General features: G+C 43.0%; 2 protein-coding genes and 1 pseudogene across 3 annotated transcripts in view; 2 read left to right on the plus strand and 1 right to left on the minus strand.

Moving 5' to 3' along the window:
* Window positions 1-12536: 12536 nt before the first annotated feature.
* On the plus strand, window positions 12537-13295 carry LOC128446463 (cilia- and flagella-associated protein 251-like; annotated as a pseudogene).
* Window positions 13296-34987: 21692 nt separating this feature from the next.
* htr4 (5-hydroxytryptamine receptor 4) lies at window positions 34988-104144 on the minus strand. Its single transcript, XM_053429524.1, has 6 exons — window positions 103959-104144; window positions 70918-70996; window positions 49861-49974; window positions 45244-45444; window positions 38049-38202; window positions 34988-35554 (listed from the first exon to the last, which is right to left on the minus strand). The coding sequence occupies exons 2-6, from the start codon at window positions 70971-70973 to the stop codon at window positions 34988-34990; spliced, it is 1092 nt and encodes a 363-aa protein (XP_053285499.1). The 5' UTR covers window positions 70974-70996; window positions 103959-104144.
* A 34571-nt stretch (window positions 104145-138715) lies between these two features.
* lman2 (lectin, mannose-binding 2) overlaps window positions 138716-144179 on the plus strand; it is a 6060-nt gene continuing 596 nt past the window's right edge. Inside the window, exons 1-8 of one of the 2 annotated variants that reach the window (XM_053429002.1) lie at window positions 138716-138953; window positions 140079-140197; window positions 140489-140606; window positions 141124-141203; window positions 142261-142422; window positions 142597-142711; window positions 142805-142924; window positions 143098-144179. The exon at window positions 143098-144179 is cut by the window's right edge and continues 596 nt beyond it. In XM_053429002.1, the coding sequence (XP_053284977.1) occupies window positions 138818-138953; window positions 140079-140197; window positions 140489-140606; window positions 141124-141203; window positions 142261-142422; window positions 142597-142711; window positions 142805-142924; window positions 143098-143258 (1011 nt within the window). In that variant the 5' untranslated portion in view covers window positions 138716-138817 and the 3' untranslated portion in view covers window positions 143259-144179. Of the gene's footprint in view, window positions 138954-140078; window positions 140198-140488; window positions 140607-140988; window positions 141072-141123; window positions 141204-142260; window positions 142423-142596; window positions 142712-142804; window positions 142925-143097 lie in introns of both variants that reach the window. The other variant, XM_053429001.1, reaches the window with a different exon arrangement.

The following is a 144179-nucleotide window of genomic DNA, read 5'->3' on the forward strand; positions in this document are numbered from 1 at the left end:
ACGAGGAGCAGCCGGAGCCGCATTAACCCGTCGTCAGGAAGGATTCTCTGTGTCTCTAATTGAGTTGAGTGGACGTGTGGGACGTCTGCAGCTCTGTCTCCAGTGTCTCCAGTGTCTCCAGTGTCTCCAGTGTCTCCAGTGTCTCCAGTGTCTCCAGTGTCTCCAGTGTCTCCAGTGTCTCCGTCTGTCCGTCCTGTCCTCGTGTCTCCTTCGGTCAAACTCACTGTTCTTCATGAGCGTCCAGTCTCTTTTCTGATGAGCAGAAGATTCCCTCTTTAAATACAGAAGGTGTTTTATGCTGTTTTATACAAACAACTAGTTAATAATATAATAAATTTATAAAATGTATCTTTATAGTTAGAATGTAAATATGTGGGAGTTGCCAGCGCCAGCATCTGTAATGTTGCTTCCCAGCGGTCGACTCAGATCTTGAGTTTGTCTTTTCCATAATTTATCTGTCATCTGATAGGATGCCTTCAATTCATCAATTTAAAAAGACTGATTTTGTTTTGCAGTGCATCAAATAGTTTCTAACAACCAGCAGCAAATGTTAAGATATTTAAATGACAATAAAATACTGATAATAGTCAAATAATGGGATTTAAAGTTTGCAGTATTATTTCTTGTGATTTAATGGAGAATCAGTTTTTGTATTCCTGTAGATATTTGGGTCGTGTAGTCGACTCTCACTCCTGACACCTCGTCGTCCATCTTCACATTCTGAGCTGAGCACGTCTGTAAATATTAATAAGTCGGTTTCAGCTGCGTCAGCACTGACACCGAACACTCAGAAGTAAATACTGTAAAGTTTGAATTCCCTGCAGAGCAAAGTCCAGAGGGAGTTCAGTCATAAAACTGAAGCCGAAAGTCTGTTTGTTCAAATATGAGAAAAGCTGAATTACTGCCTGTCAAATTCTGAGTCCTCATAATTTATTAATATTATTTTACGGTGCTGTGGTATGACTGAGAGTCTGTGGGTGTGTGCATGTGTTTGCATGGATATTTCTCAGTGTATCTGTGCAAAATAAATGTGTTTTTACATGAATTACAGTGTAAATCTTTGTGTTTATTGTATGTTTTCTCTTATGAGTCTTTTAAAACAATATCACTTGTCATATTTTCAGTTTCCTGTTTTTCTCGGCCACTGGTCTGCAGCCGTGCATCGACTTGTCAGAAACGAAAACAGGAAATCTGGAAGAAGTCCAACAGAATTAATCTCCCAGAGCTGTTGGCTGGTGTGTGTCTGCTGAAGCCTCCTGATGGCACGGCTGTCGTCTAAGTCTTCACACATGTGTCCAAAATCCAGAGGACAGCAGCGAAAATATATAATGTTAGTTTTGTTTTTGTCAAAATTTTCCCTCCTGCACAAAAGCTCTTTGTCCAGGAATTAAATGAACACTTGTTTCTGTAAAACTCTGCAGTCCCAGTTATTTGTTTAAGTGAGAGTTTAAAAACAGAGTAAACATAACACTGAATTTAATTTAATTTACACACAAGCATAGAAATAGTTTAATAAATGCTGCTCAGTAAACATAAAGAGTTTACAAATATTCTCAATAAACCTGATTAATAATTTAATGACGGGTTTAAACCGGTTATCAGAGCTGAGTGTCGTGTTGCAGTTTGTGGAGGAATTTTTTAAATGACACTAAGAATTCACACAAAATGAAATCGCACATTTAAAACAGTTTCCAGCAGAGACGGGAATTTGGTTTCGTCAAAAACTTGCAAATCTCATCAGTGTCCTGCTGCAGATTGATGAAGAACACTGAGGGAAAGAATATGATTTGTGGCGTCGGGATGAATCTGCCGGCTGTGTTGTCTTTATAGATTTATTCATTTATTATATTCCAAGCGACACACGGACGTCCATCAGTGAGGGACAAACACAACTGTTGTGTTTATTGGGTCAAATATCTGAAGTGAGACTTTACCTCTGGAGTCGGATCAGATGTTTCTCACATGAAGAAGAAGAACTTGCTCCTCTGGTTTGGACGACGTCTACATCATCACATCAGGATCCAGCTTCAGACACGTGTGAATGCAAATGTGTGTAAATCATATTTACATTCCATTAAAAAGAAGCTTTGATTCATTTTCCTTCTTTAAAGCTATAAACTCAATATAGAAGTAGGACAGGGAGCATTTGCATATTTGAAGACTCAGGAGATTTGCTTTTTTTTTTTATTGCTGCCAGAATCAGCGTTAAAACAAGTTTAAAGATTTATACTTATTCATTAATTATCAAGTGTTTTGGCCTCAGGTTTTTTTTCTATATAACCAAACATTAAACCTCTGTACAGAAGAAGAGGGACTAGAATTCAGACTCCAGTCACACTCACACACTCATGGATCTGAATCCCCTGAACATGACTGACGTGTTTCTTCAAGATCCATGAATTATTCCCTGGGACACTGATAAATATTAAAGAAAGATAAAATCAACTTTATCTGTGTATCTGATAAAGTTCACCAGGTTCCTTCGTGAGCGAAACCACGTCCTCCCACAGAGGACAAACAAATACCAGTGAAATCATATTGTCCCAGGCAGAGGTGATGACATTTGAATATTAAATATACTGAAAGACAAACAACTGTGATATTTAAATCAGGAACGGATTAAAAACAAAAATTCTATTAACTTTAAAGCCTCCTCGACCTTTTTCAAAAAGCTCTAATTTCATCGGGTTTATCTTCGTCCTGCGAGACATCGGCTCTTTTCATTTTGATCTCAGACGACCATCTTTATGGACGGCTGTCGGGACATGAAGGATTTCAATAAATAAAATAAAAGGTGCTTCAAAAACAAATGACCAACTCGACCTGTAAGCTCCTTTATGAATCATTTAGGGCTATAACTCTAATAACCATCTGGAATCTGTATGTTTGTACTACACAGACACATGAAGCTCCACATTTGCAGCTCAAGATCCTCGGATGTGATTTATGAACCATTCCTCTGAGCTGAAGCCAATTTTTATACATGAGCCGAATCTATTTTATTTCCACTTACTAATGTAAACGTTCCGTGTTTAAAAACTGCAGCAGGAGATCTTTCACTCCTTCTCTACTGTCCTGGAATCAGCCGATAGCCTGTAACTGCAAACTGCACGATGTCTGATCTGATCTGTGGTCAGCAGATCCACTCGCAGTGATCACAGAGAATCAGAGGTGATACAAAACCGGCAGTTTGTGCAGATTAAAGTCGATTTGGTCGCACAACTCTCTCCCCTGACATTTCTGAACCAGTCCAGATTTCCGCCCGACCGGCTGTTTGATGCCGTTTGACGCCTGAACTCTCTCGGATGAATTCTGGCAGCACTGGGTTTAGTTTGGCTGTGGGCGCTCTGGGTCCTTCTGGTTTCCCACTCGGCTGCTGTCTGGTCTCCCACTGATATAAAAACACAAACAGAACACATTGTGTGTAACGTTCAAACTTCTGCAGGCTTCTGATTTTACTTTTAACCATCATGTCTTTGTGTTGTGAAATCTAAATATTCACTTTTAGGTAAGAATGAACTGTTGGATCTGTGCCTTGCTCAAGGACACTTCAAGAGGCGGACCTGAGGAGGCAGGGATCAAGTCACCAACCATCTAATTAGTGGATGACCCGCTCTACCTCCAGATCCACAGTCCCTATTTATCATTTTAAGAATTTATCAATCAAGAATATCAATATCTTTCATCAGCCGCACGGAGAAAAGTCATAATTAATTTTTTCCTGTGAGTGATTCCGGGAAACGAGGCTTCGGGCTGACGAGCTCTCGATGACACAAAGGGACTCGACACCAGGATCATCAACATCTCTTTAATCTTTAATTAGCTTTCATCAGATCTGTCACATAGCAGCAGAAACAAGTCCGACACACGTCAGCTCCCGGTGGAGAAGCTGCTGAAGCTCCTGTGAAACATGAAAATACCCATTTTGTTCTGTCAAAATAAATACTGAAGAGTTTTATAAAAGGTTCTTTTGTTGTTGTTGTCGTCACCTTTACACCATGGGGGGGATTTGTATTTATTTATATACACATTCAGGTGGAAAGCTGCAAATTAAATAATTATGAAAAAGTGTTGAGATGGACACAGACGTGGAATAAAAGTCAGGAAGTCGCACAAATAGCAGCAAGTGTCCAAAGTCTGTTCAAACTTAAACTCATAATCATTTTCTTTATTGGAAACACATTCTGCTCATTAGCAGGTTGGTTATTTTAATTAGTGTTATTACTTGAAAAGGTTTTAATATCTGACACACTAAGACTGCAGAGGTCACGAGGTCACGAGGTCACGATCCGAAAACCAAACGTCACAGAAACGACCAGAACCAGAATCTTTGTGATTGTGACAAAAACCACTTTTGCTTAACTTCTGCATTTAAAAAACAAAACATCGCCTACAGGAATAATTTATTTTCAAAGGGAAAAATCATGAATAAATAAAAGTGGAAATTATTTGATAACAAAGTGCATCATGGGAGATTTCAGAGGCAAACGGCTTTTAAAGGCTACAGATTCTGCAAAGGGAAAAACAACCATCGAGCCTTTCAGCAACCCCCAGAATCCTCTCTGGGTCCACACGTGTGTTCAGGTTGACTTTCACTTGACTTCATTAAATTGCAACGCTGACGTCTGCTCTCCTGCCCCCTGCTGCAATGCATTCTGGTCTTTTTTGATGCTCCGCTAAGTGTGGGAATTGGCTCGAACATCAAAAACAAGATTCTCTCTGTAACAGCATCTAAGAGCAGAAGTGAATAAAAGCCACAGATCTTTAACAAGCTCTTCATCTGTCAGGTGAGTGTGAGAAGAGAGAGAGACGTTGAATTCAACAAACTTCAGTTCAGACCTCAGCTCACAAACATCAGGCTCACACGCCTCCAAAGACTTCAACCACTGGAATTAGATTTCATGAAACTAAGCGAGCTCGAGGTTGGGGAGCTTCCCACGCAACACACACACACACACACAGACTCACACAGACACACAAACAGATGTCATAGGAACTGCAGCTGTGAAAGGGGGCGGCTCTGGAGCGGCGCTGGGCAGGATATAGAAAAACAAATGCAGTCTGTCTCCGTCTCTGCAAAAACAAACTGAAAAGAAAATTGTGAATTTAAAGAAGAGGATTTAGTTTCTGCTCTTTTGTTAACGCCCCAGAACGCGACATTAAAAAAAGAGAAGTGGACAATCTCTTGTTTTCTTAATTGGAAACGTTAAATAATCTAAATTGAGAAGTTGCTGTTTTGAGCTTTAAACAAATATTGACGAGGAAAATGTCCAAAGTAAGTAAAGCTGCAGCGATGTGTTTGTAGACGGGAGAATTAATGATTCTACTTTTCATTAACTTTAAATTAAATTCAAACACCTACTGAAAAATATAATTAATGTCGGAAATAGAAAATTTGAGATTAAGACTAATTTAATTTGAGTGAAGCAAATTGAAAAGACTTTCAATACCTTTTTCCTGTTCGTCTCTATTTTGCGTCAACATCATATAAACATGTCACAGTCATCTTATAAAAAATATTCATCGATTCATCAATTTTTCATCCCCAAGAAATTATTATTTACTTTCTAAACAAATACCATGACAAGAGTTTTCTTTATGACTTTCTCTCCGTAACTGGAAAACTTAAAAGATGAAAATTCACACTTCAGGATCAACGAGAGGGAAACGACTCAATTGGCAAAGACATTGAAATGTAATGTTTTTAAAGGAAATCTGAAATTAACATCTTAATAATCTTAAGAGCACTGAGCTGATCTGTGTCTTTACAGCTTCACTGAATACTGTGAATCAGAATGACTCTGATGAATTGATCCTTAACTCACAAAGTGCAAGTGCTTCATTAGAGAAGAGGAAACAGGTTAACAGGAACAAGCAGAGAAATGGAGACTTTAGAAAACTAGAGAAGATTTGAGTCGATTCCAAAAACATCACACAACACTTCCTTCAATTTGCTCTTGAGTTGCTGGATTTAGAAGAAGAACTTAATGTTTCCTACTTGAGGAAATTAAAAACTGATTCTTCAGGTTGTCTTCAATAAAGTTTAAGTGACTTTTTTTTAATGAAAAACCAAACTTTATTCATCCCTCGTCGGGCATTAAGGTGAAAATCATCTGAGCCAACGAATACATCTATTCAGAGTGAAAGAGATTAGAAGGAGAAAGATGTTGACATGAATCTCCATCAGCGTTAAAGTGAAACTGCTTCTCTCCATCGACTGGGACCCTGACTGGGTTTGAACTTCCATCGACTGGGACGCTGACAAATCCTCCGAACATTCATGAAACACTGACGATGAGAAGCTAAACTCTCAGCAGGTGAGTGATGTTCAAAAGAGAAACTGTGGTTTGGAGCAACACTTAAATATTAATGCACATATTTAACTTTAGCTTGTCCCTGTCTTAAAAGTAAAAGCATGTTTCTGACGGTGGAGAAGTAAAGTGCACTGGTGTGAGCTGAGCGTCTGACATGCTCAGCTCATATTCATGGATCTGGAATAACATGAGAGCTGCTGTCGTGTTCCCTGAAGTTTCATCCGAGGATTGGATGTTTTTCTGTTTGAACTTTCCCAAACTGGGTCAATGGGCTCGTCTCTGAGAAGAACTTGTAATTACATCGTCCTCCCAGTGTTTCCAGTCAAGAGCTTTTTGACTCTGCAGCGAATCAGCTCAGCAGTGTTTCTGTCTAATTAACTTTTTTTCAGAGTGGGCTGCGTTCCCCCCCCCGTGTGAACCACTTCACTTCGGGGTCTGACACCATGTTCACTGTCGGACGACAAAATGTCCACGACAACAGTATTGTTTAAAGCTCATTAATAATAATAAGCGTTGAGATGATTGAACTGGTTTATTAATCGTTTTGACACCGTGAGAGGAGAAGGAGAAGTTTGTCCAATCAAACAGACACGGAGCAACTTTACTTTATGTCCAACATCGACTCTTTTGTGCTCTAACACTGAAACACACTGAGAGTTGTCGATGATAATCTATAGTTCATATAAAAATACTGAATTAAAGATGCAGCATTCAGGGTTTGTCAGCTTCCTTCTTCTGGTTCTGTGAGTTTAGTGTTGACCACAGTCAAAGCGGGTTTATCTATTTTACTTTAACAGCAGGGCATGATGGGAAAATGGTTCATACACGACAACATACACACACACACACACACACACAGACACACACACCCTCACAGCGCCTGTAGCACGTTCATGAGCCACGTCTCTGCTTCGTGGTGGTGAACCTAAAGCACTTTGACACTTTCACTTTCCTCTGAGCTTAGTGAGGAGCTAAGACACGCAATGTTGAACATGTGATGTTTAGCAAAAAGAAAAATATTGTTCTGGACTCATGGAGGACACTTGTTTCAAACGCTCGTTCTTCCAGGAACAAGCTCCTGAAGTCTGTTGTTCATCGCTCGGGATTTTGACACAGAAAACCACAAATAGGGGAACTTGTCAGAAACAGGTCCACTGTGTGATATCAGATCGCTTTGGCAACATGTTTCACTTCCCAGACTTCCCAACAGAGTCATTAAACACGCCTCCTGCTGTGAGGTTCTCCCACACGAGCCACAGAAGCCGCCGGTTCTCCACAGGACGCGCTGGACTTTACAGGGAGCGAGCGGCGGGCCGGCTGATCCACGCCCAGTCGCTGCAGTTTGACTGGGCCACCTGAGGAACCAGCAACAAAGAGAGAACTGGTTCTGTTCCAGTTCCTTTCCTCTGTTTCAAGACGAGTTTCAGCTGAGCTTCAAAACCACATGCTCCCCTGGCAAAGTCCTGTTCGGCTCCTGGATCCCTGAACCCCCCCTGGAGGCTCGGGGCGGGAGCTCTGCCGGGGGTTGTGTGTCTGTGTTGTGTCTCAGCTCCGGATGCGTGAAGGCCGGGGGGGAGGGGGGGGGGGGGCTTCGTCAGAGTCGAGGTCGAGAGAGGAGATGTGACTGAGGAGGAGTCGCTGGTCACAAGCAGGACTCGCTGTGCAGATACTTCTTCTTCTGCGCCGTCTGGCTCCCATTGTGAAGCACAGAATACCTGACGGGGGGGGGGGGGAGAGAGAAGAGGAAGGGTTCAGACTTTACAACTTGACATGTGCGTTTGAACCTTCACTGACAGACAAGCAAACAAATAAAACCAAATACACAAGCACCACGAGTGATACACGGTGGAAAGAAAACATTTGAATCTTCTAAAGATGGTGACACAGAGGTGAAAAGTGAGATTTCAAGACCAGAAAATCCTCAACCAGTGATATATTTATGTCGACTTGATTCACCAAACTATCCCAGAAGTAGATTTACTCCCCTGATAAACAGAGAACTTCCCACATGTTATTTGTGTGTTTGCTTCGGGCCTTAAACATTTAGAATTCATGCTTTTACTTTGAAATCATCAAACAGAAACAGTTGGGAAACAGTGATTTCTTTTGGAACAGAGATTCCTCGTGTCTTTTAAATCCAGGAAATGAAAAGTGCAGCATCTGAACTGGACGCTGATCTCAGGAGGCAGCTGGATTTCTACACAAGAGAGAATCCATCTGAGGTTCCATCAGTTTCCTGTGAGATGTAACATCACGTCCATCAGCACTGGAATCTCTCAATTCAAAGAAGATCCAAGACTCAGTGGAGTCTAAACTCGGTGACAGACAGTTCATCCAATCACCTGCCAAGTATTGTTTTGAAAAGCCCGCCCCCCCCTTCTCCAAACAGTTCCCAGATGGTTTTTGTGCAACATCTGGAGCTTCACATCACATCTGTCCTGGTCTCAGCAGAAACACACGGTGACACGTGGTCAAACTGCTGCAGCAGAAGAATGTGAAGATCTGAGCTTCATGCAAACAGTCTGACAAACCACCTGAGCTCACTCAGACTCCCACCACGTAAAGAACCGATGGAAAACTGCGTCAGGCTGTTCTCTGCCAAACACTTTAGACTTTACAGGCTTTTGTAAAAAGGGAGAATGCACTGAATTAAAGCCCCCTGATGGAAAATGAGTCATTTCTCAGCATATCCTGATCTCCGGTCTGAGTCACAATGTCTGAGGAGCAGGAGGGCGATCGAGAGAAGTCGTCAAAGCCGTCGAGTCCCTGAAGAGACGTTAGAGGATGGAGTGATGGTAGAAACTCCAGGGAGGAGGAGGAGAGGGGTTTAAAACACTCAGCTCACACCACGATCACAACAAACCCGTCGTGACTTCTCATCTGTTCACTTGTCTTTTAGCTTTCTGTCTCTGAGACTCACTTTAACTTTAACTAGTTCATGCACTCGCCGTCTCCAAAGCTTTTTTATTAGGTCGACTTCCCGTCAGTGCTCGAAGTCACGATGCTCAACATCGAGATCTGAAGGTTTTCTACATTACGGGAACATTAGGACACCAGTGAATCCTACTGTCCTCAAACTGAAGTGAAGACAAAAACCTCCATCAACTCTCATTCTCTGAAAGTCTCAGATCGATGATAAGATCAGTTCACAGAATGTCTAATCAGGGAAAAGAAGCATGAAGCTGCAGGAAACATGATCATGACACAGAAATGTGTGAGAGTTGTCTCACAAAAACAATAACACAAGCATGAACCAATCTAAATACATGAGATGTGACTACACAGCAGCAGCAGCAGCAGCAGCAAAACTCCATCAAGACCATGAAGCACTTTTCCTAAAGTGAAAAAGAAACTCATTTGTCCCCACTGGTTCTCACTTGTGTCGTCTATGAGCTTCACTGCATCTCAATGAGGACACTTATTGCCTCTGGTGCACATGCCAGTGCTGTATACGCGGCTGCACGTGTGCACGGGGACGTGCACAGTGGACGATGGGCCACATTCCCTCCTGTGTATACACACGTGTTTGCACCGCGGGCTGGAACCATTACGAGCCGTTTACACAAACACCCTGACCGGAGACACTTCCTGCCGCCAAACTGGCCGTGAAATTCAGCGTCCAGAACGTTCAGAGCCTTTCAAAAGGAAAGCGGCTGCAGCGTCTCACCGGAGCGGAGCTGGAGATCACTGCCACATTGAGACGTTTACAGCCTGAGCCCCGGCCCCGGTGTTGAGCCGCCGGTGGGACGGGGCAGCTGCTGCGGTGGAAACAAAGACGTCGGAGGGTCAGAGGTCGATGTGTCGTGTTTTCAATCACGTACGTCTCAGTCAGATATGAGTTCATGAAACAGCCATTTGTCCACAGCATTACATTGCATATTGTAATCTGACACTGTTCACTGTCTTGCATTTCACTTTTTACTTCACTTTTTATATCTTTTATCTATTATATATATTTTATTTAGAAATGTTTATGTCAAAATAAATGTTACTTTGTATAAATATTAGAAAAAGGGAGTAAATAAGAAGTAAATAGTGAGTAAATATATATTGTTTCTTTTTATTGCTTTTCTTATGTGTGTTGTATTTATTGTGTTTTTATGTTTTTATGTTTTTATGTTCATTGTATGCACCAATAACAAGAGCAAATTCCTTGTAGGTGTAAACCCACTCGGCAATAAATACTTTACTGATTCTGATTCTGATTCTGAGATGAACTGGTTCATGTGAGCACTGATCTGTGGTCTGTGGAGCTCACTTACTGGTTTCTATCCTCATTTATTCAAGCTCGAGAGATTTATGCTTCACAACATGGAAATCCGTCCAAATGAGGCTTTGAATTATCCTGTGAAGTGACAGAGCTCCACCGGTGTTTCAGAGATAAGAGGACCTGGCAGTTATATGAGGAATCAGACCTGAAGCTAGCATCAGCAACGTGTCTGCTGTGATCAGGTTCTATAATAAACTGGAGGAGTTAATGCTCGTTTGTTGCTTCACACAGTTTCTGAAGGTGAACGCAGCTCTGAAGTCTCCGTCATCCATAACACAAGGCTCCACGTCGACTCTCCCTCACAAGCTGTCATTCCCATCCTTCTTGTGTGACAGAAGGAAAAGATGAACGAGTATCATGTTTCAGAAAAACGCACAAAAAGCCCAAATCCACGATATTAAATCAAAAATCACCAGCATGAGGAAACCAAGGAGTCAAATCTGCCTGTTGTTCTATTGACCTGCCGCGTGTTCATTTTGAGCCGCTCTAATATTTTTGGGATGGAGTGCGAATGTGGGACATGTGGCTGGAAGCATCCGGTGTTTATTTGTGGGTTTGTTTGTACACAGCTGAGCCAACGGGACGACTGGCAGAGCAGGAGACAGGATGGGGATTTGTTTAATGAGGCCGGGGCAGAGACACACACACAGAAGGCCCGGATTACGAGCAGACTAAACAATCCACATATTTCTGGGCTTCAATGTGGCGAACACATCATCTCCATGAGGTTCAGTGCAGCACCAGGTCTGAGCAGGAGACCCTGACCTCTGATGACCCCGTGAGGGAACTTCACAGGGACGATCAAAATGGTGCTCGTCCAAAAATGAACATTTGCAAACCTGTGAAACTGCAGGATTACTTGTGATCGATCAGATAAAACAAGTCTCACTTCAAACTTCAACTACCTACGATGGAGGAAATGGGACAAAGCAAGATTAAATATTCAACTGGATATATCTGGATCAATACAAACATCTCAGGATGAAGAAGAGGAGCCGAACACGAAGAAGAGCTGAATGTCACCGTCACTTTCCTGTTGTCATAAAACGCCCTAGATCACAATGTTCCTAGGACATGTCCAAACCAAACTGTTGTGAGTTCTCTTTTGGACTTTGTCTCGTCCTTCCACCAAGTTTCGTGTCAACCTGTGCGTTCGTGTTTTGTGTAATCCTGTTAGAGGACCACGGAGGAATCAGGTCTTTTTTAAGGAGAAGTAATGTTCTTCATCCTCTTCATCCTCTTCAGTTTTCATGTGTAATAAAGTGGATGAGATAAAAGTGTCTCGTGTTTCAAACTGTATCCTCACCGGCTCTCACTCAGCTGCATTAACCTGAGGATTGACCTTCTGTAAACGAGCTCTGTCCTGATGCAGAGCAGCGTTCGGCTTTGTTTACCGACAGTAGAGAGAGGATTTTAATAGAGTGTAAGCTCCGCGCCGATAAAGGATTTACAAAGGTCAGTGTGCAGGTTAATACAGTGGAGGCAGAATAATTCTAAATATAATTTCACCGGGAAAATATGCACCGAATATCCTCCAGTGAAAATTCAACAGTGTCTCCTCCTCTCCCTCCCGATGCTTGGTCCTGATGACCACTTCAGGTCGTTAATCACACTGTCTCCTCGTCTTCTGATGATCCCACTCACAGCCTCTCTGCGTCTGAAGAGCACGGATTGATCATCACAATCAGGAAGCTGTTTCCTCTCTGTGCTCAGGAGTCGGTTCTGTCCTGGTCTCCAGCTGCTGAGACAACAAGTGGTGTGAGGATTGATCCTCACACACCTCCAGGTAACAGGCTGAGAGGGGGCATGGCCCACTGGGATAGAGATGATGGGAGGAGGAGGAGGAGGAGGAGGAGGAGGAGGAGGAGGAGGAGGAGGAAGAGGAGAGGGAGGAGGAGGAGGAGGAGGAGGAGGAGGAGGAGGAGGAGGAGGAGGAGGAAGAGTAGGAGGAAGAAGAGGAAGAGGAAGAGTAGGAGGAGGAGGAAGAGTAGGAGGAAGTGGAGGAGGAGGAGGAGGAGGAGGAAGAGTAGGAAGAGTAGGAGGAAGTGGAGGAGGAGGAGGAGGAGGAGGAAGAGTAGGAGGAGGAGGAAGAGGAGGAGGAGGAGGAGGAGGAAGAGGAGAGGGAGGAGGAGGAGGAGGAGGAGGAGGAGGAGGAGGAGGAAGAGTAGGAGGAAGAAGAGGAAGAGGAAGAGTAGGAGGAGGAGGAAGAGTAGGAGGAAGTGGAGGAGGAGGAGGAGGAGGAGGAAGAGTAGGAAGAGTAGGAGGAAGTGGAGGAGGAGGAGGAGGAGGAGGAAGAGTAGGAGGAGGAGGAAGAGGAGGAGGAGGAGGAGGAGGAAGAGGAGGAGGAGGAGGAAGAGTAGGAGGAAGAGGAGGAGGAGGAGGAGGATGAGGAGGAGGAGGAGGAGGAAGAGGATGAGGAGGAGGAGGAGGAGGCGGAGGAGGAGGAAGAGGAGTAGGAGCAGGAGGAGAAGGGTGAGGAGTGACATGATCAACTGTTATGCCGATGAACTGAGGAGGAGGAGAAGGGTGAGGAAGAGTAGAAGGAAGAGTAGGAGGAAGAGGAGGAGGAAGAAGAGGAGGAGGAGGAAGAGGAGGAAGAGTAGGAGGGAAAGGAGGAGGAGGATGAGGAGGAGGAGGAGGAGGAAGAGGAGGAGGAGGAGGCGGAGGAGGAGGAAGAGGAGTAGGAGGAGGAGGAGAAGGGTGAGGAGTGACATGATCAACTGTTATGCCGATGAACTGAGGAGGAGGAGAAGGGTGAGGAAGAGTAGAAGGAAGAGTAGGAGGAAGAGGAGGAGGAGGAAGAGAAATTGGGGGAAGAGGAGGAGGAGGAAGAGTAGGAGGAGGAAGAGGAGGTCAGGAGAGGAGCGATGAGCAGAAAAAGACTTGTGATAAATATGGCATGAACACACAGACTGATATTTGAATACAAAGGAGATTACCCAGCGTTGAGCCAACTAGAGGGAAATCGTGAAGAACAATTTATGCAACATTTATTCAAGTTTCCACCCACAGGGAAAGTTTGCTTGCAGCTCAGCAACAAAAGGAAGAACATGCAGTTCGGTTGGAGCAGCGTGACTTTCCAGAAAAATAAGCAAACACATCCTCAGTGCTGTCTCTTCTTTAACCTTGACAGATGCTTTGTGTGCAACCTGAAGCTCCAGGAATGTGCACAGGTAAGCACGAGCCTCCGCTGTAAAACGAATTACAGCAGATACGTGTCATCACCTCAATTACAGCAGCATCCAGGAATATTTCCCATTCAGCAGAGGTTGGAAAGACGAAATGGAAAAAGGGCAAAAGAGGCGAAAAGGACACAGGAAATAATTTATCATTACGGCCTCCATCTGCAGCGAGGAGACGCCGAGGAGAAGATGCACAAACAGCTAACTTGAAGTTTACTGCGCTGAGGTGACTGACTCCAGGTCAGATCCCTGCCGGTTAGTTTCCCTCCTCTCCGGCTGCGTGAGTATTAGAGGAGAAGAGGAAACCCGATCTGCAGCAGCAGGCACACAGGAGGCGAGAGAAGTGAGACGCTGGAGGAGGGAGTCAGCCGCACGGATCTGTGTTGTGTCCACAGACAACTTCTCATCAGAGCATCTGAGACGAAATTTAAAGCTGCACAAATAAATGTTTCTTATCCTGGAAAGTGCTTTAACGAAATACTTCAGGGTTTAGTCGACTCCCTGGACAGATATTTAAAAAGCACATCAACAACTGAATGTGACGTGTTTCCTGCAGGGCACTAAACATGATTTAGGAAAAACTAATTTACAATCTCCCTTCAGAGAGGACGACTCCTCTGAGCCTGACTTGAATATCTCAGAGTATAAACCAGTCGTCCTTATCAACTTCCCTCGATTGGATCTGATGACAGCTCGCCGTCCGATTAGATGGCTCAGCTCGCTCTGCAAAGCTTCCATCACTGCAAACACAAACTTCCTTGTCTTTTCTGTCACTGAGATACCATCTGCAATTTTCCAGCTTAGTGTCAGACACGGGGGAGGGAGGGAGGGAGGGAGGCCATCATATATCAGGACGCAGAGGAATCAGGACGGACTCTTAGTTTCAGCTCGTTGTTTCATGTTCGATTCCTCTGCTTCCCTCTCGATAGGAGGTTTAAAGCCGCGGGGCTCGATCTGACTCGGAAAACAGTTTAATCGGAAATGGAGCCTTTAGATAACAGATAAAACACACAACTAGGGATGCACCGATTTATCGGCCGAACATCGGTAGCGGCCGATATTCGCCTCGTTTACTGATATCGGCTTATCGGTAATAAACTTGACTTTCACCGATATCATTGGCCGATGTTCATATTTGTGGTAAAACCGCTGGGCACGTGCCGCGGCTGGGGGAGCAGTCGCTCCGTCGCCCTCCTCTCCGCGCCGCCGGAGGCTCAGTGTGCGGCACCGGGAGGTCCTCATCCAGTGGCACCTCACGGCATCACTGGTGGGTGGGGCTTTCTTTCTCTTGGACCGCGGGGCGGTGTCCATCGCCGGCGCGGAAGGCGGGCCGTTGGAGGGGACCAGGCACGCGGTCAGCGGCGGCCACTCTGGACGCGTGTCGGGCCCTTCTCGCGGATCACCTCAGCTACGGCGACCGCTGGGGGAACCCTCCGGCTGGCGCCTAGCAGCTGACTGAGAACTGGTGCGGACCAGGGGAATCCGACTGTTTAATTAAAACAAGCATCGTGAAGGGCCACGGTGGGTGTTGACGCGATGTGATTTCTGCCCGACACTCAAAACAGGTCAAACTGAGGAGGGCTTGTTAAGTTATCTTGACTCACGCAGTGTAACTTGGTGTAAAAAGTATGAGCGTAGCGTCTGTTTAAGTACTTTATTCTCATGTGCACCGGCTCTATTCATCCGTCTCATGCACAGGTAACAAGGGAACTGACAACACACGTCATACACACAGAAGCCGTAACACATCTAATAAACGGGCAATACTGCTACCGTAAATCAATGAGAAGAGCGTTCTCTAATATGATACTCTAACAGGGCTGTTTTAGACAGGGTACAAAGGTACTGTTTTAAATTACCCTTGTGGTATTTTGACCAAAATATGTTACAGACATTTCATTAAGATCCCAAGGAACCATTTCAACTTGCGGTAAAATGGGCATAATATGTCTCTGTTAAATAAAGTTTAGTTAAATCAAAGATTGTTTCATAAATCTGATTCAATTTGAGCTCATTAAAAGATAAGAGTGATGAAGGGCTGACATTTTTTTAAATAGTGCTTTTTAAATAATGATTTAATTATTTTTCTGGCACAAAAGGGTGAATGAATAAGAACAAAAAGAAAATAAACAAATATCGGTATCGGCTATCGGCCAGATTGTTATTTTAAATATCGGTATCGGTATCGGCCAAGAATTTCCATATCGGTGCATCCCTACACACAACCAACATGATCGACACACAGGGAACAGATGAAGACTTGGGGGGGACTAGACCCTCCTCTTCTTCAGCTCTACACTGTCGATACAATAACTGCCGTCCTCCATGTTGGATCTACAGTATCTCTGAGCGCTGAGATGTTTGTAAAACAACATTAAAATGGGATTTAGATGGGAAACAACCACTGAGGCATGAGGGTGAAGTATGCACAGAGCCCTGTGTGTGTGTGTTTGTGCGTGTGTGTGCGTACTGTAAAGTGTGTGGGCACTCAAGCCAACACAAGAAGAGAAGCTGAATCTTGAAGATAATGCTCTAACAATGTTTTTGTGTGTGTGTGTGTGATGAACACTTATTTAAATACACCAAATGGTTAAGGTCCACTGGTGTTTTGGATCTGCTTCAGAAATCTGGTTTAAAAAAAACACATAAGTTCCATAAAACAACCAAACAAACCTAATTTATTGTTTTGTGTAACTATCTGTTGCATTAGAACTGGAGCCGGACATGCAGCAGGAAATGTGCTGCAGGGGCTTTGCGATGGTTGTTATTATTGTGTTTGTTTATAGGATGGTTCACGACAAAATACACAAAGAAACTTCAATTATTTAAACCTACAATCACAGAATAACAAGTGAGTAACACAACTAAATACATTAATCCTGAACGTCGACCAGAACCCACACTGGAAACAAACTGAACCGAAGTTTACTGATTAAAACCCACAACTCTAATTCTTTGGACTCTTGTGTTTACGCGACATCATGAAACTGTTTTATGAGGCCGTATGAAATATGAAAGGTCAGAGCAGATGACTGTAAATGTTATTAGAAAAATACCAAAAGTTATGATTTCAAGGATCCTTGTGTCCATAACACCACCACAGCTCGGTAACGTCTTTCCAAACACAAATCATATTTTCCCCCAAAAAACCGAGATGGAATAAAAATGTATTTTCATGTGGTTGAGCTCGAGGCTCATTTTCTTTCCTGTTGGACAAACATTGAATGAGATTCTCCTCCGCTGACAGAGGAGTCTTTATCTGGTGGAGAACATTCCCACTGATGCTCTGGGACCAGTAGATTGCACCAGAGGCTCCCACTGCAGGCGGCGAGCAGCAGCACGACTCGGGGGTGAAGAGAGAGCGAGGTCAGAGGTCACGCCGGGCCACGAGCTGCTCGGTGCACAAACATCATCTCTACTGCTCGCTGGGTCGTTAATCAGCAGGAAGATGTGATGAAACAGAAATATCACTTTGTGCAACTTAATTACACAACTTAATTACACAACTACCGATCTCAGAGGTTTGTATCATACCTTTTACTTCCCTGTGTGAAAAAGTGTCTTGATACTGATTATATGTTTAATTAATGACGTGATTTCAAAGATAAATATTTTGAAATGTTCCTTTAACGGTCCAAAGATTCTAAAACCGATGTTAGTTTGTGAAAAAAATCATCTTCTGCTTCTTCTGGTGTCAGAACAGACGCATGAAGTGACAGTTTAAATAGACAAATGCTGGTTGGACGTGATGTCCTCTGATGACATGAGAGCATCACTAATGAGACACACACACACAAACAGACACACACACACACACTCAGAGGCAGCTGGTGTTTTCATGTCACCAGCCGGCGGCTCCCTTACTGGACTTTTCTGCCTCGACAGAGTTGCCGGAGCTGTCGCCCTCGACCAGCTGACACCGGGTCAGACCTCTCGCTCCTCAACTCTCCACTCAGGCTCCTGACACCGTTTTCCATTATAATTAATCAAAGCTGTATTATAAATTTGTTTTTATGGCGACTTAAGCCCATTGAACAAATGATAAACTGAAAACTGACATATCGTCAATAGGTGAAGTTATACTGGAGAAGATGTCAAATCTGTTCAAACATCACTTCTCCTTCAGAAGGTCGAGGGAGGAGCTCGAGCCAATCCCAGTTGACATGGAGCTAGAGGCCGGGGACAGACTGGACAGACTGGTCGGGTTTAGATCTCATGTCCTGCTCATATTCTCTTTAGTATTATATCGTCTGCGTTCGTGAGGGAAATATCTAACTGGGTCCACTCGCTAGTGGCTATTTTATATAAGAGTTGTTTGCCTCCACAAACCAGCACAGTTCCAAACTACACATATATTTACTTTTGACCACTGGAATCTAATCATGACAACTTTAAGTCCAAATGGAAGCTTGTAAGGCAAGCATGACCTTGACCTTTGACCTCCCAATTCTATTCAGCTAATCCGTGTGACTAATTGAACATTTGTGCCATATCTGAACAGACTCCCTCCAGGTGTTCTTCAGGTAAATGATTCACAAGGGAACAAGTGGTTTTCTGAGGTCACTATGACTTTGACCTTCACCACCAACTTCTGCACGTTCACCTTTGAGTCCACCTCAAGTCACTCTGGAGCTACGTGTTCACAAGTGGACAGATGGACAAACTGAAAACATTCAGCCTCCACAGCTTTAACCCTGGAACCTGCCACGATCATCAGGTCAAGTGCCGACTCAGAAAAAAGCCAAATCTGCCGTCGAACACAGGAAGCTGAGTGACTGTGGTTTTGTTATCGGAGCAGAGGAGTGTGATCTCTGTGGTGAGACGAGACCTGAGTGAAGGAAACTGCAGCAGCTGTGTGTTTGTGATAAACAAGCTGTTAGAGATGTGACCTTCAGGGACATGAGCTGTGACTCTGTGACTCTGGGACTCGGAGCTCCTGCTGTGAGCCTGGATCCTGCTGCAGATCTCTGGGGGACGTCCGGAGGTGTTGACCGGTCGGTGGAGACGCCTGAGGCCGGTGATGTCGGTCAGTGTCTCCGTCTGTTCAGAGACACGCTGCCGGACTCAGACTGCAGATTCTACAGCTGTGAGGCCGATCGGAGGATTCATCATCACTCAGAAATATTATCTATAAGATGGCACATGAAAAATAGATTTGTGAGGTTTACTTATGTTATTTGGGGTTTATCTCGTGTATTTCTATTATTAGTTTGACTAAAAAAACTCAACTGTGAAATTCCCTACCAAGCAGTTTTCTACCTGGGGGAGGAAATGTGACACGTGTGCAGAGTTGAGTCTCGAGAGAATTATCTCCATAAAGGAATAAAACAATCAGCAGATCCTGAAGTTAACCTCAGAGAGAATAAACACGTCTGTGAGCTGGAGATCTAGAGAATAAAAGAAGGAATCCAACCTCTTCTTCATCTCTGCTTCTCTGCGTCAGTGTTACCTGGCAACACGCGGCGCTCCGCTCTGCCACCGAGACGCTCGATGGAAAGTTTGAATCCTTTCTAACTTTCACCAGGTTGCTGTTGACCTTTCGGAGCCGCCACCTGCTGCTCACTGGCAGGTAGGTGTTGTCGGGAGAGAAACTCTTGTTTGCGTTGCTGAGTCCTAAAAATAAACCCCTGGACAACGTGAGAGGAGAGAGCTGCAGAGCTTCGCCCACATCACGTTCACATGCTACAGGTTCGAGTCTCTAATCAGCTGATCTGACATCGGCTGAACGCAAGAGAGACGAGAAGATGAGATGTAAACAATAAGTGCTGCTCAACTTCTTCTGTGAGCAGTGTTAGGAAGTGATTGACAGCTCTCATCACTGTCAGTCGCTCATCTGAGTCCATTTGATCCACCACAGGAGTCGACTTTATCATTACACTTTTATTCTCCTGTCTTTTCCCCTCAGAACTGACCGTGCTCTCGTGAGGAGCGTCTTCCACGTGCACGTCAGAGACACACATGTTGTTGTGTTACTTGTCTCCGGATACATGTCGACTGCACAGAACGGGGTAAATAACAATAAACTGTTTGTCTGTGATCTTGTTTGTGAAAACAGTTGCACGTCTGAAACAAAGTGATGCTGCTGACTTGACTTATTAATAAACTGACTGATCTACAGACACATGAAGCAGCTGGAGCAGGATCAAATCGTGTGTTTGTGTGTCTGTGTGTGTGTGTGTGTGTGAGTGTGTGCAGATGTGAGCCAGATGAACTACTGTGTATTGTTTATGGGTCTTTCATCTGCAGAGAGCTGAGTTGTGTTGTGTGAGACGGAGAGAGGAACAAACAGGACCGCCCACACATCCAGTCTATTCAATTACGAAGTGAAAATCCTTCCTGAGCAGTTTAACGTGGTTCCTGACGGAGGACTGCTCTATCTGCCCCCCCCCCCCCCCGCACCTTTGTTCTGTTTCTCCTCCCGTCGCAGGTTCTCCTGCAGCTCGAGCTGAGGGAACATCTGAGGAGGTGATGGAGGCCAAAGCTCCACCTGAACATCACTGTAACAGGGATCAATGGTGACTGTAGTTGAGACGCTCCCATTAAACAACCTGCACAGTGTCACAGCCGGTTAATGAGGTCATCAGCAGCTCCTGCATCTTACATATACAATTTAATTATTCTAATATCTTGAATATAGGTTGCGCACAGTTTTGCAAACTGAAGTAAATCTGATCATCACTCAAGTTTATTTATGAGCCTATTTCATGAGGGGAGATTCTTGGCCAATCATATCCTGCTATCATATATTATATTAAATAGGTTCTCAATGTTATTTGTATTGTCTTCATTCCAAGATTCTGATACGTACTATTTCTACCTAATTAAAAAGATATGCCCGGTGTTTGACGACAGTTTCAGGATTCCAGATCCACATCACCCCCCTCCCCCCCTCCCACACACACACACACACACACACACACACACACACACACACTGGCCATTCCAACTAAACACAACCACTTATCAACTAAAGAAGTCTGAATATGTGTGATTCTTCTCCTTCAACCTCTTTAATGAAAAGTTATTCATCCACGACGACAGAGACCCAGAGGTCAGATGAAGTAAAGATGCTGTTTGATGTCTTCGTCCACTTTGGATCCAGAAAGACGACAGATGAGCAGAATCCTCCCCCCCCCCCCCCCCCCCCCCCCCCCCCCGGTGGAGGAGTCTCTGGACGTCAGGCGGCTGCTCAGTTGACCACAGACAGCAGTACCATTTAAAGAGCTATGACACCTTTCACACTGATAGCTCTGAAAATGGCGCTGAGATCTGCGCCAGGCTGACGAGTCCAGGTCTGGAGTTACCAGGGTTTGTGAAGATGTTCTTCATTTCCACGTGGAGTCGGGGGCTCACGTCCACAAAGTGATTATCGGGATTTTCTCTGACTCACGTCTGTCAGAGAATTAAAAGTGCCAGTGAACAGTGTTCTGCAGATGAGTGGCCTGAGCTGTGTGCAGAGGTCTGGAGTGGATGAGGATGAGGATGAGGATGAGGATGAGGATGAGGATGAGACCAAATGAAAATCCCAATGGAAAACAACAGCAGCAGCAGAGCAGTGGAGGAAGGAGTCAGGTTTGCAAACAATAGGAAACACTGAGTTCTGCATGTCAGCTGAAAATCAGTGGAAAACAAAAGCTGCGTTTGTGCAAACAAGGTAAATACTTTATATACTACCATCTACACACACACACACACACACAGACACACACAAAGTACTAGTACATACTTGTCACACCACTATGCTACGGTCTAAATATCCAGCATTCTTTCCCGAATTGTGTGTATGCTTTTTAATGTGCCCATTTAAACCGTGTCCACAAAATATACAGAATGTGTGTGTTCACGCACGTGTGTGTGTGTGTGTGTGTGTGTGTGTGTGTGTACCCGGGGATCTGGAGGATTTAAAATGCCTGTGGGAGACAAACAGTGTGGAGGAGCGATGTAATTAGACCTGAGCAGCAGAAACAAGTGGACGAGGGAGGAGTGGAGAGACTCCAGTGAACGACAGAGGACAAACACCCCACCAGTCTCTTTCATACCCTTCCTATCCTCCCTCCATCCATCCTTCCTTCCCTTTCCCGTCCTCCCTTCTTTCTACGCCTTGTAGAATGACCCCTGTAATCCAAAGCGTCCATCAGCAGGACGTCTTTCTTCCAGTGGTTTAAGCTCCTCAGAGGTTATGGTTATAAATAAAAAACATGTTCAATCGAGCACCGGATGTCACACGTACATCATAGATAATAATCACCTCATTTATTTTCATCAGGATTAATGAATTACTGCAGGGAAAAGTGTGAAACTGTTGAAAAACACAACGTTAAATAAAATCTGCCTCCGAGCTCCTACAACATCCTTCCACCAAGTTCACGGAAAATCAATTAATCATTAACTATTGGCTTTATCGATATTTCCATTTGAATCAAACCATCAAATCTGCATGTTGCTAATGTATTCACTTATTGACTGACCACACTTCATCCCCTCTGACCTGAGAACTGACTGCACCATTCGATCCATTAGTACTGACACATTCAAATCTGTAATAAACAAAAGGAAACAGCATGTGACATCTTCTGTTTCTTTGTTGATGGAATTCTCAAAATCAAACGAACAAAATCAATCTCTAAATTGAAGAGCTTTGCCATCGTTCCCTTGTGTCTGAGAGGAAACACTTAACTTCTGACCTTGTGCCTCGTGGGACCGGAGCTGCGTCAGTAACATTACACAGTGAGTTGATCAATCCATGTTTCCATGTGTTCAGTCCATCTTGAAAACACAAGATGTTTCTCTGTGTCTCAGTAAACCGACAAAACTCAAGAACTGAAGACTCACACTCAGATAACACAACAGTTAAATGTGAGAAAACCCACATACAACATTTTGTGTGCACGTGAAAACAAAAACACACACTTCAGTGTTTTTCCTCTGCAGACAGAAACTGTCAGAAACATCATCCTCACATCCCTCCCCCCCCACTGTGCTCTCTGTCCTTCTCACTGTGGAAACTGAGGTATTCACAAGCTTCTCGGAGAAAACTCTGATCCACCAGGATTCATGAGAAGAGAGCGCTGACGATTCAAAGACTCTGAGACTCAGACTGAACGATGAGAGTTGAAGACAGATGTAAAAGAACATGTTTGATCTGTGGTTAAAACATCTGGAACAAGAAACGCGTTTGTCTAACATGCATCTTCAAATATTTTCATATTCGTGCAGATGCATCGAGCAAACATCTGGATGGACGCCTCTGCTAGCAGCTGTAACATCCAGACCTCAGTGTGTGTGTGTGTGTGTGTGTGTGTGTGTTTTCCTGTGTGTGCACAAGTGTGAATGTGAGTGTGTGACTGGCAGCAGACTCACTTGATAGAGCCTTGACACGCCCTAGACATACAGCAGCTAGACAGGCACTGGCCTGGTGTTGCAGAACCAGAGCAGGAGCTTGGAGGCAGAGGAGCAGCCACTGGAGAGACAGGGGGAGGAAGAGGAGGGAGGAAGAGGAGGGTGGAACGAAGGATTAAACAATAGTGAGGGGGGAAATCAGTGAGAGGAGAGAAGAACAGATGAGTGGTGGTAGGTGGCCGAGAAAGAGATGAAAGAAATGACAAAACGGATTGGTGAAGGTAAAGAAAATGAAATGAGGAGAGAGGAAGGAAATGAAAGAATAAACGATAGAAGACGTGAGAAGAGGAATAATATAAAGACAAAGTGAAAAAAGGAGAAAAAGGCACGAGGCAAAAACAAATAAAGCCAATGAAATGCACATTAAGAGAAAGAGAGAGAAGAAGAGGAAGCACAGAACGGATGAACGAGAGAATGAAGATCAAACAGTGGAAATAAAGACGAAGGAACAATAAACATGAAGAGCAATTGAGCAAATGAAAGGTGAGAGAAAGAAAAGAGGAAAATAAAAAGAAGAAAGGAGGCAATCAAAGTGGAGGACAGGAAGGAGGGATGGAAGAAAGGGAGAGGGAGAGCAGGAGGGACGGAGGGAGAGAAACAGGGAAAAACAAGGTTAGTTTACACCCAGAAGGACCATCAGTGTGTAAGTGTGTGTGTGTGTGTTTGTGTGTGTGTGCGTGTGTGTGTGAATGTGTGTGTGTGTGTGTGTGTCCTGTGAATTATAATTAGGGAACAAACGTGGAGCATCACCACTAATGGAAATTTGATTAAACTTCTATCATCATCATGAGCTGATCAAACAATGTGGGGCAGACACACACACACACACACACACACACACACACATCTGTAATTCCTCATTGTTTTGATGTTCACACTGGTTTAAATGACACTTTTATTTCCCCGGGTGTGAAGCTGGAGGACGTGCAGAGCGTTTCCTCCGGTGGAAAGAGATCCTTCTTCACAGGATGTGGATCCATGACTTGGTTCTTTTTGAATAAACAAAGGTCAAATCAGATCCATTTGTGTAGCTGATTAAAAGATTAAATATTAAAGTGTAAAGTTTATAGTGTAAATGGTTTTAAACGCTCTTGTTCAGTCTCACAAATCAAAATATTCAGTGAGTGTCCATGAAATTTCTGACAAATCTGAAATTTAGGCTAATGAGCTCGACCCAAATCTGTCGGCTGCTGACGGGGACGAGGAGCAGTGCCCCCCCCCAGTCCCAGCTCACTTTATCAGGAACCAAGGAACTGAGGAAACTGCTGGTGGACAGACATGAGGACAGATTACAGACGGAGAGAAGAGGAGCTGAGAAGAGCTGCTGCTGCAGAGGAGGAAACTAAAAACCGGCATCCCTGGGAAATCCACAAATGTTACAAGAACAAAGTAAAAGATATTTTCTCAAAGACATACAGGGAAAAGTATCTGCACGTTTTTTTTGCCTCATGCATACTAACACATATTTCTGACTTCCTCATATTGGAACGGAATTTTGCAGAGACCTTAAATTCATCCACACAGGAAAAGTCTTTTGAACCTGTTTTGGGTTTAACTTTAATTTTCAGACCAGTGATTGATAGAAGTCTAAGAACAATGATAAAAACTCTAAACTGCTGGCAGGACTGTAGACAGATTGTTTGTTATGAGTTTAAAATATCATAAATTAGCTACATTCGTTCAAACATTTGTTTAAATGTGATAAAAAAGGTAAATATTTTAACCATAATCTGTTCAAATCCAAAAATGTTCAGCTCCAGAAGACCGAGCTCTAAGTTACATTATTGTCATCTCATTAAACTGAGCTTGTAAATAAAAAGGTGAGGAGGTCACAGACGAGGAAGTTCCTGCTGATCAGATAATTATCAAAGTGTCTGTAGTTTACACAACTAACAAGAAGAGATGAAGCAGTTTGAAAGAGAAGTGAGGACCAGCAGTTTGTGGAGAAACAACAGGGACATGATCTAGGAGTTGATTCAGGAGAGTTCAAATCCCCCTGATCGTCTATAGGTCAGAAAGACACACGTCCTCTTTAGGTCAAGTGAAATATTTTAGACTCGTGTTTGACCTCGACTTGTCAGTCTGTGACAATCTGCTGTGTAGAGTTTAGAAGTCAGATGCTAAGCCCTGTTTGTCTGTTTGACTTTGTCTATTTCAGTAAGAGGATGAAGTACACACGCACACACAAAAACACACATGCATGTACACACACACACACACACACAGACACATACAAGCGCACACTTTTGAGCACTTATGTGTGTAGGCTGTATACGGTTATCCAGCTGGCCTGTATGTTTAACATTGGAAGTGATGCATGAAGGTGTGTGTGTGTGTGTGTGTGTGTGTTTGTGTGTGTGTGTGTGTGCACTGGACCTATGTATCCTGGTGTGTCTGCGTGTTGAAATGTGTGTGACCCTTCCAGTCTCTCCACTCAGCAGCAGGGCTCTGAGCAGCAGCTGGAGACTTTCAGCCTAAGTTAATATTCCCAGCTGGAGAGAGCTCGGTGAAAAACAAAGAGACGATCACTTCTGCCCCAACGAGAGAGAGCTGCTGATTCTAAACATCAATAACTCTCCATTTTTTATCTGATATGAAAAAGTACTCATATGTATTTTTTCCCTCTGTGCTTTCTGTGATTTTATTATTATTATTATTATTAGTAGTAGTAGTACTAGAAGTTTCCTTTGACTCAACTTCATCTACAATCAGATTTAAAAGTAAAGATAAATCTAGATATACAGAACAGTTAGTCTTCATCAGGCTGTAATGTTGTGAATAATAATCATAACAACAGAACAAAATAGATCTCAGCAAACTTAAAGTCATTAGGATTCGTGACTCAGTGCAAATTGTTTACTTCATCAAATTTAAATGGATCTTTGAGCCTGTTCAATCTAAATAATAACCAGAGAGGAGAGGAGCCTAATTAGCTCCACTTTCAATTCACAAGGTCAAAGAGAAATAAACTGAAATTATTGTAATTAGCACAAAACTGTGTTGTTGTTATTTTCACACTCAATAAATAAAAAATCTGTCGAACTGGGAAATGAACTGAAAACTGTGAGAGTTGATAAAGTTTGAACATCGACACAGGAGGTTTATGTTCAGGCAGAGAGAGAACAGGAAACTTTCTGTGTTTCACTGCAGATGTTTAACTTTTCATATCATTTTCATGTTGTAATGGTTCATTCCTTCATATTAATATCCTGTCGCTCTTCTCTGCGTCTCTCTCTCTGACTCTCGCCTCCCGCTCCACATGTGTTCCCACAGTTACTCAGTTTCCTGTTGGCGAGGATTCATCAGGAAGCGAGTTCCATAGAAGAAGCTCCGATAAGAACCTGAAACACCCTCAGCTGCACCAATCAGATCCGTTTGTCACATGGAAATAATCTTCTTCTTAACGAGATGCAGAGATATAATTAAACCGACTAATGTTCTATGTCAGAAGTTAGAGTCGCTGAATGGATTCCATCGGAAAGAACAATTATCTTTTAATTGAAGTACAGAGTGTTTCGGTGTTTGTACTGTTTGTGCGTGTCTGTCACAGAGATTCTGTTTGTGTGTCTATGTTTGTGTGTCTAACCCTGTGTGTGTGTGTTTGGTTCAAAAACACCATAACAGTAATTTACAGAATTTAAAAAGGAGCAGGAGCAATACATGCATCATCATTCTGCATCAGTTGAAATCACATTAATTTATGATCATATTCAATATTCACCCGATCACAACAGACTCTGATTGTCGTCCTTGCAGCTCAACATGGCAGCGTTCATATCTGGCATATTTCAGCTTGATTTCTGGATATTGACAGGAAGTGGAGACACGTCGTCCATTTTAATTTAAAGTCTCTATAGACCATAAATCTTCAGCTAATATAAATAACAATGTTCCATCGTTTTGCATTGACCAGGACAAGCGACACGCAGCTTAGTTCACTTTCCCGTCTTTAAAGTTCACGAGAACATTTTCATAATGAAGTCGTCCACCACACGAGTCCACTTGTTGCCAGGCAACGCCGCCTCTCAGCTGTCACTCATCAGTTGCCAGGGGAAACACCCACTGAGACAGCGTTTCCATAGAGATCGCCAAAAGCTGTTTCGTGTCTTATTAAAAATATGATTCATGGAATATTTCAGTTCCTGTTGAAAGTGATGTTTTAAAGGGGACATATTCTGCCCATTTCACCACAGTTGATATGGTTCCTTGGGGTCTTAATGAAATGTCTGTAACATGTTTTGGTCAAAATACCACAAGGATCATTTAAAACAGCACCTCCTCAGATTGACCTGTTTTGAGTGCCCCGCCCCCTCTCACCCCCCGGTGAGCCTGGCTGCAAGAGCCCAAGCTCCCCATTCTGCTGAGTCATCATTTCATTCAGAAGAGAAACGTTTACCACAAACACCAAGTTACCAGAAGATCAGATCTCATCACAGCTTCTCCTTTATTTCCTTTCTCCTCTTTCCTGGTTTTATTTCCTCCTCCTCTGTCTTCCCCTCGTCATCCTTCTTTACCTCCTTCCCTCTCACCTTTCTACCTTTACTCTCTCCTCCTCCTCTTCTTCTCTTTGTCGGCTCAAATTTCATTTCCCTTGTTTCCAGGCCAGTGACTTGTTTCTTCTTCTTGTTCATCTTCTGTACACATTCCTTTCTTCATCTTATTTCCTTTGTCTTTCCCTCTGGTCTCTTCTTTCCTTCTCTATTTCCTCCAGTCAGTATTTGTTCTTATTACTTCTCCTCTTCTGACTTTTCTTTCCTCATCATCACCGCTCCAGCCCGGTCTATCCTATTCCCATTTTCTTTCCTCTTCTTCCTTTACCCTCCTCTCCTCTCATCCCCTTCTTCCTCTCCTCTCCTTCTTACTTTCTTCACTCTCTTCATTGTTACTGTCTTCTCCTTGTTCTTCTCCTTTCCTCTCCTTCTTCATCTCCTTCATCTCTGCTCCTCTTCTTCTTACTCTCTACTTCTTCTTCCTTCTCCCATCACTCCACTCGTCTCCTTCTTTCTCAACTTCATCCTCCTCTCCTCTCCTTCTTACTCTCGTCATTCCTACTGTCTTCTCCTTGTTCTTATCCTTTGCTTTCCTCTCCTCTCCTTCCCTTCTTCCTCTCCTTCATCTCTGATCCTCTCCTTCTTACTCTCTTCACCTCTCTTCAATCTAACTGTCTTCTCCTTTTTCTTCTCCTTTTCTTTCCTCTCCTTCCCTTCGTTCCTCTCCTTCATCTCTGCTCCTCTTCTTCTTACTCTATATTTCTTCTTCCTTCTCCCATCACTCCACTCGTCTCCTTCTTTCTTTCCTTCATCCTCCTTTCCTTCTTTCTTTCCTCTCCTCATCTCTTGAATAGTCTGTTCACTCAGCAGCGACAGGCCTCTGATATACGAGTGTGATGAGACTATAGACAATCAGCAGAGTGTGTGTGTGTGTGTGTGTGTTACTGTAATAGTCTCCAGAGGATTGAAGTATTGTGTGTATTACTGTAATAGTCTCTGGAGGATTGAAGTATTGTGTGTGTCACTGTAATAGTCTCTGGAGGATATTGTGTGTCATGTGTTGCTCGGCCTGATGCATCATATTTAAACTGTGTATGAACCAAACATCTGCTCTTCACACTGATTTACAGCTGTTTTCCTGCTTCTCACTTCAGCCAAGATGATCATTACCCATAATCCTTTGTCACTTTGTAAATCACTTTTGTATCTTTCATAATATACTGCTTATATTTCAAATATAGCATATATGTGCATATTTTCTTTGTGTGGGTCCATGATGTTCATGTGTGTCCTCGGGTATGAATCCAATTTTTGGTTTCTATGCTCAAATTTGTGTTTGTTTGCATCAGTGTATATTGTGTACACACTCATTTTAAAGGTCAGCTGTTTCTATTGAGAGTTAAACCTTCTGACGTGTAGGTCAAGGTATGTAGAGGCGTGTTGAATATGTGGCGATGGCGTGACTGTGTTTTTATTGCGGATCCATCCTTGACCTTCTCTTACATGAAACACTTGAGAGGTCAATGACAACAAAAGGTCGGAAGAATAAAACACAAGTGGCAGCAAACGCTGTGGAGCTGAGAAGGTGAGAGTCAAACCCCGACATCAAGGTTTAGTGACGTCCAACTGAAAAGATGAAGTGATTTCCTCATAATAATTCAATAAATTCAATAAATCCGAACACAGAGAAGTGTATTGCGGATTATTTTTCAAATACCTTACTTGGACGGTCACTGCTCGAGCAAAGCAAGATGCTGAATCCTTCAAAAATCAAGAAAAGACCTAATTTCAGGTGCAAATGTAGAGAAAAGTATTTAATTACACACACACGCAATATATTACTTGTTATTGTATAAATCCCAGTATCGGTGTATCTGTCTTTGGCAGGAAACTCAGTTAAGCCACATTTAACTAAACTGCTTTTCACGCTGCGATTGAAATTCAAAAGTCACGGATGGAAACCTACAGCGGTTATTTTTTTTTTTTAAATGAGTTTATCTGTTATCTGAGCTCAGATTCAATCAGATCCATTCACTCGTCTGACACTTTTAAAAAAACTCAGTGAACAAACTGTGGAAGCCGTTCTCTCTCTCTCTGAGTCGATGATCGTATCTGCTGGTTTCAAACAGGAAGCTGAGGCTCATCTGTGGTAACTGCTGATGTGCGGTGATAACTGACTCTGAGCATGAGGCTGTTTGACAGGGTTGTTTATTCAGGGTTCTGTTATTGGATCACTTTATTGCTAACGTTTTATGAACTCAGTGATCGACTCACCAGCGACAGATTAGATGTAAATTTGATTCACAGCACGTCGTGGATCATAAATCTGTTATTTAATCTTCCTGTGATATGAAGGGTGGCACATCTTGATTCTTGTATCTTTTAGACAAAAAAATTAAATAATCAAGTGCTTCCATCTGAGCGGCTTCATATTTAATTTCATCTTCTTGTTTTTCAGATAGCAGGCGTCTCATGTTGCCTCCAGCCACACAGTGTTACACACAGTCACAGCTGAACAACAACAATAGGCCTCATCAGCATCTGTGTGTGAACGCGTGGCCGAGTCATGACCTTTGCTCCAGAGGACAAACCAACGCGTCCTCAGCCGATGGTGGTCCTCTGCAGCCGAGGACAGTGCAGGTCAAAGTGGAGCGAGTGGTTCTGCGTTTTCCTGCTCAGCCGTTGTGTTCGTTAAATTAAGAGACATACCTGTATCTATGTGTTCTTGTCATGTTCATGAGGACCCGTGAGGAACGAGCTGGTACCTGTGAGAGTCTGTTAATGACAGAGCTCAGCGAGGAGCTGGATTCAACACGTGTTCGTGTGTCAGGCTGGAACTAGTCCCACTTCAAATCTCCCTCCTGAGCGTCTCCTGCACGAAGCAGCCTCCTGACAAGCTGACATTTTAAAAGCCATTAGAGGAGCTGTGTGTTTTCCACCAGTGCTGAAACCTTCCACTCTCTCTGTCAGAACCTTGTAATGGAGGGTAAAACTCTCCAAAGGGACAAAGAGCTGTAAGAGGAGGTGGATGGAACAGAAACAGCCCCCGACCGAGGCAGCTCCAGCTCTCACAGCCTGTTTGAACGTCTTTTTAGGTCGTTTTCAGAAAATGAACGCCGGAGAAAAGTCACACGTGTGCTCATCGGGACATTCTCCTGAGGTCTACCCAGGGGCCTGGTGAGAGAACCACAGACGAAAGAGGAGAATCAGCCCCTCTGGAGAATATCAGGAGATTATACAGAGTTCCTTCAATGTCTGAAAGCGAGGGATCAATCTTCAGGGTAAATTTAACGAAGTGTGAACCCAGCTTCCCCCTCGTTAAGTCAGTGAGCTGCTGTTTTGGCTCCTTTCCGCATTCTTATACAGATTAGACATGAGATGTATCTGGTTGGATTTTTTTAGGGGGACAGAAAACACACCTTTTGTGCCGTGACTGGTAAATTTAACAACTGTAGCACACACACACCAGATGTGTCACATAAACGTAAGTGTCGGTCACGGCACAGTAGACAGGATGTGCCGATATATAGAGCAAATATAATAAAGCTATGGAAGGTCAACAGCTCCAGGTGCTGCTGCATCGGCTTCTCTTGACAGAGGTGTTGATCACCCTGCTGTGCTTTTGACTTTCATACCTCCAGCTTTCCAATAAAGATGTTTGAGACGGTTTAAGATCCTGTTCTATTGATTCTTCCCCAGGAGAAGAACAGGTGGGTCGGCTGAAAGCTCTGCACTGTGTGACGTCCTGGACTTACACTACTCAAACAAATATATATATATATATATATAAATATAAATATATACTACTTATTGGACCTTTCCCCTGACACACAATGACATACGCTGCAGTGAATCTCAGAAATACAAATAAAGACGATAGGTGGAGGCATCTTTCTGTGGACATGTTTTTTGTCCGTGTGTGTGAATGCAGAGAACAAACACACATACAGGCTGAGCTGCACAATGCCTCAATGGAGCTGCACCACAATGTCTAAGAGTTGTGTTCATGGGAGAATGACTCTTGTCCCAATAGAGACAGATTAAAGTGAAATAGTTGGAAGAAATGATGATGGCAGCACATTGACAACAGCAACAACACAATAAATATGATGGAAAGAAGTGTTTCTTAGTGTGTTATAAGAGTTTTTATATAAAGTTAAAAAGCCTTAACTCTGCTCCTGAAACAACGTAAACAATTTTTCATTATCTACTGCTTTCGAGGGTCGAGACTGGAACTGGAGATAAATCCCAAAGAGCTGAGGTTCACTCCGGACACCAGAGAATCACGAGGCCGACACACAGAGATAAACAACCATTCAATCCAACTCTCACCAGTCTCCAGTCGACCTAAACCAGTTCTGCATGTCTTTGGCCACTGGGAGAACACGCCAACAGAAAGACCCAGGAACCATCTGGCTTCGAGGAAACCCAACTGTCGACCAATCAAACAGACAGACTGGACAGCAGCGTCTGGTGTTGTGTCCTGGAACGACTCCCACTGGACAGATAAGAGTGTGACGGGCTGGAGACTGATTAGGACCTCGGGGGGGAACGCCAGGGGCTTTGTACTTGACGAGGATCAATTCAGTCATCATCAATGTCAGGATCAATGAATCCTTCTGACACGTTCATCCAGCTGCTCCGTGTCAGCATCGACCGCCACACTGTCTTAGTATTAATCTCAGATCACAGACCTCTGTTGAGTTCAGTCCAGAATCCAGAATCCAGAATCATGATTTATTTGTGCCACTTTTGTTATTTCTGGTATTGTAACAAAAAATTCCATATTTTCTTTACAATCTCTGGACAACATCTTTAATATTCTCCTGTCCAACAGGCCCATAACTCACCAGCTGACCTAGCTCCTTCTCTTCCCATGTGCTCCAAGTCCAGCAATAAAAAAAAACTTATCTTTTAATTCCTGGCTTTGCTCCTCTGACTTCTTGTTCTAACACTGGACATCAGTGGAATAATGACTTTTTAATCCTGCTAAAATGCAGTTTTATTCCTTATTTTTGTTTTTCTACTCATGTTATCGTTTATCAATCTGTAACCAACGGCAAAAACGAAAACATAAATCACCCCCCCTCCACCAACAAGCGTCCAGGCTGGAGATGGATAACCTGTCCAGCTGATCATTAGACCAACTGGTATCGATGGAAAATCCCATCAGCCTCCCGGTGATGATCATTTCGTTCAGTGAGAAGCTTTTACTTTGAAACAGAAGAATGCTTTATGGTCACAGGGACTCGAGGGGGGGCGAAGGGAAACAAGAGAAGAATCATAAATCACACGTGGACACAGTAATACATCAACTTCAGTGTTGGAGTATCAGTGCGGCTGCTGTCACGTCCATGAAATATCTAAATATTACTTGTAGCTGAAAGTGGATATTTTTAACTGAGCCCTGAACCTATAACCTCCATGATGTCACACACTGTCCCTGTGTGATTGTGAGTCCACGGCTCCACTCTAACAATCCACCTCTGAGACGCTTCTATCAATGAAACCACCAGGAGGTGTAATGAGAGGAGAAATACGTTGAGTGTAGTATTTCAAATGTTTCAACTACGTATTTCACAAACATTAATAAAAGCCGACACGTTCAAACAAACTCTTAACGGCTTCCATTATGCAAAGGATGGATTAGTGTTGTTGGAAATGCACGATATGCACCGAGGCTGATGTTAAATCTGTCCACAGGGATATTGATCCTCGTTGGCTCCAGATATTTTCCTTCATTGACTCTGCAGCTCCTCAGGCTGAATTCTGATTCGCTCATTTTCATTTTTAATATAGCTCAAAACCCCCCACAAGTAATTTTATCTTTAAAAGCTCAACTCTGGCTTCACACTGATAAAAGAGAGTAAATAATAAGTCGGATAGAAATATGACCATGAAGCTGCCACTTCTGTTCCTGTGCTCCGCTCGTTTCTAGCAGTTATGATTTTATAAATATAGAAATGTGTTACGTTACACTGAATATAATCTGTACATTTTTACACAACTTAAAATGTTCTTACCATGATATTGTTCATTCTATCACTAAACCTTATATTAATATACTTAACATCTGCACCGACCACCTCTGATAATCACTGGTTTCACTTTTCTTCTGCAAATAAACCATAATTTAAATAATGAGAGTATTAGACTTCCATATGTGAAGGATCACATTTATAGGATCACATTTATATCCCAGGCTCGATCCTCAGGTAACGACTCTCCGCAGGTGGTCCAGCAATTTCAGAGAGGGAATGAAATAGTCCCTTTAGTGACTTTAATTGATCAGGTTGTTATAAACTCATTGATCAAATAATATGTCCAGACCGGTGAAAATGGAATATGACATAACGACAGATATCGTCCCATATGTTTTTTCTGCACCGAGTCAAATCCCTCAATAGTTTCTGGAGCTCTGAGTGAAGGAGGATAATGTTTCATGAGGGCCACACTGACAACGTCCCTTTTCAAGACATATATATATACAGTATATATATATATGTAATCATTTCAGATCATTTGTTTTCTTGCCTGAAGTAGAAATATAAATATGTGTTTCAAGTTCCTGATGAACCCAAGTAATCCAGCATGTTGTTGAGGAGTGGAAATGTACGACTGGATTAGCCAACGCCAGGTGCACACATTTTTTTCAACTCTTAACCAAATATAAAAAACGTGAGACACCACAGTTATGCTGACAGATTTCACTGATTTGTAATATCATAATCCTCAGAACGTCAGCGGCGATTCCAGAAACTTTCCCAGAAACTTCTGGAGGAGGATCTACGTCACCAGCGTGAAGGCAGAACAAGGTTTTTCAGAGATATCAGGGAAATCAGAGGCATCAGGATTATTTAGTGAACCCCTCCCACTTCACACTTTGCCCCTGAGACAGTTGGAAGGGGAGCATGTGGAGAAATATGCAGATTAAATATGCAACAGGCCCCTGAGGAGAACATGTTAAACGTCACGCTCTTATCGCGGTGAAACATGTGTCCTATGTTTAGAAACACTAATAGGCCGAGAGAGTAATGAGTCAAGTCCCTGGGAGCAGATAGAGTCGTCTCTGAAGCGCCTGGAAACAAATCATGTTTTTATCATCATGGACGGCTGCCACTTTCCATCTGACCCTGAAGAGCAATATTCAGGAAAGTGCTCAGTGAGATCACAGCTGCAGAGGTGATAACAAAGTGAGGACACAAACACAAACAGCAGAGGAGACTGTAAAGAGGACAGTTAGGACGGATCAGTGTTCTTCATCGTGTGATCTCCTCTGTGTTCTGTGTGTGTGTTTCATGATGAACGACTTCACGTGGGACTCGGGGGAACCTACTTGAGAACGTGAGTGGAGCCGTTGATCTGCGTCGCGGTGCAGGGCGCGGCCGAGCCCATGAGGGACGACCGGCGGTACCTCTTCCTCCCGCAGCACAGGATGATGAGGAAGGCACGGCGGAAGGACTTGTTGAGGAAGGCGTAGAGGATGGGGTTCAGCATGGAGTTGATGTAGCCCAGCCAGAGGCAGGCGGTCCACAGCTGGCCGGGCACCGTGTAGTCTATAAAGGGGTCCACCACGTTGGTGATGAAGAACGGCGCCCAGCACAGGCAGAAGCAGCCCATGATGATGCACAGGGTCTTTGCCGCCTTGGTTTCCACTCGCATGCGGTGGTTCCTCTGATGGTCGGCAGAGTTCGAAGCCCCCGCCCCCCCCGCCCGCTGCAGCATGCTGATCTGCAGGGCGTGTGCACGGGCCGTGATGTAGATCCTCTGGTAGGCCAGCACCATGAGGACCAGGGGGATGTAGAAGGCCACCACCGAGCAGGTGAGGGCGTACGGCTTGTTGACCATGAAGACGCAGGACGTGGAGTTGCTGGCGTCGCTGTGGCGCCGCTCCTCAATCTGGCAACACACACAGAGAAGAGTGAGGTGAGGTTTAATACACACATTTCAATTTTAGTGGAAGAATTTGAGGATTCTCAGACAGTAAAGCGTCCTCGTGTTGAACCGCTGAACACTCAGCTGCGCTCCTCCTTCTAAACGCCTCCAGACTCCACAACACTTAGAATCCCACACTCTCCTTATCTGGCTGTGTGTAGTAGAAGGGGAGCACGTCCCCCGAGGGGGGGGGGGGGGGGGGGGGGAGGCTCCGTACGTCACCATTAATCACAGTCGAGTCCCGTCCACGACTTTCCTCCGCTACCATCTCATCTCAGTGGGAAACTACAGCTCAGGGCTGCAGCATGAATAACACACAGATCAATTCAGATCTGTGCGACGAGGCCGCGCTGCCTTTTGTGAAAAGACAGAGTTGTTTTCATGAATGAGCCGAAAGAGCTGGAGCGTAAAAACGTTCAGTATTTACATTTTCTATCTTCCACGCTGCACATGGTGATAAGAGACCAGAGAAGATACACAAGAGAGACACAAAGTTAACACAAAACAACCACACAAAAAAAGATCTGCACAGAAAGGACAGTGACATCACCTTCAAATAGAATATATACATATATATATATATACATATATATATATTATGTTGATTATAGACTGTGATATGAGCCAAGGACGAACCCATTGAATTTGTCGGCGACTTCTACCATGGGGCAGATCCAGGAGATTTAAGAAGTTGTTCGACATTTTCATGAATTCCTCAAGAAATAGTCAGATACTAAATAATAATTTGCATGAACATGTCTGTCAATTTCTGATTTAAGTTCTTCATAATGATGTCCGTTGTTTATTTTTAATGGCATCAGGCATATTGGAGGGGAACTGGTACCTGAACTGAACTGATCCCATATTCTAAGTCCTTACTGGGGTCTATGGACACATTGCATTCACCGGTCCTGGTTTAAATGGTTTATGCTGAACACAAACACACTTCTACACTTTGACTGACAGGATTCTGGTGTACTGGGCTGCCTGACGGAGCAGAGCTGTGGTCAGGAACCAGTACAAACACAGATCTGTACCTGTGGCTCCTGAATTCCTCTTCTTCAGTTTTGGATCCTCAGTTTCGTGCCAGAGTCGAGTCGCTACTCAGAATATTCAACAGCTCTAATGAGACCCACAGAGAGACGCTGCCACCAGCGCTAACTTTAGACTGCTGGTCTGCTGTGTGTGTGTGTGTGTGTGTCTGTGTGTGTGTGTGTGTTTGTCTGTGTTAGACAGAGAGGGATGATGATGATGATGATGATGATAATGATGATGATGATTTGCGTGTTTCTGCCAAAAATGAGCCGGCCTGTCGTCCCGCTGACAGTCGCCCAAAATAAACTCTTTCTCTGGCCTTCAGCTAAATGCAGACAGGGGCGAGCGAGGTCAGTATTGGCAGAGGAATTTCTCTCTCTCTCTCTCTCTCTCTCTCTCTCCTCACACACTCCTGCAGTCATCCATCTTTGTCCAAACACCTGTTTCTCTTTCTACTTGTTCGTCTCATTCAGGGAACATCGTCTCTCTTTAGCAACTGATGTCCACAAACTTATCAAACTTTGTATTTACGAGTTCATATCATTATTTATATATTCGGGATAATTTACTCCGTCTTTAAAAGGTAAGAAAATAACTAATGGTTTGTTTATCAAGCACTTTTCAAACAAAAGTTCCAAATTCCTGCAAAATAAATGAATTTAGAAAATTAGCTTACAAAAGTCATATGTTCCAAAAGGAAATCAACAAAAGATCAAAAACCCAACAGGTTACAAAAGTTGAATTATTATATTTCTGCAGGATCTTTAATCTCATGTTCAATAATAAGAGAAACCTCTGATAATGTAATATGAACTCAATATACCCAGCTTGATCTGTCGTGTTTGATTTCAAATTCAATGATTTCCTGACTTTCCTTCTGACAGATAATCGATATCTCTCGACCCCTCGGCCTGAGTTCTGTCTTCACTGTGGAATCGAGTCTCAACCAAAGAGTCACTGCTCCTCAGAGGCTTGATTCAGAAGTGAAATCTGACTCGAGCTCAGACGACGACAGGAGGAGGAAACAGTTTTTCACGTTGGCTCTGTTTGTATTCTCCGTCTCTGAGGCCTTCTCTGTTTTCTCTCTGACACTAAACACAACTTGTTGCACCACAAAGCCTCTGACTCACCTACTTTACATTTTCAGAGTGAAGTGCCGAGACAGGCTGACCCCAGGTCTGTCTGACATGTTGATAATGTTTCCACAGAAACCCCATGAAGCATTTGTTCCGTCTTGTAAACGCAAGACTCCACAGCTTGTTGGTCAGTCATGTGGACACTAATTGTCGAAGATGTTTATATACAACTCGTTCTGTTCGACTTCTGTGATCCGTCTCTTTTCCTCCCTGCAGGAAACTCTCTTTTTTGAAAGTCCTGTGGAGATGCAGTAATGTTTTTGGCTTCGTCTCCCCCCCCGACTCACCAGGTGGTCGATGCCGATGCTGTTCCAGCCCTGCATGATGGGCAGGAAAGAGATGACGCCGGGAATCACCCAGCAGCCGCCGATCATCAGAGCCACTCGCAACGGGGTCATCTTGTTCCTGTAGACCAGCGGCTGGCAGCAGATAGCGTAGTACCTGAGGAGGGAGGAGGACACAGGGTGAACACCAGCAGAGGGAAGGAACTTGGATCTGCTGAGTCAGGAAGTCAACAAAAAATACCAAAAATAGGGTTAAACAGTTTTTAGATGTGTTGAAAATCTTCCCAAACATTGTGTATTCTTATGTTTTCTCCTTCCCTATAATCCTGGGTTGTTTTAAAACATTAGCTCCATTCATTCGGTGAATAAATAATTTACTTAAATACTTAAATCACAGATAAAAGCAGCGAGGAGGGAATGACAGCCTTCTGACACTCCTCCCTCTGCTTCTCATTTCCATCTTTAATCAGGAAGTGTCAGCACCAAACCACCAATAATTAAGCACAGGAATGTTTTCAGGAATGTGATGTTCACATCTGCTTTCTTCTCTCTCATCGTTATTATCATTCCTCCATCTCTCCATCCTTTCAGATATCTCTCTCTCTCATCTATCTCCCACAGTTTCTCATTTGACCTCAACCTTTCAAACCCCACATCTTTTTCTGGAGGATCAGTTTCATCAAGACTCCGAACAATCGGTCGGTTGATAATTTTGGCTTCTCACGATCATAGCTGTGTCTGCATTATATCTGCATATGCAAACATACATATATTGTAGAATAAACAATGCTGCACTTACTCTCTATACTTGGTTTTATTTGTGTTTTATTGGTTAAACTGTAAAATACAAAACAAACAGATACGTTTGTGATGTGGACTGTTCCTATTGGGCCTGATTGCTGTTTACCTCCTTTAACATTTTAATAAGACCCTTCACTGTTTGGACAAACGTTGTCCCAGCACCCGACCTCACCCGACACCTTTGGCATTAACTGAAATGTCAGATCCTGTCACCTGACGTCGGTGTCGACCTCATCGATGCTCGTCTGGTTGAATCGGAACAAATCTCTTCAGCCAGGGAACAGAATACTGGAGGCTGCTGCTCGTGTTTGGGAATAGAACCATCTTTCCTTCACTTTACACTCCTCCATTATAGATTCTGATATTATATCATATTCCTCCCTTTTATACAGAAACGGTTTGTCTGCCTTTTCAAACAAGTGAGTTAAACTAATGTTTGCTTATGATCCTGAACCAGAGAATTATCTGACAACCTTCATCCTCTGTCTGTGAAACTACACACACACACAAAATCACACTCTGACTCTGCCACCAGTGTGTGTGTGTGTGTGTGTGTGTTTGTGTGTGTTTGTGCGTGCACAATATCAGCCACTACAGCAGGAATCCCCAGCATGCTGCCACACAGTGATATCGCTAAGACGGCGCTGGCCCTAAACTGAATGAATGGAATCGCACGGATGACAGAGAAAAACTGTGAATGAGCAGGAAGAGGGGGAAGAGGTGAAAGAGGAGATAGAGGGGGAGAGAGAGAGAGAGAGAGAGAGAGAGAGAGAGAGAGAGAAGGGACAGATGGAGAGAATGGACTATTAAAAGGAAGCGATGAAAATAGAGGAAGGAGAAAATGAGGAAACGCAGGAGGAAGCAATAGAGAAGGGGGGGGGGGCAACTAATCCGTTTATGGAAAAATTCAAATAAATCACCTTCTGCAGCAAATACTCTGCATGTGCAGTTTGTGCGGACTGGTCACTGACTCTGTGTGTGTGTGTGTGTGTGTGTGTGTGTGTGTGTGTGTACTTGTTCTTAACACACACTAGCGAGGACCATGCTGAGCATAGACCTGGTTTGAGGGTTGGAAATAGGTTAAGGTAAGGGAAAGGCCTTTAGTTGTGTTGGTTGAGGTTAGTTTAAGGGGTTAGGGAATGCATTGGGTGAGTGTCCTCACTATAGCGGCTGTCAGACATGAACTGGACTGAGGTTCCACCGGATGGTGCACGTGTGAACCCAAATGTCCAAGTGAGAAGCTCTTTACCCGCCCGACCACCTCCTGGTGATGGAAACACGATCATGTGACCTCTGCAGCAGAGTTAATATGTCACTTCCTGTCTCTGTGTGCTGCACCCGGCTGCTCCACCTCTCACCTGAACAACGTGGAGGATCGATGCTCTTTTGAAACCAACCTCCTGCTGTGTTTGGTTTGAATTAGTTCCTGACTCTGGAATGGTTGAGTGTGGGTATCGGCAGAAAATCGACATTGTGGCTCCACCCCCTGATCACTACGCACAATCTGAACCCCTTAATGACGTCATCACCACTAGAGGTCAGCGTTCGTATCCTGGGATATTTGGGCTTAATTTCTGGAAGGTGGCAGGAAGTGGACACTTCTGAGCTACGTTTAGAGTCTCTAAAGAGATTATGCCTGATTGATCGTTATGATGACGGTACTTCCCCCCCCCCCCCCCCCCCCGACGTCTTCTACTCGATGTGTCCAGCTCCCAAACTCCTCCTCTCCCCAGCGGCTGGGTTTACACCCCCCCCTCTCAGAGTTGACTGAACACTGCGCTCGGCCCCAGCAGCTCTAAACCTAATCCAGCTCAGCCTCTGAGGGTATTCTGCTGCCTCCTCTGCTATGATCCCAGCTCATTACCTACATGTGCTGCGTGGCATTTCATCGCCATCAGTAATTTGGAGTGTGTGTGTGTACCGTGTGTGTCTGTACGGTGTGTGTACCATGTGTGTAACCTGTGTGTATGTACGGTGTGTGTACCATGTGTGTACTGTGTGTGGCCTGCATGTGCCGTGGCATTAAAAAAAAAAAGGTCAAGAGACTCTTCCTCTATTTGAATTCCCAAAATAGTCGTGTTGAAAGGTTGCAGACAGATTCTTTAAGTGTGAACCCCCCCCCCCAAAGTATGGATTCCTGCACCGTGTGAATAGAGACGGCCACACACACACAAGGACACATGCGATACATGAAAGAACCAGCAGTGCACACAAACACAACACACACACACACACTTGCACACATGTTAACCTGGGGCAGATTAGAAGCAGACGTGGCTCCGAGCACTTTAAATGGTCCCTGCTTCCTTTAGATCTACAAAAACCTCTCTCTCTGTTTATCTCTGACAGTTTCACTCGGACAGTATTTATACGGGAGCAGGTTTCTGAGAGCGGACGAAAACTCAAACATGCTGTCGAGCTCCTCGGGTGGAGAGCATGACGTCAAACCTGAGGGGGGGGTTTTCCTGAATGAGCTTCAACTCGGGCGATCAACGGTCAAACCTAAAAGTTTCTGAACGTACACAGAACCATCGAGTGTAGTTAAAGATGGACGACGTGACAGGAAACCACAGTGTCTGGATCGCCCCCTGGTGGTCGGCACATAACAGACACGATTAAAGACTGGTTATCAGAGTCATTCTTCTTATCTCACTGATCCTCGTTGAAGTGTTGATTTCTCTGTGAAGTTTGGTTTTAATTCGCTTTTACATAATGATGTATAACGCAAGTTGGTAGCTTTTATGTCCTGCATGCTTTGGCTTCATTAGTGGATAGGAGGAGGAGATGGGGAATGTGTCGTGCACATCTGGAGATATGTTTCTAATTTGCAGCCATTCAAAGGGGAATATCTGATATTTTGGTCCAAACTTTCAAATGGAAATGAAAATACACACTTACACAATTTCACCACAACAGCGACCGGCCCGGTGGGATCGTCTCATTTTGACACACGACAGGGAAACAAGATTATAACACAACACTTCCACATTAACTGATGTTGTTCGTCATTGGTGCAAATCCCTGAACTCATTTCTAATTATAATGAAATTTCCAAAAACCAATTGACATGTAATGAGCACGAGAGCTTTGAAGCCTTGAGCCAGCTCCTCACTTTATGAGAATAGCAGAAGATTCTCAATGAATATTTTTGTTTTTGTGTATTATTATTTATTCATGTAGTTAAATACGTATAAAGATATTGGTATTAACAGCTGTTGATCATTAAATGAGTTAAAAAGAGTGTTTCTGAATCTAATATGTATGTTTAGAGAAGTGTTGATAAGTTCTATGAATCTAAAAAAGTATCTGGTCTAAAACCTGAAGTCACATTTTGGCGATTAACACAAACAGCTGTAATTATGTGGAATGATGCTAAAAACAAGACGATGCAATTATGAATTTGTCCGTTCATATTCTCTTTATCAATTCAAGCTCATTTAAATGTGTCTGTAACTTCTGTTGTTGTCTCTGAGCACGTCCTCTTTGTGTCGGAGCATCCTCCTCGTGGGAGTTCTGGTATTTTTAGTTTGAATTCATTTCCATTCAGCTCCTTTCAGCGTCTTTCAGCTCAGGCTGGATGAATGAGGAGCTTCATCCCACAGCTGTTCACTTACTTTCTATACGCTCTCTTTTTCTCCCTGTCTTCTTCACCATTTCCTCTTCTTTTCTCTCAGCATCCCTCACTTTTATTCCTCTTTCTCTGTCACATACACAAGCTTTTCGTGTCTGTGAGCCAAGCTCTTAAGGCAGGAAAACACCAGAGGCAACAGATGTCTCTTTTTTCTGGGTTTTGTCCCTGAACTCAACAAACAACATTGTTTTTTTCCCCCAGTGTTTCAGGTTTGGTTCGTGACCTCTGACCTGCATCGAGCTGAAGAATCAGGATTTAATCAGAAACCTGCGAGGAGCAAAAGGTGACAGGTCTCCGTAGAAAAAGAACAGATAAAAAACGTAGATTATTTTTGGTTTTATTTTTACTAATCCTCCATCTCTCTTTGTCCTTGTGTTTACTTCTCTCTTCCTTCTTTGTCACACTTTCCTGATCCCTTCCTCTTTTCTGTTTACTCCTCTCAGCCCTGTTGTTCTGATGCATCTGTTTGCTGCTGAGGAATTTTGTGACTTATCTGTAACTCGTGTTTATGGCATGCACCGCCAGTGAAGAAGAATGTCCTCTTGATTGAAATAAACTAGACGAGTATTGCAGCAGCCTGTTCTCTCTCCCTCTCCCCCCCCCCCCCCCCCCCTCTCCTCTCTCCCTCTCTTGTTTAAAGAGCACCTTCAGATGGAAGCTGTTGGCCTCTGTTTGCAAACTGGCCTGTTTCCCTCGATGCTGCAGAGGCACCTTCACCTAACCTGAGGTGTTGTAGTGGAGCTGCTCACTGACCCTCATCAGTGTGTTACTGGAATCAGCGGGACTGAGACAAAAGTGTGGCACAAACACACAAACTGAACAGTGGGAGGTTCTGCCTTCACATGCAAACACCAATTAAAACCAACCATATATATAACTGGAGCTTTTTCCATTGAATAATTCATCAGTGTGATTATAAGCAACGAGCAGTTAGAAGATACGGAAATCAACAAGGGACAAAACACCTAGACACAGAGACAGCAGGGGCTTGTGGGTAATAAAGGGTGATTGTCTGAGTGTGAACTGGTAATGGAAGTTGTGTAGTTGCATTCGAACCCATTTCAAACTGTCAGGATGACGATTAATCCGGTCGTCCGCCTGATAAGATTCATAATGTCTGGTCTGATAAATCCACATCCCCCTCGACACACAGCAGATCATAACAGAGAGGAACAGAAATATGATCATAGAAGTGTCAGCCTGTTTGTTCACAGACGTCTTCACAACCACAACACCTCTGCTTTGAGCTCCGAGCTTCACAAACTCTGACACCTGACTCCGACTTCTGATCCCGGCTGGAAACGAGCTTCTGATCATTTCACGTCCTGGAACACCGAGCATCACAGATCCACAGGAAACAGGATCTCCTTTCAAGTTCTCAACTTTCCACCATCGTGTAAGATGAAAACCTGAGTGCTACGACCTCCAGGTTCTTCTCCTCTGTGTCAATCACTGAACCTAAAACTCTGACATCTTCTAACATGAAGCACAGAACGCTGCTGCATCACTTATATGTTATAAATATATTCATATATATGGTTATGATCTATAATCCTGAGATGCTGATGCACACAGAGGCTCCGATTCTCCTCCTTATTCTCTTCCTAGACCTCCTATTTATTATTTTATATCACTATCTTTAATGCACTTCAATTAATACAAGTTTGACTGTTTTTATAAATCAGAATACAACTTGTTTTCATATCATTTCTGTATTTGTGAGCTTTTATGTATGAACTTTCATATGATTTATAGACATATATAGTTTATATTCACCTATGAGAATATCTTTTATATTTGCTTTGTACCTTGATAATTCCTTTCATCAGAAAATGTCTATGTATATAGTGTATAAACTCTGGTTTGTAAACTTTCCCTCTGAGTCGTCTGATATGTTAATGCCGTCGGGATGAAACTTCTCAGCTTCTGTAAACGTCTTTCTTCTTCTCCTGCAGTTGCAGAAGCAATAAGAAGAACTCTTCCCGTCTCTATCCTCACTCAATCCAAGCTTTCAGTCCGTAAATCCTCTCATGGGAGTTAATATCGAAGCCGTCGAGATGAAGACATATTAAATTCTCTCCACTCACCCACCTCACAATAGACTCACAGACTAATGTCTCTGCCCTCCACCAACTTTCTGTGATGAGGGAAAGTTGAGGAACTAATTTCGTCTTTTACAGGAGTGTGATAGCAAAATATTAAAAATGAAAAAAATTGTTTTAACATAAGAAAACAACTAAATACAAGATTTGAAAGTGGAAGAATACATCCACGGTATGTCTTTTTTTGATTTCTTGATAAATGGGCGAAGTGACACTATGATCCTTGATCTTCTTTATGTTCTGACCTTAAACCTGAAATTACTCATCAACCAACTTGCCCAGTAGTTCTCATTTAATCCCCATTTCACATCCTCAGCCCATTAAAGGACTGACGTCACTGTGTCACTTAGAGGCTGAGGCTTGTCTCTGTGTCAACTCATATATTTAGATCAACTACATCAGCAGAGGAAACCATGACACATCTGGAACACAACATCCAAACCTCAGACCTGTTTAGTGCAGTGAGAGACACCTGAGATATTTCATACCGGGTGTGAGTTTCCCCAAAGAGGTGATTTCACACAATATCACTCATTTTACAGTCGAGACAAAATGTCACACTCACACAAACAGTCGCACAAAAGCTGACAGACGACAAAAAACATCTCCTCAGGAAAAGAGACTGAGGGATGAGCATATAAACCACCAGGGAGAAGGACTCTACCTGTCCAGGGCGATGCAGCACAGGTGCAGGATGGACGCCGTGGTCAGCAGGACGTCCAGCGACGTCCTCACCAGACAGAACGTCTCCCCGTAGATCCAGTGCTGGTGGACGAGCTCGATGGCGCCGAACGGCATCACCAGCACCGACACCAGCAGGTCAGCGAACGCCAGAGACACGATGAAGTAATTGGTCTTGATTTTCCTGGAGAGGAGAAGATAAGAAACATTTAATCACAGGAATAACATTTGGAAAAAAAGATTATTTCTTTAAAGGGCTTTTATTTAATGCAGCTTTTCTCTATCGCAAACTATTTGTTCAATTGATAAATAAAAGAATTCTAAAGCAGTTAATTCCTTTGTTATGGCCTCAAGCTTTGAGGATTTTAATCCAGTTTGGTGAAGAGACACCTCCGGTTCTAACAGGGAACTGCACCTCAGACCCGATCGCCCAACATCTGTTGTACCTCACCAACACTGCTCTGACTGAATGAGAGTAAATCCTTGAAGTCAGGTTTATAAATCTTGTGAAAAGCTTTTTCCAGGTCCTTTCACTTCTGGAGGCATCTCTGCCAAACTCACTGGGAAGAGCAAAAACAAGGATGAAATGGAAAATGGAATAAGAAAGAAAAACCTCCGTCTTTCACTGGAGGGAAAAGACAGGGAGAGATTTAGAGAAGTGAAATAAAAGTCATCAAACGCTCGACTCTTCACGAACCTGAGCGCAGGTGAAAGCAAAGAGAGAGAGAGAGAGAGAGAGATCCAGCTTTTCATTCTGCAAACAGGTGAAACATCAGAGTGTGAAAGAGACTCGAGTCCAGAGTGTCTGTGAAGGAAGGTGATCGTCTTTATCTGGACGGAACACACGAGGGTCACGCTGCTGCTGCTGCTGCAGGACGGTGAAACACAAACTTCACAATTGATTCAATTTGCTCTTTCATCTCCTGCACAGTTTCCTTCGCAGCAGGAAAGTTGCTCGGTCCATATACATCAAATAAGAAACCTGCAGTTATTACATTTCCTTTGTATTCTTTACATGTTGCAGACTGTCTGAGGCTAATTGCATCACATTATTTATGTTCTTTCACTGAGTCTCATCATTTTTCACTCCAAAAAGGAGGTTATGTTTTCACCCCCGTGCTTCTGTTGGTTTGTTCCTTGGCTGGATTGATTTAAAACAAGATTACACAAAAAATTCTGGACGGATTTCACAGATTTCCCCGGGAATATTTCATGAATTCTGATTTTTTTCTTTAAATCAGGAACATTTAGGGAAGTGACTTTTATGAGGGTGTGTAATTTAAAGGTCTAGTGTGTAACATTTAGTTGAAAGAGAGAGATCGTGTAGTGGTGCCGTGGTATCAAAGTACCAATACACGCGTTTTACCAATTACATGTAAGTCCACTTCTTTTAAGTCTACTTTAACTTTTCTACATTTTGTATTTTGTCCCATCTGCTAACATGGAGAGGGCGAAGTTGATGAGCTACACTGCCGCCAGCCACAAGGGGGCGATCCAGATGTTTGGGCTTCACTTTCTGGAATCTGCATATATACAATTAAAAGAAGCTTCATAGGATTTTTTGTGAAAGCTTTACTGATAAGTTCATGAACAACAAATGTGAATCTTGATAAACACGTAAATAATAATCCTCATCAAGATAATAGTACTATTTATTATTGAAGATAATAATCCAGTTCTTAATTACATTTGTAAGATAATTAAATCAGTTGTGTAGATGGATGTGATTTCTGGGAAGTGGTGTTGTGTGAGTGAGAGTGAGTGAGTGTGATATTCATGCAGTGAGTCAGCTGAGCAGTGACTTCATCAGTCAGGACGTCAAATTAAAGACGAAGCACCGACAGGTCAGTGCTGCATCAGGGAGACATGTGGTTTCAATCATTTGCGTTGACAGAAGAAGAAGAACACACACACACCAGTGGACCTGGTCGCCGGTGAGCGAGCCGGTGGGCGAGCCGGTGAGCGAGCCGGTCGGTCAGCCGGACTCGTCTCCACGCTCACCGCTATAAATAACCTCAGAGAGAGAGAGAGGGGACGAGCGAGAGCGTTTCCATCGGCCTGTCACTAACCCAAACAGCCCCTTTAAAACAGACTGGAACCACCAGCTGTCATGAGGGGCACACGAGAATCACACTGAACACACACACACAGGTATGTTCTCAACAAAACATGTAGTTTACACATTATTCTACACACACACACACACACACACACACAGACACACACAGAGAAAGTTGCCTTGGCTGTGACTCAGAACCAGTTTAGAAACCATTAACATGCCCAGAAGCAACGGTGTCGTGTTTAGTTATGATGACATGTTGTGTTTGGCTTAAAGTGCTGAGAATACATTTGCTTTATTAAAAAGGATTTCGTTGCTGTGTGAGGTCGGTGAACAGGCACACACACGGAGACACACACACACACACACACACACACACACACACACACACACGTTTCTATCAAATGAAGGAAAGTGTGTCTGTAGCTTCACCAGTTGCTGCCGTGGCACCATAGATTTATATCAGTGGTTCTGCTTATAGAGCTGCAGCGTCCAGTATAAACAGCACAGACTGTGTGGCATGGTGTGTGTCTGTGTGTGTGTGTGTTCATGTTCACACAGCACGTCACATTGACGGAAGCAAGGTTGGTATCAGTGGTGATGTTTGTGTGGTGGTAGACGATGAGTGGTTTAGCACCTTCTGAATCAGCTTCTGCTGGTGTCAACTCCCCACGGACAACTGTGTGTGTGTGTGTGTGTGTGTCTGTGTGTGTGTGTGTGTGTGTAAAGGTCTAGTTCCACAGACCACAGCAAATCAATAACATTAACAGGTGCACAGCTGCAGTTAACGAGCAACACACACACTAATCCAACTCAATGTGTGTCTGGATCTTTTCTGCTCAACGTTCGATACGGAAACAGACGAAGCTTCTCTCTCTACTCTACTTTCATTTTGTTCATCTTCAGAAGTATTACTCTCATTACTTATCATTTAGCTTTAGCATAAAGTTTTGACTCTAGTGGAAGGATCTACAGCTCGTGTAGCTTCCCTTTTGCCTGATGACACCCGACACTCCACCACCAACTCCAACTATAAACGACATATAACATCCTTCTCCACAGGAGTTCCCCAAGGTTTGGTACTCGGTCCACTTCTCTTTGCAATTAACTATAAACGTCTTTCCCAGCAGATGACCCCATGGTCTCAGCTTGTCACTCAGACGTATAATCATGCATGAAGAAACATCCCCTTCATATGAACCTCTGCCAATCAATCACTAATACTTCAATATCAGCCTCTAAATCCCCTCGAGTAAGTGGTGAACAGTTTGTCTCCACTTGATGGTTTCAGTGGTTGATGATGACGTGCTCAGTGTTCCACATTATCACCCTGGGGGACACGCCCCCTGAGCAGGTGAGTGTCTGTCTCGTTTTCTGGACGACAGTTTGTGTGTCTTTGGCATTTGAATTGTGGATTTTTGCATCCGGAAAATAAAGACAATGGACATCGTGTGTGTGTGTGTGTGTGTGTGTGTGTGTGTGTGTGTGTGTGTGTGTGTTTTCCCAGCGGACATTCAGACAATGATGAAGACAGGAACAAAGATGGCGTGTCATTGTTTTCTCCTGAGGGAGGTGAGATTTCACAGCCTTGACTTTGTCACTCATCAGTCTCTTTAAATACACACATGCATGGACACACACTCTGCTCGCACAAAAATATACACAATGAAGTCTCACTTCCGTCACTGTAATTCTCACGTAAACACACACCTTCCTACATAACTTTCTCTTTTGAATGAACTCGACCTCAACACACACACACGACTGAAGAGTCTGAGCCCTCAGGTGTCAAGAGACAGAAAACACACAAAGACAAAGAGACAGAGGAAGAAGAGAAGGAAAAGGTTAGGAGGAGAAGAAGAATGAATCATTGCTGTGACAGTGACTCCCACATGAGCAGCCGTCCTCAGGATGACCCACCGGCTCCGCGCTGCTCATGAATCTCTCAGATCAAGGATAAATGGACCTTTCCTTTCTTATGACGATATAAGTGTTATGAGATTTTTTCCTTTTCAGCATAATTCTCAAATGTGGTCGTGTGTTCGGTGACGTGTGAATCTACGTTTAGAAGAAGTTTGTGTGTCTCTTAACTCCGACTCTCTCGCTCTTCTTCTCTGACACTTTAACTCAGAGCAGAAGAGGAGTTCTGGATCTGGATCAAACTGAACCATGGTTGAAAACACTTAGTTGGATAGTTTGGACCAATCACAGGAAGTAGAGACAGCATTTAACAGAAGAAGAAGAAGAAGAAGAAGAAGAAGAAGAAGAAGAAGAAGAAGAAGAAGAAGAAGAAGAAGAAGAAGAAGCTGCAGTCTTCACTTCTGACAATATAATGTTTGAGGGACAATTTGCTGCATTTGAGTCCACGTAGGTGATGAGGACAAAATTCCTTGTCTTGTTTCAGACTCTGAGATGTGAAAACACTTAATATCAGTTATTATCAGTCTTATTATCCAACAATGAATAAAGTCAGGTAACCTTCAGGGACATTTGAAGTGTACGAGACATTCAAAGCACAAAGGAAAGACGGCTCTGTCTCACCTGAGTTGTCTGTCCTTGCAGACGGCCACCATGACCAGCAGGTTTCCCAGGATGCTCATCACCATGACCAGAGACAGGAAGCAGATCAGAGCCAGCTGCTTCAGCATGCTGTCGCTGTGGAGAAGCCAAAAAGAGAGAAGAGCATCATGAGCACTTCAGATCAGATCAGCAGAGATGAGTGACAGAGTTTCTACGAGCGCTTTAAGAAGAAGACGAGTTTATTACGTTAAATCATAATTTCTCTTTCTCACTTTGTCAGCAAAAATGAATCCATTCCCAGCTGATTGCCTGAACCAACTTTTCCACATTAAGGGATCGGTGGAGTCATCGGCAGTAAAACTTTTAACGAGGGAGAACTCTGCCCGAGGGAAAGTGGGTTTGAACACGTGAGTTTCTGTTGATCATCAAAGTGTCACGTCTGAAATCTGATATTTCATCTCATTATCAACACACAGATCTGCTATAAGTTACATGTCAGACAGTTTTCTGAACATTTGCAAACCTTCAGGTGTCAGTAGGGATTTATTTATCACCTTCATATCCAAGGAAAGAGCTGCTTCATCAGAGAACTCAGCCAGGCAGAAAAAAACTCAATTTAAAATCAGGAAGATGAACACGATAGAGGCTGAAGAGAGAGGAAGCTGAGACATAAGACTTTGTGTAGGACGATGTTTATCTAAGTAAGAAGGATATTCTACTGACTTTTCAAAAGTTTTCAATCCAACTACAGCAATTTAAAATGTCAAATCTGAATATATTCCTATGAATGTTTCTCTTCTGAAGTTGAGGCTCGTTCTGAAAACAAAAGGTTTTATGAAATCCATGTTTAGTGTGCACTAATGTCGGGAAACATTTTTTTTCTTGCCAACTGCCAACACGCCTGAAATAAGAAGATGATTGTATTTTCCGAGGACTCTCTGATACGACGCCTCTTTGTCCGATGTGAAGAAAAGAGCAGAAAGAAGAAAGTCTCCTCTCTCATGCTGCTGTGATTTAAAAGGGCTGAATGTAAGGTGCTTACTCAGGATCCTAATGCGCTGGAGGAAGGATAATATATTTCATGGTAGTAAACTGCAAACTTGCATTTTCAACCCCCCCCCGATACGTTTAACCTTGGCGTGAGTTCAGCATCTCGAGCTGGAGGAACGTGAATCAAAGCCCCGGGAGTGAACCCTGTGAGAAAGACTTGTTTAATCTCAGACGTGTTTGACATTGGCAGAGCAGCTCAGTCCTTCTCCTGAGGTTCGTGGTCTCCTGCACTCGAAGGCTCCACAGGGAGGAAGGAGACGCGAGAGAGAGGCACCTTCACCTCCTCCTTCTTAAAACAAGCATCCTCTAAACTCTCTGTTCCCGTGTCTTTGTCCTGCACGTCCACAGAAACTCACAAGATTGACGCCAATTTATTCCTGTTTCCTTGTGTTCATTCCAAACTATCAGAGCTGTGCTAATCCCGGCTCCTGCAGGAGTCAGGAGTCCCGTCCCTCGTCTGCCAAATGATTCTCCTCTCACCATCCCAGGTTCAAAGGAGGAGTGATAGTGTGCAAATGAGGCTTGTTCTTTGATCATCGGTGCCGACGCACTAATCAGATCAAATGGGAACGCTGACAGATTCTCGACAGAAACATCATTTCAAAAACACAAGATGGAGGGGAGCCTCTTTCATCTGGAATTTGTCGACTGCGCAGTCTGACCTTTCCCCTAAATGAGGCATTAATATGCACGTTTCAGTTATTTAACACAGCTGCGGCGACGACAGGCAGCGAACAACGAGAGCGAGAGCCTCATTCTGGATTCCACAATGCATCAGCCCCTGGAGACTCTCTCTCTCTCTAAGCTTTCAAAACGCACAATTACCGATCATTACTCGCCCGTCAACCTCGGATTCTCAAGCTGCCGCCATCTGCCTCCTAACTCTTGAGGAACAGTCGACTTTGTTCATGGAAGATTCACGAGGCTCCGAGCTCTTGTTCAGCAGCTTAGATGTTACCTGAGAGTCTCAGAGAAGAAGCTTCTGATGCTCAGCTGCATTATTGAGTTCTCTCACCTGACCCTGAAATCCCACAGCCACACATCTTCCTTTTCTTTGAACGTATTTATTACCTACATTTTGAAATGGTGTCATTGATATGCATTAAAAAATTGTTAAACATGAAGGTATGAGTGTCAAAAGGAAAAATTAGTTAACTTTAACTTTAATTCCCTCAGATATTTTACAGTAAAATCTACTGAAACTTGACTTCAGCAGGTTAAATCTGCACAGACGGTCTGCACTTTATTTTAACAGACCTGTCTACAGACATGTCTGTACTGTGACACATCACTGGGCTTCCATGATTTATATTCAAAGGTAAAATGTTGAGTCTTTTCTTTTCCACACTGTACAGCAGCAGCAGCAGCTCCAGGCCATTTATGGACTTCTTTAATTTGAGTAATGAAACTGTAATCGAGCTCAGTCACTACCTTTTGATAAAACTGACATTTTATTTATTTTCTGGGGGAAAGTTGTATCTTCACTGTGCCTATATTTAACTTTAGAGATTAAAACTCCCATGATTCACCCTGAGAAGGTTTAATTTGTCTTTTTATCTACAACATTCCAAATACCCAACGTGTGCAACAGGAGAACAGAGCTTTCTGCAGCATTCTGCTAAATACACCGACATGTAATATGAGGCATTTGTGGTAATTTCTCTCAATTTTCTATTTTTCATTCCTCATGTTTTTGCCTCATGTGTTTTTCTACATAGATTTTCCAGGTGTAAGCTGAACTCTTTCTGCACAGTATCACTTGCTCTTATATACCTTTATATATCTGTGCACATCTGGAAGACATAGTTAAAGGAAATAACTCAGAGAGACAGAGAAACTTGGAACTCTGCTGAGACCTGATACACGTGAACTTTGACCTGCGGCTAAGCTGAACCTCTGGTCGGCAATCAGCGAGCAGCCGCCTCAATTAGGCCACTCGGGGTTGGATGAGGGGCGACTGGGAAAATCCCTTCACCAGCTGAGAAGGTTTAATGCTGCAATCCATCACTGGACGACTGGGTTCTGTTTTTGTCTCCCATGCAGACACAATGTTTTTCATATATTCTTGGCTTCACCTCGACCTTTTACCTGAATCGACCGTGAAGCAGAGGATGATGAGGCTCGGTATTCTAACAATATATGTGAAAGTGAAAATGCAGATCCCAATCACCTCAGATTACCCTCTGCACCCGAGCCCTCGCAGCTATTTGCAGCCTGTAGAATGGCTCGGGATCGGGTGGCTGTTGAAAGTAGCACTGATTGGATCTAAAGAGCTGTGATGACTTGCAGTCACAGGCCTCAGAGCTCCGGGCACAGTGGATGCAGCGTCTCCCTGTGAGAGGAGTCAAATGTGCGACACTCGGTCGATTGCACAGAAGCCCGTCTCGTCGGAGGCCTCAGCAAACACACAGCAGAGTCATCGGCAAAGTTTGAAGCTGCAGAAATCTCAAACTTTTGTCCCCGAGTTCGAGAAGAAGTGTTTTAGTTTCACCTCGACCCAGAACTGGTTTCAGGCCCAATCCCATTTCATCCCTCATGTGAAGGGGGACGCTGTCCTAGAGTGAGAATCCTCATTTACTTCTTTTAATTAATATTGGACATAAGAACAAACACAAAGGACGAAATTAAATCAAAGTTACAAACAAAATGTGGAATTAAGAACAGAAGTGTTGAATCATGCCGAGTGGTGAACACAGAGGACTCAAACACACATGACTTGAGTTCTTCTGTTCTCCAGTCTGTCCTCCACAGCTCTCGTTCAGGGTGGGACGCGTTACACAGGGAATCTAACCCCCGAGATGTAACTGGTGTACCACAGTGTGATGTGGAGGCCAGAACACTGAGCACCAGAGGCGCAGTGTAAAAGTGAGTCGTTGTTTGAGCCCCACTGAAGCTTGAGGATCTGGATTCTGTTTCATTTTGCTCTGAGGGACGTTCCTGGAGTTTCATCCGGTTGAATACATTAATTTCTTCTTCTTCTTCTTCTTTTTGGGAGTCCAGACCCTGATGCTGCACCTCCTCTGCACAATGTTACGATTCACACAACTTAAGGGCAAAAGGTTAAAGCTGAAAAGTTAGTGAACAACGTGCAAAAGCAATGTATTCTTCAGATCGTGAGACACTGGCGAGACGGCAAAGAGAGATTCAGACTTTGAACATAACTCAGCGGAGGAGAAGAGATCAGACGCTTCTACTGTTAATGGGAAAGGAGTCAATCCTCTTTTTATGGGTTCAACCCTGTTTAAAGAAAACTAATAAATCTATTCTAATTTTAGAGTAAAAGACGTAAAACACTCAGAGAAAGTTACTTTAGACTAATCTGTGTCTAGCTATTTATATTTTTAAAGGAAAATAGAAACCTAAGTTAAGCCTGAGAGACTGATGATGTGGATTCAGACTCGTCATGAAGACAGTTAAAGGTTTTTATAGGTGAACGTCTACAGATCAGTTTTCTAAAGCAGATTCCTGAAGGTCATGAACTCATTGGCCCTGAATGACCAGATCCCCCCCCCCCCCCACCCCCACCCCCCCTCTTGTCCATCCTTCCTCGTAAACATCTTATTAACATGGAGGTCATCCAACCTCACATTGTGTCTAATAAAAATAGATAAACATTGATGCTGGGACTGACGTCCTCGCTGGGAATCCTTAATTACCAACAACAGCTATCTGGACGCTGGCGTTCCCTCTCGACGGGCAAAGACAAGCCTGCAATTAAGCAGACGGGTGAACGAGGGGTGAGCGCCGTCCAAACTGGTATCATATCGGCGTCTTTAACTGGGGGAAATGTGTCGCAGAGGAGGACAGGGTCACGACAAGTTCCTCCCACTGGGACCAAGAGGGAGCAATTATTCCTGAAAGCCTGGTAGTAAAACTAAATTAGGAAACCAGACAGTCCATTCAGCTGGTGGAATGTTGACAAAGGACAATAAATCAATGCTTTTATAAAAGGCGGCCTTGTTGATTAAATGTTTTCAGTGGGAACATGAAGAAAAATGAGCTTCCTCCGACGCCGAGCTCTTTCTCTCTTTACCGTTTGCAGATTTAAACTTTAATATCTGATCTTCCTCGTGTCACATAGTGGTTTCTGACACTTCAATAAACGTTTGATCACATCTGCAACCAAGTGAAACCTCTGCATTTCATTTTCCTCCTGATCGGGACAGAAAAATAAACTTCCACAAGCCAACATTCAACGTAACACCTGCTCGTAATCTTTTTAAATAAACATTAAAACCAAGAATACCTCCCAGACTCCAGGATCAATAAATCAAACATCACTTCACAACCCTGTTACTGTTCAGATCCAAACCCACACACCTGTGTCCCTGTCACTCAGGGTTTGACAGGTTGTTTTGGTCTCGGTGACGCAGTCCGCCTCTAAACTGTTGCTCTGGGATTTGCCTGTTTAAGTGAGTTGTGTTGTTTCAGGCCCGGCAGATTATTTTCTTTGCTGTGACAAGCGCTCTTTAATCAAACGGCCGCGGCTGCTCCTGGCCTCCGGACGGCAGGTTTTCAGTTTCTGCACCGAGCTCTCGGGTCAAACCGGAGTTTAGCTCCAATTAGACTCTGTTATCTTTACCTCACCTCCCAAAAGGAGGGTTTCCTGCAGAAGAGAAGCGAGAAGGTATGAAACCCAATCTGGTTTTCAAAGTGTTGGCAGTCAAAGACCTCAGGAGGAGTTTTAAATGTTTGTGACCGACGGTTCCAGCAACTGGAACTGGTTTCTGCCTCCATGGCTCGTAGTGTGATGGATACTGGAAGTGACAGCAGTGTAAAAAGAAAATAACTGGCTTTGTTACCATTTGATTTGCCTGAGCAAAACAATATTTCTACTTGAAATGAGAACAATGAACTTATCAGACATGTTGCTGTGATGAGGGAAAACTAAAAAGTTGCACAATTAGAGAACGAGACGTGAAAACAATCAAACCTCAGGAGAAATGAAGGGAAACTAACTTCTACCTTAAAAGCTTTGCAGCGACATGGTAAAAACAAAATGCTGCAGTTGAAATATATAAAAAAAGAATGTCTGACTAAATCATAGACAACTTTTGCATATCAAGAATGTTGAAATAGCAAAATCCTCATTAATTCCGAACTTTCCTGAATAACTACGGATGTTATAACAGATGACTGTTTCTACAAAATTCATTTTGGACAGAATCTGAAATAAATATAAGTTCAATGCATTAAGGAAGTAAGTTCAGCTTTGAAGTTTAATGCAAATGTACAAACAACCCAATCGATTACTTCTAATGTATAAAAGTCAAGAAAAAGACAACAGCATTCAAACCATGACTGAATAACAAAGTCTCCAGACTCCAGACACAAGCTGGTTTAGAATGAACTGGACCTTGCAACTTGCAATAATTGTATATTCAGCCTTTTATCCACAAAAATGTAAAAATGCATAAAGCTAAACAGAGTTGAAGTTGTTCTTTTAAACCTGAAGCTGTGATTGGACTGAATTCTGCAGGTTAAGGGAAAGATCCTGATAAATCAAAGGAGATTAAACATGAAACAGACAAAATATGATAAATTACAGAGATCTCTATAAAAAGAAGAAGAAAACACCACCTGCACAAGACGAGCAGCAATCATGATAATCAGCAGAGCTCAGTTACAATCATCCTCACACTTTCACATGAATCTATTCAGACGCACACAAACAAGCAGAGATTAATTCAAACATCATCAAAACCCATTCACTATTTAGTATATTTTGCCCTTTTCTCCTCGTTACTTCTGAAGTAATGACACGGCCTCCATCGCTCTGACTTTAAATCTCTGACTCCGGAACTAAAACACTGATTTAATCTGTCAGCAAAATAATAACGCCTCAATTTGAACATCATTTTTAAAACCCAGACAGATTTTTATGAAAGACTCAAATCTTTCAGGTTAATTTGGAAACGACTGCAAGAGAAAAAAGTGTCTGAGTAGATGGATTTATGAATTCAAGAGTCAGGTGAAGCAATTGACAGGAAAAACTGCTTCATGCACCTGCACTGAGCTCCGGATAATCTCCTGGAATTATCTGTAATCAGCTGCATTGATGACGATTCTGACAAATCTGAAAAGAATAAAAAGAATAACAAATATCTCAGGATGAAAACGAGGAGCCAGACACGAAGAAGAGAAGACGTCTGATCGGGGAATCTCCTGCTGTGTTCTTCTTCTTATGTGAAATATAATCTCGTGCAAACATTTCCCAGAGTGCATTGCATCATTGCACCTGAGCAGTTTACTGATGTGCTGCAGGATTGTTGGTTAACAAACGTGAATGTTCAATCAGCTGCTTCTCACTGCAGAGCAGACGCCCATGAGGCTGTGGAGGAGGAAGCGTCTGGGTCAAGCTGTCAGATCTCAGACCTCAATATTACGTTTCAGGTCATTTTTAATGACAGATGATTGACAGGAGCTGAAAACATCAACTTTCCTCTGGAACTCATACTGATGAGCCACAGGTAAAATGCTCTGGAATATTAATGCAGGTTCTGAAGCAGGACAAGACATAAAAGCTGTTTGGAGTGAAACCATTTAGGTTCTGAATCAATCTAATGTTTTGACTCATGCTTCCCTGGAGTAAATGTAATGAATTGAGAAATGACAAGTTGTTGTTCTTCTGCCAAGGCCCAATAAAGTCTCCACTAAATCTGTCAAAGTTCTAAAACTAACAAACATATAGAGAAAATATTGATTCCCTACTAATCCACATCATCTCAGCTACACATCGGTGGTAGTTACACATTAGCAGATCTATTTGTCACTGAATAAATCTCTGCACAATTAAGAAACCACATTAAAATCTGCTAGATCGTGATTTGTATTTGGATCAACACCAAATTGCTTCTTGCAAAGTGAGGAAGTGATTAAAATTAATTATTGTTTCTGCCCCTTTGTCCAAATACACTTCAAAATCTAATGAATTCTTTCTCGGCTCACGACTCATCTGTTCACAGAGTTTCATGGAAATCAGTTTGGTCTTTTCTGTGTCATCCACAAACAAAGAGGCGGACGGGGGTGAGAACCTCCTTGACGAAGGTAAATATCATCCCTCAGTGGTTTAACTACATCAATCCTCCTGAAGTGTAATGTACTGATGGACTAAGAATAGCTGAGATTCATCTCGGGTCAAAAAACTCATCTGGACCCCGGAGACGAAGCCTGAACGTGATGTGATGACCCCGAGTGGGACGGTTAATGAGGTGAGACCGATGGTGGAGGCCGGGCGGGACAATAAGAGTCCACTAACCGTCCTGACATTAAATACACCAGAGAGGGGACAGAGTGGTAGAGGACCTCAGAGTCCTGTGTGTGTGTGTGTGTGTGTGTGTGTGTGTGTGTGTGTGTGTGTGTGTGTGTGTGTGTGTGTGTGCGTTTGTGTTATCCTCAGGATATAGAGTTTGGTGCTGCAGTGGATTCAAACACAAAATGTGAACTTTGCTTCTTTTCCTGATCTGGTGCAGTGAAGTTTAAAAATGACCCAGATACGAGAGGAGCCTCGAGCTCATTGAGAAAAGTTTCTGTGCTGTGGTTTCACATGTTGGTGAAACTTATAGAAAATGAGAAACAGTCGGGATTCTCCTTGTTTGACCTTTTTGCTCTTGAGGAGCCCGGGGACGATCAGACGTCCTCGTTCCTCGTTGTCCTTGTGGAAGACACTGAATCTAAAAAGTTCTCAATGGTCAGGCCACACTATGCATGGTGGCAATGTGAGTGTGAGCGTGCATGTGTACGTGTGCATGAACATGGGGGAAATTGTATAATATATATTATAAAATAAATAGAGGTTTGATAATATCCCCAGACACAAGTTCATTAATCTGAATCAACGCAAACTGGGTCTGAGGTTTAAGTTTAACACTCTTCACACAATTATGACAACTGTGTTTCTCTCAACACACAAACAATGTTGTTAATCAGTGAAATATTAATTTAATTGGTATGTGCTTGTTTTTTGATTGATCTGAGCCAAGTCACCTTCTTCCCTCCAGGTACAGGTTGTGTTATCAGAGATTCTGTGGATTCTCTACATGCAGATGATGGAGGTTGGTAAAGGTCACAGATAACTTTTAAATTCCAGAAAAATAATGAGTCTCAGGTTTTCTCCTCTCACGTCAAACCCTCCGTCTCCTGTGATGCCGAGCGGGCGACAACAAACACCGGTGAGTCACAGTTCTGAATTCAGAAATAATATTTCCCCCAGAATCACTGACTAATTTCTCCTGTGATTCAAACTCAAATTAGAGACGGAACAACGAGAGGCTGTGTTACTGTTCAAAAAGAAGAAGGGCAGCGAGTCACTTGAATTAAATCGTCTCTGGAACAGTTTCCCTCGAGGCGAACAAGGAAGGATTCACACACACACACACACACACACACACACATCCTGACATGGAAGAATCATGCAACATGCCACTCAATATGAAAACAATTTCATTCAGTTAGTTTCCATCAGTTTCTCTGCTGCTACTTTAATTATCATCTTTTCTTGGCCTCATCCTGGTGGAAGCTTCCCTGTGATGCAACAGGGAAAACGTGGAAATGTTTTTTACCTCCTCATCCCACCTCCACCCACCTCCGCCCCCCTCCACCCACAAACCCCCTTAGACAATGACATGCTTCAGAAGTGCCAACTCTGACAGAGGGGACTGAAAAATAAAAATGATTCAGTGATTATAAAGTCTAAAGGGGTTTTCAGCCACCGCCTGGCAGCACATTTCACAATCTTAATGCACCACAGGATCATAATTTAGACAACACTGTGCTGCTCCCATGTTAGAGGGAATCTGGAGAAACACTCCAACGTGGTCACGTCCCTGAACACAAAGCCTGACGTCAGAGCTGGAACTCACTAGTGTCTGTGCTGCAGCCAGAGAAAAGGGCATTCATCATTTTCTAATATTACTCACACACAGTCAAAATATAAAAAGATAGGGATAAATTGTTTTTCTCTCTGGGACAGACCTGCATATAATTTCAATTTGACATGTTTTAAATCAAGCTGAGATTCATCCCCACAAGAAGCGACAGTAAATAAACCAGCAGAATCCAGAGTCTTCGACCAATCACAGGTCCAGAGCCTCGTTAGGAGGAAACACCGTCTCATTTGCATATTGATAACCTGACTGGGTTTGGTTTGGTTTGAATGAAACTACACTTCCATCACCTGAAGATCTCAAGCTTCTCACAGCAAACACACAACAAGAAGAAGAAGTTTGTTTTTCACACAAAGTATAGAAAGTTCATAATCGTCTGGAGAATTTGAACCTTTTACAGAGTGAATGCTGAAAATAATAATAGTTACAAACTGCAGATGTGGTATTTATACACGTTGGTCCTGCGTTGAAGCTACAGGTGATTACACAGTAGAAGAAAAACAACTCAGCTTTAAACTTCAGATGTTGATGCAACTTCAAGACCAATAACAAACAACTTATTTACAATTTCTGTTGAATAGAAATTAAAAATATGATTTAAAGTCACAGTTTGACATCTGTTCCTGTAGCACAATATTCTGCATGAAGCTTTTCTTTCTCTCGTCAGCAGCCTGATGTTACAGCTCCTCTGAGGATTCTGAGCATCCCGTCACTTTAACGATGATTCATAACAAACGCAGACGCTATGAACACATCTTCTCCAAGGACAATGTCTCCCTCATCTCGTCCATCACTTCCTGTTTCATTCAGCTTAAAGACTCATTATCAAGTCGTAGTAACATTTGTTCAGGATTCGACAATAACGTCTTCTTCAAGGTATCATTACAGTTATAATCAAACCCATAATGTTACACACAAGTCTGATTTAAAGTCATTTAAGTCCTTTTGTGTATGAAGTTTTGAATGAGGGTCCACTCCCCTTTTATTACTCTTGTGAAAATAATCCTCCATTGTTACGATTGATTGTTCAGTGGCCTCTAGTGGCCGTGGTCAGTATGACAGGTGCAAAGTAGGACGTCAGGTGACTACAGTCTGTGGAGCGTGAAGCCTTATGGAACGCTCAACCCTTGTTTTGATCATACATCCAGAAAATTATTTCGATTTTATACAATGTTTACTCAACTGGTTAGCTTGTGTTTTTACATGAGGCTTTTTAAAACTTCAGATAGAATAATACTATAAAAGGACATCAGCAGCAAGTGGAGCCGGTGTCATTGATGCTGATCCCTCTCCTCCTGGACTCTGAGGATTCTGGGACATTGGGAGGTTTCTGTGTGAGTCTCCAGCCTGAAGGCGGATGACCACTAAACCTCTAAGACCTGGCATGAGAGGGATACTGAGTGCATATATAGCTAAAGGGCCTTGAACTGGATTCACTGAGCGTACGACAAAGAGTCAGAGACAAGGAGAAGGTCAATAATTAATACCCCCCCCCCCCCCCCCGCCCGAGGAGGGACGGACACGGGACAGAACCGCAGTCCGACGGTGAAGAGAAACGACAACAAATGGAGAAAACAGGCCTCCAGCTTCCCTTTGTGATGGAAGAGTCAAGGTCACACGAAGGTCAACACTGTGCCCTCGGCACTAATTGGCTCTCGTTGCCCTTTTGACCTCGAACAACAACCTGATCATACATTTTATATTTTTCCTGAGGGCAGCAGCTGAAAGTGTTGTACTGATGAAATGTACCAATCCCACGTGTGTTGCATCGATCTTGACAAACTTTTGTGTGTAGTAGTAATGATGTTAGTGCGCTTGTTGAAGCCTCCCAGTCTCACGCGTTGTGTTACGACCACACAGCGTCGGGGAAGTTGACGGATGAGGAGGAGAAGGTGATTTTTTTGCGGAGCTTCACGGGACGTTTTTAAAAACACATCTGCTCTCAGCGTGCGGCGGCAGAGATTTACCAGAGTCATCAAGCCGCGGCGCCCCCTGCAGGGAGGACGCAGGCTCTGCTGCTGAGCCGCGCAGCTACAGTGTGAACTCCTCTCACTGGGAAACTCTGCAAAAAGACAAACCTGCAAAATATAATGCTGCAAATCTACGGTTGTTCACTTTGTAATCATTTATCTCTGTTGGATGTGCAGAGCCAGGCAGGTTTTCAAGGTCGGCTTCTTTTGTAATAGGCTGCAGAACGTGGGTGAAGGTTAGAATCTGGTTTTGGACCTGAATAGAATATGAATCAACACATCTGACAAAGAAGCAAAAAACACACACGTAGCAAAACTTCACCTCATCACTTCAAATCGAGTGGAGCTGATAAAACCTTCTCTTCCTGTGGCAAAGCAAATCTATTACAGTGAGTAGTGTTGTATGAACTTGGCGTAAAGTTTTCAAGGTCAAACCGAATGGGACAAGGTCAAGTTGTGATGGAGTTGAAGTCTACTGAAGATCATTAAATAAATCCAGTGTTTTGATTTGATGGCCGACACTTTAAAAGGCAGATATCCCAGAAAACCCATCAACATTATCCAGACGCTCTAAACGGGATGAAATGACCCTTTCACGCTAACGAGCACCAGACAAAGTTGATCCTTCGATTGAATTCAAACAAACACTAAGAACTAAGTGGGCGACCACTTCTGTTCTGGATTCCTCAGATGAGAAATGTTCTTCCTCTGCACGTCTCCAGTGTGAATTCAGATTTATAGTTATCGTTAACTTTATCCAAACACTGAACGGTTTGTGACTCACTCAGAGCAGCTGATCCTCCTTCCCCGCTGTCCTCGCTCAAGTGTGAAATTTACTGTGTTAATGGGACACATTAACATTCACATAAACACACACACGTGCACACACACCCCCCCCCCCCCCCCCCCCCACACACACAGAAGCACGTGTCAACATTAAACATTTTCCATCTGCAGTGAAATCGCACCGCGGTTTTAATTACTTTGCCTCAAAGTCGTCCAGCAGGTCGGTGAACAGCTGGACACCTGAGACCCATGGATTCTGAATGAGTTCACAAACACACACACACACACACACACACACAACCCCCCCCCCCCCCCCCCCCCCCTGGACACACACCACCACCCCCCGACATGATGAGTGATGATGTCAGAGGCTTCAGACAATGACTTGTAAGAAAGGTTGTTTAACATCAGCATCACTGTATGAGATCTGCTCTTCAGCTTCCACCAAACTAACGGATCCAGTTTAAGATTTAATGAGTGAAACACAAAGTTGGATCTTACGACAACTGGAGACTTAACGTTGCTGAGTTCGAGATCTTTTCATTTCCTTCATATAAATTAAAACTATATTTAGACGATGCACTAGCTCCATATCTCATGTAGTCCATTTTAAAAGAATCATACCAACATAAAAAAGGTCCAGAAAACCTCAGAGCAGGTTGAGAATGAGATCAGCTCATGTGTGAGCTCCTGATAAACAAGGTTCACAAGTCAGGACTTTGACCCCCAACTTTTGACCTTTGACCCCCAACTTCTATTGCAGCAGACGTGCATATGAATAAACATCCAGACAAACATCCTGAAAACACTTTGCCTCTGTGCCACTGACACGGATCCACTGGTTCCATGCACGTCTCACCGAGCACCTCCATCTGTGCAGGAGCAACGTGACAGTAGAGCAGCTCCGAGCGGACTGACTCCTCCTGTCATCCACGAACACAGCTCCTGTCCTGCTCGGCCACAGAGGAGCTGACAGTGACAACAGAGAAGAGACGCAGACCAGAAACCAACCGTGAACATTAACACACACGACCTGGGAGCATAAGGTCAAAGAGCTGGAAACGTTTCATTCTTTTTACAGATTCTTACATTTACAGTAAAACTTCAGGGTTCAGGAAAAGTTTCTGACACAGTTTCTAATAACAATAATATAAGAAAAACTCAGAGGACTGAAAAGTCACCACTGATTCTACTGAGGCAGAAAGAATCCAAACATAATCCCTGTGCATCAATTAATTAACACAACTGTTCAGAAACACCTCAAGACAGCAGGAGCTCAGCGTCTTGCTCAAGGACACTTCAGCAGACGCTTCAGAGACGGTTCCCCAGCTGAGGGACATCCAGTCGACTCCATGTGCCGCCCTGCAGCCAATGTTTAAGAGATTAGAAAAAAAATCTCTCTTCATTTAGGGTCAATCAGCCGCCGGCCCCCCTCTCCATAGAAGAGATGAAATTTGACTTTCATATTTTTCACTTTGAAAACCTGACACGTCCGGATGCAGAGCGATTTGAGGCGAAGAGCAACGAGATGTGACACAAACACAAAATACTGCTCGTCCAGTTTCAGACCTCTGGTCCCAACGTGGATCTTTAAACATTGATTCAGAATCAGAACTCGACCTTAGTCACAGAACTTTGATAACGTGACTTTATTCAGCTGCAGGAACATAAAGTGGTGCAAACAAACTTTAAAGTCACCTTCACTCCTCCTCCTCCTCCTCCTCCTCCTCCTCCTCAGATCCCCATCGACAGCTGCTGACCCTGTGTCACCTTGTGCAGATATAATCAGTCACAGCAGAGGAATCACTGGTTTGGATGAATCCAGGCTGTGGTGCATGTTCCAGTTCCAGTGGCCTGATGGTGAGCGTGCTCGCCCAGTGTCAAGGTGAACTGGGACACTCAGCCGTGATAATACTCTTTGCTTACACCTGTGATTCTTCCAGCTGGGTGAGATGAAGACGTTTGACAGTTTGGTGACTGATGACACTGACACTGTTCTATTTCTACAACACATCTGTCCAAAAATATGAAGAAAAACTAGTTTTCTTATGATGTCTTAAAGGAAGATGAAGAAATTATAGAAAGCAGTGAATGTTGGATTCTGAAGCCGCCTGATGTCAGCTGGTCGAACATGATACGCTCATGTCATGTGATGAGAGGACGTGGTTTTAAATAAACGATGGCGCCTGACTTCAGTTTCATTTCAGTTCATGTTCAGTTTGAAAGAACACGTTTCATTTTCCCTGAACAGGAGGAAACACGATGCCTTTTATCATAAAGTCAATAAACATAAATCTGACTTGATGCTGCAGGAAAAAGACATTTCAGTTTTGACTCATGAACGAATCAGAGCTCAGTTCAGTCAAACTGTCGACTTTTACATCTGAATTATAAGTTATAAGATATATTATAAAGTTTTAGTTGATAATGACAAAATATCTGCAACTAAACCTTTGAGTCTTTGATTCAATCAAGAAAGCAGAGAAGAATATTACAGCTGCAAATTACCATTATTTTCTTACTGTGTCACTGATGTGGATCCACCATCAAGGATCTATTCCTTATTAGAAAAGTTTATTAATAAGTTCTGCAGTTAATAGAAGAAAGGAAACGTTTACTCATCTTCACTTAAAAAAATAAGACAAGAACTAAAGCACAACGAGCAAGAAATCAAGGAATTCATCTTAATAATACTTTTTATTTTGTATAAATGGGTTTTTATAAATAACCCCCCTGCTTTTCAGCTTCCTCATATTTTGAATGTAATCAAGGGCCGTCGTTAATATTCCTCTCACAGTCATTTGTGTTTATGGGTTTTTCACGACTTTCTAAAATGTTCTATATTCCATCTTCAAATGATCAGTTTATGGACCTCTATCTGCAGCACAGATTAATATTACTTTACATATTTAGTTTGGTTTATTCTGCAGCAGTGAGTTCTCTCTCCGGCTCCTCTCGACTCTTCCAGCTGCTGAAAGTTTAATCACCACAAAACCACAACTCAGAGACCAAAAGTAAACAGCAGCGATTCCACTTCCTCCTTCACATCGTTAAGACCCACTCCCAATGGCTACTGTGTGTGTGTCTGTGTGTGTGTGTGTGTGTGTGTGTGTGTGTGTCAATAGGATCATAAACACTCTGCAGCAGCTCTTCAGATGTGTGTATCAAAGGAAAACGACTCTGTGGGAAAACACTGGACAGACTTTAGCTCGGAGCCACTTGTCAGCACAAATTAGTTAATTGTTCTGCACTTCATTTTGAAACATAGCATTTTTGTTTCTGCCGAGACGCTGCCAAAGAAATGCCGACACAACTTAGGCTTAGAGCATCAAAAGAAGGGATGACATTTTAAGCAGGCAGCTGTTGTTTAAAGGCTGGCTTCTGCAGGGGAGGGGGGGGGGGGGGGTGGAAGCTTCTAATGCACCTTCAGTTTAATATTCTGCAGCCTGGAGTAAAAGTTTGAATGTGCAGCCAGCAAAACTGATTAAAACTGCACAGGTCTGCTGCACCGTGTTTTTGATAATTGCCCACATGTCGTCACACAGATGTTCCAAAGCAGAACACCAGCAGCATCAAACCCACGGCTGCAGATCGGACCACAGACACACGTCAGTACCAGCGGCAAAGTCGTCCTGTCCCACGAGACTTCGGTGAAAAAGAGCCGGTGCAGGTGTTTAAAACCTTTTGCTGCCTTGCTCCAGAATAACCTGATCACCAGGGACCAGGTCCCAGACCAGCAGCACTCTCCATTAGAGCTGGTGTTATGTGATCAATCAGGTTATTCACAGAGTTGTTTCTAAATACAAGCTAAATTAAATAGGACATAAAACAGATTAATAGTTCTAAGTAAAAAATAAATCACATGCTGTGAACTCAATACAGGAATTTATTTGACTTTGCACATTTTAACATGAAGGTAAAAGCAGCAGCGGGTCGTCCACTGACCAGAAGGTCAGTTGTTCGATCCCCGGGCGCCTCCAGTCGTGCACGTATGAATTAAAAGCTTTATTTAAATGTGCTCACTGTTAATCAGTCTTTTAAAAAAGTACATTGCTCTTCTGTGTTTCATTAATCTTGACCAAATAAAACCCAGTAAATAAAAATAGCACGACCTCGTTCACAGCGGCGGCCTCGCCCGCGGTGAGAGAGGAGAGAGGAGAGAGGGAGAGAGGAGAGAGGAGAGAGGAGAGAGGAGAGAGGGCGAGTGAATGAGCCGGATGATGGAGGATGATTCTGAATGAAACGGATCCGAGAGCAGGAGGAGACGCAGGAGGTTGAACCTGCACCAGCCTGAAAGTTGGGTCAGTGACGGGTGGAGAAATCAACTTGTCAGAGAAACACACACACACAGAAACACACTCCTCCTCCTCTTCCTCCTCCTCCTCCTCTTCCTCCTCCTCCTCCTCCTCCTCCTCCTCCTCCTCCTCCTCCTCATCTGGGAGATTTGACAGCATCGTCAGCGTGTTTCGATTCAGAGATACGATCCTGTCGGAGGTGAATGGAAGCCAAGACGTCCCGCTTTCTTTTCCAAGTTTCTTACTGTGTGTGTGTGTGTGTGTGTGTGTATATGCATGTGTGTGTGTGTGTGTGTGTGTGTGTGTGTGTGTGTGTGTGTGTCGTGCGTGTCCTCAGCCTCATGCATCAGCAAATGCTTTTTTGTATGAATGGAGGATTTTTATTGAGATCACATAAGTGGCTGCTGAATGAATTATTCAGTGTGAAAGAAGGAGAGTGTGTTCTCTGCCAACTTTGCACTCTGCCGCTCAGCCGCCGAGCGCCAGAGGAAACAGAGTCACACAGAATCAGACCGTGTAGAAAGGATCTTCATGTGGCTCCAGGTGCCGGATGATGGATGCGTCCCCGAGAGCGAAGGAGAGACGCAGGCGGCTGGAAGGTGAACCCTGCCACGCCCTGCGTGCACACAAGAGGTGTTGTGTAAAAATACTCTCACACAACTTACGGTGACGTAGTTTGAATCCTGATCACGACCTGGAGGCCAGTTTACAGCCGTTATCCAGCTCCTGCTACGTCCCGGAATAGGAACTTATGAGGGGAGGAGAGTGAAAACAACCATCCAGAAAAGACTCATCCAGAAAAGACTCATCCAGGAAACAGGATCTGTCAGCCGAGGTGGCGAGGAGGGGGAAAGTGAGACGTCCGAGGAGAGGAAAGTGAAACTTTCATCAGCGGCCATCTGATGACTCTGAGAACCTCTGACTATCGACTTCTGGCTGGAACACGTCGGCTCTTCCGGGAGACGGCTGCATTAAAGGCCTGAGATGAGATATTGCGTTGCAGGATGTGTTTGACATGTGAGTTGTCAGGTGTTGGTTGAAGACGGCATCATGTGACACTGCAGGAGACGTTCAGGCAGCTTCAGCCGAGAGACGTTCAGGGTTGGAAACGTTTGCAATGTCCGTTTTATAAATCTACTTATGTATTTAATATTTTTTGTCATCCCACCAGTTAGAGGAGGAGCTGACACTTTACATTTAGTAAACAGATATTACTTCTGCCAAGGTCATGATTACATTTAAATTACATCTGCAGTTGGCAGAATTAAGCAAAAACTAAAAAACTTGGTAGAAGGATTTCCAATAATAATAATAAGAATGAATGAAACAAACCAAAGACCCAGATATTTGCCGGACAGTCGCACCAAAGTGAAACAGACGACACAATCTCTACCAATAAAACTATTTACTGCACTAAGAAGATGCAGATTTAGATACAAGATGGAAACTGTTTTTGAAAATATGAATATGAAACTAAAGGACTGAAGAAAGATTGATTGTACATTAAGGTTTTGCAGCAGACGTGTGCTCTGCATTCAGTCACAGTCACAGTTCTCCAGCACGATGCATTTAATTGAGTGAAAGCTGGAGCAGCAGTCAAAGTATGACACATATTTACACACGTGACACCTCCAGCAGCCGATGTGTGCAGAATAACCAGATGAACAGATTGTGAATACAACTGTGGTGAAGAGGAGGATCTTTGTTCCAGCTCTCTGATCTGCATGTGCCGGGATGGAGCTGCCAAACAAAAGGTGATAAATGTTTGTGGCGGAAAAACAAGGTCGTAAGATGAAATGACTCAGAACCATCTGCACATCACCCCCCCCCCCCCCGACAGGATTACATAAAAAAAACTACGTGACAGGATGAATCTGTCATCTCTCCACGAGGAGACAGGAAGTGTTGCAAAATCATCTGCATCAATCAAACGCTGTCAGAGGCTGGTGAAGATGTGGGTCCGTGCTTTAGGACGTCGGTTCATTAAAGCCTCAGAATCAATCACTTTATATATATTTGATATGATGTATAACGACTTAATATTATGTCTTATTCTGATCTAAAGAAAAATACTTTAAACTCACTTAAGCTTGAAACTTACTAACCCCAACCCGAACATATAGGAATTGCACTTTGTAAAAAATATATAATCTGGATCTGGATAATATAAAAACATATGAATTTCCATCTTTCAGCCCAAGTGATATTAAAACAATGTTAAAATGAGGGCGGTCCCGCTGAGCAGTGAAAGCAGCTTGTTGACGAGTGACCCACTTTCTCACTGTGATGTTATGAATGGGTTTCATATCTGGTTAATGTCAGACTGCAGCGGCCGTGAGATGAGAACAACCGGCTTCAACCGGTGAGAGAGATCCAGGACATCAGGTCCTACCTGCCCACACGCTGCCCTACATACGTGCTGTACGTGCTGGTGTCATGTATGTGTGTGTGGGGGGGGGGGGGGGGGGGTAACATGCCGTATGTGCTCGTACCACGTCTGTTTGGTCGATGACAGAAACTCATGAATTTGTAAATATCTGGCAGCATCGTTACAAGTGGGTTGAATATTTTATGATATAGCATATCATCATTAAAACATTATTTCAACCTGAATGTGTTGGAGGTGGATTCTGCTGAAGTTGCCAGTTTTACCTGTTTATTCAAAAACTATTCAAATTGTATCGTGAACGTTCTGCATCACAACAACCAGCCGGTTCCAAACAGGCGGGTTTCAAAGGAGCGCTTCACGTGTTTAGTGGAAAAACATCTAAATAATGAAATATATATACATCAACCGGATCATACAACATGTCTTTAACATGTCTGTAATCTCTTCTTCCGTCTCCATCTTTGGTTCTTTTGTCTCTTTTCTTAAAAGTCTGAGTCAAAGCTAGAAACCAAGAATAAATTATTCTCACTGTTCCTCCACAACCTGATGATTTAAGCTCAAATCTCTCTAATCCTCCAGGCTGAAGAATATTAGCCGAGCGGAGGAAGCTATGAAATGACTCTTTACATTCCAGAGCAGCAGAATAAAGACCCCCCCGACAGTTCCCTCAGGATCCCTGGTTTAATCAAACCAACAAGCCCGAGGGCAAGAAGACGACAGAGGCAGCAAGCGGAGCAGGAGGGAATCCCACTCTGTCTATTGTTTCCTCAGCTCAGCCTGATATCTGAAGATGAGAACAGCCTTGAAGAAGGAGCCAAGGCACTCGGGTTCTTTCTTTACTCGTCAGATCTTTGAGACGGGTTTATTACACAATGCAGAAGAACGAGGAGTCAGAGCCGTCTGCTCGGGAAGAGAGAAGAACGTCTGTGTGCAGAGAAATTAACAATTTGGTCAAAGCTCACACGTCCAGCAAGGATCAATGAGGCAGCACAGAAGTCCACAACCTCATAGACATCAGTTCCATAAAAATATTTACTCACTGAGATCAATTATTTCCTGGGAAATCAAAAACTTCCATATCTCCTGATGTTAATAACTTCATCACAGCCACGTCCCCAAAGCTTTCATCAAGTTAAAACCTGTTCAGTAGTGTTTGTGTCATGATGACAGGAACAATGTGCGATGGAGGAAAACATGACCGCTGTGCAATTATGATCACAACATGTAAGTCTGATTGTGAAAATATCCGACACGTGACTGAACGATGAAAGTCTTTCTTTCTTTGTCTCTTTCTAAGACATCACCTCCTTCTCCTGCTGCTACTGGAGCCCACCATCACGTGAGTCATGATGCCTTCATAAAGAGAATGGGAGCTCCTGGATTGAGACACAGCATCTATGTTTATTTTAACTTGTATTTTGTAATTTGTCGGTCAACAACAACACATATGTTTTCTTGTCTATACACAACAATAGATGCTTCTAATGGAAGGATCCTGTGGTTTGGAGAAAAGAGAACTACAGCTATTCAGAATGCAAGAGACCAGATGAAGGAAACTGGACAAAATCCAACTTGAGCTGTAATATTGAATTAAGTGAGTGAGCAGGCGTGTCCCCGGTGGCTATTCAGGAAATAACCCAGTAGAGTTGTGGGTGTAGAAGCAGAGATTCTTCTACAAACAGCAGGAGTTGATTCACTCTTACCTCTCACTGACTAGTTCCTCCATCACCGGCATCTGGCCTGCAGCGCTGACATTCATGTGACCATAGGTGCAGAGAGTCCCTGCAGACACAGAGATCCACATTAATCATTCACATTGTCATCGGCTCGACTCTTAATTAAAACATTTAAAAACAATTCATGGCATTAAACAGACGAGCAGATCACATTAACATAAACACGTTAAAGCCAATTAGAAATATGCAAATGAAGCACTTTTCTCTGACATTTGAAGTCTGCTGCTTTCTGATCAGGGATAATAATGTGATCATCGATTTTGGGGGGGAAATATTTTGGGGTGTTGTTGAGATTAAAGTTGAGTTTTTATATAAACACCAAAAACCTGCAAAAACCCAGAACCCACTGTGAGGTCATAAAGAGAGTGAAAGATGCTGCATGGGAGGAGCTTATGGAAGATGAACGAGTGAAGACTTAGGAAAAATCTAATGTTGTTATGATGTGTCTTCAATTTGTATTATTCTAGTTCTAAGTGAAAGACAGAAGAAGACATTTGGATGACATCTGGATGAATGGACGGATGGAATAAAGGACAGATGGACAGACGGAGGGAGGGATGGACAGACTGACAAATGGATAAAATCCGCCTGTGTAGTTTAAACAACTTAAAATGTTGCACAAACACATAAAATAGTCTGGTCCATTCATTGTGGTGATATGAGGTCACATGGAGAATAAAATGCACTTAATCTTCTTACACAATATTGTCTGTATCACACAAACACACACAAACACACACAGAGAGAAGACACAAACAGTTTATCGTGTAAACACTGAGTCATGTTGCATCATGTTAATCTCTGGATTACTCTCAGCAGATTGAATATGTTCCACATGCTTCACATTCATCTACTGGACGAACACAAACTACTATAGATGAATTATTCTGGAGCCATGAAGACGTTTGATGAGCTTCCAAATTAAAACTTTTATCCTGAGATATGAAACCAACACAACGACCTTTGTCTAATGACCTTGAAATAACAAAAGGGAGCTTACAAGTCATTTCGGCTCAAAAACCATTTCCATTAAAAAGTTTTCACTTTGGATGAAAGAAAAACGATCGTTTCCAGAGAAGCACCTTTACGATGCTTTTCATCACTTACACTCTGCCAGACTCTTGCAAGCAGTAAAAATATGGGACCACAAAGATTTTCCATTTATTTGTCATCTTCACCATCTGCTAATGTGGCATTTGGCAAAACGCATTTCTTTCTTTGGATGATGACAGATTATGGTGATGGGACTTATGTCTGTTTGAAGGGAGACAGATCTTATGACTCATCGCTCTCTGTTCGGGGGATGAAGCTTTGACACTAAGTCAGAGAACAAAGTTTCTTCCCAGTCTGAGTTTATTTAGGCCAGGAAGTTAAAATTGTGCACAATCATTAAAAGTAAAAAAGCTTAATTCCTCTTATTAACACACTTTGTATCTGTCCTTGTGAATTTAAACTTGTAATCATGGTTTTATTTGCGGTTAAAGTTTTTTCAAAAGTTGACGGAGACAATGTTGTCCTGTAATTTGAGAATCTATTCATGATCAAAGACATAAAACAATATTATCGCACAAGAGAAATATCATAAACCACTCAAGAGTCTTGGGTCAATGCTGGAAAAGTCACATTTCATGGTTCAGCTTGCAGCCACGACAAGATGAGACCCAGAGGTCAAAGGTTATAGGTTGGCTGTATGAAGCACGAGTCTCTATACGAGTCCATATATACAGTGCATGTGCCTATCAGAAGGATTTATCCTCAAGGACACGTGAAGTGAACTCAGAATAAAGGACTTGGCCTTAATCAGGTGTCACATGAATCTGGCGTGTACACGTCTGTGCTGGTACACGCCATCTCAAATTACACACAGACCTTATGGATCTGGATTCATAATATCACATGTTCTATAAACATATCCAGCTTACACATGCACATCTTACACACACACACACACATTTACAATTTGCGTACATTCTGTGATCATGGAGGCTTACGCTTTAATATCTACATATTTGGTATTACAAGTTGACACCCGGCTTAAAAGTGAAACCACGGCAAAGCGTTATTAATCCACTGCATCCTATGTAAAATGTATATATTAAATTCTTGGTATTAAAACCTGTGCGGGAGGAAGAGAGAACATCCTGTACAGTAGGATGTTTATATTAAAAACTTTTTATCAACCTTTCTTTAAAGCAGGGAATCAGCTTAAATGAACAACTGACTGTGAAATGAAAAGTGGTTGAATCAAAGAATCAACAGTGTTCGTGCATCGATAGATTCATAATGTATCGTGGTGCTTCTATCGTCTCTGAATAATTATTATAATTAGCCTTTAGACTTTGAGTCACCATTAGAGTTAATGACCCGGTCGTTAATGAGTGGACGGTGCGACGGGGTCTTTTCCTGAATGAGTTCTGATCTGAAGACGTGATTATTGATCTGAGAAAAGATGAAACCACAACCAGCAGTTATCAGGGGGACTGAGACGTTACAAATATTCAGATTGTGGTTTTTGACAATCAGTTGTTCTTTGAAAACGACCACAATGTCTATAGACTATACAATTCAAACTATCTATTGACTGTGCAGCAGCTGAACTTTCACAAATGATGCCACTATTGCACTTTTTCTAGCAACTGGACTTTAATAATAATCCTTTATTGTATTGGACTGTGTGTTTCCTCCCTGACAACTGTCTGGTTTGTGTTTTTAAAGTTGTATTCATGGTGGTTTGTGTTTTTTTTTAACGCCCTGGTTGCAACCAAATCTCCTCGGATGGGAAAATAAAATATATTTAATACGTGACTAGATACATTATGGTCCATTACTCAGAGTCGGCACATATCCGTCACTGGAACCTTTGAACAACTGCAGCCCTCACAAATCAAATCTTCTCCAGAGACACAGAACTGAGACGCTGAGGTTTGACGAGCAGCCCGGCCACAGCTCAGAGGAATTCACCGTCCTCAGCAGCGAGCTGAGCCCCAGGTGACAGCGAGCCGCTCTGCAGACGTCCCTCTACATTCAGACTCCAACTCGGAAAACAAATCCAGAGCATTCCCAACGCCGCAGGTTTACCAGTGACGAGCGAGACGGGGAAATCCACAGACAGCAAGAAATATGTCACCTAAACATTTTCATACACAATTAAAAGAAGATGGTGGATCAACTGATGCAGATTTTTCCACCAGCTCCTCGTGTGCAGGTCACGGCACCGTCGCCACCGAGCATTCATCAATCCAGATCATCATATCATCATAAGGCTGATTCGCCAGGAGCCTGACACCTCCCTGTCTTCAAGTTGCATCAGGCCTGAGACTCCGGTCTGTAACAGACACGGTCGGGGGGGGGGGAGGCCAGCTGAACGCATGAAGGAGCTAATGGGCCCGAGCGCTGAGAGGTTTCACTGGAGTCTGTCAGCTCTCATCCAGTCGGAGAAGCAAGGGGGAGTTACGACAGACTGAGAAAGTGATGGAGCCAAGTGAAGGAAAGAGGAGGAAGAAGAGGAAGAGGAGGAAGAGGAGGAAGAGGAGGAAGAGGCAGAACCAGACGAGGTTTTAGCAAATTGGATCATTTTCATGCAGTGACCGTTTCCTCATCCCGTCACTCAGACAAACAGATTTTTGGGTCAATGCATGAAAACAGAGCAGCAAAGTGAGAAAGCTCAGGTTGAGCTCATGATCCAATAATGAGACACGAAGCTCAGAGGTCGAGTTTCTTTGGAAACAACTAAAAGTTTGTTCCTGCACAGCATTATCGGTAGAGCGTCTTATCGAGAGAAGCCGGCCGGCTGCTCAGGCTGTGGGCGGGACATCACAAGTGGACAGAAATATTCTGTTATGAGGTTTATTCACGGCAGCGAGGAGTGATCCAGCTGCAGGGGATCAAACCTGCGTGTACAGTGCAGAGTCGGGCCGGTGGTCCAATTCCTAAACGCAGCCATCGCTGATATAAGAGAGTGTCGATGATGATGAGGGTGGAAGAACTACTGGTCCTGATGGAGCTGGTGTGTTTACTCTGTGTCTCCTGCAGTTATTAGACGTCGCTGCTTCCACAGACTGAAGCTCATCAAATATTTAAAGTCCAGCCAGCAGCTGCCCTGCGGTGCAGGGGGTGGAGGGGTAGGGGGGGGGAGGGGGTAGTCGTGTCAGAGTGATGTTGATATGACATCGTCCTCCTGGATTTACCTCCGTCCCACACGGCTCGTCCTGTCCACCGAGGCGTTCATTGATTTTTTATTTTTCTTTACCTTCTGATTTTGTGTTTGAAGGTTGTGTTACATCCCAACATGCTCACACGCTTCATAGAGCGACAACTGTCCTCAGTGAGACATCGGACCTGAACCGCTCTACTTGAGACTGAGGACAAACGGTTCAGCAGTGTCCACGGTAGTGTTTGATTCTACTGTTGTATTTCTAAGTTCTGCAAAAAGGAAGCTAGAAGTGAATAAACTCCTGGATGTAATAAATACAAGTCATATACATCAGCTCTCTAGGTTTAAGTACTATCACGTAGTATCACAAGAAATATGACTATGAATAAATCATGAATAAATATATATTAATAAAAAAACTCATTTAGAACTTGAAAGAAACACAAAATGTCTGAGGGAGATGAAGGAAGGAGTTTTCAGTAATGGTAGAATTTAAGAGGAGGTTATATTGTTCATATATATATATATAATATATATTTCATACATGAACAGTATATCATTTTGCTGAAACATTTATAGTCTGTGATGTTTGTTCATTTGCTTTCTCTTGTACTTCAACACGAGTATAAGTTACTTTACTATAAACATGTGCTGTAAGTGTGTATCTGCCGTCAGTGTATTTACAGTAATTAGGATATACTGTTTACACACTTATAATAAAAGTATCTGTTAGTATTTAAGTACTTCCTGTGACTGTGGTGTAAATCACCTACAGAGAAAACCCCAGAGCAGCATGACCATTACACAGAGTGATGCACAAACACAACCACGTGAAGGAAGATGGAAATATAAAAAAGTACAGCGTGATGAGAAGTTATGATCCTTTAGGAGAGGAGAGGTTTTTTTAATGCAGCAAATGTTTTATCAAGTTCATCAATAATCAGAACATAAGGATGAGCAGTGAGGTGAAAGCTGCTGTGTCATGTTCCCTGTGATAAACTCCACAGAGACGCTAATGCTCGACCACATGGGAGACGCGCTGGACGTGTCCACCGGCTTCAACACCAACACTGAACTAATGGTTTGACCGCAAGGAGCAGGTGGCGTCCCGGCAGGGAGCAGCTGGACACGACCACGGACTTCTGGGCCTCGTGTGTGTACTTCTGTTTGTGTGAGGACGATACACAACTGCAGCTGAATCAATGAGAGGAAAAAATCATTCAGCAGAAAAGACCGGAAACGATTTAATCAACTGAAGCTTCTCTCTGATTTATTAATAAACTGAATATCTTCTTAAAAATGACATTGAAAGAGACCAAGGACCAACTGGGATTATAGCTGATTAAATAATGCATTTATCTGAATAATTGTTCAATAATAAAAAACATAAGCAGATCTGTTTGACAGGTCCCAGCTCCCCTGACGTCCACTCTTTAAATAAAACCAGGATTTGTGTTTGTTGCAGTTTTGGACGTGGACGTGAAGTTTCCCTCGTCAGTTTGAGATCATCACTGAGCCACAGAGAACTAATGATCATGTGATCTATAACAGCTGATCTGTAGGTCTGAAGGTCCCCCCCCCCCCTGCCCCCCACCCTCAGAGTCACACGTTACTTCACTGACCAGAGAATCAATCAACACAATGTCAATTACTCTCCAATTAATTAGCTCAGCGTTAATCAAAAATCTTTTTCAATTAATCATTTATTCTATATAGTTCCTGTGTGGATATTGGTGAGGCAGATAAGAGGCACATCAACTTTTCTACTTGAGTAAAAGTTAGTAATTACTTGCTTTTAAATACAAGTACATACAAGTATTTGACGATCTACTGCATCCTTGCGGCAGAGTCGCTGAGGCGCCTCCTCGATATCCATCCTCTCTGGTCATTGACTATTTTAAAATAATATTTAAAACTATGTGAACATGTGACGCAATACTTTTAAAAGTTTTGTGGAGTAGAAAGTACCGTTAATTAGGTAGAGTAAAGTTACAAACTCCCATTAGAACAGAAGGAAATGTATATTTTCTTTAATAAAATTAGTTTTTTCTGAAGATATAATTTTAGATTCTAGAAATAACGACTTCCTCATCCAACTTCTTCTTCATCTCTCGATCTACTTCCTCGCTCCTTCTATCACTCGGGTTGTTTTTCATCTTTCCTCCAGCGACCTGCTGACCCGCTCAGGTACTTTGAACGTCTCCCCCCCCCACCAGCTGTGTCGCTCTAGCACTTCAGAGTAGAGCAGCGTGAGGAGACGCGGCACCGCTCTGCTTCTTCTGTGCACGTCGAGCGTCTGAACCTCTTTAATGAGACGAGTCGCTCAGGTCACGGAAACGCTTCCCTGCCGTGAACCGGCCCGATGAGGAGAGAGAGAGACACATCACCACCAGCTTCTCATGTCAACGTTTCTGATCGGACATGAAGTCAAAGGTTCAGTCCATCAAGAGCCTGAAAGACTTTATTCTCTCTTTTTATCATTTTATCTTTTCTCATCTTCTTAGCGCCTTTATTTTTTTACCTTTAGCGTTTAATCCTCATTTTTTCTCCTCTCCTTCAGTATCGTTATCTTTCCATCTTTACGGTTTTATCTTTGTTTACCTGCCTCGGGTGTTTCCTCATTTTCAGATTTATGAGATTTACTTTAGAGTTTTCTCACTTCCTGTTAATGTTTTTACTGGTTTTGTTTTGTTTGTAGGACGGGTTCTACACAAATACAATCTAAACATTAGCATATTCACAGGTCCTGACCTGAGGAGCGAAGGTGTGATGTTACATTCAAGACATTTTAAGAGGGGATCTTTTTTTCTTTCATGAAAAACCTTTTGAATATTTAATTTTGATGAAGAAAGATGAGTTAAAATGTGCATAATATGCTCCTGGAGAACAGCCTCCACAGTGAGCACAGCCTCTGTCGTGGTGGTTTAACCTGCATTATGAATATTTATGCTGAATTTCTCGACCATAATCAAACTACCTTCCCAGACGCAGGTTTTGTTCTTGTCATTTACATAAATCACTTTCTGCCGGTCGTGATGCATCTTCCACGACACCAAACAGAACGCAGCCAGGCCCTTGTGCAAGCACTTTGTAAATCTGCTGATGTTTGTGTCACTGCTTTTCCTCCAGAGCCTCCACCGTGCAAATGATGATGAAATACACACTTCACTATACTCTGCATCACACAGCCGACACTTTGAATCAGGAAGTGCAGCTCAGCACGAGGGGTACAAGGCTGTGAGGCTCCTTTTCTACTATGAACCTGGATTCTGAAGTGAAATCCTCATTTATCACAAAACTAAATAGTTCAATTGCTTAAAAACGTATTTGGTGAAAGTGAAATAAGTCAGATTTCCCTCTTTCTGCTTTATATCTAGGTCGACTACTTCTTTTTTTCCCACGGAGTCTAAATCACTTTCATTCTGACGCAGCGTGTGAAGCTGAGGATCTTTCTGAATGAAATCTGGTAGACAGATTGCACAAACCCTCCTCTTCCTCCTCCTCCTCCTCCTCCTCCTCCTCCTCTTCCTCCTCCACCTCTTCATCCTGGATCCAGGTCTTTCACCTACAAGGTTCAGTTGCACGCATCTGCTCCTTTAAAGTTTTTTTTTATTTCACTCTCACATAGCATTCAGGCGGTTTTCGTGAATTTCTAAAGCAATGATGCAGAAATCTTTATGAAATAGAATCTGACATGTGTAAAGTGCTAATAGGGGAAGTTTATGTGGATCCTGAAAATGATCCAGATTTAGTTAAATAACTGTTTTTAAAGGGTGAACTACATCAAAGAAGGAATATTTAGCCTGTGTTTGATATAAAGAGTTTCCAGAAAACATCTGTGTACACAGGTTGTGTATCGGATGCACTACGTTGATGCGAGCTTCCTTCTGGTTTAGTGACACATGGATCCAGAGGCACAGTTCCCTAACCCAGGGCGGAGACTATGAATGGTAGAACATGTAGTTTATAATCCGCTCACGCTGATTCCTAAACCCCTGAAACCTACACATCCCATTTACAGGAGAATCCTGGAGAATCCTCCACCAGCCCCAGGGAGCCTGCGCTCCGCCGTATGTTCAGATCCCTTCTGGAGGAGTAATTTGTGTAAAGTTGTTTGGATGATGCTCTCGAGAAATCGGCATGATGGATTAACGGAGGCAGAGAAATCAGGCTCTTTTTGAAACCTGCGTGTGGAACCCCTGAAGGATCAGAGACCTCCTCCTGCCTCCTCACACCCGAGAGCACAGAGCGGCACTCTGCTAATCGTCTTTCAGGGTCGGGCAGTCGCACGCGAGCTCCTGGTTCACGACATGCTGATTTGAATCTTTACCTCGCTGGGTCTGCTTCAGGGGAGCAACAGCTTTGTCCTTGTCAGCTCCCCACACCAGCTGTCCCACCCCCTCCTCCTCTTCTTTCTTTTTAATTCACTCCAATTATCCGCCTGCTCTTCTGTTCGGAGCCTCTCTGCAGCCGAACCCTCATTACTCACGACTTCACCCTCTGCTGTCGTTTAAGGTAAAACTGAATTTAGCCTTTAGTCATCTGGACAGCTCCTGACAGACGATGATGTTTGGTTTTATTTGACAGAGGTAATTAAATGTGCCGGCCTGTGGATCTCCAGGTGAGGTCGGCCTGGAGCACATGTGGCGTGACGGAGGACTAAGTCTAAGAGACGAAGACAGGATGAGGACACACTCTGCTGTACTTCCAATTAAATTTAAATGCTAATTGGACTTCGATTACTTTTCTCTGTGAAAAGGCGACTTCAGTTCCCGGTGTTCTATTCCTTCCTTTAGCTGATTGAGCCTGGACTCTATAGAAAACTCTGAGAGGTGATAACAGACATGGTGCAGGTCTCATGGTGCAGGTCTCATGGTGCAGGTCTCATGGTGCAGGTCTCATGGTGCAGGTCTCAGGGTGAAGGTCTCAGGGTGCAGGTCTCAGGGTGCAGGTCTCAGGGTGCAGGTCTCAGGGTGCAGGTCTCAGGGTGCAGGTCTCATGGTGCATGTCTCAGGGTGCAGGTCTCATGGTGCAGGTCTCAGGGTGCAGGTCTCAGGGTGCAGGTCTCATGGTGCATGTCTCATGGTGCATGTCTCATGGTGCAGGTCTCAGGGTGCAGGTCTCATGGTGCAGGTCTAATGGTGCAGGTCTAATCGTGCAGGTCTCAGGGTGCAGGTCTCACGGTGCAGGTCTCACGGTGCAGGTCTCACGGTGCAGGTCTCAGGGTGCAGGTCTCAGGGTGCAGGTCTCATGGTGCAGGTCTCACGGTGCAGGTCTCAGGGTGCAGGTCTCACGGTGCAGGTCTCACGGTGCAGGTCTCATGGTGCAGGTCTCATGGCGCAGGTAAAATCGTCTATTTTCTCTCCAGTTATGAAAGAAATTTGGCAATTTTAATTTGTACATCTGCCTCAAACTGCTGTTCTAGGTTCATTAAAGTATCGATGGAGGAATTGGGCGTAAGACTTGAATCACTTGCGTGTGACGGAGGAAGGAGGAGGGGGAGAAAAAAAGAGGCGGGGGGGATGAAATGAAGGAAAGAGGAAAATGAGGTTAGAAAGGAGATGCAGAGATGGAAAAATATCATAAAAGGACAAAAGGTTGAGGAAAGAAAGAAGAAAGAGACAAATAGAAACATGTGGGGCGATGCCAGGAGTCATTTGAGTCGGTGTCTCATCACGTTATCGATTCCCAGTATCAGCTGCTGGTATTTCATGGGCTACTTGCTCTGTTAAATGTCAGCGTGGTCTTAGTTCAAGGCCTCTGACTGAGAATAAATCCACAGAGAGAAGAGGAGAAGGAAAAAGGACTTAGTTTCTTTTTACCACTTGATTTCCTCCGTCGACGTCACGCAGCTCGATGTCGGCCACGGTCACGTGTTCCTCACGTGTTCCTCACGTGTTCCTCACCACGTTGAACATCCCGGTGAGATTCAGACGATTCTCAGCCACTGAACGCTCCATGTGAAGTCAGACTGAAACCAGAGCTTCACCCGAGTGAACTTTGCTCCGTGAAGACGCCGGTGACACCGTGAGTCAGAGAATGAACCAGGAAGCCGCTCTGCAGAATCAAACCCACGGCGTGGACGCTCAGCGGCAGAGACACTCTGCACTTCTGGTTTCATAAGTCGCACAAAGTTTTCAGTGACAAACTAAAGTTATTGAGACAAAGTTAACGCACTCTCGATGCACTATACTAAAGGAGCAGGATGTTCTCATTGTAAACACTTATACCAAGGATATTATTATTATACAGGTTTGGGCTGAATTCAGGCAACGATATGCATTTAACACTTTAAAAGACACCTTAAGACTTGAAGACGTGGAATTATGATTATGATGAAATCAGATAAACAAGGTTTGTAATTGGATCTGTTTAAGTCTGTTAAAGCTTTCATTCTATATTCAGGAGGACGGAGGCGTTCCCTGTGAATTAAACTTCAGATCTTCAGACTTCAAATCAGAAGCTTGTCTTTTACTTTGTGATCTCTGCAGATATTTGTATTTTATGTGTAAGGGACTCTTCACACCTTGTTCACACATGTTAGGAAACAGTTGACCTGCACGAGACCTAAGGTCATTTCAGGATGAGCTCCATCTGCCCCGTGCAGACCGCTGGGTTCACGTTGTGCAATCAGTGCCCGGCCAGAAGCTTTGTTTCTATTGGACGAGCCAGTGTTGCCAAAACAGCACTGACAAGAAATGCCCATTAAAAAGAACTGGTTTCACATTGTGTGTTACTTCACTGCACAGACTCAAGTTGGCAAGATGAGTCAATTAAACTATTTGTAACTCAACAGGGTAAAGGGGAGGATTTGCTGCTTCTCTCACAGAACACAGTGAGTGAATCCTTGAATCCTGAATAAAGTAGAGATGGAATAAAGAAGAGTGAGCGGAGGCTAAAATGTCGTCTGGTATTTTGTTCAGATATCGGCTGGAAGTGAATGTCAGAACACTCAATAACAGAAGTAATCAGGAGCGGCTGCTGCCCTGCGAGTACTCATCAAACACTGACCTTTCATACGCACTGAATGTCCTGCTGTCTCACTGTCTGTCTCACTGTCTGTCTCACTGTCTGTCTCACTGTCTGTCTCTCTGTCTGTCTCTCTGTCTGTCTCACTGTCTGTCTCTCTGTCTGTCTCACTGTCTGTCTCACTGTCTGTCTGTGTGTCTGTCTCTCTGTCTGTCTGTGTGTCTGTCTCACTGTCTGTCTCTCTGTCTGTCTCTCTGTCTGTCTCACTGTCTGTCTGTGTGTCTGTCTCTCTGTCTGTCTCACTGTCTGTCTGTGTGTCTGTCTCTCTGTCTGTCTGTGTGTCTGTCTCACTGTCTGTCTCTCTGTCTGTCTCTCTGTCTGTCTCACTGTCTGTCTGTGTGTCTGTCTCTCTGTCTGTCTCTCTGTCTGTCTCTCTGTCTGTCTGTCTCACTGTCTGTCTCACTGTCTGTCTCACTGTCTCTCTGTCGGTCTGTCTCACTGTCTGTCTCTCTGTCTGTCTCACTGTCTGTCTCACTGTCTGTCTCACTGTCTGTCTCTCTGTCTGTCTCTCTGTCTGTCTGTGTGTCCTGAACATGTCTGAGATCAGTTCTCAGTGACTCAGAGGAGATTTCATTATAAAAAGTCATAAAAAAGCTGCTGGACTGTCCAAAGAGCACCTGAAGAGAAGGTGACTCAGTACAACACACACACACACGTCCACGCAAACACACACACACACACAGGGATTGTAAAGTGTGCGTCCAGAGAAGCTCTCAGACGCACACACAGAGACACAACAGTCTTAAAACATCGGGATATAAACGTTAGGAAAGAGTCGCGGCTTGAAAGCAAAGTTGGTGTAAATGGGTTTCGCCTCTTTTCCTTCTTCCCTGAAGTGAAACAGCAAAATCAATCAAATAAACTCTGTAGGTGCCGAACCAGCAGGGGGCGCTACAGATAAAACACTGCTCTGACAGTAGAGAAGCTACTGCTCAGATTGAGACAATAACGAAACCAGTACACCCATTAAAAATGAGACAAGACCATCGTAGATTTATGTTTTTAGTTGTGAGGTTTTCAAACGTCTTCAGTGTCTCGCCCGGGGACATTCGGGACTTGAGGAGACGGGGATCGAACCCCCGACCTTCTGTTTACTGAACCACCTTCCGTCTTCTGCTCTCAACCTTTTAAAAAGAGGAGGAAGGTGGAGGAAGACGAGGATCCCACACAGGACACAGAAACCAGATCTGCTCCTGAATATGTGATCACCAATCTGAGTTCTAACCGGTATTGAACCACAAAGTCAATAGATCACGGTAAACATCATCAGCAGAGGATTTCCTCGGGTAACGATTGACAGACACATGCCGCTTTTAGATCCATTTACATTTTAATATGTTTGTTCATGTTTACAATGAGTAAAACATAAAAACAGCCTCAGCAGTTCATCACATATCAAACAGATATTAAACATGATCTCTCTCTCTCCTGTGAAACACGCAGACGCTCGTCTCACGCGTTATTTAACTCGTACCAACATTTTTTTTTTACGACTTAACATCCTCAACAATTTGCCGAGTCATTACCGCCGGCTGCTGGAGCTCATGTTGTCATCGAGTCTGAGGCTGGAGCTGCTTCATGAGCTCAACAGTAAAACACTGGAGCCGGTGACAGGAGCTCAGACTTCAACAAACGTCCATGAGCAACAGACTGTTTAGATAATCTGACTTTTGTGTTTTAACAGCAAAATCCACAGAAGATTCAGTGAGGATCAGCTGATTGATCATTTATTTGTTTTACCACCACTTCAGTTTCTACTGGAATTCAGTTTGTTCACTGGGAACGTTGTGATTCTCCAGCTTCCCCCGACCGACAGCTCGGCCTCATCCACTCTGACACTAAATTCAATAAAGACTTTATTAATGCTGGAGATTAAAAGTGACCTCGGGTCCTATAAACACGTCGTCACGTCAGAGAGACGCGGGGGAACAGCGGGATTCCTCCAGAAGAGCCAGTTGGAGTCCCCGGCTCCATTAACCTTAATGGTGGTTTCTGTTTAAGCAGCATCGATAGGAGCGGAGGGCATGAAGGTCACACACGTCCACAATCTTCACTGCAGCAGCTCAGTGATGACAGAGGAAACCGTTACCTGCATGTGTTGACGGATTAAAAACAGCCAGAGATAAGAACGGGAGGGGAAACACATGGACTCATTCTGCACCAGGATCACCGCAGGTCTCTGAGGGACATGGGGACACAGGAAGAACCCGAACTAGCAAAGATCCACAGAAGAACCGTGACACGTTCTCCAAGATGCTTCTGATCAACCTGTGAGACAAATACCTTGAGAAGAACCTGTCCACACTCCTGAGCTTCATTGTTTTCTCCCTCTACTACAGACGTTTGACTTTTTAACTTTGCAGAACTTTTACGTGAAAAAAACAACTTTAAAAACACACTAGAGGAGAGAACCTCTACAAAATAAAACATCATGTCTCCTCTTAAGACAAAGACTAACAGCAAATATTGATCCCATTTACTGCTCTTCATGTGAATCCAATATATAAATCCATCCAGTCATCCATCATCTGTGCCACTTATCCTCTGAGGGTCGTGGGGGGGGGGGGCAGACAGGTTGGCAGTTCAAAGACTCACATCATCCTCGCTCACATTCACGCCCATCGGCAATTTAGAGGCATCAGTCAAACTGCAGGTCTTTGCCCTCATGGAGGAAGATGGAGAAAACATGCAAAACTCCACACAGAGAGAGAGACCGGAGGACCCGCGGGTTTGAATCCCTCCTGCTGGGAGGCGACAGAGCGAGCCGCTGCACCACAGAGATCAATAAAATATATGTGCATAGTATTAGTGTGTGTGTGTGTGTGTGTGTCTGTGTGTGTGTGTGTGAGTGTGTGTGTCCACATTCCCATTCCTGACAAATGCCCGAGTCTATTGTATCCACAAGAGGTTATGCAACAGTCTATCAGGAGGAAATAAGGGGCATAAATCAGCTCTGTGCAGCGTGCTGGTGTGTGTGTGTGTGTGTGTGTGTACGTAGATTTATGAGTGTGAATGTTTGCATGGATATTTGTCGGTATAAGCCTGGATATGTGCAAATGGATTAATTCTGTTTGTGTGCGTCTTTGCAGGTTTGTTTTCATTTTGTGTTCAGCTATTTAATGTTTGCATCATTCTCCTGTCAGTTTAGCGCGTGTGCACGTGCACGTGCGCGCGTCCGTGCCTTTTTATTGCAGAGCCATAATCCCGGTCGTGTCGGGCAAACAGTTCCTGGCACAGTGGCAGAGCGGAGTTGACTTCAGAGTCCAAAGATAATATTCTGAACCATTTATCTGCTTTCTGGAGAGATTAGACGCTGAATTCTGCTGAGAGCTGGAAACTTGGAACAATAAAAAGATGAACTCATTATCACAGACTTTTTTTTTCATAATGAGACACGCAGCTCTCAGACTAATGAAGATAAATACATGAAATAAAATAGTTTAAAATATGAAATTACACAGTTATTAATCATTTCAAGTGATTAAGTGCTTTCAAAAAGCAGGTTTCCTTTGTTTTTTGTGCCACGTTTATAAAAACTGATTCATAGTTTTACATTAACAATGGATGTAGTGACCCGCGGAGCTTCATTAACCAACTCAGCAGTTTCCCTCTACAGAGCTTCACCACTTTTCAGTTCATTGTTTTGGTTCCTCAGCTCGGAGCTGCTGGAGGTTCCTTCACATGTTGCTCTGTGGTGCTCAGCTGGTTCAGCTGGTCTCAGAGCTGCCTGCAAACCAAACAGCACCTACCTCCTTCAACAGTCACCTTCAATCTATTAAAACTGAAACAAATTCATAAGAATCATAAGAGTTTAATTCACTGAGAGCGCCCCCGTCCTCCTGGATGTAGAAACACTACTTTCCCCACGACATGTATGACTTTACATTCCTCCTACAGATTTATTTTTACTCCCATATCAGGTTTTTGTGCATCGAGTTGAGAGGAATTGAATCCTTATACATTAGTTTGAGTCTCTGCTCAAACAAAATGAGTCTTTCGAGCCATAAACTGAACGGATCCAGATTTCTGAGGGAACCAGGCGGCGCAGCGGGGCCTCGCTCGGCTAAAAATAGGATTCATTACCTCAGCTCAGTGCTTAGCCTGGACGGGCCGGCCGCCTCATTCCAGCGGGTCAGTAATGAGATACAGCTCCCCGGGTGTTCAAATCAAACACACACTGGGCGACACGCAGCTCAGACGTGTCAGGGTGCAACTCTACACTCTGACAAACTCTGCTTTACAAAGAGGCAGAAATATCAAGCAGGATAATGAGAAGGATAAAACGATAAATAATAAAACATTGTGTGTAACAGGAGCGTGTTCCCTGAGGCACACAAACATTTCTGTTATTTTCAGGAAACCCTGCAGCTCTATTTTTATCTTATGGTCCCGTCGCTGGTTTGACTTTTATGTGCTGGCAGCGGAGCAGGATGACGGCTGGCAGATGTTGTTAGTTTCACTCACACTGTGTTGACATGTTCACCACTCTCTCAGTGAGTGAGGAGGAAATAACATCGGGACACTCGTCTGCTCTGGAGGAGGAAAGCTTGAGAAACAATCTGAAACAGAAAACTCCTGATTCTGCTCCTGTGTTAAGCCTTTAAGACTTTTGATTTGTATTGATGAGACTTTTCAGGATTTCTGATGTGTTGTGGATCTTTTGTTGACCTTTGTGTTACTGACTCTATCTTTGTTCTCTTCCTTTTGTTTGTGTCTTTGCTGCTTGCTCTTAAGTTCTTTACTTTCTGCTTTGTTTTGTACACTGGATCTTTTCTGTTTCTCCAGAGAAGGAATGATCCCATAACAAAGATATTTCTTCTTCCCAACTTGAACAAAACTTATAATTACAAAATCCTTTATTGACAGACACATAATTCATGTCAGCGACACCCGATCAATATCTCAAAGTCCATGTGCATTTATCGAGTGTGTTTTTCTACAACCTGTGTTTCCTCCAAACACTAATCACTCAGTATTAACTGTGTTTTTTCCCTTGACTGCTAAATTAACATACTCACTATAAATAATTAACCACCTCCACCTTGTGTAAGAGCTTAGAGCCGTAAAGAGCCACTTCAACACAAACAACAGGTCATATATTCAATTTAACAATTCATTAAATGGGTTTTGTATTCAAGCTGGTTGTGCATTCACAGTAATTTGTTGTCACGCAGATTTGAACTGATCTAATATTAGTGCAGAGAATAAACGCTGCAGCAAAGTGCACGGCTGTTTCTTCTGCTACCTTTTACAGAAAGGGTTTCAGACGACGCAGGCACTCGAGGAGCGCTTGATTTATTCTACCAGACACTCCAGCAGCAACACAAGTGTGCATCAGGTGCACTTGATCGAACTTGTCAGGTGAACGTCTCTTCAGCCGCAGCGCGTCGGGCTGAAAGCGAAGCGGAGACGACGGGGTCGAGTCCCTTCATGAAGTCGAGACGTTCTGCTTCACCGAGGAAATGAATCCTGTGTTTTCCTAAAGGTCACATCCCAAGAAATTCACTTGTTCTCCAGATTATACAAGTTGTATGAACCTTGGAGCTGCAGTGTTTAAAACCTATTAATATGCAATGCTGTTGCTTTTAAAAGGGAATTATACTACATCATATTCAAATGTATTTAAAGCATTAAATACTAACTCCATTTCTCATTTTCAGTCTCGACCTTGTTCCTGAGGCTGCTTTATTAAAAACGAGTTTTGCTCTTTAAAAAATATAAAAAACAACAAATAAATCAAAACAAGACTTCAAGGGCCTCGTCACTGGGGGATAATAAACTCTAATTTTAGAAAGTAAAAGCTTCACAGGATGAAAATAACAAAGGAAAGCCGCCTCTGCTCAGTCCCTCGTCGATAATGATTCAAATCTCAAAACATAAAAGCCATCACGTCTGTGTTTATCACCACAGTGGCTCTCTGGTCGCTGCTCAATCACAAGATTAATGTGCGGTTTGCTGATGTGTTAGCGGATGACAGAAAGCTCTCCCAGGGAGCAGTGCATGATGGGAATTTGGGAACCACGTCCTGTTAAATCATCTGCTATTGGAGCTCTGCTAAAAATAAGCCCCCCCCACGGAGCCTCACGTGCAGCGGGACGCCGACTGGACGCTGTGCGGGAATGAGGGCTGCCGACCAGGGGGGGGGGGGGGGGGGGGATATCCACCGCTGGATGTTGTTATCCAAAACTCCGGCTGAAATACTGAGGCTATTAAATCTGTGTTTGCTTTGAATAAATCTACGACTGCTGACGGGAAACCGAGCGCGGAGAGGACGGAGGAGAAGCCGAGCATCAATCCAGATTCGGCTCCAGGAATAAGAAACTGTGGAAGATCAGGATTTGTAAGTGGATTGGTTTTCGGTCGGTTGGTTTTATGAGCTCATGCTGAGAAAACACTTCTGTAGTTTAATGTCGTAAACTTACTTTTTTCCAGTGAGTCAATTTGTTCCATCGGTGAAACAAATCTGGTTTTATTGTCAAATGTAGAAAAACAGTGTCTTGTTGCACCACAGTCTATTAAAGTCAAATTAAGATCTGATCTACAAGTAATAAATCCACGTTCAAACTAATAAACAGCACTTTAATAGAATAGTTAAATGTGAGCCTCAGAAACGCTTTTATATATTTGCAGATTTCATAACTTTTTTCTACAGAATAAACAATGCAGACAAGATCAAGTTTTCTGTGAGTAGATGTTACACAAAAATGCTTATTTGTTGTTTATAGCCAAGTTTATGATTAAACTATGAAATATCAAACCACAATTCTGATTACTTATGATAAGCTTCTGATTCCAACGTCTTATATCAAACGCAAATGTTTCCTGTTCACATATTCGCTTCCTGTGGCAAAGCAGATCAGGATCGTGGCTTCGAGCTCAGTTCAACCGGCTGAGCGGCCGCCCTCTGACCAGAAGGTTGACGGTTCAATCCCAGTCTTCCCCATACTAGATTCTGAAGTGTCCTTGGGCAAAATACCAAACCCCATAACTGCTCATATTGATAAAGTGCTGCACGTAGATGCACTGTGTGACTGTGTGTGTGAATGAGTGAGTTTAAAAATAAAGACCATAAACCTCGGTGAACTTTGACCTGGCCTTCAGTGGGAGGCCGTGCCCCACAGGCTCTTGTGATCTGGAGGATCTTGAGATTTGACTCCATGTGACCGAGCTGTGATTTCAGTCGGTACGTTTCCTGCAGAGAGAAACTTCCTGAGCTCCGGCTGGTGCCATCTCATCCTGCTGCTACCGGCTGCACACTCAGCCCTGCCAGGATAAACCGATGACTTCTCACCAACCTCACAACCGAGGGTAAACACAGCGAGACGGGGCGTCCGTGCACTCGTGTTCGAGTCCTGGAATGTGCTCGCTCTCTCTCTCCCGCTCTCGCTCTCTCTCTCTCGCTCTCTCTCTCTCCCTCTCTCCAGCAGAGAGTTTGTTGTGGGTTGGAAGCGACCACCCTCGTCTCAGATGGAGCGGAAGTCCAGCCAGTGCATCCAGTACACATGGACGACCCTCCCAGGCAAAGTGCACTGGTGCTGCACACAACTCAAACACCAAGCATCCATCTTTTCCTTCCTCTCAGCTCTTACCCTCTGCTCTCTATCCTCCTACTCGTCCTCATTTCATTTCATGCCGAACTCTCTCCCAGCTCTCTTTCCTCTGCCCCCCTGCTTTTTAATTTCTCTTCTGTCTGCAGTGAGCACCGACGCTCGTTTCCAGTCGAGCCGAACAAAGAGGTCAAAGAGAAACAAAGAGAGAAACAAAGAGAGAAACAAAGAGAGAAACAAAAGAGAGAAACAAAGGAGACGAGTAATCAGCCGAGCCATCAGGTCATCTGTGATAAAACTGCGCCCAGATTCCACGACTGAGCTGCAATAAATCGTTTTTATAGGCACATATAAAAAAAAGGATTTAGCTAGAAGCAAATATCCGATTTCAAAACCATAGACCGTACATCTTCTCATTGTGGAAGATGAAATGTGTTGAAAAACATCTGGTTCTTTGATAAAATAGTCAAAAGTCAAAGGTCAATGGAGCATTGAAAGAAATGAAGAATCTAGAGGATTATGTGTTGTAAATAAAGATGGAGGCCACGTCTCCAGGTCGAGTGTCCTGGATTCAAACGGCTCCATCTTGGGCGTTTTGGAGTAAAAGTCTGAACGGTGGCAACCAAGGTACAGTCATGCTTACATGGAGGAGGCTGCAGCCGGCTGTGTGTGTCTCTGTGTGAGTGTGTGTCTCTGTGTGTGTGTCTGTGTGTCTGTCTGTCTGTCTCCAGGGAGCTTGTCCAGGCGTCTGGAGTTATCAGCTGGTATCTGATGAACCACACCCACCTGCACTTCTCCACACAGCCCTTCAGACCGAGGTCAACACTTTCCCCCGGAGCAGAGACACTCAGATAAATTCCTCTCCAGCAGGATGATTGTGGTCGTTTGTGTTTCGGGCTCAAACTGCTTTAAAACAACTTATTTCCAAAAACACGGCCTGAGGATATTATGACCATAATGACGACTGTAATATATCTAGATTACTGCAAATCGTTACTCACCGGGCTCCAGATATCACTCAACCGACTTTGACTTTTTCCAAAGAGAACTCGAAAGTATTTGAAATCTTATTCCCTCTTAAATCACTGAAGTTCTGTGCGTCACCGAGCAGACGTCAACCTTCAAACCTCTGCTGGTTCTGATCAGTTCACCAGACGTTACTCCACTGGGTCGGGCTTCTCCTGCGAGAGCTCCACTAATATTTAAAAATGCAATCTTCAAATTCATTAAACCTTTAATCAGATGCTATATCCTTTGTCTCCTGCATCAACTTATTCAAATGTGTAATTAAACTGTTTGTTTTTATGTCAGTGAAGCGCTTTGTTAACCTGTTTTTTGAAAAATGATTATTTATGAATATCGTTTATGAAATTGCATAGAAGTGTCTCAATTACAGCGCCACCATCAGGCCGGTTAGTCTCTTGTTTCTTGGGAAGCGTTTTATTTCCTGTTTCAGGGCCGAGATTCATGTTTCTGTCTCGTTCGAGGCCTGAACACAAATATCAATATTCTGACCTCAGGTTCAAACTCACAGTTTCACAGCTAAACCTGATATGAGATGATAAAAACACATAAAAACACAATCTACTTCAATCAGACTGTGTTGAAATGTCAGCGTCTCATTCCTCCTGCTGCGTGTGAAGCCTCTTCTCCTGCCTCTCACCTGTCGCCTCTCTGCCCACCTCTCAGCCGTCTTCACACAGACACAGGAAAGCAAATGTTTGGAAAGGAGCAGAGCACTGGATGCCAGGTGGCACAGCACAGAGTGTGTGTCTGTGCACCGTGCCAGCTCCGCCTGCCGGCCTCTCCAAACCTGGAGTTTGGCAAATGTTCCTCCTGCATGCAGCTGGAAAGGGTTTGAATCTAATCTTCTCCTCGACAGAAGGTTCCTACGACTGATTCACAGATTAACAGCTGAGATGTTACGTCTGCAGTGGAAACACACGGCTCGAATTCCTCACTTTATTGTGGAATTCCACTTAATTCTGGTGGTTTAAATACATTTAAAGAGCCAAAAGTGTTTTAAATGTCAAAATTTTACAAATTTTCTTTTGACAAATTTGTTTTAATTCAGTCCAAATCACAATTTTCCATTTTGTACAGAAACTGGGCATAATAATAACCATTTACTGCACCATCAGTAAATTCAAAGCAAATTATTTGCAGGATATTTTCCTTTCTAAAACTTTATTACTGGAAAATCCCAGAGCATGACCAAACTATCGGTTGGCTGTTAAAGTTTGACCAGTATGAACCTTTCACATACGTGTGAGAACTTCTATTTAAAGTTGGTATCTGTATGGGAAATCTTTTACTTCTTCATTTAGGACCAAGAACTCCACATCCGTCCTTTAAAGGATAAATGACCTGGGCAATGTAAAAGTTTTTATCAGGCTTTCTGCAACATGAGGTGTAAGATGATAAATATTCAATACAGTGGATGAAAGGCAATAAGCTGTTCTGTGAAAGTGCTCTGAGTCATCGAGACGAGAGAAGTGCGATGTAAATACAGACCAGTTCACTTCAGTTCTGTTTCTTTAGTGATATTTCAGGTTTTGGAGGTGGTAGTTTCCCAGATGGTCGATTTAACACTTCAGTCCTGAGAACAAAGCTCTTCTCAAAGCATCACGTTCACCCACTCACACAGAAACATGAATGTGAAGCTGGTGGCGAAGCTCTGACCTGCACATGAAGAGCAGCTCTGAGGATCCAACCTGTGCATTGAACTGGTTTTAATGGGAAAGATCTGAACTGGACGTGGTTCTCTGGGTGAGTGGCCACATTCAGACAAGGATATTTAGTGCATGTAAACATATTGATTTAGATGTTTTCCTTTTCAACATCTGGCTCAAAGTGGAACAGCTTGGAAAATCATATCTTTGATTTGAGAGTCAATAAATGGTTCTGGAACATTTTAGACTTTTCATCTTATTTAACTACTTGGATGTAAAACCTGGAACCTGCTCCTCACCGTGGAGGAGGTGGACACACACACAGACACACACATACACACACACACACACACACACACTCGTCTCCCGCCCATGGAGTGTGTTTACTCTGCAGAGCCGTCATATAACTCTCCTCTCGTTTCCTCCACTGTGGTCAACAGATAATCCAACGCTGCACAAGCTGCATCTGAATCTGCAGCTTCCTCCTCCACAGTCATAAAAGAACAAAATATTAAGCTTCAAATTATTTCTCGTGAGTATCTTATCAGCATAAACTATGATTTATCATATTATTTAACACTCTTCCACGATCAGTTCAATAATTAAATAATTTAGTGTCTCACAGATATTAAATTTACAGCGTCCCAATTAGCAAACAGCAAAGATAATTACCACGAGATCCTCTTTTCTATTAACGTAATGAGGAAACTCGAATTCACGTATTTGGTTTCATTACCTCCTAATGTAAGACAAAGGGGGGGGGGGGGGGGTTCATCTAATCAAAACCATCGTCTTTTCGTGACATTAACCAAAGTGCTTTTGTTGCTTCAATCACAAAAGAGACAGAAGAAATTTAACGTTTCAATCGCTGGCTCGGAAAATAATCCAGCCGCCGATTTCTCCTCATCACGTTCTCTACCACGGGAACCTCACTGGGGAAGTTTAGTTCTCTACTGAACCTCCTGAAGTTATCTACAGGTTCTGTGTCAGTTTCTGAGGACATTCTACAGAACTGTTCCCTGCTCCCTCTGGTGAACGTGTCAGAGTCCCTGTGAGAATACAGATGAAGTCTTGAGATCTGGGGCTGAACAAATGAAAGTGAATAGAACGTCCTGCCTCCTGCTGCTCGACCCAGACGCCAGACGAGCTCTACGGGCACACGTCTCTGCTGTTGAGAACGAGCCTGACACGGACAATCTCCTGCTGCGTCCTTCATATGAGGAGAGAAGACGAGACAGTCCAGACGTTTCCCAGAGTTCATGTCTGGAACCGGCTCTGATTTAACAAGAGTTCATGAGGAAACAGAGAAGGTTGTTCTAAAGGTCTCCTCCAGGGTCAGAAGGACAGATGATCGGCTCCTCAGGGGAAAACATCTAAATCTGTCGTATATTAAGTTTAAAAATATATATTAGAATGAGTTCAATCTAAGAGAGGTGCATATTTACAGGATCTGTTCTGTTCCTCGGCCTCACGCTGCCTCACTAAGAGCCTGGCCGATCTGCGCTGGTTAAACCCGTCTGCTGTAAACAGAACTTAAGGAGGCTTTTCAACACCTACTAGAGTTTCACACTGAAGCTCCTGCCTGCACCGCTGCAGAGCCAACAGCCTGATCTCAGATCTGCGGCTCCGCGTCGGACTCACTGCCGATCGTCTCATCTGGATAAAAATAGAAGAACTCAGACACGACGTGGACCGGCTCGGTTCCTCCACGTGTGTTCGTTCCATGTATCTGCACCGGGTCGGATGCGGAGGAAAAATAAACAGTGCCGAGCTCGGTGCTTGACTCCCGGCCTCTTTAGAGCGTCTGGGTAAACAGTTGGTCCAGTAGAGACCAAATATGTCCAACAGAGCTGCAGAAACACACGGCCCCTCTGCAGCTTCACCACCAGAGCACCTTTAAATTAACCTTACAGTCACAACCTGGTGATTTAGTGACCTCATGGTCTCATTCAGCGTGTAACTCACACCAAACCTCACATGTCTTTGACCGTCTTTTTATAATTTTCTTATCGCCTTTTATATTAGTCATAAAATGTGTGTGTGTGTGTGTGTGTGTGTGTGTGTGTGTGTGTGTGTGTGTGTGTGTGTGTGTGTGTGTGTGTTCAGGTGTGCATTCTTCAGAACAATGCACATGCAGCCCTCAGCCCCTTTGAAGTCAGCTTTCATGTAGAGCATCTGAAACATAAAGTGATATTTTTATATGGCCGAGGGCTCCTCGGCCATAACACACACACACACACAATCACACACACATACACTTCAGTCAACTTCCGTACATCTGAGACGTTTACTCATCTCACTCTAAATTGGAGAATCTGGCGGCTCGTCTGATCGGCTTCACACTCGGCCGATGTGAGGCTGAGAGTTCAGGTCATGAATTCAGGAGAAGAGAACCTGTGTCCTGCTTCCTTCTGAGGCTGCGTTTGAAGACGGATGGTGTCACATCGGTGCAACTGTCCCACTTCAGAGGCTCCTTAAACTGCAGCTTCCATAAACCAGAGTGATGGAGAATCAAATGGGAGGATCAAAACCAATATTCATATCTGTGATGAAGCTAACCAGCTGTAAAGTCCACAAGGCTGCAGGAAGGGCAGCGGCTCAAATGATGCAAGATGCAACTGTTTCTTGATATTGTAAATTTTGATATTGAATTCTCCTTCTTATATGAGCAACAGGTGAAAACATTTCTCTGTATCAACTTCTGTTTTCTACTTTGACAAGTTAACTCACTTTACCCAAATTTGACAGAACCAGAAGAAGAAATATCACTTGCATCTTCAATAATATCTAAATTGATGTGGTAACATTGCTTATTTCCTAGAACACTTATTATAAAAGAGAAAGTGTTCAACTATTAACGAATTTATTAAAGAAGCAGATCAACTGAAGTTTAAAAATGTTAAATAACTTGGGTGTAAAAAAAGGGAATTATGTTGGTAAAAACTATTTTCTTTCTATAATAAGAATCACATTTTCTTTCAAGAATATTAAGGAAATGATGGAAGAGAAAATGTTCTCATCCAGGTTTCTCAGTGACAATATGTAGATAATATTTAAAAGAAATGTCTGCAATAGTTCTGGATTCTTGTGTGTTGAAGATTAATAAAATTTTATCTGTATCAGCTCTGAATTTCTCCTCCTGCAGCAGTTTCCATTTCCCTTGCTTCTTATTTGATGTATTTTCTCACCTTCATGTTCTTCTCCATTCTGCTCTGCTTGGCTCTTGGCTCTGATATTAGCAGCTTGTTAAAGAGTTCCTCTGCTCCTCTGGGTGAACATCTCTGAAATGGAGTGGGGATCATGGGTCGTTGCTCAGGTCGACTCACCGTGAAATATTTACTGACTTTATGAAACATGGCAGAGTCTCGGGTCTTCGGCGTTTCTAGCTCGCGGCATTAAAGAACATTTAACCTTTTCAGAAAGAGGAAGACGAATGAAAGGAGCTGAAAGTTGTGATCGTTTTAAAGTAACTCTACATAATAAATTGAGGATAAAAGCTTCAGACGAATGTAAATGTGAGTAGGGAGATGGCAGCAAAATGAAAATGTGTTTTTATTAATAAGGAGGATGAGGTCGGCTGCAGCAGCAGTTTGTTCAATCAGAAATCATAATAATCGATCACACGTCCAATCCTTCAACACTTTGATTCCCTTCATCAGCAGAACATAGATGATGAGGCAGGTTTCCACAAACACAAAGGCTGAGCTCTCTACTGTGTAACATTATTTAAAAAAAATTTGGAACAACAAAATGTCTTTGCAATTTCCGAGCCGTATGAAATATGTATTTTTATGTGATCTAGCTTTTATAACCCTAAATAATTAAAGATAAACTGTGATCTCTCACATATTTAGAAACATGGAACTCAGGAATGTTACATTTTTAAGTCACTCAGACAATTATTGGATTCCCCAAATGGTTGATGAGTTAATTAAATAATTAATTTATTATATTTGAGAAGATTTTTAACCCCATCAACAATCTGTGGGTCATGAAATGCAGATGCTCTCTGTGAAAGATCATTTTGAATTCTTGTGGTGAGAAGCAGCAGATAACTGGACACGCATCTTCTCGACCTTCCAAGACGACAAAGATAGTTTGAACCAAACAACGGCACAATTAAATTACAATATTCAAAAGAAGCGGTTTGACCTGATTAAAACTCTTTTGCAGAATCAACAGCAAAAAGCCCCTCAGCAGATACACAGGAAAATCCTTTGGACACAGAGCGATTCAGGGAGGAGCCGACACGAGGAGCCGAGGAGAAGAGTTCCCCGTGTTTCAGCTTGAAGAAAGCGCCTGAGTCTCATTGGAGGTGACAGCCGACTCCACCAGCCTCCAGCCCGCATGCATAAATAATGAGGGAACATTTGGTTTCTCACTTTTTTTGGGAACGTAGCAGACGCTCTCATCTGGAGCGACTGAGAGAGAGAGAGTGAACGAGGAGGAGGTTTTCAACGAGGAGCCGATGAAATGACTTCTACTGCCTTTAAGGAAGGTTTGTGTAAGTGAACAGAATCTGAGTGTTGGAGTTTGATGTAAACTGCTTCACTGAGGTGGAGGGTTAATTCAGTGTCAGAGGAGAAAATGAAAACATTTAGGAAACAAGATCCAATTAATCTACATTTGAAAGTCATTTCGGATGTTCAGGTCTGCTGGATTTAATATCACAGGCTGCTAGAGATGCACACACACACACACACACACACTACAAATGACACAAGCGGATTTATGTTAATAGAAATGATCTTAAAGTGGGACGGTCCAGGCCAAGACTCCAGGTCAAACGTTTCTCCACAGAAAACACAAACCTTTGGAAGGTGAATAAGGTCCAGGCGACATTTTGACTCATATCTAATAACAGATATCTGAATATGAATGTAGATCACTTAAAAAGCTGAAAGCCGATGCGTCTCGGTCAGTGTGTTCAAACCTGCTCTAACGTGATTGGTCAAACCTGGACCAAAAACCATGAACCATATTCCCAGTCTGAAGAAAACACCTGAAAATATTCACACCTCCGTACATTTCTAAGATCTGAGTCTGTTTCTATGTTTCCAGGATTTCTTTCCCTCCTCACTCTCACACCTCTTTGTTTTCAGATGGTGCAGATAACCTGGTTTTCCTGCACCAGCCACAAAGCAGCTCACACTTTATACATTCACCCGATATTCAAAGTGCATGTTTATGCTTCAGGCCTTTTTATTTTGCCAGTTCATGAGCACTTTGTATCGAGCTCGGTACTTATCGACACACACAGATAAATACATATCGACACACACAGCAGCAGCAGCGGCAGCAGAAATCTATTAGAAACTAAAAAGCCATCCACTAATGGAGTTCTAACATTTCATAACACGCTGTCAGGAAACGTCCCTGCTTTGTTTTTGGCTGAATGAAGTCGTCCGTGCTCTCTGACGTACGGCCTGAGGTCAAACACCCAAAAATAAAAACCTCTCTCTCTCCTTTTTATCTGCTCTTTAACTCTCGTCTCAGCCGTCGCTCTCTCTCTCTCTCTCTCTTTTCTTCCTCTCTCTCTCTGCTTCTTAGTGACTCTTCCTCTTCTCTTTAACTGGCCCCACAAAGTCGTTTTTATCATCCACCTACTCTCTTTGCTTTCTCCGGTCGTCTCTTAAGTGAACAGGTCACGACGGTAATGCTCGGCTCACGCACAATACAAGACTCACAGCAGCCGATGTGCATTTGTGCACAAGGACACAGACAATACACATCCAACAGGGAGTCACCTTCTTATCCTGTTTGTTTCCTTGTTGCTTCAATCGTCAACAGGATTAAACAAATCTAACACAAAATAAGATTTCTGAGATGTTGTGAGTTAAGAATCTCCCGCTTGTGAATGATGGAAGTAGGAACAGACTCGACTGACTCCAAGGGGACAGTTGGTGTCCTCTCTTAAAAATTAAAAACACTTTTCGGAGACACTCCTCCTCCTCCCACACTGTCGGCTCTCCCCCCCCCCCCCCCCCCCCCCCCCCTGTGAAGGACGGCTCGGAGCCTCGGAGTGTTTAGTCGAAGCTGCGTTCAGGAGCAGCTCTGACAGCGGAGCGTGTCAAGGACTGGAGGTAATTACCTCAACTCGCACAACAGCCCGAGAGGATCGGGGAGAGTTCCACCTCATCCCGACGCAGCTGAGGAATATGCAAATCACTTCATGTGCTCATGTTTAAGAATAATGTGTGTGTGTGTGTGTGTGTGTGTGTGTGTGTGTGTGTGTGTGTGTTTCTCTCGATACAGAAAACGACCACACGTGGGGTCGAGCTCTGCAGGTTCAGCCTTTAACTTCAGGCAGCCTCCACATCTCACATGGAACCGACTTATTAAAACAATAAATTCTTTAGATAAATAATAAATGTTTATATTAAAATGAATAATGCAGCGTAGCACCTCACACACGGCGATGTCACTGTGACAGGTGTGAGGGCTACAGCGAGAGAGAGAGAGAGAGAGAGGTCAGGGGTAGAGATAGTGACTATTGATCCTCGACAGTGTGTGCAAGTGTGTGTGTGTGTGTGTGTGTGTGTGTGTGTGTGTCCATGTCAACCAAACAGATGGCATTATATTCCTTCATTGACTTCATTATGAAAATGACAGCTCCCAAAAGTGAAAACAAAGCATCTTGATCTCCCCCTGGTGGCTTGGCTGCAGCATATGTCATAAAACCTTCCTCCTCCATGTAAGCAGATGGGACATGGGCCAAGAGAAAAAAGTAAAATAGACCTCAAACACATTGATAGTTTCATACACTGATGTCCAAATGTTCATGTTTCTGATAAGTTTGATTAAATTGATGATATAACAACCAGATGACATGTTATGATTGACAGCTGAGACTGACACGTGATTGGTCGACCTTGACACCACAGCTCCACGATCACTACAGCACGATCTCTGGCACCAGAATTACATGAATAATAATTTAAAGAGATATCTGGGCTTCATTTTTAAGATAGTGGGAGGAAAAGGAGACACAGCGTCCGTCTCTATTTACAGTCTGTGGTTTATTCACTGTTATTACAACAGCAGAAGGTAACGAGCGTCTTTTATTTTCTAATTTGATATTCATCCATAACACTTTATATTTGGCCTCGCGTGTATGTGGGTGTGTGACAGATGCAGCTACTGACCCAAACTGCTGGAGTGTTACATAAGCTCAATTAGATCACTCTGCACAGTCTGTGTGGGGGGGAGAGAGAGAGAGAGAGAGAGAGAGAGAGAGAGAGAGAGAGAGAGAGAGAGAGAGGGAGGCTCATTGTGATGTGCAAATAATTCTACTTTTCACTTTATTTATTACGTCAGTAAACATTTTCCTGAAGAGTTTATGTCTCAATCTCTAGTTTCAAGTCTTCGATACAGCTGATGTTCATTCCGGCTTCAAAACAGCAGCTCACAAACTGACTAGTGATGAAACAGTGCGTGAATATTTACTCTGATTGAATTGTTAACATCAATTCTGTATCTTTTTTTGGCACATATTTTGAGGCAACGTCCAAACACATTTTCAATCTGGAATCCAACTGAATCTGGCATTTCCATTGTTTTTAGGGCAGGATTCAAAATGGGAAAGGCTTCAGTGCCGGAGCCGAGATTAAAACAAAAACTGCAAAGTGGCAGTAACCATGGATCAAACTGACATATTTGTATTGTGCATCGACTCAGAGAGATTCCTGAATCAGCACATTTCTTTGACCATCATGAAAAGCATTAATTTAGCTGCTACACAACCGCAGCTCCCACGCTGACAGAAGCTGACACGAGGGAGGGAAACACATCTCTGGTGTCTGATGCACACAAACACACACTGCCTCCGCCCAGAGAGAACCTAATGACGTGTCAGACTGAATAATGAACGGTAATTAAGACAAGCAAACGGGCCACATCCAAACACACGATGTCAGCGCTTTGTAATTGGTCCTTAAACCCACTCGATCGTTCCATATCCGTGCGTGACAAAGTGAAACTAATGGATGAAGCGGAGGAAACAAAATGACGCTGACGTCTTTACGTTTCCCTGCAAGATGGAAACGACACACTGCTGCTTTAATGGACTACACTCTGCTCAATAACTAAATAAGCTTAATATTTGCATATATGTTTAATTAACTTGTATAGGACATATTGTTATGAGTTTTCTCCTGACACAATTGTCACTAGATTTTGTGGAGAGTGGGGAATGACCTCAGAATTAATTCAACCTGTTGGAATCGAGGGGAGGGGGGGGGGGGGGGGGGGGGGGGGGGTGGGGGGGGGGGGGCTGCACGTGCACAGGTATTGGGAGTGACATGAAAAGATTCTTGGATCCGCCCCTTCATCCAGACCCACACCAGAATGTGATTGGTTCTTTATTTGCCCATGTTCCATCCTTCCACTCAGTAGCCATCAGAATGTCCATCACTGGATAATGTTCTGAGCCATGTTTCAACAAACTCATCAATAACAGAATCATTTCATTTCACACATGTATTGATTCTTTACATACAAACACAGGAAGTGGCTCTAAATGCAGCTCACACTCGCACATTGAACCACGTGATGTTAAAGAGGACAAACTGCACACGAGTGTAAAAAGCACATCACACTAAAGATATAAAGAGAGACGGAGATAAACACCATCCCCCCAAAAAAAACAACAGCGCTCTCACAAGACATATTACTCATAATCAGCCAACCCACGGGTTTGAGAAGCTTTCAGCTGATTTCTCCTCAGTGTTGTGTTGTGTTGATCTGATCCTCTGAAAGAAAACGACTTTCTATAGGACACAAGTTCCAACGGCCCGATGAAACGCTGCCGGCTCAGCAGGAGACGACGGGGGGTCGGGGGAGTAAACAAGTGAGATGAGCAGCCTGCAAACTAAGAGACCGGCACATTGTTTTTCTGCCTCGCTCGAAAAAACACCTACAAACTAGTCTTTCAACAGGGGATAGGACCTGATGGAGAAGTAAGAGCTTGAGAAGTTTGTAAAGTAAACGTTGTTTGATGAGTTAAACACATGACAGCCATTTAAAGTGAAGCCAGAGTGTCTTCATTGCCCCCTGGTGGCTGGCTGAAGTATAGACCATAAACCCTGCTTCCTCTATGTTAACAAAGGGGACAATGACCAAAACTAAAAAGTTGAAATCCTTGTCATGTAACTTTTTCACAAAGATGGATTCAGTCATTTTGTCCTTTCCTTGTAAGTTTTGTAACAATTTGTCATTTGATTGTAAAAACAGGGATAAACATCATGATTGACACCTGAGACTAACATTAAATGACGTCATCACATAGGGCAGCGTTAGTATCTGGTATATTTTGGAGTCATTTCTGGATAATTTGATGAAGTAGAGACACGTGTTCCAATTTTATAAACCGTCTATGATTTATCGTCTACATTCTGCCCTCTAGTGGACAAAAACACACTCAATGCAAACCAAATAAGTAACTGGCTGGAAATTTAAATGATTTTCATCATCAACAACTGATCAATTATGATAAACGTCTGCCAATCAACTAATCTGTTTGTCCACAACAGATCTAAAGCTTAAATTTAGACACAGAAAATGAATCCCAGTGCAAACACAGCCAGCCTGGCACAAGCATTCAGACAACCATGAATCATTTCGTGGTTTAGTCACTGGTTTCACTGGCAGTCCGACGGTACACAGACATTCCAAAAACATGCAACAACACATCTCGACTTTCTACAGGAAATCAAAGCTACAAAAAGTCGATAAAATCACGAGTGCATCTGGAGGAGAGCGTCTCTGGTGTTATCGTGTGGGCGAAGAGATTCGCATCCACAACTCGATTCAAGAAACTGTGGCGAGCAGCTGCTGCGGCGGCACAAACTGCTTCTAATGCATCCCATCTAAAAGAGGGTATCTTGTTCTCCAGATGCCCCTGCGTGCACCGAGTGTACTGTTCCATTGCATATGTGGGGTGTGTGTGTGTGTGTGTGCTTGTGTATCTGTGTGCACGAGTTACATAAGCTGAGAGAGAGAAACTTTTTTAACTGATTTCATCCATTTTGAAAGAGGAAAGGCTTCAAATTGAAAACCCTGACACCCACACTGATGTTTAACTTGCACCCACAGTGATTTGCATTGACTGTTCAATTTCTAGTCTATAATCTGGCGGCGCTCCAGGCCCGTCTCCCATGCTCCTTCAGCTGCAGGCTCTGGTGGGCGAGCAGGAGAGTGTGTGTGTGTGTGTGTGTGTGTGTGTGAGCTGTAAATGATACAAGCCTCTGATCATCATATCAGTCCAACATGACAACACACTGTACCTGCACCTTTGAGCCGGGCAGGTTGTTTCCCCGCAGGTCTGATGCATACGTATTACACAACCCTGTGTAAGTGCTTGGTAAGATAAGTCGAGGGCAAAAGGGTTTCAGGTACAAGGGACGGCATTTTAAACCTGGTCTTTGGCAAGCTGTCAGTCACTGAGCGTCACGGAACAAACTGCAAGTGTCTGTGATGTTGTGCAGCATTTACACATTTTGTGTGTGTACAGTAGACCACATGGGGACCAGAGCTCAACCCTAATGAGGCTAAACGTCATTTCTGAGATCCTGGTTAAGATTCGGGGGAAAGACCCGAACTGTGGTTAGGTACGTTTGATTTATTTAAACCTGAGCATTCAACCAAATCTAAAATGTGGCCGACAGATACCCGCTGAGAATTTCACAACTTCCTTCCTCAAAAACAAATTAGTAAAAAAAGACCTAAATCTTTTCTGCCGTTTACCCTCAGAGACCCAAACTGTTTCGGTTCCAGTGGGCTCCAGCTACATTTGTCATGCACCTCTATGGAAACAACACAACTAGGACGTTGCGAGTCATGTTGTAAAAGAAGGCGTTGTCAGGTGCTTTGGTTAGAAGGGATTCAAATTCAGAGACAAGCAGGTGCAGCAGAGCAACAAACTACACATCAAGAAGGCAAATTGATTAAATGACAATAAAAGCTTCTAAGGCAGCAAACACAATGAGCTGCTGCATTAAAACCAACAACCCTCACACTAATCCAACACTTTTCAATCTGAATCTACTTTCCATCAGCAATTGACAGGATCCAGAGCAGCCTCCTGCTTCACATGTGACAGACGACTGATCAGGGATCTGCTCATCGATAGATAACTGATCAGCGGAAGGAGTCCGGGAATCACATGTATGGAAACAATCCGCTTTGTGACTCATCGATATGAAGCGTGATTTCTACACGTGGAGGTCAAACGACTCCAGGACACAGACACGGACTGAGCCGTCTGTTTTTATGCGTTCAACATCGAGAGGAAAAGCTAACTTTGTTGATTTACGCACAATATTACGCACCAAATATTCATTAGTGCACACAATGAGGTCTGGAAATGTACAACACGCATAATCCATTTACACCATCATCCATTGGGGGACTTCCAATGAGACTTTAAACACACATGTGCGCACCACAAAGTCCAAATCACAGGGATCAAGAGGTTGAGGTTCATTATGAGGAAGGTCACACTTCCTCCAGCAGGTGAGCGTGACCTTATCCCACAGAGGTCACCGTTACACTGGAGCGCCACGCGCACAGTGGCTGATTATCCGAGAGAATAAGAAGAGATTAACTCACCATTTCTCTGTGGAGACGCCGGCTCCTGAAAGCATGTCACGACTCTAAATCCCCCATGAGCCAAAAAAAATGAAAAACCACAAAGTGTGATTCAGTCCGAGCTCAACGCGACACTAATGACTGGAGATTAGAAAGGAGCAGTGCTGAGGCTGGAGCCGGTGGTCGAGTCCTCACCGGAGGAGGGGAACCGATGCGACCACGAGCGGCAGCGTGGAGAAGTGTCCGTGCGCAAAAGGCAGCGCGGAGCGGAGCGGCGCGGGGACAGGGCAGTGCGCGCCCGGAGCGTGGACACATGCACCGGGGACAGTCCGTGGAGAGAGAGGGGAGAGAGATCCTGGAGTGGGTGAGAGGAGGAGGAGGAGGAGGAGGAAGGAGGAGAAACCTCGTGGAGGAACCCGCGGAGGGTTCGTGGAGAGGTGAGGAGTCCCGGCGGATATTTGGAGAGACGGTGCCGGAGATGTGTCTCAGTGTGAACTCACAGCAGACATTGACCCGCTCTCTGCTCCGTAGTCCCTCCTCTTCAGCGAGGCAGCATCCCTCTCTCCCTCTCTCTCCCTCTCTTTCTGTCTCTCTCTCTCTCCCTCGTCATGGTCACTCCACATCTGGTTAATGATGATTCTCTTGTCTGAGAGTCTCCTGACAGCAGAGGAGACGTGTAGAGGTCACACGAGGGTCAGAGACTCACAGACAAGTTGTTTGTCTTTAAAAAGTTTTTTTTTTTTTTTAAATCTTTTTACCTGAAACTTCACATTGGCACAAACAAAGATTTGATTGACATGTTGTTGATATATCTATACAAACATGTCTTTGCGGTTTGATTAATGAAATCACTTCAGCCTGGCTTCTATGGTTTATAGAGCATGTGTTATATCAGCTATGTTGTAAATTGTATTCAGTCTATCGTTTTTTCTATACATTTTATCTATCTATTGTACTTTAATTTTTTTAACGAAGGTAAAACGTTTCCTGGATCTGCTCCCTGATCCAGATCCTCACCAAAATGAAATGAGTCCCTCCCCGACTCCCTGACTCCACATCCTCTCACCGACCTTCTCATTCATCCATCCGGTAGTTTTTGTCTTATCTTGCTAACAAATGTCAAGTCATGATCTTTCCTTGACCTTCAAAGTCTAAGCGTTTCCTGAACATATTTAATCAACATGAGTCAGGAATCTTCCGAATATGGTGTCCATCTTGTTTTCTATACGCACATCATCCACCTCAATCTCTTCCACTTACTTCACTGCTGTAGGACAAGAAAACATCAGCTCTGACAACAATCCAGTCTGAACTGTAGCATACTCTGTGAAACTATTCACGATTGTGACATATTTAAAAAAGGACAAGAGGTTTCTCATTTGCTTTCAAGAGAACAATCAACATCTGACCATAAAGTGCAGAGTCAGAAAATAGATTTCTGTGGTGGTAATTGTTTAAATGGTCCTTGATCTGCTGCGGCCGCAGGTTTCATTGTTTGTTTAATCGTGTCCTTGAAAAGCTTTTGAGTTAAATGGGACTCTCACCTCTGCTTGAAGTGAAAACCTCATGTTACAACAACAAACATTTGCCCTCATCACACTTCAACTCCTACGAAGGCCTCGGGAAAATGAGTCAAAAATAAATAAAAAAAATGCATATTTACACTTTCAGGAATTACATTGGTGAGCAGATGAAAGCACGACTGTAGCTGAACAGCATGTTTACTGTGTCTCATCATTAGAAAGGACTCCGGTGTTGGACTCCACCACTTCCTCTCCTCTCTCTGTCCGTCCCTCTGTCCCCTGGCATCCCACCATTCTTTCATCTTCTGCTCACGTCAGAAACCCTTTCTCTGATCCTCTGTGTGATTTCCAGTCAGTCCCCTTCCAGGTATTTCATATCCAGAGCAGTAAGTAATAAAACAAGTCCCTTTTAATTTGAAATGTAACTCAAACTGCCTCGAACGATCTGGTGCCATGCGTTGGAGGATGGAAATGAAGACGTGAGACCTTTAATGCTATTTAAGGGAAGAATGAATGCACACAGTTTCCAGTGTGATGCTGAAATCAGGATTTCTTCACATTTAGGCAAAACCTCACGGATTTGAACGATGTCTCGCCGCCCGAGGCCACGTCACACATCATCCTCTCAAGCCATGGGGAAATCTGATCAGCGGATGTGAGATATTGAGTGTGACAAACCTGTTTCCGCCTTCAGCCCCAAACTGTAATTTTAAGAGTGACAAAACCGACCGGTGACACATACCATTCCCTGAAGTTCTGTCAGAATTCGATCAGCGGCGTCCGGTGCATGACGGCGTGACAGATGACCCGAGGCTGATCCTCGGTCCCACCCACGATTTCTTCATCAGAGAAAGTAAAGCAGAGAGGAGAGCGAGCAACAGAGCGATGAAAAGGCCTCAAACCTCCTCTCACTTTGACTCACACTTTGGTTTAGTTGCCAAATATGTCCACATATGAAAAAGATGGACCTGGTATTTATAGGGAGATTGACATAAGGGGCAGAAAGTAGCACAGCGGGGAAACTAAGGTGTCAATGCTTAAACAGTGAATATTAGTTCCAGGAGTGGGATAGTATATATTGAAGAAATAGACCAAACCTGCATTAAATGATATTACAAATGATTTTTCAGTATGAAAATGTGCTGTGTGATTACATGTTTACCTTTGACCCTGTGCAGTAAGTGTGGAGGCTTTGAACAGAGGCAAGTGTTGCAAAATCATCTTCCAGTACCTGATGATTCAGTGGAATTAGCGTCATAAATGTATAAAAAGCACATTGGCATGCTTGTATAAGTCATTGTTCTCACTATCAATATGTGCACAGCCGAGCAGGGTTCAGGACAGGGGAACATTTGAATTGCTTACAGGAAGCAATCAAATCTGGAACAACGCTCAAGTTCAACGACCCTCAGGAAATGCATCTGTAACAATGTGCTCGGATTACATCTGTCTAATCTTTTTGTTCTAAATTAGATTATTACCAGGAAAAAATATGTACGTCCTACTTCACCTTCCATCTTTTCCATTATATTCCTAATAAAACAAATCAGCTGATTTACGAGTGTTACAAGTTACACCTGTACATATTATTTTTGATAAATGCACTGACAGTGACTCTAGTTAATCTCTTCACACTCCTGCATTGACAGCAAAGAAATTATGTTCTGACAATTAAAAATAAACTACAAATAACGATAAATGTTAAGTGGCAACAATAAAGCGAATCTACCCTGAACCTCTGCGTCTCTCTGTCTCGTGTTCCACGTCAGACGGAATCGTTTCTGTGTTTCTCATCCTATAATCGTCCTAATCAGCATTTAACAAGCTTCTCAAAAAGCATCACAAACCAATCTGCGATTCTTTTTCAGTCAGTTAATTTGATAAATCAGTCGAGAGGAGACTCGGTGAGAGCAGACCGACTCCAGCCTAAGTTGATTTGAACTCCGGTAAAAGAAGATTCACTCTTATATCTAATAATAACTTTATAGACTTGTTTTGCTAATATTTGTATTTGCAATCTTATCATCAGGCTCTTTTGAATCAGATTTTATGTCTCGATAATTTTTCTTTGCAATTTCATCAACTTAGAAACAGATGAGCAGCACAGACGTCAGTAAACCATTTGAAGAGGTCATTGCAACATAAAGCCACCGTCATGAGGGAACAGTTCACATTTAATGGTGGAAGATATTAACCTCATGATCCTTTTCAAACATACTATGGTTCCGTTAAAGCTACATTTTGAGTATCTGTACATCATGTGAAAAAAATAATAGTTCTAAGTACTACACAGGATTTATTGGTGGGTTTGTTTGTTTTTTTGGCAGCCGCGAAAGTCAGTCCCACAAAAATCATGAAACACACATGAACAGTCGGGTTAGTTTCCCACACACATGCCAACTGTCTTATGTTTTATGACGTTATAAATTCTCTTAATTGTGTAAAAATAACTTGCCTTCATCCTGCTCCTCTTGTTCATCTGGCATGTCTTGATAGAGATGGTGGATTCCTCCTTGTGGTCAGTTCTGTGCCAGCTTGATATTAATATTATTTATTCTCCAGTCGTCCGTGTTGAGTGGAGACCACCGTTCAAATAAGTTTCCAGGAGTTTGGAAAAGTTCTTCATTCATCCGCTGTGTTTGTTTGGTATGATTGACTCATGGGGTTGTTGTCTAGTCAGTGTCAGTTCACCTATATCTCAATTTATCTTTTAAAAAATCAGTAAAAAGTCTTAAGAGTTTTACCTCTGAGTGTGAAAGGTCACGTGAGGCTTCACCAATAAGTATATGCAGATTGTGGATTTCTCGTGTGAATCCATATTTCTGTCACTTCTCTTCTTTTACTGTTTTCTGGACTCTGATCCACCTTCAACCCTGTCGACGGAGGTCCGGTCTGATTCTTCCTCTTTCATCAGAATCTGAGAATCTTCCACTGATGAAACCAAACGTCATCAAACAAACTTTCAGTTCCTTGTCTTACTCTTGTTTTTGCTGTGTCCCCAAAGAATCCCAGGCAGCACATCGACTGTGTTCATACATCACTTCCTGGTTCCAACCATGTTCCAGTGTGGTGGGAAGAGTTTTCAAATATTGTAAAAGTGCATCTTTCTTAAGGAGGAATTATTCAAATCCACCAGTCATAGTTTCATTCAACTCAACAGTTGCTGGTTGATTTGTGGACACATTATTACACAAACCTTAAATAAACTTGGCTAAATTGTCTTAGTGTTTTTGATGAGTCATGGTTCAATCCACACAGTGAGGCCTCACCTGGTGTGAATCTTCTAAGGGGCTTGAAGAACCAGGAAGTGGATTCTCCTCCGAGCAACACAAGAATTGTCAAGACACAATGTGTCTCCGGTTCGCACAACAAGGTACGAGAATCATGTAGCTGTGTGTGTGCTCATGTGTTAGCATAACTGCCAACTAGCAACCGGTTGTCAAAGTTAGCAAGAAAGATGCTAATTAGCCATTGGTAAGAGTGTTAATTGCTGATACGTGTTAGCTAATGTTGTCATGTTTGTATTTAAGATTAATGGTAACATTTTACTTGGTTATACCAGGTTTAGCATAGATTATTGATCCACTTAGATGTTAGCTATTGTGACATAACTAATGTGAAAGCTTTTCTTCCAATGGTTTTGAGTGTGAACCTGCTATTTAGTCATATTTCAATTCAAGCTTGTAAAACGTTAGCACAAGGATGGAAATGTTAGCTTATTATGCTAAAGTTTTAACACTGAAGATGAACTGCTAATGTTTTTTTGGTCTGTACGTCAAAGTGTTAGCCTGGGAGCTGCTAACTAGCTGTGCTTGAGTTCAAGCTAGTAAAATGATACGGCTGAATGATTTAATAAAGCGTTAGCTAGTTATGCTACAGTATTAGCAAGCAGGATTAGCTGCTAATGTTTGAGTGTTAGCCTGTAAAGTGCTATTTAATAACATGGAACTTAAAGCTTGTGAAAGGTTAACACTTTAATTAAAGAGTTAAGTGTCGGCATGGAACTGCTAATGCTATGCTATTGTTAGCATATAGTGCTATATCTAGTTGTAATGAAGTTCAAGCTTATGAGATGTTAGGGCTATATGATTGAAATGTCCTAAGGAAAATAATGCTAACACTATATTAGCATTATAGACTGTATATAAAGATTGACGACGTGACAGCTCCCCAAAAGTGAAGCCAGTTGCCCCCCTGGTGGCTGGCTGCGGTATAAATCATAAAACTCCCCTCCCCACTGGATTCTGAGACTTTCTAACTTCCTCAAAGTTCCAGTTTCACTTGGTCTCTTTGTTGATCAGTATCTATAACACGTGGTGGAGTCGTAATAATTCACATGAACATTGTTTGGAGCCGTGTGCGTGTTGCTGTGAGTGTGTGTGTCCGCTTCCTGCTGACACGTAGGAAGTGCACTGATGTTTTTCACTGGCCTGCAAATTGAACTCCCCCCCGGGGATAAATAGCCCCATATTGTTTCCTAACTACCCACACAAGGTGCATTAGGAGCTGGAGGTGAAGAGATGGCGAGAGGAAACTTTCATCTTTGCTCGTGTCCCCCCCCCCCCCCCCCCCCCCCCAAATGGGTCTGGACTCGCCGGGTCTCTGAGGTCTGGTGTAATGGCTTCCTGATGAGCCTCTGTCCTCTCTCTTCACAAAAGCATGTCTCTCTAGTTTTGTTGTGACCTAGTTTCACGGCAGTTGGTGGAGTTGCTCATGGAGGCTCTTATCTGTCCTCGTGCCTTCGTCCTCTTTGTCGTGAAATGTCAATGTTTTCTGTATGTCGGCTTCTGCACACACACGACATCTATCACGCTGATGGATTGTTGGTTTGAGTTCACTTTTGCAGCTCTGATGTTGTTTTAATCGGGTAAATAAATCAAAACGCTAAGAAATAACCAGTTTTACCCACATTTTGGCAAATAATTTCAATATAATAGGCAGAGTATGTAGAGATGATACACCAGCATATACTGTATATACTTAAGGTATCCTACGCATCATGATCACCCCCCCAAGTTTTTTTATAGCTCGCTATGGTTTCATATTGTACATTTTTTCATATCTCAAGTGCAAAATTAAGCTTTTGTGGTAACATTCTGTCTGTGGAAAAATCCGCCCAAGGCAGGATGATAAAGTCAAGGTACTAAAGTTAGCTTCACAGTCTGCACTCAGACAAACAGGCCCTTCACTGAATAAATGTATTTTCAAGTATTTAACGCACATTCAGCTGCAGCCTGGAGGAAGCAATGGATTTTATATTTATCAATCAACAGGTTAAAGCACATGATAGTAACTTGTGGGACCTGTAGTGACCTCTGCAGTGCTTGGAAATTTAAGGTGTTAAGGAAAAAGTTTAATCTTTTGAATACTTGTATTAAATGTATGTATTGATTATTCCAGATTCAGATCACTCTTAAAAAACTCTCAGTTCCTTTCTGTGGATTTTCACTTTCAAGCTGACAAACCTTTGTTGGAACTCTGTGTATGAAGTGTTCCTCCAGTCTCCTGTGACTCTTTTCGGTTCAGAAGAGCGAGGTTGGTCCAACTGTTCAACTGTCTCCTGGATGTTGTTCAATATCAAATAGCAACCTGCAAATTGATTGATGAAAGATCAGCGTCGCAGAGGGAAATTTATTCTCACAGAAATATCAATATCTGACCTGGTTAGCCTTTTATATATTTTTACATATTTACTTTGCTCTCCGCTCGCTCTCTTGCATCTATAGAGACTCGTGGCTCCAGCCTCTTTGTCATTATGCGGCAGCTGAAATTGAAATTCATATTCGTGACCCGGCTGTGACTTGTTTTCAAATGGACTTTTAGACAAGACAGACCGTGAGTGAACCTCCTGCCTCAAACTGGGTCACATCTTAACTCCCACAAGATGAATCAGATGTGTGCATCATTTCAAACCAGTGGCCCTGAAGTCTGTCTGTGGGGGGGGATCCCCTGAAATAAATGGATGCCAATAAAGGACCCCAGATCAGAACTGGGCTTTATGTGGAGTCAGCATTTCAACAAAACATTTACTCTCTTTTCAGATTGATTTATTTTAATGTAAGATGTTTGTAGATGGGGAAAGAAAAACAACGAAAACAAATCTCTTCGGGTGCCTGTCTCCACGTGTGTGGGAGAATTTGACGTAGTGGAGTGATTTTACTCCAGGGAGCAGCAATCACGCGAGGAGCGCTCACTCTGCAGCCACTTCCCGGGACCGAAATGTCACCCAGCTGCCAGAGAAATGCTTGGCCTGAACAATCTCAGTCAATTAAGGAGCCTTTCACTCATAAGGCTGAAAAGATGCTGCCGCACGCTTCATTGCCTTTGGATTCAAGTTACAGCGCTGACATGCCTGATGCTGATATCAGCCTTTCACAGACATATGAGGACTTTATGTTTGCATTTGATGTAAAAGCTTTTTACTTGATTCAGGTTCTATTTACTGCTGCACCTGTGTTTGCCTTTGCAGCCGTTTAGCATCGCACATCAAGCTGCTTTCTTTCATTTAACACAGAAACCAAAGTGACCCTCGATAGAGCTCACACCTCCACCAAGGCCAAACGGTCTTTTGTATTCATGTCTCAACAACTTCCACACACTGGTAGATATCCGTCAGTAGTTTTTCATCGAGATACATGATTTGTGAATCTGAGAAAATGTCCAAAAGGTTCGAACAAAGTTTTGTGTACCCCCCTCAGTGGAGTTAATGATGCGTTTGATCCATCACAGTTCTGCCAGAGATTCTGAGCTCTAGTCATTTTGTGCCGATGGGTTTTATCCATGAAGCCGGTGACCCTGAGTAAGATTTGCATGTTTCATTCTACTGATATCACCGTCTCTGTTTGTCTAAGCAAAAACAACTCGTTTGTCGTAATGTGCGTCTGAGCCTGAGAATCTGAGTGAAGCCTGTAGATGTGTGTGGAGGCAGCGGAGATAACGACCATCAGCCAGGACCCGTTAGCTTTGATTGTCTCTGCCGACGCCCGTATCACTTTCTATTTCATGCTTCTCTGTCCAATTCCTTTTTTCTGTACGGCTCTTTCTCCTTCTTTCTTGTTTGTGTTGTTCTGCTCCCGGTTTATCTTCTGTTTTAACAACCTCATTTTCTTCTGTCTTATTTCATATTGGCTTTTTTTTTTTACATAGTGTTTCACTGCCACTGGTTCTGTTGATATCTTTCACAATGCATCTTACTTCCATATCAAACAAAATCAAACACGTGGGTTCAAGCAATGTTCTAGTCTGATACCGCTCCATTGGGCTGTGATTATGGGGCGTGTTTCAACCGAACAGGAAACACACTGAAAAATGATTTTAAACGATATTGATGACATATTTTATATGATATAAATGATCAAATATGCATCCCATACTTTGAATTCCCCTTCTGTTGTCCTGGAGTTTTAATTTTACCAATGACATTATTAAATGTCCCCCTCTGCCCATCCACTACAGCCACACAAGCAGTCATAAAGATAAAAAGAGAGAGAGAGGGGGCTACGTATTCTCCACATAGGCTTGAGTGGAGAATACGTAATTGACCCTCGACACCCGACATTTAACGGAGCAAACAGCGGAGAAGTTCTTCAACATGGATGACATTAAATTAATAATTGAAGTGGAGAAGTGCAGTGAGTTGTATGATCCTCGGAGCATGTTGTATAAAGACAACACCAAGAAAGACAAATGTTGGGACGCTGTTGCTTAATGTTGGAGCAACAAGTAAGTGCTTTTATACTACTGGATCAACGGGTGATATTATTAGCGCGGCACTTTGTTGTCGCCTCCGCGTTCTCTGTTCCTCTTTCAAAATGAATGCGCTGTTGATGTCTTCTAAGACAGACTCAAATGCAGCATCTACACATCCCAGCTCTCCAGCAGCAGGCATTCAACCTAAGCGCACTTTGATGACGTGGTTGATTACGTTACCGTTGATCATCTGTCCATCATCGTATAAAGCCCGCCCTGACAATCTGATTGGCCCGGTCGATTTCGTACCGGGCATAATTTCTTCCCGACCTCAAATGTTGTGGGCGGGGCTAAGTTCGTCTGGCATCCAGGCTAGCAATGTTCTTTGTTTTTCCTTAAAATCAAGATTTCATGGAGCTAAATTGAAAATAGAAGATCAGAATATTTATGAGTATCCTGCTTCTGACTGAGTATTTTTTTGTTTTGTTTTTGAGTTATTTGCAAGAAGCCATTATAAAGAGTGCAGTGGTTTTCACTGGTTAAATAAAAGAAAAGCTTTCAGGCTTGTGTGTGAAACGACACTGAAGCACAGATGGAAAAATCAAATAAATGTAATTAAACCGAAGAACATTCTGATCTTCGGAGCAAAGACTTCACAGGATAAAAAAAAACAGGATTAACTGAAGATGTGATCATTTTGCAGAGAAGTCAAACTGATATTAACGCCGGCATGAAATAAAAGTGACGATTTATCCGCATCTGAATTCAGGTTTTACTTCTTCTGTAACTAACGTAACAAAACACTGGCTTTGTTTATTCATAGCTGTGACTTTGATATAGTTTCCTGCATTAAAACGAGCAGCTTTACACATGTGAACTTATGATTTCCATGGTTTTCAGTGTCAGATGCCGGACTGTGGGCTCTGAACCCGGCGCTGGTCGGTATCCATCACCGCTAAGCATCTCTGACTCCCCAGAGAAACTCGCTCGGCCAGTTCACTACCTCATTTTTAAGGGCTGAATAATCTTCTAATTTGCTTGGTATTTTATTTCAGCTCCGTCCATGTTGCCTCTCATATAATGAAACGTTTTACTCCCTCTTGTTTTCTTTTTTGATTCTCTTTTGTCTTGTGTCAAGAAAAGAAACGGATGCACATGTAGTGTGAAACGGAATTTCTGTTTGGAACAATTATTTTGTTCAGTTGAATAAAAAGATAATTTCTCTTTCAGTGTTTCTTGTCTCTGTGAGGATTCAGCTTCTACAGTAGATTCACGTAATGATGCGTCATCCCCGGATTTCAGCTTTTAGTTTGGTGAGTACATTTTTTTTATCGTCATGTAAATATTGCTCATCAATTATTATCATCATCAAACATTGTCGAGGTCGGCTTGCTGCGTCTCACTAAAGCTAAAGATGACGATAATAGTTGTTGATTGTATTGTTCTGAGAGGACAGTTTACCTAATGATTGCATAGTGATAAACTCAGGCGCTGTCCAGTGTCCAGGCTGCAGCCCTGGTGTTGCCCTCATAGGTGCATTCCTCAGCCTTGTTATCCAACAACACACAGCCGTGTTGCTATGAGTCTCCTTCCAGCTGCTGGTCAACTCTGTCAGTAATGAGCAGATTAAATCTGAGAGGTCGTGACTCACTGTCTTTCATGCAAGAATGTTGTTTAGTAGAAAACAAACTGTGCTTCACGTTCAGGCCGGCCGACGCTCCACCTTAAAACACACAAACATCTTCTTGGTAAAAAACAGACAATTTCAAGATGAGTCATGATTTTAAATTTGCAAACAACGGACAGTTGTGTGTTTAATGGTTTGAATTCTCGTTGGAGTGAAAGCTTTCATTTCAAACAGTCAGCTGAGCTCACGCGAGGTAGAAACACATTAAACAGACGCCTGCTGTTCTTCTCTCCCAACGACAAATCGGTTCAACAGCCTTCAGATAAAAGTGCAGACCCCCCCCCCCCAAGACTGTGGTCAGTGGTGCTAATGGGCCACCCTGTCTGTCGGTCACTCGCAGGCTCTTCAATCAAAGATAGAACGAATGTGGCAACGATATGAAGCCAAAGTAAAAATCATACCGTGCATTACTCAACCACGTCCTTAAGCTTTATTTAAACCCACTAGATCCAGGTTTTTATTTGGATCTGTGTCACATTGCAGACAGTTATGAATATCAGTCGTCAAAACATCATCAAGACCCATGAATTATTCTCCAGAAATAGCTGAAGAAGTCAAAAATCTTGCAATGTCAAAGAAAGTGAAAAACTAAATCCTGAATCTTCCCCTTTGTCCAGATCTGCGGCAAAATTAAATGACACATTTCTTGACCCATGTCCAATGCACTGGGAATATTTTATTATAGCAAAATCCTGCTGACAAACATTTGCCTGTGTATAAAACCAGAAACGATAACCAGGAGCCGGAATAAAGAATATTCTGATGAATCTGATTCTTTCAGCTTTACAATGTTCTGATGTTTTTCAAGAGATAAACGATCTAACCCAGATTTTTGAATGTGAGGCTTTATTTAGTGTAAAATATTAATTTGAAGAATGCTTTGGCTCATAAAGGGACCGGAGATGTGAATGGCTTTAATGGAGGTGCTCTAGTTATTGTTACACACGGACGTTTTGTGTTACTTTCTAAATTCGCATTATCCTCACTTATTCTTTTTGTTCATCTCATCCATAATTGCTGTGAAGGATTGAGTCTGACGTGGACATGAGCATCATTTTCTTCAGTATTTAACACGACTGTACCTTCATTCATCTGTGTCACTGCTGCACACAAGATGGACAGTGAACGCTGCATTTATCTCAGCAACAAGCTTCTGCACAGTTGAACTGGTGCAGCATGAAATCATCTCTGTTACTGGGATGAACGCGGCCTCCCAGTTCCAAAGTGATTCTCAGCAGGACAACATTCACTGGCTGTGATTTCCTAATCCATCACAAATCACTGATGGATGATAAAACCGTTTATGTGGCAACACTTTAGTGAACATTTGGTTTAGGCACAAAAACATTTGTGTTAGAACGAGGGAAACGGGAAACATTGCGGTTTGGGTTAAAATCACAGCTTTGACATTTATTGTTTAGTTAACAATGATGAAGTGAAATCGGTTCAGGGAAGATCTGGATCATGGTTCAAAAACCAAAGCAAATTGTTGCTCAGAAAAAGGAAATGATATTTTGTATTAAAACCCCCCTGAACGTACACACACACACACACACAAACACACTTTTTTTACTGAATTAATGAAACACAAAACCAGCAGGAACGTGACAAACTGTTGCACAAACTTCCTCCGTACTCTCTGGCACTTCCTCTCTCACTCTCTCTTCTTGTTTCCGTCTTGCTCTCTCGACCGAAGACGTTTTTCTGCGATTGAAGGACTCACTTGATTCCCAATTAATATCCGAAGGGTCGTTGAGTTTGCCATTGTTCTGCTTGAGCAAACTGAGCACAACCCACTGCACGAGGCAGAGGTAATTAGCTCCCACACACACACACACACACACACACACACACACGTACCCGTGTACGCATCCACACACCCGTATCTGCCCAATTATACAAAGACACACACACACAGAGGAGCAGGGTGTAATTACAACTCTGCCGGCATTAGAGATCTATTAGAAGATGAGATACTCTTCAGTAAACTTTGGCGTAACTTTGGCCAAGAATTACCTGCAAACACACAGACACACACACACACACACACACACACACACACAAACACACACACACATCATTACACTGGCTCGCAAACTACTTGATTTCATATTAAGGAAACTAAATTAGTTACATTTCAAAAGATTTTACGGACCTGCTCAGTAAAGATGTTTTCATTTTGTCAATTAATTAAGTTGCTATAAACAACTATGATAATATTGTTAAATTGGATAATATAGTTTACTTAAAAGCCTTTAATAAAAAAATAATAATGACGTACCTTTAACCTGAATTTGTGGGTATTTGCTTCTCTGCACGACCACCTTTATGGTCTATTTGACTGTAATCAGACCATTATTTTCTAAATGAACATTAGCTGTATTGAAGAAGACTTGAAACTAGAGATTGAGGAAGATGTGGTCTCCTTCTGCATCAGGCCACAAACTTATCAATCACCGCTTGTGCAAGAAAGTTTCTTCTGTCTTCAAAGTGCAGATCAATGAGATATCAGCTCTCAGTTAATGTGGCTAATTACTTAATCAGAACGTGATCTCACACACGTAATAAATCTGGTAGTAAAAAGTGATGTTTCTCTCTGTATCACTGACGCCTGTGGTCAGAACTACTGACACACTTCTTTTTTATTCTAAGGAGCAGAAAAACAAGTCAGTAATTAAACATCAAACACAGAGCAACAGTCGTATTTCTTTGATTCACGATGAGTGTGAGTTGGATATTTGGCTCATTAGCTGCTTCATGTTCCACTTCTTTCGTCGAGCAGCGTTTTAATAACTTTACTCTCACTCTCTTAAAAACACGACCGTACCCTGCCAGGCTGCGTGAGCCCCACAGTGTGGAAACCAGTATATTTAAATTCACATTTTATCATTTATTTGAGCTATATGTTTTACTGTGTTTGGTATTTCTCCACCAGGTCACAGCTCCTTCTATTTGAGCTTCTGTTCTCTTGTGTGCGACCATTTGTGCATTTACCTGCATATCTGCGTTGTGAGTACTAATTCTGCTTGTGTCTGCTTGAGTGTCCACTTGTCCGTGTGTGTTTGTGTGTGTGTGTGTGTGTTTGTGTGTGTGTGTGGCGCCTAGATGAGGGCTCACAAGCATAATTAGCTCTTTAATCTGAGTCTCTGAGCAGAAACAAGGAGGATTTGAAAGAGCTCGGCGGTTCCCTGCTGCTGCCGCTCGGTGCTGGGAGAAAACCGTCTCATGTTTCCCATTAGTCGATTCAGTGGCTGGTGGACATTTTGTTGCAGTAAATAGTACGAGAGGGAATGAGTCTGCCAGCTGTGTAATGATTGAAGAGAGAAGCTGTGTTTTCTGTGGGTTTCGTCCGATTCGGTGCGAGCCAGCTGTGAGCTCCCGGCCACGCAAATGGAAAAAACTCTGAAGTTCGAATGGAACAATCACTGTGGCTCCGAAACAATGAGGAACCAGTAGACATGAAATGATGGTTTACTGAGGTAAACACTTCAGCCACAGAGAAGAGTGCGTAACACTGCCGAGGTCCAACAGTCCAATTAAATTCAATCAAGCTGCACCGAGTCTCACACACTCCTCGATATCAGACCTCGAAACGTGTCTGATTCAAGGTCCATGAGTTCTTCTCTGTGAAATCAGTGTTAATGCATTAAATCCAATGAGTTCAGTCTTAGCTGTTGTTTCATCCTTCCACCAAATTCCATGGAAATCTGCTCATATGATTATTTTCTTATTTGAGTTGAGGTAACTCCTAATGGCGTCCTAACTAAAGGTCAAATATACGGACAAGACAATTATTAATAACAAATACAAACTGATAAAGAGCCAATCAATCTTTCTACAGGTAGAAGTATAATGAATGATTTAAAAATCAACCACAAATAGCAGAATATAGTTAAACTGAACCAAAAAGCAATCAAATGCAAGAAAGAATCACGTTATTATAAAAACTGTTCCTCAAATTTAATAATTATATTCAAAGTAGATTTATTTGACCCTTCTTGTGTTATATGTATTTTGAAAATTTAATTATCATCATCTTCATGGTTTAATTAAGATTAAATATTTTTATGAAATGTGACAGAAGCGCGACACAATAACGAAAATTAATTGGTTGTTTTTTGTTGCTCATTTCTTTCTTCTCACCTCCTGTGATTCATAGTTTGTTGTTCCTCAGTCAGTTTCCAATCTAAACTTGACTGACGTGACTAAAGGTCACTGCACTGTGTATTTTAAATCACATGTTATTCATAATGTGTTTCCTTGTTATTCTATCCGCTGAGCTATGATTAATGTTCCTACTGCACTGGCTTAATAAAATGTGAAAGTTTTTTTTTTTTACAAGCAACGACCAGAAGCAAACATGTAGAACTGAAATAATTAAATCCATTTGCAGGAAGTTTGTGAGAAGACATTTTAATTGACCTTCAGATTGTTTGCTCCATTAATATTCAGGCTTGTGGAGGGAAAAGTTACAATGTGAAGTTTAGATAATGTGTGTGTGTGTGGAAAGTAAATGAGGAAACTCATCTGTTCAGCATGAGACTGACGCAGCAGCTTCCAGTGAGGAAAGGACTGTTGTTCTGAGCAGTTTGAACTAAATGTGATGAACTTTTCATAAAAAGATATGATGGATAAAATAGATAAAAATCCTATGATAAAAGTTCAGTTTATAAACGTGGCATTAACATGTGTCTCGAGGGTTTGAGCCCAGCTGGACATGAGTTCACATCTGACACCAGGATGCGTCTGAAGTGACGACCCACCTCCCTCCTCAATACATAAATAATCACATCAGCTTTATAACATTTCTTGTTGGATATTTGGCCCATTATCTGCCAGAGGTCAGAGGTCAAGCTTTGCTGCACAACACACAGTTTTATAACATTTCTGTTTGCAAAGACTGAATATGTTGTTGTTTTTAACCAGATTGTGTGTATGTGTGTCTGAGTAAATAAATGCACTGTGCACAGCTGTAAAAAGATTATAACATTTGAAATAACAGAGGTAAAATAAAAATCTATAGTTCAGTCACTATTAATAAAGTGGCGGAGGCTGTAAATAAATCCATATTTTTGAAACGCTGGGAAGTGTAAAAATAAATTGAGTTCCTTGTGAAACCATCATGATTCAGAGGACGTCAGCCGAGTGGGCGGATCTACAGTGGACACACCTACGTCTCACAGAGAGGAGGACGTGGCCACATGCGTCTCGGACCAACTCTGTCTCTGAGACGTGTTGTTCGTATGTCTCACACTGTTGGACGTCCGTCCTTCTGTCCTCCTGCTCTGCAGTGACGCAGCCAAAGAAACAAAAAAAAATGTCCAGACCTAAACACGACAAAATGAGATTCAACTTCCCGGCTCCTTGACTCCACTTGAGACCTATTTCCTAAATGCCTTCAAAATGTTAAAGCACTAAAAGCCAATTAAACGTTCAGACGTGGGCGGGGGGGGCAGGGGGGGGGGCAGGGGGGGGGACGGCGCCATTGAAGTTCACCAAAGGGACAATTGGTGTCTCCGTTTACCGCGGTCGTTTAGTCTTCTCCTATTTTCCTCACCGACATTTTTCGTTACCTTTCCTCTGTGTAATTGAACCTGCCCCCCCCTCCCGCAGCAATTTAAAAGCATCTACTGTTTCAGCCGTTACACCCCCGTCATTTCATCTGCTTAGCCTTATCCCAGTTGCACAAATATTTTCATACTCAGGAGCCGTCGTTTTCTCCTCAGTGGGAAGCGACGGCCTCAGTTTGACGAAGGCCAGAGTTCCTCCTTTGGCCCGTGTGTGAGCGAGAGGAGGCTCCTGCTCCGAGGCCTTTTTCCCGGTTCGGCTGCGGCTGCTGCCGCCGCTCGACTTGGTTTGATTGATCGTCCCAAAGTTCTGGGAGACTTTCAGAAAAGCCTGATTGCCAGAGAAAGTATTTTCGTGGCTAAATGTCTTCAGTAAACACCATCTGTGCCGTGTAGGTGGCAACAGGCAGGAAGTAGAATTGTTCCATTTATAATTTCCCCCCATTTTTCCACTCGGGGAGACGATGATTGAGACGTCTGATGACTCCGATTTACATACTGTCGCTACAAGACGCAGCGTGAGGCGTCTCGGAGAAGTTTAGCTTTGTTCAACGTGCCCTCAAACACAGTCTGCTCCTCTGTCGTCTTCATCTCCAGCTCTTTCAGCCTCGCTTCATCCTCCACTGGCTTTTTATTAACTTCTGATCAGGACAACAACCTATTCGCTGTTACAGTTTCATCTTAAAGGAACTTATTTAGAAAACACAGTTGCAAAGGGGACATTGCAATTATTTTAAAGTGGATAAAAATAACACGTGTGGCTTCATTTATATGGAAACTGGTAGAATAACAAGTATTTGTTGCATAAAAACAATAATAATAGAAGAAAACAACATTCATAGGAGAAGTAGTCGTTAGAAAATATAGAAGGAAGTGAATCTGCTCCTCTGAAGTGAACTGCGTCTGTGAGGTGAAATCCCGGCAAGAAGATAAACATCATCTGACAGCATATTACTTTTCGTCCCTGTGAAATGTTTTACATGCTTATTTTCTGCTCTTCCCTCATTCATACGTTTGGCCTCAGGTTTGTGGTTTTACACAAGAGCCGCGTTATCTGAGAGGAAATGGAGAAAAAATTACAGCGTGCAGATGTAAAACAGGGATGTGAAGTATTTCTTAAAGAGGGTTTATCTTCGAGGAATAATTTATGAGGTTTAAAATATATAATATCTGAGATTCTTCTGCCTCGAAGCGCAAAGAGGACAAAACACATATTTTTGTTCTTGTGCAGAAAATGACTAATTCAGTCTTCTGTCCGAGTTCCGTGAGGTTTCTGTTTGTGTTATTTAAAGCTGTGAGATAATGAAGGAGACTGTTCCCAAAACAAACCTCCATTAAGCCAAACTTTCCTTTTCTGTCCTCTCCAGTCAAAATAAAAACAGAACAGGCAGCATGAGCGAATCGGTTTGTGAGGTCAAGTGTTGGAGAAGTGGAAACTTTAAGAAAATATCAAAGTTTCTCTCCAGGCAGTGGAATTCTGTTAGTGGCTAATTTGATTCAAATTCACTGGATGTGAAAAACTAATTTGAAGGACAAATACTGGATGTGGAAAAACTGTCAGATGAACAGTGAAGATGATCCAGGGTTTCACAGAATCTTCCAGTATTGACACTTGTCTGGCAGCGGCTTTGCTTTCGGCCTCGTTCAAAAGCAAACTTGCAACTTCACTTTATGCAGAAAGAAGGAAACAGTGAGAGAGTCGCTGCCCTTCCTCTGTGTCTGTACTGGAGGTCTGTGGTTATTCTACCTGTGGATCATGAACACCAGGACGTACGTCAGTGTGCTAATAACAACCTAAAAGGACAGAATCAGTCTTTTGAGAAACATTTATTCAGTGTTTACTTTGACCCACTCAGTAAAACCATGGTGTTTCCCTTCAGGTGAGTGATGCAGACTCACTTTGATGATGACCTTGGCTGAATGCAAGCTGCAGTGTGTAGTCTGTGTCTTTTGTATCAGTGAACAGAGATAAAGTATTTCTGTAAAGAGCATGTAGCTGATTGTCTGTAAATATTAATATATCAGAGATAACCAACAGACCAGATCCCTGCTCTCCTCAGTGAGTCGCTCTGCTGCATAACAACATGTCTCTTCACTCCTCTCGTCATAATCAACAACAATCTATCACAACTCCTCTGGAGAATAAAAGCCCAAGATAATAAAGGTGCATCTGCTAATTACACAGATTTATGCACAAACGTGTTCTGGCAGATGTTTGATTATACTGTAGACGAGACCTGAGCTACAGACAGTCTGTGAATCAAGATGATCGAGACGTCTCCACTTCCTGCAGACGTCCAGAAGTAAAGTCAAACTATGGTGGATTACTAATGCTGCCACTTTGTGCCAATAACATCATTTGTAGTCAGAGTCTGCATTGTGGTGAACATAGACTCATTTTCTAGTTCTCTCCATGTCCCATTTGCCAACATGGAGGAGCTGCAGTTTCTCACTTATACTGCAGCCAACCACCAGGGGGCGATCATAACAGTTCACTTTCTAGGGGCTGTCTATATGCACTTAATTGTAAATAGTGAACTGTTCCAAGGATGTTCCAGAATGTTTTTTCGTATTGAGCCTCACCTGCAGAACGAACTGGGATGAAAACTGCATCCGAGCTTGTTGGATAATTGGCCCATTATCTGGAGTCAGAGGTCAGAGGTCAGAGGTCAAGCTTCGCTGCACAACACACAACAGGTGACTGAAGGTCGCCTCAGCAGAGACGTTAACTGTTGACACAACGACCTCCGGTAAATCTGATGTCTTTTAAATTGAGCCGGATTCTTCTTGGAATTGCAATAGAATCCAGCATCTATTTGATTGTCTTACAGCTCCTCCTTCACAATAAAAGTCCGTAAATAAATGTTGTTTTATTTAATATGATATTTTCCATTAAAATTACTAATAAATAACCTGTCTGCTTATTTTGAATGCATTTTAAATCATCATAAACCTTTGAAACCTCTCATAGGAAATAAACATTTTTAAACATTACAGCAGCCGCATGTATTAGTATAATAATGTTAACTAATAAATGAAATAAAATTAAAAAAAAGGTGTGGTTAATAAGATCGCCAGAGGATTAGATGTTGCCACATTAAGGAGGGTGAAAAAACTCGTTAGAAAGCAATTATGAAAAAGATAATCTTTAAGATTATTTTACAAAAGCAATCACATTAAATAGAATTGATCAAATTAATGAAAAACACCACAGAATAGTAACAATGGGATCATATCTAATAACAGATACGAGTCACTGTTTAACAAACAACAACTTGGTTTACAGACTAGTAGATGGATCAGTTCTTGATCATCTCTTCGGGGTCTGGTTTTTCTCTAAGAAGTTAAAAACTCTTTAATATTTTTGGGTCCAGTCCTCGTTGGTATCAGAAGATGAAGTTTGAATCCAGTCGATCAGCTGACTGACGAGTCTCTGACTCTGTAACTGTGACTCTCCTGATATGATAACGTCGATAACCTTGAATCCGTGACATTTGGCAGAACTATGAATAGCCCCCCGCCTGCAGGACCCACAATGCATTAGTGTCGTCATCGGGGCAGGACAGTGAGGGTGGAGGTCTCTGGATGTGTATCTATCTGTGTGTCTGTATACAATGTTTGTGCGTTGTGACAACACAACGTGAATTAGCCGACCAGCGCTGCGGGACATGCACGTACAATGTGTGACCCCGGCCTTATGTTGCTCTTTATTTTCTCTCTGAGGCCGGTTTCTATATGCCCCCCCCCCCCCCCCCCCTTCCCTTCAGAAACATAAGAGGAGGTGACAGACTCCATTAAAGACAACATGCAGGTTTAATAAGGATTCAACCTCTGCTGGTCCTTCGCCAAGAGACAGTCGAAGATTAGTGTGTAGTATATGAGCCGCAGATTTTACTGCACGGCCGTGAAACTCTATTGTTTCACTTTATTTGTGTCTCCTAAGAGAAAGAAATGTATTAAAACATAAACATCTTTTTACTGATGGTGATGGAGGAAAAGTTTCACACTTCATCGGGACTATTACCAAGATATTTCAAATAAAACCCCACCATTGTTTTATTGTCCTTTAATAGTAAACCTGTCTAAAAATCTTTTTTCATCATCCGTTATATCGATTATCATGAAATAATTGATTGTTGAAGTTTGAGGTTTGAACCCCTGTGTGAGCAGTTTGTGACTCTGTGTGTGTTAGTGTTTGTGTGTGTGTCTGTGTGTGTCTGTGTGTGTCCGTGTCTTCACGTCCTACAAATGGCATTTAAAAGGAAGTGGAGCGTCCTGTCAGTCCCGTTAAGCTCAGCCGGCTCTGCTGTCTCTTCACATTGCTGCTGAGCTTCTGTGAAAAGTGCAGGGTGTGAATGGCTCTTTAATATTATCTGCTAATACCGCTGAATGTCAGGGTGGAATACTCGCTCTCCCCCAGCGCCCCGTCGGAACACGACTTATTGGAGGCTCTAAGAAGTAAAGTCGACTTCTCATAACCCCACAGTGTCTGAGTAAATAACAGCCCAGGGTCCTGCTCGGCTTTACAGCCCTTTACTCTTTATTGGTATTCATTGTTTTATTAATACAGAGTTTTCCTTTACTTTTCTTTAATAACCTCGGGTCCAGTTTCTCTAACGGAGACCATGAAACTCACTAAAAGATGAAGTTTGTCGCCTGTTAAAATTATAAATGCCTTCAATTCTTTTATTTTCTCATATGTTGATCTTTCCTGCTTCTCTCCAGGAAAACTCTTTCCCATCTATGTTACACAACCAGCCTGAGTGGCTGCAGGCTGGTTGTGTCCCCTGACCCGAGAGAAGCATCAGTTCTCCAGGGAATGAGCTGACCCCCCCCCCCCCCAGTAAAAGAAAATGTTTAATGTACTTCTCTGAAAAGAGGAATGTGTGTGTTGTCTCTGTGTTGTTTATCCTGCGGGATTTCAAAGAAACTCGTAGAACAACAAGTAGCTCTTCAATTTGAACTCCAGACATTTCAAAAGTATGAATTATTACTTGTTATTCTTGTGCGTGTAGATGATTGACATTTTCAGGAAGTTTTCCTGCAGCCTCCTCGTTAAGTGACTCAGAAATGTACGTTCTCACATCACAGCCCCTTTGGAAGATTTAGTCTCTGCAACAAAATCGACTCTACGTGCAGCAAGCAGCTATAAGGCCGACGGGAGGAGAAGGGAAAACCCCCGACAGTTTAATATGGGTAATTCTTAAATCCTCCCACTGAGCTGAGGGAGGCTGCAGACTGGGATGTTATCTGGTTCCATTGCTAATATAAAAAAATATTGATTAGTGCAGCGTTTGGGAATTTAAAAAAGTCCAAGCCCAGAGCTTATCTAAAAACCCAGAATAAATTATAGACTTTAATTAAAGTGTACTTGACTTGCAGCATTTCCATGTTCAGACTGAATTACTGAACAAAATAAATATTTGCTCTTTACATCAAGAGAAATACATTTGGCCCCAGGGGGAACGAGTGGGACGAAGGAGGTGTGGCTGTGAGAGAGGAACAATTAAAAAAGAAAAACCAGAATGCCGACCCTCTGGGGAAGATGAATGTAAAAAGTGTTTGTTGTTTAAACAGCAGGTGAACACGCAACAGAAGGGAAATGACTCATTTCACGTTGTCAGTACATGAGTCAGACGTTCTGGGTATTTTTGAATGTATCACATTAAAAAATAGGGAAAATTAAATGAAACTTTTTACCTTGTTCAGACAGATTTGAACTATTTAACTTGTGAAGAAGAGATATTTATCAAGTCACTATCTTGTGGGCAGTTGTGAGGACTTCAGGGTTTTTTCGTATGTCCGTGCCCATATCTACTAACATGGAGGAGGCGGGGTTCATGACCTATACCGCTGCTGGCCACTAGGAGAAAAAAAGGGAGATTGATGCGTCCGCCCTCGTTTCCTGTTTCCAGCCATGTGACCACTGCAGCGGCCTTTGATCCAGTAAACAAATGCCGATCAGATGTTAGTGGGAGTTGATTGGTCGATTGTTAAAGGCTGAATAGAAACACGGAGGCCGACAGCAGAGCTTCAACTCACTGGGCTTGTTTGGAACTTCTTTACATCACAGACACATCCGCTCTACTTCCTGTCAGAGAACACAGGGAGACTCAGGGGTCAGACGTCAATCATCTCTGCTGTTGTTTGGTTCTCGTCCTCTAAATTAATATTGACTCCTGAACCCGCTCTGAACGGGTCACACACAGGTGATATTATGGCTGCTGTCAAGTAAAAGCCTTGCACGTCCTGAACGTCAACCTTTCAGGAGGAGTGGCCCGGTGCCACCGGGGACGCCCGGGCATTTCTGACATCAACGACCCTGAGAGGTTTACGGCCTCAACCCGCAGAAGTAAGAGGAGGACGAGAGTAGAGGAAGAGGGAGAGACAGGATGACAGATGCAGAATACAGCGAAATGATAAATGAGAGGGAAAGAGACAGATGGTGGCATGAAAAGACAGAGGTGAAAGGAAGGAGAGGGGAAGGAGGTGGAGGAGGAGGAGGGAGGAGGAGGAGGAGGAGGAGGAGGAGGAGGAGGAGGAGGAGGAGGAGGAGGAGGAGGAGGAGGAGGAGGAAGGAGATCCTGGAGAAAGAAACTCATCAGACACTAGATTCAAAACCATATTTTCCGTGACTCACTTCTCATTATTTTCATTACGTCAAACTGTTGCTTTTTGAAACCTTGTTGTTCATTGTACTTTATTTCCATTCAGTAAGATTCTAAATTAGTTAGGGTTAGGGTTAGTCTGACTCTTCTTCCCTAAATTCAATTTTCACGTTATCGATGTGATGCATCAATGTTGGTTTGTAATTCTATAAACCAACATCAATTTGTACATCTAGAGATTAATATTTCAGGATTTAACTGTAGGATCCAGGAATTAAGCAGGTTTTGATTATTATAGAGAATTATTAGTTTGTCTGACTCGTCCGACCACATCAGGAGGGAAAAGGAAACTCTGGTCATCAAAGAAAAGAGGTGGAGGACAAATATCTGTTCATCTGTGAGAATCAAAATAAAAAGCAAAGTTAGAGGACAAATACAACTTATGACTAAACATATTTCAATAAATAAATAAGAGCAGGCGACTGCTGAAAGCACCACACGCAGATGGAAAGTTTACTGTGATGCCCCCTGGGTCTGTTTGTGTTTCCACAAGCACAACATTTCAACCTTTAATATGAAAGAGAAAAATATATGACGCACAATTACAGCAACTCCCTGTGATTGATTTCCGTTTGAGAGTTTAGCTTCTCCCCTCCACACAATTTACTGTAGGCAGCAAAGTTACCGTGAGTTTCTTTTGGGTAAGAACCATCCATCAGCCGTGCGTTATCCCCTCCTCTGTCAGACTCTTTAGCCCTGCTCAGCATTCATTAATAATGCTGTCAACCCCAATTCCCCTTCCAGACACAGGCTCAACTAAGCCAAGTGCTTTCCACGGAATAACAACTGAGCTGTGCACTTACACTTTCCACACGGTTTTGAAAGAGCGACCTGGGATGTAGTGGTGATTTGGATTATTTCTGTCCAATCTACAGACAAAGAAAGCAAATGATCAGAAGGTGAATCTGATATGTTGAAGGAGTTCTTACAGGAACTTGTATTTTCAGAGCAACATTATCGTGAACATCATTTTTATGCCTTTCACGTCCTCCTTCCAAACTCTTGGTGTCGAGAGGGAACATCGCCGCTGCTTGCAGAAGTCGTGACGCTCGTGTTGTAGCGATGGCACATTTGGTTTTATTGAGATAAGCAGCTCTCGTTAATCAGGGGTTTGACACCAGCTCAGGAAACACAGACTTGTTTGTCCGTGTGACGAAGGCAATTAGGAAGAAGATAGAGACACAAGCGGGGGGGAACTCTTTTTCTATTCAGGATCCAAAGTGTAAAGCTCATCAGTGGGAACTCAGCATCAGCCTGTTAGCGTCCAGACGGATGAGTCACTGGTTTTATATGAAATGACCAGAGTCAAAACAACTTATTATAAATAAAGGTCAATGGAAGGATCAAGTTTTAGTGTTTGGTTTCCTCAGTCTTCAGCAGCTATGTTACGATTTATCATTATTTTCATCTTTAGTTTGTATCACATTTATATTATGTAATTAACTTAAAGAAATGACATCGCTACAAGTTGGCAAATAAATATGGTAAAATTATATCCACTTCCTCTCACTAATCCAGAAATGAAACCAAAATAACCTGAATACGAATGCTAGCTCACGTCGATGATGTCATTTGTCTCCCTCAGATCGACCAATCACGAGTCAGTCTGAGGTCTGAATCATTACGTTTCACTCGTTTTTCACATCATCAAAAAACGTATTAAAACCAAACTTATCAGAGACATAAACATAACCATCTTAGGTGGCATTACAACATTTACTTGACGTGTACTTTTGTTTTTCCATGTCCCATTCGTTAGCATTGAGGTGGCAGGATTTAGGACCTATACTACAGCCAGCCAGCAGGGGGCAATCTATATGTTTTGGCTTCGCTTTTGGCAGCTGCTTTGTGATGTTGGTTATTTTATCTTAATTTATCTTAACGGATTTGAAATGAATCCTCATGAATCTCCTCGTTCTGCATATTAAATTAGGTTGAATCAGATTTTTGTCTCGTTGTCTTCTCGAGCCGACAGGCGGCCGAGATGTGAAGCGACCGGAGAAACCCGAGAGGTGAGATTTAAATCCTCCTGACACCAAACATCTGTTGTACTCGGGGACTTGTTGAACAAAAGCCGAATCGCTGCCAGGTCCAGAGCCGCGGCAAACATAACTCAACCGACAGCAGGTTGAATAAAGTTCAAGTTCCTTCAATACATCACTTAGTGCTGAAGCTGTAAAGTAAAGTATCTGAGCATCCATCCTGCTCGTGGTGGCACCGCGGCCCAGGAGCTGCCCATTGAGAGAAACCTCTGTTTACTTACATCTGCATGGATTTATTCAATTTGCTGCCAGCTCAGAGCCCGAGCCCGGTCCGACCTGCTTATCCTGGCTCATTACATCTTCTGCAGCTAATGAAGCGAGTCTGCTGCAGCCCAGACGCACAGGAGGCCACACACTGCATTACGTCAGCGTGTTCCAGTAAGTGCTGTCGCTCCAGAACGTAAACGTCTGCTGCAGTTTGAAGTCCCGCTCGTCCCCGAGGACACAGGGCAGCGTCTGTGCAGGTGCAGCTGCTGCAGCCGTGTGATGTCTGCTCCACCTGTCACTTTCATCCGTCAGTTGTCGACTTCTCTTTTCTGTTATTGGAACATATTTACAGAGAGAAAACTCAGGTGCAGGTCGACTTCACGGCGTGAGACTGAAGACTCTGAACCTCAGACTGTTTGTTTGTGTCCTCTTGTCCTGCTCCGTCCTCTGAACCGTGGACATTACAAACTGCAGCTTTCATCCCTGAGTGGAAGTGCAGCAGCCGAGCCGTCTTTCTTCTTCACTGTTTCACAAAACGCTCGTACGACACCAGCAGCACTCGCTCCACGCTCAAAGTCACATTTCCAACGTGACCTAATCTCTATAAACACATTCTTCAGGTTAATAAACAGAATCTGGAGGCGAGGGACAAGACCTCTTGCTTTCTACTTATAGGTTATTCCTCTTTTTGGGGTTTTGATAAACACAAGCTTGATTTCTGCTAAAAGAAACCAAACTTAAATGCAGACGCCCTTTCAAATAAAACCACTTAATAATGTTAACATCAGCAACAGACAGTAGAATTACAACTACTACACACATTGATAGAATTAATCGTCATTTATCCTTTATCTTGTTCTGCTTAATCAAATATTGATTAACAGCAACTTCTCCAGCATCCAAACACTAACAAACCTCTTTTGGCCTCAGCTGCAGTCGAACGGCAGCAGCAGCACGACTCAGTGAGAAAGTTGTTATAGAAAGAAACTTGAACAACAGCTCCATCAGTTCCTCCACCGCCGGAGGAATGTGTGGAGAGAGATAAGAGTCACTGCTCCTTCCATTTACCCCAAACACCACATTCCCACTGCTCACGTGAATGTGGTGATGTGGACGGTAATGTTTCTTCTGGGGTGATTGTTCTTTGTGGAGGCAGCCGGAGAGCTGAGGCGAATACAGAGGAGCCGTCCACACCGAGGGCTCCGAGGGAAACCAGCACATTCAACATGGAACTGTCACGGCTGCAGTTCAACAGTGGATTGTTCCACAGATGAGTCACGCCTGTAAAGTGTTTGTGTTTTTTCACGGCTCAGAATCAGTGATCAGCATCAGCCGGTGTCACACAGAGTTCAGCAGACTGACGACTGGAACATCGTCCATAGGTTCCAGAAGATAGATTCACGATTAAAAGTCTGATGACCTCAACAAGATGAGATATGAAATACGATAAGAGGATGAAAAAATAAATTAATCCTTTAGTATTCTCACAACTGGTAATTCTGCTGTGTTAAAAAGACAAAGGGGAAAGTAAAAATATGAATAAGTAAGTAAAAATGCAATAACATCCATAAACATCATCTGGAAATTTAGAAATACCCATGAATATGTGAATTTAATGTTATTGTATGTATAGAATTTACATGTATAATAATCAGAATGATGTTTTTCATAAATGTATTTATTTCTCTTTTTAAAATTCACCTATTTCTTCCATGATTGTTTCCTTTTTTTCAAATCAGGGTTAAAAGTCACTTGAATCTGTTTTGCTGGTTTTAGACAAAGTGATTTAGGATCTCATAGAATCATAATTTTTATCAACGATGATAATCTTTTGGTGAAACGCGGTGCAGCTGTTATTTTTAGCCCTGATTCACACGTGCACTTTCCCATCAACCTCTTCTCTCCCGTCAACCTAACGAGAGCTGACAGGTATTTTGGGGGAGAAGAGGCGGAGACACTGACCTGATGGTGTCGTCTCCTTCCGCTCCAGACGATGTCACCTTCTCTCTGGGCTGAGCTGCTTCACGAGGAGAAGAGAACACTGATCTCACAGCAGCCAGCAGGAAGGAGCTGCATGACAAAACCACGAGGCACCAACAAGACTGACCTCAGAGCAGGTGGCGGACACAGGTCGTCTGCGTGGAGCTGCACGGTGAACAGGTGAAATCAGGACGGAGACACGAGTCCTTCATCGTCTCAGGAGATTGTGGAAACAGCAGTGAAAATCTACAGCAGTGAAATGTTTGTGTCACATCCACAGAAGTTGTCAGCTCAAGGCACAAGAACGTCCTTTTTGTTGAAATGGAAAAAGTGGCAGTGAACATTTCCATTTTAAAACAGCTCCTAAGATTTAAAATGAATGGAAACTGATTGTCTGCTCTACAGTCGGTTGTTTAGTTGTATAAAGAACTATGAACGAGAGCAAATGGGTTTCAATAAGAGACTAAAACATCAAAGTGTGGATGTAGCTTAAATCTGTATTATTTAAAAAACTGAGTTCTTAAAACCATTCACAGGATCTGACCCCAGACTCCAGATAAAGATGGACGATTGGACCCCCCCCCCCCCCGTTTGATTCACTCTAAATACAGCCTCCCGACTGCGAACAGTTCAGAGTCCTAGTGGTAGTCAAAAGTACAGCAAGTGACATTTATCTTTTTATTGCAGACGCCCACACGAGGTTGATAATTGCAGACGGGCGTCAAACTCAGAAAAGCAAACAGACGGCTTCACTCTGCTGGGATTTAAAAAAAGAAACAAAAAAGAACAGTTTTATTTGGAGAAATTGACATTTATCACGTCTATAAAAAGAGAACAGCGTCTGGTGGAGAGAACATGTCGGCTCGTAGAAGTGCTTCAGAGGAAACGTTATTATACACGATTCCAACAAACACACTTTTAAAGGAGTGTATTTAAAGTGTTGTGCACAGCTTGAACTCGTGATCTGCTCTATTAAAGACGGGGAGACACTCTTCCTGTGGCCACACTACTTTTCTCTGGTAATTTCATACTTGGCCATGTGAGGCTGAAGAGATGGAAAAACACATCGAGTGAATGAAGAGAAAGAATAAAGATGAAGACGGGAGACGATCGACCTGAGAGGAAACTGATGAGTGGATGTCAGAGGACACAGCAGAGACTTCTTCTTCTTCTTCCTCTCCCACAAACTGCGTCTCCCTGCTCCCCCCCCCCCCCTCACCCCAGATTTCTCTTCGATGTAGTGAAGGCGTCTGAGTGGAGAATATCCTGCTGTGGTGTTTATGTGTGAAAGTAAAACTCCACTGTTTTGGCCCAGACTTCACGAAGACTTCAAGGACACGCTGCGGCTCAGAGGTCGTCTGCCGTTATCAGCAAAGTGCAGAAATTCAAAAAACGCATGTTGGTGCATTTGAGCTTCCACCTTTTTTCAAAAGCCTTGTTTCCTTTTCACTCGTCTTTTGAACATTTCATTTCAGCCCAAAACACACAAAGGAATAATTAGTTCCCTTCGTCCACGCAGCACATCAAACAGTTTTAACTCTCAGGGAACAATGTGACCGAGGTGAGGAGCCATGAATAGAAGCTTTTAGGGGATTTTCACAGCAGCAGCAGCAGCAGCAGAAATTGTGGATTAACAAGTTGGACAAATCAACACATAAGAAAAGAGTGTTTTATAAATGAGGGAGTTTCATCCAGCGGCCTCCAGCAGTGAAGAGCCTGGACTCACACGACTGGGCTGGATAATGAAAAGTAAAGAGGCCGGGTGTCGTTTCCTTTGAGTTTCAAACTGCCCCCCCCCCCCTTGGTCCCCCCCGGTGCCGTGTTTCCGAGGTGTGTGGCTCTGCAGCGAGATGTATGGTTCAATCAGGACTTAATTAAGCACGGCTCGATGCTCGGCGCACACACCCACGAGGGTCGGCCGTGCACGTGGCGAAGAGGAAGACAGATGCGTGACGGTTACAGTCAATTAAGCTGCACTAAATGGCAATTCCAACCTAAAGATGTCGCCGCTGGGGAGCTGCCGCTTCTCGCTGCACGGCTCGACTGCTGCTGGAGAGGAGCTCGCCAGAATCTGCACCTCGAAGTGTTTTCAGTCACCGGAGGATTCGAGAGGAGCTGTCAGCGAGCAGATGGGCGGAACGGGATGGACCGACTCCCTGGCTCCATCACTTCATTGAGATTAGACTGGAAACTATAGAGCCCACTTATATTTTACTCAAACTTAGGTTTAAACCAGATAGGTTAAAAAATAAATGAAAGATTACGTCCACCAGGTGTTTTCCTGCAAAACCTATTTGCTGTTTCACTTTAGTTTGATTCTTTTGTTGCACAAAGACTCACAGCCGCACAATTAGAGCGTGTAATTTAAAAAAAGCACCAAAAAAATAACATAACCTTTTTCCCTCTTTCATATAAATTTATATTTTGTTGTTTGTTACAAGATCCACAACAAGGTTTTCCTGTGGAATTGTCAATTAAAATTGTCAATGAAAAACGTTTTTAAATGACATTAGTAATATCAGGTTTTCTCTTAACGATCTGAACCTTTAATTAAGATTAACCAGGTGGTTATTGCTGTGACCATGATAACGAGGCTCCGCCCTGACCTCGAAAGTTAAGTATTTAATAAGTAAACATGAGATTCAATCCAAATCCAAAAGTAATTTCTGCCTAATCTTAATCAAACCTTAAATATTGAGTCATCTTATTAAAACGTCCGGATGAATAATGTGATTTTGTTGCCGTGTCCATCTTTTCTCTTTTATAGAAAAATTCCACTTAATCCAAATGCATCGACAAAGTCCAGGTTTCAAACATGAAAAGTGAAACTCGCTGCACAGAATCAAAAAGCATTTTCCAAAGTTCATCTCAAGGCCTTTTTCACGTTGTGTCAAATTTAATTAAATTAGACACGTTTTCAATTTAAACCAATCAAAGTCAGAATGTGTGATTCATAACACACGAGGTTAACTTCAGGAGTAACTGAGAAAAACAAACGTTCAGCGACTCAGACGAGTTTCTCCTCATCTCCACGACACTGAAGTGGCAATTACCGTTCATATCACTTCAGCGCGCTGCACATTGTGTAATCCAGCGTGACCTGTCGCTCTGTGTCCACACAGCTGAGAACAACAGACAGGTCCCAGTATCGACTCTGACACATGATCATTTCATCTGAGCAGCGTCTTCACGTCCAGCTGGTTGGAGACGTGGAGGCTGCCTGAGGACAAAGTGTGACAGAACAGGCTCTGATACTCTATATATATCTATATATCTATCTCTATATACACACTGTAATATACCAGTCTGTTGTGTTATACTGGCTTTATAACACACAGTATATATATATATGATTCACCTGCAGTGAAGCAAGTATGTTCATCTGCTGATGGTTCAACTTCTTGTTTGTATAAGTTCATCAAAACACTTTTCAGACTTTATCACCTGCTGAGGCCACGACCTCACATTTCACACAACGCACACAGAGAAGACATGTCTCCTGCAGAAGTTCACTAACTGATAAAAGCTGAACTCTCTCTCTCTCTCTCTCTCTCTCTCTCTCTCTGTTGTTTCTTTGTCGCTCGTCATCTGTAAACGAGGCTTCACGCTGTTTTTCCTTGTTTCCCAGAGCAAAGCCTGTTACTCCTCATCGCGCCTCCTTCTCCCGCTGAGGTTTGTCCCACTCAGACGAGGAGCAGAGGGATAGAGAGCAGGGGGGGGGGTGTCAGTAATTTGAATATGTGATCGACACACCGAGCTGGAGACGTGTTGTCTGGGGTCTGGGGAATGGTTTTATACTGGTTTGCTTAATATCTCTATGAACTCCAGTGAGAAACTGAAGCTCAAGGATCTAAACTCACAAGCTTGGATCCAGCATCAAGTTCTTTCAGCTCCAAATTTTTGAGGTGGTGCAGTGGGCAAGGGTCAGAGGTCAAAGGTCACTGTGACCTTGTACAGAGAAAACAGCCAGACTCAAACTGCGCTGGTTGTTGGAGCAGTCGCTCTACCCTTTCATTACTCTTCCTCCACTCGTCTTCATCGCTCCTCTACATTAAACTGTTGTTTGCAGTCGTCGACGACTTCATTAAACGACCTTGTTTGTCCTCCGTCTGAACGCCTCCCCATTCTGCCCATTCTCCCTGACAGAGGGGTTTATGGGTATTTATTATGCCCAGCAGGACGCAGCCGCCCACCACAGAGCAATCTATCACTTCAACACACGACTCTCTCCAAGTAGCACAACCTTGTCTCCTCTCCGCGGCGCCTCCTCTTTATCTCTGCCTCCTCGCTGCTTCGGGTCGCACAGGAGATTAATAAACTTGTCTCTGTTTCCGTGGGGGAGATAAAAACCTGAATAATCCCTGAGACCAGAGAGGAGGTTGTAACGCTTCCTCTGTTTGCTGTAAGTTTGTCGATAACTTTTCCAGCAGGTTAATTTAATCATTAAAGACGCAGACACAGAGATTTAGTCCTGAACGTTTCCTGTGCTGGTTGGAGAATCTGTTTTCTCAGACTTCTGTAGAAACAACCAGTGGTTTGCTGGTAGATGCTGAAAATACAGATCACTGCACAACTTCCATCTTTAGTCAGTTTCTATAGTTTCGACCTTTGCACAAATTCCTGTATTTATGATAAACGGTGTAGCCTGCACACTCACACGTCCCTGTGTTACTTTGCATGAATACAGTATAATATAAAATGAATACCTCCTGATGTACTGTGATAATTCAGTGTGAGTGACGGGTAGTACATCATGCAGTGACCTGCCTCAGCCCTTTCATTCAGCAGCAGATTGCAGCCACAGTGAGCTCAGGTCCATCTGAAGGTCATCGCTCTTTCTGATGGGTGCACTGATGTTTGCTTGTATAATCAAATATGTGTTAACAGATTCTGTGGTGATGGATTCCTCTCCTGCAGCACTGAGAAAGTTTTGAATGCAGAGGGTCGGAAGCAGATGAATGACTGAAGGTCACAGGTCAGGAGCTTTAGCTTGTGAATGAAAACACACAAACCTCCATGTTGTCCTGTGGAAGGCGGAAGAAGCTTTAGAGGAATCCATCAGATGTGAAGTTCAACACAGATGTTGTTTCACACCTGATGTTTACGTCCGAGTCGGCGTCAGAGAGTTGGTTCCTATTAAACATAAGAAAATACTAAAAAGCAAAATAGATGTTGATGAAGACGTCATTTAAACAGATGTTTGTGGAACATGAACACACGTGGATTCTCTTTCTGTTCTGTTCTGGGTTATTTTGTCTCTATTCACAAACCAAATCCTTCAGAGGCTGCAGTTGAAGATTGATTTTCACATTTCAAAAGCTCCTTCACGCCGTCCTTCTGCTCGAGACGGAGCAGCGAGTGTTAGCGACGCTCTCCATTCACCGCTGGTTGTCAAGACTGATCAGGAAGAGGACATGGCCACCTGTGTCCCCGTGAACAAATGTCTCTTTGTCCGTCCGTCCAGTTGAAAACATCTTCATGCAGTTTTCAAACCAAGGCTTCATCCCCTCGAGTCCAAAATGTAGTTTAAAAACATATCACAGTTTCTACGTTCATACCTGTAGTTGAGGTTTTGACAAAACCAAAACACAGAAGTTTGGAAACAATGACGCAGTCGCCCTCATGTGATTCCTGATTGGGTCTTAATGTAAGTACACACATGCCTAGAATACGTAATAATGATAATAATAAACTTCATTTATATAGCGCTTTAAAAAAAACAGATCTTACAAAGTGCTTTGACAGCAAAGCAGGAAAAGTAAATATAAGAGAAATAATAATGAGCAGGAGGCAGGAAGCTAGAAAACCACGTTAACACACATGAAAGCAGGTTTATAAAAATGTTTTTTAAGAAGTGATACTTAAAAAGAAGTGACAGACTCTGTGAGCCTGTGATGTGTCTTTTCAGGTGGGCTAGTTATGGAGCTAATATGGTTGTGTGGACGACAATTGATTTAGCTTAAAAAAGAATGGATGTAGCCAAAAATTAATTCAGTAGGGGCTTGAAACTTCTGGAGAAATGTGGATTAATACCTAAAACTGATCCTGAAACAAAAGCTTCAAATGCAAATACAAATTGTAAAGTTCTCTGTTCTCCCTCATCCACCCTCGATACACACACTCCCAACAACACAACACAACCACACACAGTAGTGAGTGGGTTTGTTATCTTACCCTCACTGTCGTCTACGTCTTTTTATAATCACACATGTGGGCTGTGTAATTATTCTCTGTGGCGTTTCATCAGCTGACCTGAACACTGACTGCAGGTAACAGTAGGTGTTTGGATGAGATTTAAATCTGCAGCTATTATCAAACCCCCGGATTCTCGTCCCTCACGCAGAGATTTGCTCTGAAAGAAGAAATCCACTGCGACAGAAAGAGGTCACCTGCTCTTTCAGAATTAGAGATGGAATAACACTGAGCTAACGACAGCGTGATGTAACAGAGCGTGTGGGGCGAGCGGGGCTGCAAACAAAAACCACTGAGTGTGGCAAAATGAACTCAGAGCCGGGGGGGGGGGGGGGGGGTCGAAGAAACATGAGTGGATCTGTGAAGACCAGTGTTTATCGAGGGGATTTCATTGATATCAGATTAACGCAGGATCAACGGAGAGATCGATGGACGTGTAGAGAATTATCAGCCCTGTGGTTCCGTCACATTCACACCACTCATATCCTCCGGGTTCAAATCAATATGTATAATCGATAGGTGGTCATACTGAATGGGACTGGTTCCATGTCCCAGTGAGGCCTTCAGGGACCAGGGGACACGTGACCTCACTGAGGTGTCACCAAGTGGGACTGGACGAACAAATGAAGAATGTGAACGTCTGAGTTAAACTTATCTTATTTCATGTCCACAGTTTTATCATAAATCACTCTGAGCTGCACTATATGTATAAAAGGTACTGTAAAAATAAAATGTATTATTATTATATTATTATTATTTAAAACACTAGGAGAGATAGTTTCTTATTCTTTGACCAAACATCTGTTTTTATCTCATTTACAAACATAGGACTTCATTCTGGAGACGCAGTGTTTCGTTCTGACCAGCAGGGGGCGACAGTCAAAGTCTCTTCATTGTGTTTTCCATTGTTTTAATTCTGTATTATGTCGACATCTAGTGGCCGAGGCGTGAAGGACAAGACGCCCTTGATTGGCTCAATTTGCGATGTGCTTCTGTCTGATTGGCTGGGAACAACTCGACCGTCTACTAAAGTCTTCCGTGGGAAAACACTCCCGGTATGAAAACTTGTTCCGTGTTCTGAACGTTGATAAAACAAGCGAATCATTTTGTGTTTGTTTTACTAATATTTTCTACGTTAAGCGGTTGTGACTTTGAAAACACTCCGGGGAGAAACACGTCCCTTCTGCTTCGGTAAAAGTGTCTGCAAACCCCGGAGAAATGTAGTTTCCCTCCGGACGACAATAGCGCGGGGACGGGCTGGGCTGGATGGAGTTGGGAAGAAGCAGTTTGTTGTGAGAGTTTCTCTCCGCGGCGGCTCGAGTATCATGGACGGTTTCGGGGTTTTTCTGAGCTCGGCTCTGGTTTTCCTGGTTCTGGGGCTGAGTGCAGTGAGCTGCGACATCACGGACGGGAACACGGAGCACCTGAAGCGGGAACACTCGCTCATGAAGCCGTACCAAGGTGAGCGGTTCCGGCTAGCTCGTTAGCAGCATGCTAACATGACGTTTGTCCCCTCCGCCGCCGCCTGTCAGGAGACAATTAATACGTTATTTATGACGTCATTTATACGTCAGAGTAAGCACCTAACCTATCGTGCGTCATTCTCATGTGATAATAAAATGTGATATGCGTTTTGAAATGTACTGTTAGCAAATAGGAAGAGTCATGCGATATAAAAAGTTAGAGACTATATATATATATATATCTGTTTATCCATCTGTCTGCCTGTCTGTTTATCTGACAACACAGAAACATCAGCGGCTCTAAATGTTTCATAAAACATCAGTAAAGCAAAGTTTAAGTCAGTTTTGTTATTGTTTCATATGCATATTATCATTAAACAACAATTGGAAAAGTCTCGTATAGTCGGTTTAGTCACATTATTTTTTATTTTGTTTAGATAAAATAATTGAACATGAGTTAAACACACCAGATAGATATTTAGCAGATATTCAAAATGAGGTGGAGAAGAAAACAAGGTGAGAAGCTTGGAGACGTCACAGCTCCGGCTGAGCAGAGAACACACCCTGCCTCAGTTATGAGATCAAACATAGAAGTCATGTGTCCTGACGAAAGGTGCAAAGGGGCCTCCACCCCCCCCACACACAGGCCACGGAGGTGTTTGTTGAAGGCGTCAGGTTCTTTACCTTTGTCTGTCCTTAAAGCAAACAACCCTCAGCTCCACACCTACTGACGACAACAAGAAATTACAACATGAAATGTGACACAAGGCATTTCACCCGATTACAAGAAATGAATCATCGTATTTTGTTGAGCACTTACATGCAGTAAAACAATTTCAGTGAATACTATGCAGTACATTCCTCCAAGTGTTAGCAGAAGAACCTGAGTGAATGCTGAGCAACCATCTTGTTTTACAAGTTGTGCATATTTGTCTGTTACCCAAGAAGACGACTGCGTATTATTTACATCTCATCTGGAACAGTCATGCAACTGATCTGGTCATCGGCAAAGATAAGATCAGTCAGAAGAGATGTGTAGCTGTAACCATATGTTTCTCTTCTTCCTGTCGCACGCTGTCTTGTGTCTGATCACTTCCTGTCACTTCACCTGTTTGTCTCCCAGGTGTTGGCAGCAGTGCGAGCAGTCAGTGGGATTTCTGGGGGAGCACGTTGGTGACTGGCTCATACGTCCGACTCACCCCAGATGAGAAGAGCAAGCAGGGATCCATCTGGAACACTGTGGTGAGGATAAACCACAAACACACATATTATCTCTCTGTCTATTGTCATTGTCACCAAAGTCTTTGCTATTTCAGCTTCGGGTTTAGAACTAATATTCTCCATCACGTTCACATGAAGCCGCGCCCATTCCCCTGGTTCTCTTTCAACGTTTTCAGCCTAAAATATTAGTTCATCTGTTGTTTCTTCATATTTTCTGATATAGTCCCTGTAAGACTGAGGTGTCGTTTATCTGTGTGTGATAAGTTCATTTAAGCAAACCAATACCTCTTGTCCCCTGTTTGTGGTCCACAGCCTTGTTACCTGAAGGACTGGGAGATGCACGTGCAGTTCAAAGTTCATGGGTCAGGAAAAAAGAATCTCCACGGGGATGGCCTCGCCATCTGGTACACGAAGGACCGACTGCATCCAGGTAGAGGCGGCGCTTCTTCCTCATGCTTCTTTCTGCTGAGTCACTGCAAAATGCTGAAGTTTGGATTTACTCAAAACACATTTCTGATCCGTGGCTCCTCATCTGACCAGTGAGAGCAACACAGAAATGTATAATATTTGTACTGAACAGAAGGTAAAGAGCTCCAGTTCAGATTGAGTAAATCCAACGATGTGTATTGGTCCAGTCCTGCTGTCACTTCCCTCTGAGGGGGGGGGGGGGTGTTAGTGAACACTCGTCACTTCATCAGGAAGCTTTTTTTACTTCATGTCTCATCATCTCAGCTTGCTGGCGTCAGTGCTGGCCACACAAAGTGTCTGAAGATGTCTGCTCATGTCTCGCCTCATCTCTGCCTCCATCCTAGGCCCAGTGTTTGGAAACCAAGATCAGAATCTTGGCCTGGCTATTTTTTTGGATACCTTCCGCAATGACCTCCATGGAATGGATGTAAGTGTGCAGTGTGTGGCTGGAGGTGATTGACCCGCTTGTTTCTCCACAGGACCTGTGTTTTCCAACAATGCTCTGTTCCACGGGCTGGCCGTGTTTATAGATACTTACTCTAACGACGATGCGTCGGATGTGAGTGGTTGCTCAGGTTCTACTCCTCAGTTTACTGTCTGTGCAGTTGTCATCACTTTAAATGGGCATGTCGCTCCACCTTCAAGCATGTTAACAGTGAAAACCCCACAGAATTGATTTGGCTTTTTTTATTCTACAGCAAAAAGAAATCATGCTTATTGAGCATGAAAGTTCTCTGGAACTGTATCGTCCTCACTTTAACTGTTTGAATAAGAGCCCGACTGGTTGGCCCACAGAATATCTGCAGACATGAGCCTTTAACATAAACATAGATATTTGAGTTTAGTTGATTTATATTAAAACCTTATTTAATTTTAAGTCATAATATTAGATATTTTCTGAATTCAAGTTCCCTACGTTTTTTGTTATTTTCTTTGATATAGTTATTTGTAATGAAGTTTATGGTTTAAACTATGAAATAATAGTCTTTGATAACAGCATCTTAGGAATCATTGCCCTTTTTAATATTAATATCAACTGATGTATAACTGGCATCAAACCCATCAGTCAAGTTCTAGTCTTAATATCATTTTTTGTTTGCTTGTCTTGTCACGGAGTTGCTTTCACACTGCAGCTGAACATGTTAATCATGTGACATCACACCGATCTGTTCATCCATCTTATTTGAGAACACTCGACTCAGAGCTCGTCAGTGACGCCTCCTGTCAGTCAGACAAAGACTCACCAAATATGTACATGGATTTCTTCTGTTTATTGGAAAACTAAACAAACACTTAAATCTAAATCTCAAGAGGAAGTAGGACACATTGGTATAAAGTTATTCTTAATTAACTCACTGATGCAATTTCTTTTAGAAAAAAATAATCCTATCATCCAAAAGATCCGATATCTGCACTTTTTAAGAATTAATCTCAAATGTTCCTGCAGTGTGAAAGCAGCTTTTATGTATAAGAATAAATATGCATGAGCGGATATGACCTCAAACGTACAGCAGGTTTCCTTTTTTATGTGTACACTTGTCCATCATCCTTATTTCTATTAGTATAATAACAGTTTTTTAAGATTTATCCGTTAATCTTCTTCTGTCCGTCTCCAGCGTTCCTTCCCGTTCATTTCAGCCATGGTGAACAACGGCTCGGTGAGCTACGACCACGGCAGAGACGGACGCTCGTCTGAGCTCGGCGGCTGCTCGGCGGAGATCAGGAACAGAGATCACGACACGTACCTCGCCGTCCGCTACTCCAGAGGACGACTCACTGTACGTGAGGATGAAGCTTCTCTTTCTTGAGTTGCTTTAAGTGAATCAAGCTGTTTATAGTCCAAAGCAGTTAATAGTGATTTATAAAACAAACTTTCTTGTTTTAAACCTTTTGAAACAGTCACTTTTTATTGCGCTGCATTACATCACTTACATCCAGCTTGTGTTCTGTAGGTGATGATTGACGTGGACGACAAGAACGAGTGGAAGGAGTGCATTGACATCGGGGGGGTTCGACTTCCCACTGGATATTTCTTCGGTGCCTCAGCAGCCACAGGAGATCTGTCCGGTGGGTCGGGGCTGGAGACAGAACAAATGGAGTCTTGATTTTCTCCCGTGTACTTTTTGTTTGCTAACAGTTCAGACTGATGTTTTGTTCCAGATAACCATGACATCATCTCCATGAAGCTCTACCAGCTGATGGTGGAACACACACCTGAGGAGGAGAACCTGGACTGGACCAAGATCGAGCCCAGTGTCAATCTGCTCAAGTCTCCTAAAGGTAACAGAAATAAAAACCAGGATTATTTGCACATAGAGCATCGATCTCATGTCTTTAGCTTATTTCCTGTTTTGAAATTACTTTCAGTTCCCAAATAAGAATTTTAAACCGTTTCACACAAACCAGACGAGCAGTGAACACTTTCTTTCTTCTTTCTTCACTTTTGTCTGCAGACAACATCGACGACCCGACTGGGAACTTCCGGGGCACGCCCCTCACGGGCTGGAAGGTGTTCCTGCTCCTGCTCTGCGCTCTGCTGGGAATCGTAGTGTGCGCCGTGGTGGGAGCTGTGGTTTTCCAGAAGAGACAGGAGAGGAACAAGAGGTTTTACTGAGGAGGAAGGAGGAAGAGGCGCCTTGTCGCTGAGGTGTTTGTGGTGGAATGAACTGTTTCCAGATGACATAGCACATTCAATGTGAATTTCTTTTCTAAAGATTGTACAAATGTTTATATCTTTCGAAGCACTGCGTTGAGAGTGAATCTCGCCAACTCGTGGTGTTGGTGGGTCCGTGCAGAACAAGTGGCTCCTTCCATAAGTGACCCCGATCCATGCTGGTTTTTGTTTTCCATGTCTTTGTGTTCATTCATGGAAGCATCATAATGAGTTTACTGTCATTTACAACGTTTGCACTCTGAGTTTCTTTCACGATTGTGTTCTCAACTGCTCATTGATTCTTCAGCCATTTCCTGCTGGTCTCTGCTCCAAGTGTGATCCTACAAAGAGGGTGAAAGTTTGGCATCAAACTGTCATTTAGATAAAAAAAACAAAATCTTTCTAAACAGTTTGTTACCGTACTTACTGCGTAGAGTGTAAATAAAGATGGAGCTCGTGTCTCCACTTCCTCCCACTATCTAGAGATCTCACCAAAATATCCCAGAACTGAACACCGCCCTCTCAGGATGACATTTGGAGCCAGAGTCTGCAAAGTGGCGAGCAGGATAGGAAGCCACAGTATCAAGGTCCCGCCCATACACAGGCTCAGCCAATCAGGACTCAGTCTGAGCTGTCAGTCATGGCGTTTCACACCATTTTTATATAATCAAAGTACTCAAATCTGATATTTTTTTTGGTAATGAGCTGTGAAGTTTTTTATTTTTTTTATTTCAGTCTACAGAAAAAGATATTAAAGCGAAGTATAGGCTGATTTATTCTCTTTGTGTGGCTGTTGCTCTCATTGTTGCTGATTTCTAATCGTTAAATTTTTTTTAATAAATTTGAATTAATTGAAATGATCATCAGCACTTACTGATCATT

The sequence above is a fragment of the Pleuronectes platessa genome, chromosome 8 (assembly GCF_947347685.1).
Source record: "Pleuronectes platessa chromosome 8, fPlePla1.1, whole genome shotgun sequence".
NCBI lineage: Eukaryota > Metazoa > Chordata > Actinopteri > Pleuronectiformes > Pleuronectidae > Pleuronectes > Pleuronectes platessa.

Excerpts from the sequence above, each read along its gene's own strand:
- htr4 (XM_053429524.1), bottom strand. The coding sequence starts at position 70,973 with ATGAATGTCAGCGCTGCAGGCCAGATGCCGGTGATGGAGGAACTAGTC. Across the intron at positions 49,975-70,917 it reads GAGGAACTAGTCAGTGAGAG|CGACAGCATGCTGAAGCAGC; the intron begins GTAAGAGTGAAT and ends GCTTCTCCACAG. Across the intron at positions 38,203-45,243 it reads TGCTGCATCGCCCTGGACAG|GTACTACGCTATCTGCTGCC; the intron begins GTAGAGTCCTTC and ends CTCCCTCCTCAG.